We start from the raw sequence: 141,552 nt of genomic DNA, 5'->3' as shown, positions 1-141,552 counted from the left end.
GAAGCCATCCCAGCACTCCTACAGCCATCCATGTGCTCCTGCAGCCATCCCTACTCTTCTGAAGCCACCCCTGCGCTCCTGCAGCTATCCCTGTTCTTCTGCAGCTATCCCTGCACCCCTGCAGCCATCCCTGCTCTTCTGCAGCCATCTCTGCTCTTCTGCAGCCTTCCCTGCACTCCCACAGCAATCCCTGCTCTTCTGAAGCCATCCCAGCGCTCCTACAGCCATCCATGTGCTCCTGCAGCCATTCTGGCTCTTCTGTAGTCATCCCTGCACTCCTGAAGCTATCTCTGCTCTTCTGCTGCTATCACCGCTCTTCTGTAGCCTTCCCTCCACTCCCACAGCCATCCCTGCACTTTGGCAGGCATCTCTGCTCTCCTGAAGCCATCCCTGCGTTCCTACAGCCATCCGTGTGCTCCTGCAGCCATCGCTACTCTTCTGCAGCCATCCCTGTGCTCCTGCAGCCTTCCCTGTTCTTCTGCACCAATCTCTGCACTCCGGCAGCCATCCCTGCTCTCCTGCAGCCATCACTGCTGTTCTGCAGCCATCAGCTCCCGCAGCTCTTCTGCAGCCATCCCTGCCCTTCTGCGGCCATCCCCTCTTCTGCAGCCACCCCAGCTCTTCTGCGGCCACCCCTGCAGCCATCCCTGCTCTTCTGCAGCCATCCCTGCTCTTCTGCAGCCTTCCCTGCACTCCCACAGCCATCCCTGCTCTTCTGAAGCCATCCCAGCACTCCTACAGCCATCCATGTGCTCCTGCAGCCATTACTACTCTTCTGAAGCCATCCCTGTGCTCCTGCAGCTATCCCTGTTCTTCTGCAGCTATCAGTGCACTCCCACAGCCATCACTGCTCTTCTGCAGCCTTCCCTGCTCTTCTGCGGCCATCCCTGCACTCCTGCACCCATCCCAGCTCTTCTGCACCCATCCCATCTCTTCTGCAGCCTTCCCTGCACTCCCACAGCCATCCCTGCTTTTTTGAAGCCACCCCAGCACTGCTACAGCCATCCATGTGCTCTTGCAGCCATCCCTGCTCTTCTGAAGCCACCCCTGCGCTCCTGCAGCTATCCCTGTTCTTCTGCAGCTATCCCTGCACCCCTGCAGCCATCCCTGCTCTTCTGCAGCCATCTCTGCTCTTCTGCAGCCTTCCCTGCACTCCCACAGCCATCCCTGCTCTTCTGAAGCCATCCCAGCGCTCCTACAGCCATCCATGTGCTCTTGCAGCCATTATGGCTCTTCTGTAGCCAGCTCTGCGTTCCTGCAGCCATCCCCGCTATTCTGTAGTCATCCCTGCACTCCTGAAGCTATCTCTGCTCTTCTGCTGCTATCACCGCCCTTCTGTAGCCTTCCCTGCACTCCCACAGCCATCCCTGCGCTTTGGCAGGCATCTCTGCTCTTCTGAAGCCATCCCTGCGTTCCTACAGCCATCCGTGTGCTCCTGCAGCCATCGCTACTCTTCTGCAGCCATCCCTGTGCTCCTGCAGCCTTCCCTGTTCTTCTGCAGCAATCCTTGCACTCTCGCAGCCATCCCTGCTCTCCTGCAGCCATCACTGCTCTTCTGCAGCCATCCTCTCGTGCAGCTCTTCTGCAGCCATCCCTGCTCTTCTGCGGCCATCCCTGCACACCCGCAGCCATCCCTGCTCTCCTGCAGCCATCACTGCTCTTCTGCAGCCATCCGCTCCCGCAGCTCTTCTGCAGCCATCCCTGCTCTTCTGCAGCCATCCCCGCGCACCCTCAGCTCTTCTGCAGCCACCCCAACTCGTCTGCGGTCATCCCTGCACTCCTGCAGCCATCCCTGCGCTCTCATTTCTCTTTTGCAGCCACCCCTGCACTCATGCAGCCATTCCAGTACTTATGCACCCATCCCAGCACAGCTCTTTTGTAGCCATATCTGCGCTCCTGCAGGCATCCCCACTATTCTGCAGCCATCCCTGCACTCCTGCAGCCATCCCAGCTCTTCTGCAGCCATCCCTGCTCTTCTGCAGCCTTCCCTGCACTCCCACAGCCACCCCTTCTCTTCTGAAGCCATCCCTGAGCTCCTACAGCCATCCATGTGCTCCTGCAGCCATCCCTACACTTCTGAAGCCATCCCTGCACTCCTGCAGCTATCCCTGTTCTTCTGCAGCCATCCCTGCACTCACACAGCCATCCCTGCTCTCCTGCAGCCATCACTGCTCTTCTTCAGCCATTCACTCCCACAGCTCTTCTGCAGCCATCCCTGCTCTTCTGCGGCCATCCATGCACTCCTGCACCCATCACAGTTCTTCTGCAGCCAGCCCTGAGCACCTGCAGCTCTTCTGCAGCCACTCCAGCACTTCTGCGGTCATCCATGCATTCCTGCAGCCATCCCTGCTCTTCTGCAGCCATCCCGGCTCTTCTGCAGTCATCCCTGTGCTCTCACCACTCTTCTAAAGCCATCCCTGCACTCATGCAGCAATTCCTGCTTTTCTGCAGCCATCCCTGCACTCCTGCAGTGATCCCTGTTCTTTTGCAGCCATCCCTGCACTCCCGCAGCCATCCCTGTTCTTTTGCAGCCATCCCTGCACTCCCGTAGCCATCCCTGCTCTCCTGCAGCCATCACTGCTCTTCTGCAGCCATCAGCTCCCACAGCTCTTCTGCAGCCATCCCTGCTCTTCTGCGGCCTTCCCTGCACTCCCACAGCTATCCCTGCTCTTCTGAAGCCACCCCTGAGCTCCTACAGCCATCCATGTGCTCCTGCATCCATCCCAGCTCTTCTGCACCCATCCCTGCTCTTCTGCAGCCTTCCCTGCACTCCCACAGCCACCCCTGCTCTTCTGAAGCCACCCCTGAGCTCCTACAGCCATCCATGTGCTCCTGCAGCCATCTCTACTCTTCTGAAGCCATCACTGCTCTTCTGCAGCCATTCACTCCCACAGCTCTTCGGCAGCCATCCCTGCTCTTCTGCGGCCATCCATGCACTCCTGCACCCATCCCAGCTCTTCTGCAGCCATCCCTGAATACCTGCAGCTCTTCTGCAGCCACTCCAGCACTTCTGCAATCATCCATGCATTCCTTTAGCCATCCCTGCTCTTCTGCAGCCATCCCAGCTCTTCTGCAGTCATCCCTGCGCTCCCACCGCTCTTCTGAAGCCATCCCTGCACTCATGCAGCAATTCCTGCACTCCTGCAACTATCCCTGCTCTTCTGCAGCCATCCCTGCACTCCCGCAGCCATCCCTGTTCTTTTGCAGCCATCTCTGCACTCCGGCAGCCATCCCTGCTCTCCTGCAGCCATCACTGCTGTTCTGCAGCCATCAGCTCCCGCAGCTCTTCTGCAGCCATCCCTGCCCTTCTGCGGCCATCCCCTCTTCTGCAGCCACCCCAGCTCTTCTGCGGCCACCCCTGCAGCCATCCCTGCTCTTCTGCAGCCATCCCTGCTCTTCTGCAGCCTTCCCTGCACTCCCACAGCCATCCCTGCTCTTCTGAAGCCATCCCAGCACTCCTACAGCCATCCATGTGCTCCTGCAGCCATTACTACTCTTCTGAAGCCATCCCTGTGCTCCTGCAGCTATCCCTGTTCTTCTGCAGCTATCAGTGCACTCCCGCAGCCATCACTGCTCTTCTGCAGCCTTCCCTGCTCTTCTGCGGCCATCCCTGCACTCCTGCACCCATCCCAGCTCTTCTGCACCCATCCCATCTCTTCTGCAGCCTTCCCTGCACTCCCACAGCCATCCCTGCTTTTTTGAAGCCATCCCAGCACTGCTACAGCCATCCATGTGCTCCTGCAGCCATCCCTACTCTTCTGAAGCCACCCCTGCGCTCCTGCAGCTATCCCTGTTCTTCTGCAGCTATCCCTGCACCCCTGCATCCATCCCTGCTCTTCTGCAGCCATCTCTGCTCTTCTGCAGCCTTCCCTGCACTCCCACAGCCATCCCTGCTCTTCTGAAGCCATCCCAGCGCTCCTACAGCCATCCATGTGCTCTTGCAGCCATTATGGCTCTTCTGTAGCCAGCTCTGCATTCCTGCAGCCATCCCCGCTATTCTGTAGTCATCCCTGCACTCCTGAAGCTATCTCTGCTCTTCTGCTGCTATCACCGCCCTTCTGTAACCTTCCCTGCACTCCCACAGCCATCCCTGCGCTTTGGCAGGCATCTCTGCTCTTCTGAAGCCATCCCTGCGTTCCTACAGCCATCCGTGTGCTCCTGCAGCCATCGCTACTCTTCTGCAGCCATCCCTGTGCTCCTGCAGCCTTCCCTGTTCTTCTGCAGCAATCCTTGCACTCTCGCAGCCATCCCTGCTCTCCTGCAGCCATCACTGCTCTTCTGCAGCCATCCTCTCGTGCAGCTCTTCTGCAGCCATCCCTGCTCTTCTGCGGCCATCCCTGCACACCCGCAGCCATCCCTGCTCTCCTGCAGCCATCACTGCTCTTCTGCAGCCATCCGCTCCCGCAGCTCTTCTGCAGCCATCCCTGCTCTTCTGCAGCCATCCCCGCGCACCCTCAGCTCTTCTGCAGCCACCCCAACTCGTCTGCGGTCATCCCTGCACTCCTGCAGCCATCCCTGCGCTCTCATTTCTCTTTTGCAGCCACCCCTGCACTCATGCAGCCATTCCAGTACTTATGCACCCATCCCAGCACAGCTCTTTTGTAGCCATATCTGCGCTCCTGCAGGCATCCCCACTATTCTGCAGCCATCCCTGCACTCCTGCAGCCATCCCAGCTCTTCTGCAGCCATCCCTGCTCTTCTGCAGCCTTCCCTGCACTCCCACAGCCACCCCTTCTCTTCTGAAGCCATCCCTGAGCTCCTACAGCCATCCATGTGCTCCTGCAGCCATCCCTACACTTCTGAAGCCATCCCTGCACTCCTGCAGCTATCCCTGTTCTTCTGCAGCCATCCCTGCACTCACGCAGCCATCCCTGCTCTCCTGCAGCCATCACTGCTCTTCTGCAGCCATTCACTCCCACAGCTCTTCTGCAGCCATCCCTGCTCTTCCGCGGCCATCCATGCACTCCTGCACCCATCCCAGCTCTTCTGCAGCCACCCCTGAGCACCTGCAGCTCTTCTGCAGCCACTCCAGCACTTCTGCGGTCATCCATGCATTCCTGCAGCCATCCCTGCTCTTCTGCAGCCATCCCAGCTCTTCTGCAGTCATCCCTGTGCTCTCACCGCTCTTCTGAAGCCATCCCTGCACTCATGCAGCAATTCCTGGACTCCTGCAGCTATCCCTGCTTTTCTGCAGCCATCCCTGCACTCCTGCAGCCATCCCTGTTCTTTTGCAGCCATCCCTGCACTCCCGCAGCCATCCCTGTTCTTTTGCAGCCATCCCTGCACTCCCGCAGCCATCCCTGCTCTCCTGCAGCCATCCCTGCTCTCCTGCAGCCATCCCTGCTCTTCTGCGGCCTTCCCTGCACTCCCAAAGCCATCCCTGCTCTTCTGAAGCCACCCCTGAGCTCCTACAGCCATCCATGTGCTCCTGCAGCCATCCCAGCTCTTCCGCACCCATCCCTGCTCTTCTGCAGCCTTCCCTGCACTCCCACAGCCATCCCTGCTCTTCTGAAGCCACCCCTGAGCTCATACAGCCATCCATGTGCTCCTGCAGCCATCTCTACTCTTCTGAAGCCATCCCTGCGATCCTGCAGCTATCCCTGTTCTTCTGCAGCCATCCCTGCACTCACACAGCCACCCCTGCTCTCCTGCAGCCATCACTGCTCTTCTGCAGCCATTCACTCCCACAGCTCTTCAGCAGCCATCCCTGCTCTTCTGCGGCCATCCATGCACTCCCTCACCCATCCCAGCTCTTCTGTAGCCATCCCTGAACACCTGCAGCTCTTATGCAGCCAGTCCAGCACTTCTGCAATCATCCATGCATTCCTTTAGCCATCCCTGCTCTTCTGCAGCCATCCCAGCTCTTCTGCAGTCATCCCTGCGCTCCCACCGCTCTTCTGAAGCCATCCCTGCACTCATGCAGCAATTCCTGCACTCCTGCAGCTATCCCTGCTCTTCTGAAGCCATCCCTGTGTTCCTACAGCCATCCGTGTGCTCCTGCAGCCATCGCTACACTTCTGCAGCCATCCCTGTGCTCCTGCAGCCTTCCCTGTTTTTCTGCAGCAATCCCTGCACTCCCGCAGCCATCCCTGCTCTTCTGAAGCCACCCCTGAGCTCGTACAGCCATCCATGTGCTCCTGCAGCCATCTCTACTCTTCTGAAGCCATCCCTGCGATCCTGCAGCTATCCCTGTTCTTCTGCAGCCATCCCTGCACTCACACAGCCACCCCTGCTCTCCTGCAGCCATCACTGCTCTTCTGCAGCCATTCACTCCCACAGCTCTTCGGCAGCCATCCCTGCTCTTCTGCGGCCATCCATGCACTCCTGCACCCATCCCAGCTCTTCTGTAGCCATCCCTGAACACCTGCAGCTCTTATGCAGCCAGTCCAGCACTTCTGCAATCATCCATGCATTCCTTTAGCCATCCCTGCTCTTCTGCAGCCATCCCAGCTCTTCTGCAGTCATCCCTGCGCTCCCACCGCTCTTCTGAAGCCATCCCTGCACTCATGCAGCAATTCCTGCACTCCTGCAGCTATCCCTGCTCTTCTGAAGCCATCCCTGTGTTCCTACAGCCATCCGTGTGCTCCTGCAGCCATCGCTACACTTCTGCAGCCATCCCTGTGCTCCTGCAGCCTTCCCTGTTCTTCTGCAGCAATCCCTGCACTCCCGCAGCCATCCCTGCTCTCCTGCAGCCATCACTGCTCTTCTGCAGCCATCCTCTCGTGCAGCTCTTCTGCAGCCATCCCTGCTCTTCTGCAGCCATCCCTGCACACCCGCAGCCATCCCTGCTCTCCTGCAGCCATCACTGCTCTTCTGCAGCCATCTGCTCCCGCAGCTATTCTGCAGCCATCCCTGCTCTTCTGCAGCCATCCCAACTCGTCCGCGGTCATCCCTGCACTCCTGCAGCCATCCCTGCGCTCTCATTTCTCTTTTGCAGCCACCCCTGCACTCATGCAGCCATTCCAGTACTTATGCACCCATCCCAGCACAGCTCTTCTGTAGCCATATCTGCGCTCCTGCAGGCATCCCCACTATTCTGCAGCCATCCCTGCACTCCTGCAGCCATCCCAGCTCTTCTGCAGCCATCCCTGCACTCACGCACCCATCCCTGCTCTCCTGCAGCCATCACTGCTCTTCTGCAGCCATTCACTCCCACAGCTCTTTTGCAGCCATCCCTGCTCTTCTGCGGCCATCCATGCACTCCTGCACCCATCCCAGCTCTTCTGCAGCCACCCCTGAGCACCTGCAGCTCTTCTGCAGCCACTCCAGCACTTCTGCGGTCATCCATGCATTCCTGCAGCCATCCCAGCTCTTCTGCAGCTATCCCTGCTCTTCTAAAGCCACCCCTGAGCTCCTACAGCCATCCATGTGCTCCTGCAGCCATCCCAGCTCTTCTGCACCCATCCCAGCTCTTCTGCAGCCACCCCTGCACTTCTGAAGCCACCCCTGAGCTCCTACAGCCATCCATGTGCTCCTGCAGCCATCTCTACTCTTCTGAAGCCATCCCTGCGATCCTGCAGCTATCCCTGTTCTTCTGCAGCCATCCCTGCACTCACGCAGCCACCCCTGCTCTCCTACAGCCATCACTGCTCTTCTGCAGCCATTCACTCCCACAGCTCTTCGGCAGCCATCCCTGCTCTTCTGCGGCCATCCATGCACTCCTGCACCCATCCCAGCTCTTCTGCAGCCATCCCTGAACACCTGCAGCTCTTCTGCAGCCACTCCAGCACTTCTGCAATCATCCATGCATTCCTTTAGCCATCCCTGCTCTTCTGCAGCCATCCCAGCTCTTCTGCAGTCATCCTTGCGCTCCCACCGCTCTTCTGAAGCCATCCCTGCACTCATGCAGCAATTCCTGCACTCCTGCAGCTATACCTGCTCTTCTGCAGCCATCCCTGCACTCCCGCAGCCATCCCTGTTCTTTTGCAGCCATCTCTGCACTCCTGCAGCCATCCCTGCTCTCCTGCAGCCATCACTGCTGTTCTGCGGCCATCAGCTCCTGCAGCTCTTCTGCAGCCATCCCTGCTCTTCTGCGGCCATCCCCTCTTCTGCAGCCACCCCAGCTCTTCTGCGGCCACCCCTGCAGCCATCCCTGCTCTTCTGCAGCCATCCCTGCTCTTCTGCAGCCTTCCCTGCACTCCCACAGCCATCCCTGCTCTTCTGAAGCCATCCCAGCGCTCCTACAGCCATCCATGTGCTCCTGCAGCCATTACTACTCTTCTGAAGCCATCCCTGTGCTCCTGCAGCTATCCCTGTTCTTCTGCAGCTATCAGTGCACCCCTGCAGCCATCCCTGCTCTTCTGCAGCCATCTCTGCTCGTCTGCAGCCTTCCCTGCACTCCCACAGCCATCCCTGCTCTTCTGAAGCCATCCCAGCGCTCCTACAGCCATCCATGTGCTCCTGCAGCCATTCTGGCTCTTCTGTAGCCAGCTCTGCGTTTCTGCAGCCATCCCCGCTATTCTGTAGTCATCCCTGCACTCCTGAAGCTATCTCTGCTCTTCTGCAGCTATCACCGCTCTTCTGTAGCCTTCCCTGCACTCCCACAGCCATCCCTGCGCTTTGGCAGCCATCTCTGATCTTCTGAAGCCATCCCTGCGTTCCTACAGCCATCCGTGTGCTCCTGCAGCCATCGCTACTCTTCTGCAGCCATCCCTGTGCTCCTGCAGCCTTCCCTGTTCTTCTGCAGCAATCCCTGCACTCCCGCAGCCATCCCTGCTCTCCTGCAGCCATCACTGCACTTCTGCAGCCATCCTCTCATGCAGCTCTTCTGCAGCCATCCCTGCTCTTCTGCGGCCATCCCTGCACACCCGCAGCCATCCCTGCTCTCCTGCAGCCATCACTGCTCTTCTGCAGCCACCCGCTCCCGCAGCTCTTCTGCAGCCATCCCTGCTCTTCTGCAGCCATCCCTGCGCACCCTCAGCTCTTCTGCAGCCACCCCAACTCGTCTGCGGTCATCCCTGCACTCCTGCAGCCATCCCTGCGCTCTCATTTCTCTTTTGCAGCCACCCCTGCACTCATGCAGCCATTCCAGTATTTATGTACCCATCCCAGCACAGCTCTTCTGTAGCCATATCTGCGCTCCTGCAGGCATCCCCACTATTCTGCAGCCATCCCTGCACTCCAGCAGCCATCCCTGCTCTTCTGCAGCCTTCCCTGCACTCCCATAGCCATCCCTGTTCTTCTGAAGCCATCCCTGAGCTTCTACAGCCATCCATGTGCTCATACAGCCATCTCTACTCTTCTGAAGCCATCCCTGCGATCCTGCAGCTATCCCTGTTCTTCTGCAGCCATCCCTGCACTCACACAGCCACCCCTGCTCTCCTGCAGCCATCACTGCTCTTCTGCAGCCATTCACTCCCACAGCTCTTCAGCAGCCATCCCTGCTCTTCTGTGGCCATCCATGCACTCCTGCACCTATCCCAGCTCTTCTGCAGCCATCCCTGCATCCTTGAACACCTGCAGCTCTTCTGCAGCCACTCCAGCACTTCTGCAATCATCCATGCATTCCTGCAGCCATTCCTGCTCTTCTGCAGCCATCCAAGCTCTTCTGCAGTCATCCCTGCGCTCCCACCGCTCTTCTGAAGCCATCCCTGCACTCATGCAGCAATTCCTGCACTCCTGCAGCTATCCCTGCTCTTCTGCAGCCAGCCCTGCACTCCTGCAGCCATCCCTGTTCTTTTGCAGCCATCCCTGTTCTTTTGCAGCCATCTCTGCACTCCCGCAGCCATCCCTGCTCTCCTGCAGCCATCACTGCTGTTCTGCAGCCATCAGCTCCCGCAGCTCTTCTGCAGCCATCCTTGCTCTTCTGCGGACATCCCCTCTTCTGCAGCCACCCCAGCTCTTCTGCTGCCATCCCTGCACCCCTGCAGCCATCCCTGCACTCCCACAGCCATCCCTGCTCTTCTGAAGCCATCCCAGCGCTCCTACAGCCATCCATGTGCTCCTGCAGCCATTACTACTCTTCTGAAGCCATCCCTGCACTCCTGCAGCTGTCCCTGTTCTTCTGCAGCTATCAGTGCACTCCCACAGCCATCACTGCTCTTCTGCAGCCATCCCTGTTCTTCTGAAGCCTTCCCTGCACTCCCACAGCCATCCCTGCTCTTCTGAAGCCACCCCTGAGCTCCTACAGCCATCCATGTGCTCCTGCAGACATCCCTACACTTCTGAAGCCATCCCTGCACTCCTGCAGCTATCCCTGTTCTTCTGCAGCCATCCCTGCACTCACGCAGCCATCCCTGCTCTCCTGCAGCCCTCACTGCTGTTCTGCAGCCATTCACTCACACAGCTCTTCTGCAGCCATCCCTGCTCTTTTGCCGCCAACCATGCACTCCTGCACCCATCCCAGCTCTTCTGCAGCCACCCCTGAGCACCTGCAGCTCTTATGCAGCCACTCCAGCACTTCTGCGGTCATCCATGCATACCTGCAGCCATCCCTGCTCTTCTGCAGCCATCCCAGCACTTCTGCAGTCATCCCTGTGCTCTCACCGCTCTTCTGAAGCCATCCCTGCACTCATGCAGCAATTCCTGCTTTTCTGCAGCCATCCCTGCACTCCTGCAGTGATCCCTGTTCTTTTGCAGCCATCCCTGCACTCCCGCAGCCATCCCTGTTCTTTTGCAGCCATCCCTGCACTCCTGCAGCCATCCCTGCTCTCCTGCAGCCATCACTGCTCTTCTGCAGCCATCAGCTCCCACAGCTCTTCTGCAGCCATCCCTGCTCTTCTGCGGCCTTCCCTGCACTCCCACAGCTATCCCTGCTCTTCTGAAGACACCCCTGAGCTCCTACAGCCATCCATGTGCTCCTGCAGCCATCCCAGCTCTTCTGCACCCATCCCTGCTCTTCTGCAGCCTTCCCTGCACTCCCACAGCCACCCCTGCTCTTCTGAAGCCACCCCTGAGCTCCTACAGCCATCCATGTGCTCCTGCAGCCATCTCTACTCTTCTGAAGCCATCCCTGCGATCCTGCAGCTATCCCTGTTCTTCTGCAGCCATCCCTGCACTCACGCAGCCACCCCTGCTCTCCTACAGCCATCACTGCTCTTCTGCAGCCATTCACTCCCACAGCTCTTCGGCAGCCATCCCTCCTCTTCTGCGGCCATCCATGCACTCCTGCACCCATCCCAGCTCTTCTGCAGCCATCCCTGAACACCTGCAGCTCTTCTGCAGCCACTCCAGCACTTCTGCAATCATCCATGCATTCCTTTAGCCATCCCTGCTCTTCTGCAGCCATCCCAGCTCTTCTGCAGTCATCCCTGCGCTCCCACCGCTCTTCTGAAGCCATCCCTGCACTCATGCAGCAATTCCTGCACTCCTGCAGCTATCCCTGCTCTTCTGCAGCCATCCCTGCACTCCCGCAGCCATCCTTGTTCTTTTGCAGCCATCTCTGCACTCCGGCAGCCATCCCTGCTCTCCTGCAGCCATCACTGCTGTTCTGCAGCCATCAGCTCCCGCAGCTCTTCTGCAGCCATCCCTGCCCTTCTGCGGCCATCCCCTCTTCTGCAGCCACCCCAGCTCTTCTGCGGCCACCCCTGCAGCCATCCCTGCTCTTCTGCAGCCTTCCCTGCACTCCCACAGCCATCCCTGCTCTTCTGAAGCCATCCCAGCATTCCTCCAGCCATCCATGTGCTCCTGCAGCCATTACTACTCTTCTGAAGCCATCCCTGTGCTCCTGCAGCTATCCCTGTTCTTCTGCAGCTATCAGTGCACTCCCGCAGCCATCACTGCTCTTCTGCAGCCATCCCTGCTCTTCTGCGGCCATCCCTGCACTCCTGCACCCATCCCAGCTCTTCTGCACCCATCCCAGCTCTTCTGCAGCCTTCCCTGCACTCCCACAGCCACCCCTGCTCTTCTGAAGCCATCCCAGCACTCCTACAGCCATCCATGTGCTCCTGCAGCCATCCCTACTCTTCTGAAGCCACCCCTGCGCTCCTGCAGCTATCCCTGTTCTTCTGCAGCTATCCCTGCACCCCTGCAGCCATCCCTGCTCTTCTGCAGCCATCTCTGCTCTTCTGCAGCCTTCCCTGCACTCCCACAGCCATCCCTGCTCTTCTGAAGCCATCCCAGCGCTCCTACAGCCATCCATGTGCTCCTGCAGCCATTCTGGCTCTTCTGTAGTCATCCCTGCACTCCTGAAGCTATCTCTGCTCTTCTGCTGCTATCACCGCTCTTCTGTAGCCTTCCCTCCACTCCCACAGCCATCCCTGCGCTTTGGCAGGCATCTCTGCTCTTCTGAAGCCATCCCTGCGTTCCTACAGCCATCCGTGTGCTCCTGCAGCCATCGCTACTCTTCTGCAGCCATCCCTGTGCTCCTGCAGCCTTCCCTGTTCTTCTGCACCAATCCCTGCACTCCCGCAGCCATCCCTGCTCTCCTGCAGCCATCACTGCTCTTCTGCAGCCATCCTCTCGTGCAGCTCTTCTGCAGCCATCCCTGCTCTTCTGCGGCCATCCCTGCACACCCGCAGCCATCCCTGCTCTCCTGCAGCCATCACTGCTCTTCTGCAGCCATCCGCTCCCGCAGCTCTTCTGCAGCCATCCCTGCTCTTCTTCAGCCATCCCTGCGCACCCTCAGCTCTTCTGCAGCCACCCCAACTCGTCTGCGGTCATCCCTGCACTCCTGCAGCCATCCCTGCGCTCTCATTTCTCTTTTGCAGCCACCCCTGCACTCATGCAGCCATTCCAGTACTTATGCACCCATCCCAGCACAGCTCTTCTGTAGCCATATCTGCGCTCCTGCAGGCATCCCCACTATTCTGCAGCCATCCCTGCACTCCTGCAGCCATCCCAGCTCTTCTGCAGCCATCCCTGCTCTTCTGCAGCCTTCCCTGCACTCCCACAGCCATCCCTTCTCTTCTGAAGCCATCCCTGAGCTCCTACAGCCATCCATGTGCTCCTGCAGCCATCCCTACACTTCTGAAGCCATCCCTGCACTCCTGCAGCTACCCCTGTTCTTCTGCAGCCATCCCTGCACTCACGCAGCCATCCCTGCTCTCCTGCAGCCATCACTGCTCTTCTGCAGCCATTCACTCCCACAGCTCTTCTGCAGCCATACCTGCTCTTCCGCGGCCATCCATGCACTCCTGCACCCATCCCAGCTCTTCTGCAGCCACCCCTGAGCACCTGCAGCTCTTCTGCAGCCACTCCAGCACTTCTGCGGTCATCCATGCATTCCTGCAGCCATCCCTGCTCTTCTGCAGCCATCCTAGCTCTTCTGCAGTCATCCCTGTGCTCTCACCGCTCTTCTGAAGCCATCCCTGCACTCATGCAGCAATTCCTGGACTCCTGCAGCTATCCCTGCTTTTCTGCAGCCATCCCTGCACTCCTGCAGTGATCCCTGTTCTTTTGCAGCCATCCCTGCACTCCCGCAGCCATCCCTGCTCTCCTGCAGCCATCACTGCTCTTCTGCAGCCATCAGCTCCCGCAGCTCTTCTGCAGCCATCCCTGCTCTTCTGCGGCCTTCCCTGCACTCCCGCAGCCATCCCTGCTCTTCTGAAACCACCCCTGAGCTCCTACAGCCATCCATGTGCTCCTGCAGCCATCCCAGCTCTTCTGCACCCATCCCTGCTCTTCTGCAGCCTTCCCTGCACTCCCACAGCCATCCCTGCTCTTCTGAAGCCACCCCTGAGCTCCTACAGCCATCCATGTGCTCCTGCAGCCATCTCTACTCTTCTGAAGCCATCCCTGCGATCCTGCAGCTATCCCTGTTCTTCTGCAGCCATCCCTGCACTCACGCAGCCACCCCTGCTCTCCTGCAGACATCACTGCTCTTCTGCAGCCATTCACTCCCACAGCTCTTCGGCAGCCATCCCTGTTCTTCTGCGGCCATCCATGCACTCCTGCACCCATCCCAGCTCTTCTGTAGCCATCCCTGAACACCTGCAGCTCTTCTGCAGCCAGTCCAGCACTTCTGCAATCATCCATGCCTTCCTTTAGCCATCCCTGCTCTTCTGCAGCCATCCCAGCTCTTCTGCAGTCATCCCCGCGCTCCCACCGCTCTTCTGAAGCCATCCCTGCACTCATGCAGCAATTCCTGCACTCCTGCAGCTATCCCTGCTCTTCTGCAGCCATCCCTGCACTCCCGCAGCCATCCCTGTTCTTTTGCAGCCATCTCTGCACTCCTGCAGCCATCCCTGCTCTCCTGCAGCCATCACTGCTGTTCAGCGGCCATCAGCTCCCGCAGCTCTTCTGCAGCCATCCCTGCTCTTCTGCGGCCATCCCCTCTTCTGCAGCCACCCCAGCTCTTCTGCAGCCATCCCTGAACACCTGCAGCTCTTCTGCAGCCACTCCAGCACTTCTGCAATCATCCATGCATTCCTTTAGCCATCCCTGCTCTTCTGCAGCCATCCCAGCTCTTCTGCAGTCATCCCTGCGCTCCCACCGCTCTTCTGAAGCCATCCCTGCACTCATGCAGCAATTCCTGCACTCCTGCAGCTATCCCTGCTCTTCTGCAGCCATCCCTGCACTCCCGCAGCCATCCTTGTTCTTTTGCAGCCATCTCTGCACTCCGGCAGCCATCCCTGCTCTCCTGCAGCCATCACTGCTGTTCTGCAGCCATCAGCTCCCGCAGCTCTTCTGCAGCCATCCCTGCCCTTCTGCGGCCATCCCCTCTTCTGCAGCCACCCCAGCTCTTCTGCGGCCACCCCTGCAGCCATCCCTGCTCTTCTGCAGCCTTCCCTGCACTCCCACAGCCATCCCTGCTCTTCTGAAGCCATCCCAGCATTCCTACAGCCATCCATGTGCTCCTGCAGCCATTACTACTCTTCTGAAGCCATCCCTGTGCTCCTGCAGCTATCCCTGTTCTTCTGCAGCTATCAGTGCACTCCCGCAGCCATCACTGCTCTTCTTCAGCCATCCCTGCTCTTCTGCGGCCATCCCTGCACTCCTGCACCCATCCCAGCTCTTCTGCACCCATCCAGCTCTTCTGCAGCCTTCCCTGCACTCCCACAGCCATCCCTGCTCTTCTGAAGCCATCCCAGCACTCCTACAGCCATCCATGTGCTCCTGCAGCCATCCCTACTCTTCTGAAGCCACCCCTGCGCTCCTGCAGCTATCCCTGTTCTTCTGCAGCTATCCCTGCACCCCTGCAGCCATCCCTGCTCTTCTGCAGCCATCTCTGCTCTTCTGCAGCCTTCCCTGCACTCCCACAGCAATCCCTGCTCTTCTGAAGCCATCCCAGCGCTCCTACAGCCATCCATGTGCTCCTGCAGCCATTCTGGCTCTTCTGTAGTCATCCCTGCACTCCTGAAGCTATCTCTGCTCTTCTGCTGCTATCACCGCTCTTCTGTAGCCTTCCCTCCACTCCCACAGCCATCCCTGCGCTTTGGCAGGCATCTCTGCTCTCCTGAAGCCATCCCTGCGTTCCTACAGCCATCCGTGTGCTCCTGCAGCCATCGCTACTCTTCTGCAGCCATCCCTGTGCTCCTGCAGCCTTCCCTGTTCTTCTGCACCAATCCCTGCACTCCCGCAGCCATCCCTGCTCTCCTGCAGCCATCACTGCTCTTCTGCAGCCATCCTCTCGTGCAGCTCTTCTGCAGCCATCCCTGCTCTTCTGCGGCCATCCCTGCACACCCGCAGCCATCCCTGCTCTCCTGCAGCCATCACTGCTCTTCTGCAGCCATCCGCTCCCGCAGCTCTTCTGCAGCCATCCCTGCTCTTCTTCAGCCATCCCTGCGCACCCTCAGCTCTTCTGCAGCCACCCCAACTCGTCTGCGGTCATCCCTGCACTCCTGCAGCCATCCCTGCGCTCTCATTTCTCTTTTGCAGCCACCCCTGCACTCATGCAGCCATTCCAGTACTTATGCACCCATCCCAGCACAGCTCTTCTGTAGCCATATCTGCGCTCTTGCAGGCATCCCCACTATTCTGCAGCCATCCCTGCACTCCTGCAGCCATCCCAGCTCTTCTGCAGCCATCCCTGCTCTTCTGCAGCCTTCCCTGCACTCCCACAGCCATCCCTTCTCTTCTGAAGCCATCCCTGAGCTCCTACAGCCATCCATGTGCTCCTGCAGCCATCCCTACACTTCTGAAGCCATCCCTGCACTCCTGCAGCTACCCCTGTTCTTCTGCAGCCATCCCTGCACTCACGCAGCCATCCCTGCTCTCCTGCAGCCATCACTGCTCTTCTGCAGCCATTCACTCCCACAGCTCTTCTGCAGCCATACCTGCTCTTCCGCGGCCATCCATGCACTCCTGCACCCATCCCAGCTCTTCTGCAGCCACCCCTGAGCACCTGCAGCTCTTCTGCAGCCACTCCAGCACTTCTGCGGTCATCCATGCATTCCTGCAGCCATCCCTGCTCTTCTGCAGCCATCCTAGCTCTTTTGCAGTCATCCCTGTGCTCTCACCGCTCTTCTGAAGCCATCCCTGCACTCATGCAGCAATTCCTGGACTCCTGCAGCTATCCCTGCTTTTCTGCAGCCATCCCTGCACTCCTGCAGTGATCCCTGTTCTTTTGCAGCCATCCCTGCACTCCCGCAGCCATCCCTGCTCTCCTGCAGCCATCACTGCTCTTCTGCAGCCATCAGCTCCCGCAGCTCTTCTGCAGCCATCCCTGCTCTTCTGCGGCCTTCCCTGCACTCCCGCAGCCATCCCTGCTCTTCTGAAGCCACCCCTGAGCTCCTACAGCCATCCATGTGCTCCTGCAGCCATCCCAGCTCTTCTGCACCCATCCCTGCTCTTCTGCAGCCTTCCCTGCACTCCCACAGCCATCCCTGCTCTTCTGAAGCCACCCCTGAGCTCCTACAGCCATCCATGTGCTCCTGCAGCCATCTCTACTCTTCTGAAGCCATCCCTGCGATCCTGCAGCTATCCCTGTTCTTCTGCAGCCATCCCTGCACTCACGCAGCCACCCCTGCTCTCCTGCAGACATCACTGCTCTTCTGCAGCCATTCACTCCCACAGCTCTTCGGCAGCCATCCCTGCTCTTCTGCGGCCATCCATGCACTCCTGCACCCATCCCAGCTCTTCTGTAGCCATCCCTGAACACCTGCAGCTCTTCTGCAGCCAGTCCAGCACTTCTGCAATCATCCATGCCTCCCTTTAGCCATCCCTGCTCTTCTGCAGCCATCCCAGCTCTTCTGCAGTCATCCCTGCGCTCCCACCGCTCTTCTGAAGCCATCCCTGCACTCATGCAGCAATTCCTGCACTCCTGCAGCTATCCCTGCTCTTCTGCAGCCATCCCTGCACTCCCGCAGCCATCCCTGTTCTTTTGCAGCCATCTCTGCACTCCTGCAGCCATCCCTGCTCTCCTGCAGCCATCACTGCTGTTCAGCGGCCATCAGCTCCCGCAGCTCTTCTGCAGCCATCCCTGCTCTTCTGCGGCCATCCCCTCTTCTGCAGCCACCCCAGCTCTTCTGCGGCCACCCCTGCAGACATCCCTGCTCTTCTGCAGCCATCCCTGCTCTTCTGCAGCCTTCCCTGCACTCCCACAGCCATCCCTGCTCTTCTGAAGCCATCCCAGCGCTCCTACAGCCATCCATGTGCTCCTGCAGCCATTACTACTCTTCTGAAGCCATCCCTGTGCTCCTGCAGCTATCCCTGTTCTTCTGCAGCTATCAGTGCACCCCTGCAGCCATCCCTGCTCTTCTGCAGCCATCTCTGCTCTTCTGCAGCCTTCCCTGCACTCCCACAGCCATCCCTGCTCTTCTGAAGCCATCCCAGCGCTCCTACAGCCATCCATGTGCTCCTGCAGCCATTCTGGCTCTTCTGTAGCCAGCTCTGCGTTCCTGCAGCCATCCCCGCTATTCTGTAGTCATCCCTGCACTCCTGAAGCTATCTCTGCTCTTCTGCAGCTATCACCGCTCTTCTGTAGCCTTCCCTGCACTCCCACAGCCATCCCTGCGCTTTGGCAGCCATCTCTGCTCTTCTGAAGCCATCCCTGCGTTCCTACAGCCATCCGTGTGCTCCTGCAGCCATCGCTACTCTTCTGCAGCCATCCCTGTGCTCCTGCAGCCTTCCCTGTTCTTCTGCAGCAATCCCTGCACTCCTGCAGCCATCCCTGCTCTCCTGCAGCCATCACTGCTCTTCTGCAGCCATCCTCTCATGCAGCTCTTCTGCAGGCATCCCTGCTCTTCTGCGGCCATCCCTGCTCTTCTGCGGCCATCCCTGCACACCCGCAGCCATCCCTGCTCTCCTGCAGCCATCACTGCTCTTCTGCAGCCATCCGCTCCTGCAGCTCTTCTGCAGCCATCCCTGCTCTTCTGCAGCCATCCCTGCGCACCCTCAGCTCTTCTGCAGCCACCCCAACTCGGCTGCGGTCATCCCTGCACTCCTGCAGCCATCCCTGCGCTCTCATTTCTCTTTTGCAGCCACCCCTGCACTCATGCAGCCATTCCAGTGCTTATGCACCCATCCCAGCACAGCTCTTCTGTAGCCATATCTGCGCTCCTGCAGGCATCCCCACTATTCTGCAGCCATCCCTGCACTCCAGCAGCCATCCCTGCTCTTCTGCAGCCATCCCTGCTCTTCTGCAGCCTTCCCTGCACTCCCATAGCCATCCCTGTTCTTCTGAAGCCATCCCTGAGCTTCTACAGCCATCCATGTGCTCCTACAGCCATCTCTACTCTTCTGAAGCCATCCCTGCGATCCTGCAGCTATCCCTGTTCTTCTGCAGCCATCCCTGCACTCACACAGCCACCCCTGCTCTCCTGCAGCCATCACTGCTCTTCTGCAGCCATTCACTCTCACAGCTCTTCAGCAGCCATCCCTGCTTTTCTGTGGCCATCCATGCACTCCTGCTCCTATCCCAGCTCTTCTGCAGCCATCCCTGAACACCTGCAGCTCTTCTGCAGCCACTCCAGCACTTCTGCAATCATCCATGCATTCCTGCAGCCATTCCTGCTCTTCTGCAGCCATCCAAGCTCTTCTGCAGTCATCCCTGCGCTTCCACCACTCTTCTGAAGCCATCCCTGCACTCATGCAGCAATTCCTGCACTCCTGCAGCTATCCCTGCTCTTCTGCAGCCAGCCCTGCACTCCTGCAGCCATCCCTGTTCATTTGCAGCCATCCCTGTTCTTTTGCAGCCATCTCTGCACTCCCGCAGCCATCCCTGCTCTCCTGCAGCCATCACTGCTGTTCTGCAGCCATCAGCTCCCGCAGCTCTTCTGCAGCCATCCCTGCTCTTCTGCGGACATCCCCTCTTCTGCAGCCACCCCAGCTCTTCTGCTGCCATCCCTGCACCCCTGCAGCCATCCCTGCATTCCCACAGCCATCCCTGCTCTTCTGAAGCCATCCCAGCGCTCCTACAGCCATCCATGTGCTCCTGCAGCCATTACTACTCTTCTGAAGCCATCCCTGCGCTCCTGCAGCTGTCCCTGTTCTTCTGCAGCTATCCATGCACTCCCACAGCCATCCCAGCTTTTCTGCACCCATCCCTGCTCTTCTGCAGCCTTCCCTGCACTCCCACAGCCATCCCTGCTCTTCTGAAGCCACCCCTGAGCTCCTACGCCCATCCATGTGCTCCTGCAGCCATCTCTACTCTTCTGAAGCCATCCCTGCGATCCTGCAGCTATCCCTGTTCTTCTGCAGCCATCCCTGCACTCACGCAGCCACCCCTGCTCTCCTGCAGCCATCACTGCTATTCTGCAGCCATTCACTCCCACAGCTCTTCGGCAGCCATCCCTGCTCTTCTGCGGCCATCCATGCACTCCTGCACCCATCCCAGCTCTTCTGCAGCCACTCCAGCACTTCTGAAATCATCCATGCATTCCTTTAGCCATCCCTGCTCTTCTGCAGCCATCCCAGCTCTTCTGCAGTCATCCCTGCGCTCCCACCGTTCTTCTGAAGCCATCCCTGCACTCATGCAGCAATTCCTGCACTCCTGCAGCTATCCCTGCTCTTCTGCAGCCATCCCTGCACTCCTGCAGCCATCCCTGTTCTTTTGCAGCCATCTCTGCACTCCTGCAGCCATCCCTGCTCTCCTGCAGCCATCACTGCTGTTCTGCAGCCATCAGCTCCCGCAGCTCTTCTGCAGCCATCCCTGCTCTTCTGCGGCCATCCCCTCTTCTGCAGCCACCCCAGCTCTTCTGCGGCCACCCCTGCAGCCATCCCTGCTCTTCTGCAGCCATCCATGTGCTCCTGCAGCCATTACTACTCTTCTGAAGCCATCCCTGTGCTCCTGCAGCTATCCCTGTTCTTCTGCAGCTATCAGTGCACTCCCGCAGCCATCACTGCTCTTCCGCAGCCATTCCCTGCTCTTCTGCAGCCATCCCTGCACTCCTGCACCCATCCCAGCTCTTCTGCAGCCATCCCTGCTCTTCTGCGGCCATCCCTGCTCTCCTGCAGCCATCACTGCTCTTCTGCAGCCATCTGCTCCCGCAGCTCTTCTGCAGCCATCCCTGCTCTTCTGCAGCCATCCCTGCGCACCCTCAGCTCTTCTGCAGCCACCCCAACTCGTCTGCGGTCATCCCTGCACTCCTGCAGCCATCCCTGCGCTCTCATTTCTCTTTTGCAGCCACCCCTGCACTCATGCAGCCATTCCAGTACTTATGCACCCATCCCAGCACAACTCTTCTGTAGCCATATCTGCGCTCCTGCAGGCATCCCCACTATTCTGCAGCCATCCCTGCACTCAAGCAGCCATCCCTGCTCTTCTGCAGCCATCCCTGCTCTTCTGCAGCCTTCCCTGCACTCCCATAGCCATCCCTGTTCTTTTGAAGCCATCCCTGAGCTTCTACAGCCATCCATGTGCTCCTACAGCCATCTCTACTCTTCTGAAGCCATCCCTGCGATCCTGCAGCTATCACTGCTCTTCTGCAGCCATTCACTCCCACAGCTCTTCAGCAGCCATCCCTGCTTTTCTGTGGCCATCCATACACTCCTGCTCCTATCCCAGCTCTTCTGCAGCCACCCCTGAACACCTTCAGCTCTTCTGCAGCTACTCCAGCACTTCTGAAATCATCCATGCATTCCTTTAGCCATCCCTGCTCTTCTGCAGCCATCCCAGCTCTTCTGCAGTCATCCCTGCGCTCCCACCACTCTTCTGAAGCCATCCCTGCACTCATGCAGCATTTCCTGCACTCCTGCAGCTATCCTAGCTCTTCTGCAGCCAACCCTGCACTCCCGCAGCCATCCCTGTTCTTTTGCAGCCATCTCTGCACTCCTGCAGCCATCCCTGCTCTCCTGCAGCCATCACTGCTGTTCTGCAGCCATCAGCTCCCGCAGCTCTTCTGCAGCCATCCCTGCTCTTCTGCGGCCATCCCCTCTTCTGCAGCCACCCCAGCTCTTCTGTGGCCACCCCTGCAGCCATCCCTGCTCTTCTGCAGCCTTCCCTGCACTCCCACAGCCATCCCTGCTCTCCTGAAGCCACCCCAGCGCTCCTACAGCCATCCATGTGCTCCTGCAGCCATTACTACTCTTCTGAAGCCATCCCTGTGCTCCTGCAGCTATCCCTGTTCTTCTACAGCTATCAGTGCACTCCCGCAGCCATCACTGCTCTTCCGCAGCCATCCCTGCTCTTCTGCGGCCATCCCTGCACTCCTGCACCCATCCCAGCTCTTCTGCACCCATCCCAGCTCTTCTGCACCCATCCCAGCTCTTCTGCAGCCTTCCCTGCACTCCCACAGCCATTGTAATGCTCACCTGATTCCCACGGAGGCGCTGGTCTTGGCAGGAAGGTGTCTGTGACTCGTAAAGTGATGTGCAGGACTCGATTGGCTTCTGGGGTCGAACCTCTTCTCACTGTGTGTCGAACCCGAAGGGTGAGGTTTCTGTAGGTGAAAGAATATGGGGGTTAAGGGTCTGGGCTGTTGAATGTTCCTCTCCCTCTCCCTCTCTTCCTAGCTTCTCCGTAGAGCCCCCCCCCCAGGTCACGTGCTCACCTTAGATAGGTGAATGCTGGACTCTCCATCTGCGTCTGGTGCAGGGTGCCGTTGCCAGTTCCTTCACTGGTGAAACATAGGCCTCTTGAACTCAGAGGATCGTTACCGTCGTTAACTGCACGAGCGGTGAGTTTCTGGGCACCTTTTTAGTCTCTATAGTCTTTAGGTGCGTGGCACGTTAATATTCAACAGGACTCTGTATAATGCTTTCCCTTTTGTCTTGCAGGACTCTGGAGACGGAAGATGGAGTGAAGCGCCTGGAAATGAGTAAGTAAATGCAAGCGCTCTAACTGTCTTTTTCCCTTGCTGCTTAGTCCGTGCTGAAGAGACGCTGGAGTATTTGCATGCGTTCTTATTGTGGCGAGCGCGATGGGCGTAAGTAAATACCTGTCTAATGTCTCTTCTTTTGTTTTCACAGGCGGCGGTGCAGCTTGAAGAAATCCGGAATTCGCGGAGTGCCTGTGAGTGATAACAATGCTTTTGTCTTCACAGGCGGTGGTGCAGCGTGAAGAAATCCGGAATTCGCGGAGTGCCGGTAAGTAATAACAATGCTTTTGTCTTCACAGGCGGAGATGCAGCGTGAAGAACTGGCCGCAGCCGATGGATCAGGTGAGTAAGCACTGCGTGTAAAGGTTGCTTTGCTAACCTGTTGTTTCTTGTCCTTGCAGGTGCTGTTGTCGACTGGATACAGGAATGGTAAGTATAATTCTTGCAGGTTCAGGATCGAAAGAAGAAAGGCCGGAACAGACTCGGTGAGCGTTCTGCTGCAGATGCAGAATAACGCGAAGCACGTTTCATCTATCGGGTGTGGTTTAAATAGCCTTGGAGTGATGAGGCGTCTTCCTCCACGGCCCCGCCTAGGTAAGAAAAGAGTTCCAGTTCCAGAAGTGTTCCAGTGCTGTATCCAGGGAGTGGAGCTTGCCCCACCCAGGTAAGAAAGTAGTTCCTGTTCACAGAGGACTTCTAAGTGGCTGGTAAGTAAGCAGCATGGTCTGCTGCAGGTAAGTCCACCCAAGCATCTTTATCCATAATATGAGCCCGGCGCTTCCAGTGCCGGGACCGATGACTGTGATGAGCCTGGTGCCACCGGCGCCAGGACGAGGCCCAAAAGGTCCCAGTGGGGACCGGCTGGTGCCTAAGATAACGGTTAGGGGCCTGCTTCCAAGGATGTTGGGTTGTTCCTGACTCCTTGGAAGCAGTGATCATGACAGCACCCCCCCTCAAGGCCCCTCCCAAGCGTGTCTTCTCCGGGGATTTTGGCTTGTCGGGGTGATTCAAATGGAATTTCTTGACCAGACGAGGTGCGTGGACATGTTCTGAGGGTTCCCAAGACCTTTCCTGGGGGCCGTATCCTTTCCAATCAACCAGGTAATATAATTTAGATTTGGAGATTTTGGAGTCTAGGATGTTCTTTACTTCGAACTCAATTTCTCCATCTAAAACAGGTTCTAGGAGTTCGGTCAATCGGGTTCCTGGTTGTACTGGTTTTAGTAATGAGACGTGGAATACTGGATGTATTTTCATATGCAAAGGCAATTCCAATTTAACAGCCACTGGATTCATTATGGCAGAGATAAGATAGGGTCCAAGGTATCTCGGGTTAAAAGTGCGGGGTCCTTTTAGAGGTAGGTGCTTAGTGGATAACCAGACCTGCTCTCCCACTGCGTAGTGAGGGGCCTCTTTACGGTGCTGATCTGCTCCTTTCTTGAATTGAGCTTTAGCTCTTTGCAGATGGTCAGTGGCTTCCTTAAAAGCACGAGTGATCTCTGAGTGCAAGTGATCCACAGCAGGTGCCTCGAATTCTTGGGGAGGATCCAGGTTAGAGGTTCTAGGATGGTGTCCGTATAATAAGAAGAAGGGAGTCTTTCCGGTTCCAGAATGAGTCGAATTGTTATAAGCGTATTCAGCAATCCAAAGAATGTCCTTCCAAGGGTTTTCAGTTTCTTGGAGCATGCAACGTAGATATTGCTCTAGAGTTTGATTTGTCCTCTCGGTTTGTCCGTCAGTCTGGGGATGGTGACTGGTAGAAAGTCTCACATCTATTTGGGCTAAACGACAGCAACTTCGCCAAAAGTGGGAGATGAATTGACTTCCCCTATCGGAAACCAAAACCGAGGGAAACCCGTGTAACCGAACGATGTTTTCTAAGAATTCTCGGGCCAATATTGAAGCTGAAGGTAGGCCCTTCAGGGGAATGAAGTGAGCCATCTTGGAGAATAGATCCACGACTACTAAAATGGTATTATACCCTGAGCATGGAGGTAAGTCCGTGATGAAATCCATGGACAGGGTATGCCATGGACAGGGAGGGATGTCTAGTGGGTGTAAGAGGCCGGCTGGTTTCTCCTTCAGACTTTTATTTTGGGCGCATACACCGCAAGAGATTACAAAGCCTCTAATATCCTTTTTCCATGATGGCCACCAGAAATGTCTTTTGACCTTTTCCATGGTTTTGGTTATGCCAGGTGACCCTCCATTAGTGAATCGTGATAACAGGAGATTACCTGTCTTTGTATCTTCTCACTGGGCAAGTATAATCGTCCTCGGAAAAAAGGTAGATCTTGATCCACTGAAAATTCTTTTCCCTTTAATTGCCAGTTCTGTAAGTCGGCCGGAGTTAGAAGTGATTTGACTGTGGTCTTGATGTCTTCAAAGGATTGAGCGCTGACCAAACCCAAAATCCTTTGTTCAGGGATTATGGGTATTGGTTCTGGATTGGTGAAATGTTCATCTATTCCCATCCGGGAAAGGGCATCTGCTTTTCCATTTTTACTGCCAGGTCGATAAGTAATTATAAAGTCAAATTCCGCCAAAAATGGAGCCCAGCGAAGCTGCCTGGAAGACTGAGCTTTGGCCGTCTTCAGATACTGTAAGTTGCGGTGATCAGTCATTACGGTGACTGTGTGTCTGGCTCCCAAAAGATAATGCCGCCAGGCTTTAAAGGCCGATCTGATAGCTAAAAGTTCCTTGTCTGTAATTGAATAGTTGATCTCGGGAGCCGAGAATTTGCGGGACCAAAAGGCTATAGGATGTAATTGATGTGTGACCGGATCTCTTTGTGATAAAACTGCTCCCATAGCAAGACTTGAAGCATCTGTTTCTACGATGTAGGGGAGATCTGGACGAGGATGTTTTAGAACAGGTGCAGAAATGAATTTAGTTTTTAAGTCCCGAAAAGCTTGTTCCGCCTCAGTAGACCATTCAAAACGTTTGTTTTTCTTTAACAGAGCAGTGATGGGCTGGACTATTCGAGAGAATTCAGGAATGAATCTGCGGTAAAAATTAGCGAAGCCTAACATGCTTTGGACTCCCTTTATAGAGGTTGGTGAAGGCCACTTGATAATTGCATCGACTTTCTTTGAATCCATATGTACTCCATTGGGTGACAATATGTATCCCAGGAACTCAACTTCAGTTACGTTAAAAACGCATTTTTCGAGTTTAGCAAAAAGGTTATGTTGACGTAGTCTCTTGAGGACCTCTCTAACATGTTTCCGATGTTCTTCTTTAGATGATGAATAGACGAGGATGTCATCAATGTAGACAACAACACACACATCTATGAGTTCTCTAAGGACATCATTCATTAAATACTGGAAGGCGGCAGGAGCGTTGCAAAGTCCAAAGGGCATAACTTGATATTCAAACAGCCCATACTTGGTGCGGAAGGCCGTCTTCCATTCATCGCCCTCTTTTATTCGTACCAAGTGGTAGGCTCCTCTGAGATCCAACTTTGTATATATACATGCGTCTTTGACTTGATCCAGGAGTTCAGGGATCAAAGGTAACGGGTATCTGTTTTTAACGGTGATTTGATTCAGGGCGTGGTAATCTATACAAGTCCTAAGGTCTCCTTCCTTTTTCGGAACGAAGAACAAAGCCGAGGAAGCTGGAGATTTTGAAGGACGGATAAACCCGTTGGCTAGGTATTGGTCCAGATATTGTCTGAGGTGAAGATTCTCTGGCTCGGTGAGAGCATAAATCCTACTGCAAGGAGGAGTTGTTCCGGGTATCAGATCTATTTGACAGTCGTACGACCTATGAGGAGGCAGGGTGTTAGCTTGAACCTTCCGAAAGACGTCTTGGAATTCCTGGTATTCGGGAGGTAATTTGGGAACCTCTGAAGAGATTGCCGCCAGTGAAACATCAGGCCGAGGATAACAAGTGGTAAAACATTCTGGAAACTGAACCGTCTTTGCTCGCCAATCGATCTGAGGATTGTGCTTCTCTAACCAAGGAATTCCCAGAATGATCTGGAACTGAGGGGCCTTGATCACATCGAACACGATTTTCTCCCGGTGTCCATCTTGGCTCACTAGCGTCACTTCTTGGGTGGCGTGCATTACTGGTCCGGAGGCTATTTCCGTGCCATCCACTGTAGTAATGACGTCTTTTACTGCCTTAGGGACAAGGGGTAGGTTCATCCTTGATACCATTTCACGGTCCACATAATTACCGATTGCTCCGCTGTCGATGTAAGCTTCAATTGCATGCAAACGATCCGGACGATCAGGACTAATGAGGACCATGGGCACCACGAAATGCGAGGTCACGGGACAGATCTTAACGCTCGGCAAGAGGACCTCTACACTTGTCGGGCTAGGTCGTTTCCCTGCTCAGAATTTGTGGTACAGGTATCTGCGGCTCCTACAGCCTTCTTAGCTGGTTTCACTGGACAGTCTCGAAGAAAGTGCCCTGAGTTTCCGCAATAGAGGCATAATTGCAGCTGTCTTCTTCTTTCCCGCTCCTTTTGGGTTAAAGGTCCTTTCATGCCCCCTATTTGCATGGGTTCCACAGTGTCAGCTCCCCTAGTAGAGGTCTGTGGTTTAGAAAACACTCGGGTATCAAATTTGGAACGATCAGCCTTCCTGTTCTGTAATCTGTGGTCCAATTGGACAACTAAGTCAATATAGTCTGAGCATTCTTGTGGAGGATTCACAACTTGAGCTAACACATCCTTGAGCTCTCCACGCAAGCCTCGGTAGAAAAGCGTTATTCTCTTATCCTCGGGCCATTGAGTTTCCACTAAAAGTCTGTTAAATGAGGCTATATAAGTCAAGAGGTCTTGATTACCCTGTCGTAATGAAAGAAGTTCATTGTCCAAGGCCTGCCCTTGTGTATGTCTTGCGAACAGTTTCTCCATGCTGGACTGGAAGGCCTGGAAATCATGTAAAACCGGATCATCCTGGGTGACTAAAGGGATCGACCAATCTGCTGCGCTGCCACTGAGATAAGAAAGCACGAAAGCCACCTTGGTCTGATCTGTTGGGAATGCAGCTGGTCGACATAAGAAGTGTAGGCGGCACTGCTTGATGAACACTGCAAATTTCTTTGGGTCACCAGAAAAGCGCTCGGGCGGAGCCAATGGCATATTACCGGGTAGATTGATTAGCACTGGATTTAAAGATGATGCAGAAGGATAACTTCCTCCTGGGGCGGGCAAAGGTGTCTGTCCTGCCTGCGTTTGTAGCACTTGCCTAGCGAGGTCGTCTGTTCGCTCCTTGGAAATTATCAGCTCTCTTCTTAGAGAGTTTGTTTCCTGACGAGCAGCATGTACTTCTGCTCTTAATTCCCCGAGCAACTGGGCTAATTGATCAGTGTCTGAGGTTTCCATTGCGCCTGGGTAGGAGTTTTGCGGTGGGCTTTGCGTTCTGTAACGCTCCCCTGATTCCCACGGAGGCGCTGGTCTTGGCAGGAAGGTGTCTGTGACTCGAAAAGTGATGTGCAGGACTCGATTGGCTTCTGGGGTCGAACCTCTTCTCACTGTGTGTCGAACCCGAAGGGTGAGGTTTCTGTAGGTGAAAGAATATGGGGGTTAAGGGTCTGGGCTGTTGAATGTTCCTCTCCCTCTCCCTCTCTTCCTAGCTTCTCCGTAGAGCCCCCCCCAGGTCACGTGCTCACCTTAGATAGGTGAATGCTGGACTCTCCATCTGCGTCTGGTGCAGGGTGCCGTTGCCAGTTCCTTCACTGGTGAAACATAGGCCTCTTGAACTCAGAGGATCGTTACCGTCGTTAACTGCACGAGCGGTGAGTTTCTGGGCACCTTTTTAGTCTTTATAGTCTTTAGGTGCGTGGCACGTTAATATTGAACAGGACTCTGTATAATGCTTTCCCTTTTGTCTTGCAGGACTCTGGAGACGGAAGATGGAGTGAAGCGCCTGGAAATGAGTAAGTAAATGCAAGCGCTCTAACTGTCTTTTTCCCTTGCTGCTTAGTCCGTGCTGAAGAGACGCTGGAGTATTTGCATGCGTTCTTATTGTGGCGAGCGCGATGGGCGTAAGTAAATACCTGTCTAATGTCTCTTCTTTTGTTTTCACAGGCGGCAGTGCAGCTTGAAGAAATCCGGAATTCGCGGAGTGCCGGTGAGTGATAACAATGCTTTTGTCTTCACAGGCGGTGGTGCAGCGTGAAGAAATCCGGAATTCGCGGAGTGCCGGTAAGTAATAACAATGCTTTTGTCTTCACAGGCGGAGATGCAGCGTGAAGAACTGGCTGCAGCCGATGGATCAGGTGAGTAAGCACTGCGTGTAAAGGTTGCTTTGCTAACCTGTTGTTTCTTGTCCTTGCAGGTGCTGTTGTCGACTGGATACAGGAATGGTAAGTATAATTCTTGCAGGTTCAGGATCGAAAGAAGAAAGGCCGGAACAGACTCGGTGAGCGTTCTGCTGCATATGCAGAATAACGCGAAGCACGTTTCATCTATCGGGTGTGGTTTAAATAGCCTTGGAGTGATGAGGGGTCTTCCTCCACGGCCCCGCCTAGGTAAGAAAAGAGTTCCAGTTCCAGAAGTGTTCCAGTGCTGTATCCAGGGAGTGGAGCTTGCCCCACCCAGGTAAGAAAGTAGTTCCTGTTCACAGAGGACTTCTAAGTGGCTGGTAAGTAAGCAGCATGGTCTGCTGCAGGTAAGTCCACCCAAGCATCTTTATCCATAATATGAGCCCGGCGCTTCCAGTGCCGGGACCGATGACTGTGATGAGCCTGGTGCCACCGGCGCCAGGACGAGGCCCAAAAGGTCCCAGTGGGGACCGGCTGGTGCCAAAGATAACGGTTAGGGGCCTGCTTCCAAGGATGTTGGGTTGTTCCTGACTCCTTGGAAGCAGTGATCATGACAGCCATCCCTGCTCTTCTGAAGCCATCCCAGCACTCCTACAGCCATCCATGTGCTCCTGCAGCCATCCCTACTCTTCTGAAGCCACCCCTGCGCTCCTGCAGCTATCCCTGTTCTTCTGCAGCTATCCCTGCACCCCTGCAGCCATCCCTGCTCTTCTGCAGCCATCTCTGCTCTTCTGCAGCCTTCCCTGCACTCCCACAGCCATCCCTGCTCTTCTGAAGCCATCCCAGCGCTCCTACAGCCATCCATGTGCTCCTGCAGCCATTACTACTCTTCTGAAGCCATCCCTGCTCTTCTGCGGCCATCCCTGCACTCCTGCAGCCATCACTGCTCTTCTGCAGCCATCCCTGCTCTTCTGCGGCCATCCCTGCACTCCTGCACCCATCCCTGCTCTTCTGCACCCATCCCTGCTCTTCTGCAGCCATCCCTGCTCTTCTGCAGCCATCCCTGCTCTTCTGCAGCCATCCCTGCTCTTCTGCAGGCATCCCTGTGCTCCCATAGCTCTTCTGCAGCCATCCCTGCACTCCTGCAGCCATCCTTGTTCTTCTGCGGCCATCCCTGCTCTCCTGCAGCCATCCCTGTTCTTCTGCAGCCATCCCTGCTCTTCTGCAGCCTTCCCTGCACTTCCACAGCCATCCCTACCCTCTCACAGCCATCCCTGCTCTTCTGAAGGCATCCCTGCGCTCCTACGGCCATCCATGTGCTCTTGCAGCCATCCCTACTCTTCTGCAGCCATCCCTACTCTTCTGCAGCCATCCCTGCTCTCCTGTAGCCATCCTGCTCTTCTGCAGCGATCCGCTCCCCGCTATTCTGCAGCCGTCCATGCTCTTCTGCGGCCATCCATGCACTCCTGCACCCATCCCAGCTCTTCTGCAGCCATCCCTGCGCACCCGCAGCTCTTCTGCAGCCACTCCAGCTCTTCTGAGGTCATCCATGCACTCCTGCACCCATCCCAGCTCTTCTGCAGCCATCCCTGCGCACCCGCAGCTCTTCTGCAGCCACTCCAGCTCTTCTGAGGTCATCCATGCACTCCTGCAGCCATCCCTGCTCTTCTGCAGCCATCCCTGCTCTTCTGCAGGCATCCTTGTGCTCCCATAGCTCTTCTGCAGCCATCCCTGCACTCCTGCAGCCATCCTTGTTCTTCTGCGGCCATCCCTGCTCTCCTGCAGCCATCCCTGTTCTTCTGCAGCCATCCCTGCTCTTCTGCAGCCTTCCCTGCACTTCCACAGCCATCCCTACCCTCTCACAGCCATCCCTGCTCTTCTGAAGGCATCCCTGCGCTCCTACGGCCATCCATGTGCTCTTGCAGCCATCCCTACTCTTCTGCAGCCATCCCTACTCTTCTGCAGCCATCCCTGCTCTCCTGTAGCCATCCTGCTCTTCTGCAGCGATCCGCTCCCCGCTATTCTGCAGCCGTCCATGCTCTTCTGCGGCCATCCATGCACTCCTGCACCCATCCCAGCTCTTCTGCAGCCATCCCTGCGCACCCGCAGCTCTTCTGCAGCCACTCCAGCTCTTCTGAGGTCATCCATGCACTCCTGCACCCATCCCAGCTCTTCTGCAGCCATCCCTGCGCACCCGCAGCTCTTCTGCAGCCACTCCAGCTCTTCTGAGGTCATCCATGCACTCCTGCAGCCATCCCAGCCCTTCTGCAGCCACCCCTGTGCTTCTGCAGTCATACCTGCGCTCCCATAACTCTCCTGCAGCCATCCCTGTGCTCCTGCAGCCATCCCTGTTCTTCTGAAGCCATCCACTCCTGCAGCTCTTCTGGAGCCATCCCTGCTCTTCTGCGGTCATCCCTGCACTCTTGCAGCCATCCCTGCACTCCTGCAGCTATCCCTACTCTTTTGCAGCCATCCCTGATCTTCTGTAGACATCCCTGCTCTCCTGCAGCCACTCCTGCTCTTCTGCAGTCATCCCTGCACTCCTGCAGCCATCCCTGCTCTTCTGCAGCCATCCTAGCTCTTCTGTAGCCATCTCTGCACTCCTGCAGCCATCCCTGCTATTCTGCAGCCATCCCTGTTCTTCTGCAGCCATCCCTGCTCTTCTGCAGCCTTCCCTGCACTTCCGCAGCCATCCCTACCCTCTCACAGCCATCCCTGCTCTTCTGAAGCCATCCCTGCGCTCCTACGGCCATCCATGTGCTCTTGCAGCCACCCCTACTCTTCTGCAGCCATCCCAGCTCTTCTGTAGCCATCTCTGCACTCCTGCAGCCATCCCTGCCCTTTTGAAGCCATCCCAGCACTCCTACAGCCATCCATGTGCTCCTGCAGCCATCACTACTCTTCTGCAGCCATCCCTGTGCTCCTGCAGCCTTCCCTGTTCTTCTGCAGCCATCCCTGCACTCCCGCAGCCATCCCTGCTCCCCTGCAGCCATCACTGCTCTTCTGCAGCCAGCCTCTCGTGCAGCTCTTCTGCAGCCATCCCTGCTCTTCTGCGGCCATCCTTGCACACCTGCAGCCATCTATGCTCTCCTGCAGCCATCACTGCTCTTCTGCAGCCATCTGCTCCCGCAGCTCTTCTGCAGCCATCTCTACTCTTCTGCAGCCATCCCTACACACCCTCAGCTCTTCTGCAGCCACCCCAGCTCATCTGCGGTCATCCCGGCACTCCTGCAGCCATCCTTGCGCTCTCATATCTCTTTTGAAGCCACCCCTGCACTCATGCAGCCTTTCCAGTACTTATGCACCCATCCCAGCTCAGCTCTTCTGCAGCCATCCCTGCACTCCAGCAGCCATCCCTGCTCATCTGCAGCCATCCCTGCTCTTCTGCAGCCTTCCCTGCACTCCCATAGCCATCCCTGTTCTTCTGAAGCCATCCCTGAGCTCCTACAGCCATCTATGTGCTCCTACAGCCATCTCTACTCTTCTGAAGCCATCCCTGCGATCCTGCAGCTATCCCTGTTCTTCTGCAGCCATCCCTGCACTCACACAGCCACCCCTGCTCTCCTGCAGCCATCACTGCTCTTCTGCAGCCATTCACTCCCACAGCTCTTCAGCAGCCATCCCTGCTCTTCTGTGGCCATTCATGCACTCCTGCACCTATCCCAGCTCTCCTGCAGCCATCCCTGTTCTTCTGCAGCCATCCCTGCTCTTCTGCAGCCTTCCCTGCACTTCCACAGCCATCCCTACCCTCTCACAGCCATCCCTGCTCTTCTGAAGGCATCCCTGCGCTCCTACGGCCATCCATGTGCTCTTGCAGCCATCCCTACTCTTCTGCAGCCATCCCTACTCTTCTGCAGCCATCCCTGCTCTCCTGTAGCCATCCTGCTCTTCTGCAGCGATCCGCTCCCCGCTATTCTGCAGCCGTCCATGCTCTTCTGCGGCCATCCATGCACTCCTGCACCCATCCCAGCTCTTCTGCAGCCATCCCTGCGCACCCGCAGCTCTTCTGCAGCCACTCCAGCTCTTCTGAGGTCATCCATGCACTCCTGCACCCATCCCAGCTCTTCTGCAGCCATCCCTGCGCACCCGCAGCTCTTCTGCAGCCACTCCAGCTCTTCTGAGGTCATCCATGCACTCCTGCAGCCATCCCTGCTCTTCTGCAGCCATCCCTGCTCTTCTGCAGGCATCCTTGTGCTCCCATAGCTCTTCTGCAGCCATCCCTGCACTCCTGCAGCCATCCTTGTTCTTCTGCGGCCATCCCTGCTCTCCTGCAGCCATCCCTGTTCTTCTGCAGCCATCCCTGCTCTTCTGCAGCCTTCCCTGCACTTCCACAGCCATCCCTACCCTCTCACAGCCATCCCTGCTCTTCTGAAGGCATCCCTGCGCTCCTACGGCCATCCATGTGCTCTTGCAGCCATCCCTACTCTTCTGCAGCCATCCCTACTCTTCTGCAGCCATCCCTGCTCTCCTGTAGCCATCCTGCTCTTCTGCAGCGATCCGCTCCCCGCTATTCTGCAGCCGTCCATGCTCTTCTGCGGCCATCCATGCACTCCTGCACCCATCCCAGCTCTTCTGCAGCCATCCCTGCGCACCCGCAGCTCTTCTGCAGCCACTCCAGCTCTTCTGAGGTCATCCATGCACTCCTGCACCCATCCCAGCTCTTCTGCAGCCATCCCTGCGCACCCGCAGCTCTTCTGCAGCCACTCCAGCTCTTCTGAGGTCATCCATGCACTCCTGCAGCCATCCCAGCCCTTCTGCAGCCACCCCTGTGCTTCTGCAGTCATACCTGCGCTCCCATAACTCTCCTGCAGCCATCCCTGTGCTCCTGCAGCCATCCCTGTTCTTCTGAAGCCATCCACTCCTGCAGCTCTTCTGGAGCCATCCCTGCTCTTCTGCGGTCATCCCTGCACTCTTGCAGCCATCCCTGCACTCCTGCAGCTATCCCTACTCTTTTGCAGCCATCCCTGATCTTCTGTAGACATCCCTGCTCTCCTGCAGCCACTCCTGCTCTTCTGCAGTCATCCCTGCACTCCTGCAGCCATCCCTGCTCTTCTGCAGCCATCCTAGCTCTTCTGTAGCCATCTCTGCACTCCTGCAGCCATCCCTGCTATTCTGCAGCCATCCCTGTTCTTCTGCAGCCATCCCTGCTCTTCTGCAGCCTTCCCTGCACTTCCGCAGCCATCCCTACCCTCTCACAGCCATCCCTGCTCTTCTGAAGCCATCCCTGCGCTCCTACGGCCATCCATGTGCTCTTGCAGCCACCCCCACTCTTCTGCAGCCATCCCAGCTCTTCTGTAGCCATCTCTGCACTCCTGCAGCCATCCCTGCCCTTTTGAAGCCATCCCAGCACTCCTACAGCCATCCATGTGCTCCTGCAGCCATCACTACTCTTCTGCAGCCATCCCTGTGCTCCTGCAGCCTTCCCTGTTCTTCTGCAGCCATCCCTGCACTCCCGCAGCCATCCCTGCTCCCCTGCAGCCATCACTGCTCTTCTGCAGCCAGCCTCTCGTGCAGCTCTTCTGCAGCCATCCCTGCTCTTCTGCGGCCATCCTTGCACACCTGCAGCCATCTATGCTCTCCTGCAGCCATCACTGCTCTTCTGCAGCCATCTGCTCCCGCAGCTCTTCTGCAGCCATCTCTACTCTTCTGCAGCCATCCCTACACACCCTCAGCTCTTCTGCAGCCACCCCAGCTCGTCTGCGGTCATCCCGGCACTCCTGCAGCCATCCTTGCGCTCTCATATCTCTTTTGAAGCCACCCCTGCACTCATGCAGCCTTTCCAGTACTTATGCACCCATCCCAGCTCAGCTCTTCTGCAGCCATCCCTGCACTCCAGCAGCCATCCCTGCTCATCTGCAGCCATCCCTGCTCTTCTGCAGCCTTCCCTGCACTCCCATAGCCATCCCTGTTCTTCTGAAGCCATCCCTGAGCTCCTACAGCCATCTATGTGCTCCTACAGCCATCTCTACTCTTCTGAAGCCATCCCTGCGATCCTGCAGCTATCCCTGTTCTTCTGCAGCCATCCCTGCACTCACACAGCCACCCCTGCTCTCCTGCAGCCATCACTGCTCTTCTGCAGCCATTCACTCCCACAGCTCTTCAGCAGCCATCCCTGCTCTTCTGTGGCCATTCATGCACTCCTGCACCTATCCCAGCTCTTCTGCAGCCATCCCTGAACACCTGCAGCTCTTCTGCAGCCACTACAGCACTTCTGCAATCATCCATGCATTCCTGCAGCCATCCCTGCTCTTCTGCAGCCATCCAAGCTCTTCTGAAGCCATCCCTGCACTCATGCAGCAATTCCTGCACTCCTGCAGCTATCCCTGCTCTTCTGCAGCCAGCCCTGCACTCCTGCAGCCATCCCTGTTCTTTTGCAGCCATCCATGTTCTTTTGCAGCCATCTCTGCACTCCTGCAGCCATCCGTGCTCTCCTGCAGCCATCACTGCTGTTCTGCAGCCATCAGCTCCCTGCAGCTCTTCTGCAGCCATCCCTGCTCTTCTGCGGCCATCCCCTCTTCTGCAGCCACCCAGCTCTTCTGCTGCCATCCCTGCACCCCTGCAGCCATCCGTGCACTCCCACAGCCATCCCTGCTCTTCTGAAGCCATCCCAGCGCTCCTACAGCCATCCATGTGCTCTTGCAGCCATTACTACTCTTCTGAAGCCATCCCCGTGCTCCTGCAGCTACCCCTGTTCTTCTGCAGCTATCCATGCACTCCCGCAGCCATCCCAGCTCTTCTGCTCCCATCCCTGCTCTTCTGCAGCCTTCCCTGCACTCCCACAGCCATCCCTGCTCTTCTGAAGCCACCCCTGAGCTCCTACAGCCATCCATCTGCTCCTTCAGCCATCTCTACTCTTCTGAAGCCATCCCTGCGATCCTGCAGCTATCCCTGTTCTTCTGCAGCCATCCCTGCACTCACGCAGTCACCCCTGCTCTCCTGCAGCCATCACTGCTCTTCTGCAGCCATGCACTCCCACAGCTCTTCGGCAGCCATCCCTGCTCTTCTGCGGCCATCCATGCACTCATGCACCCATCCCAGCTCTTCTGCAGCCATCCCTGAACACCTGCAGCTCTTCTGCAGCCACTCCAGCACTTCTGCAATCATCCATGCATTCCTTTAGCCATCCCTGCTCTTCTGCAGCCATCCCAGCTCTTCTGCAGTCATCCCTGCGCTCCCACCGCTCTTCTGAAGCAATCCCTGCACTCATGCAGCAATTCCTTCACTCCTGCAGCTATCCCAGCTCTTCTGCAGCCATCCCTGCACTCCCGCAGCCATCACTGTTCTTTTGCAGCCATCTCTGCACTCCTGCAGCCATCCCTGCTCTCCTGCAGCCATCACTGCTGTTCTGCAGCCATCAGCTCCCGCAGCTCTTCTGCAGCCATCCCTGCACTTCTGCGGCCATCCCCTCTTCTGCAGCCATCCCAGATCTTCTGCGGCCACCCCTGCAGCCATCCCTGCTCTTCTGCAGCCTTCCCTGCACTCCCACAGCCATCCCTGCTCTTCTGAAGCCATCCCAGCGCTTCTACAGCCATCCATGTGCTCCTCCAGCCATTACTACTCTTCTGAAGCCATCCCTGTGCTCCTGCAGCTATCCCTGTTCTTCTGCAGCTATCCCTGCACTCCCGCAGCCATCACTGCTCTTCCGCAGCCATCCCTGCTCTTCTGCGGCCATCCCTGCACTCCTGCACCCATCCCAGCTCTTCTGCACCCATCCCAGCTCTTCTGCACCCATCCCAGCCCTTCTGCAGCCTTCCCTGCACTCCCACAGCCATCCCTGCTCTTCTGAAGCCATCCCAGCGCTCCTACAGCCATCCATGTGCTCCTGCAGCCATTACTACTCTTCTGAAGCCATCCCTGCTCTTCTGCGGCCATCCCTGCACTCCTGCAGCCATCGGTGCTCTTCTGCAGCCATCCCTGCTCTTCTGCGGCCATCCCTGCACTCCTGCACCCATCCCTGCTCTTCTGCACCCATCCCTGCTCTTCTGCAGCCATCCCTGCTCTTCTGCAGCCATCCCTGCTCTTCTGCAGGCATCCCTGTGCTCCCATAGCTCTTCTGCAGCCATCCCTGCACTCCTGCAGCCATCCTTGTTCTTCTGCGGCCATTCCTGCTCTCCTGCAGCCATCCCTGCTCTCCTGCAGCCATCACGACTCTTCTTCAGCCATCTGCTCCTGCAGCTCTTCTGCAGCTATCCCTGCTCTTCTGCGGCCATCCCTGCACTCCTACACCCATCCCTGCTCTTCTGCAGCCATCCCTGCGCACCAGCAGCCATCCCTGCTCTCCTGCAGCCATCACTGCTGTTCTGCAGCCATCAGCTCCCGCAGCTCTTCTGCAGCCATCCCTGCTCTTCTGCGGCCATCCGCTCTTCTGCAGCCATCCCAGCTCTTCTGCGGCCACCCCTGCAGCCATCCCTGCTCTTCTGCAGCCATCCCTGCTCTTCTGCAGCCTTCCCTGCACTCCCACAGCCATCCCTGCTCTTCTGAAGCCATCCCAGCGCTCCTACAGCCATCCATGTGCTCCTCCAGCCATTACTACTCTTCTGAAGCCATCCCTGTGCTCCTGCAGCTATCCCTGTTCTTCTGCAGCTATCAGTGCACTCCCGCAGCCATCACTGCTCTTCCGCAGCCATCCCTGCTCTTCTGCGGCCATCCCTGCACTCCTGCACCCATCCCAGCTCTTCTGCACCCATCCCAGCTCTTCTGCAGCCTTCCCTGCACTCCCACAGCCATCCCTGCTCTTCTGAAGCCATCCCAGCACTCCTACAGCCATCCATGTGCTCCTGCAGCCATCCCTACTCTTCTGAAGCCACCCCTGCGCTCCTGCAGCTATCCCTGTTCTTCTGCAGCTATCCCTGCACCCCTACAGCCATCCCTGCTCTTCTGCAGCCATCTCTGCTCTCCTGCAGCCTTCCCTGCACTCCCACAGCCATCCCTGCTCTTCTGAAGCCATCCCAGCGCTCCTACAGCCATCCATGTGCTCCTGCAGCCATTACTACTCTTCTGAAGCCATCCCTGCTCTTCTGCGGCCATCCCTGCACTCCTGCAACCATCACTGCTCTTCTGCAGCCATCCCTGCTCTTCTGCGGCCATCCCTGCACTCCTGCACCCATCCCTGCTCTTCTGCACTCATCCCTGCTCTTCTGCAGCCATCCCTGCTCTTCTGCAGCCATCCCTGCTCTTCTGCAGGCATCCCTGTGCTCCCATAGCTCTTCTGCAGCCATCCCTGCACTCCTGCAGCCATCCTTGTTCTTCTGCGGCCATTCCTGCTCTCCTGCAGCCATCCCTGCTCTCCTGCAGCCATCACGTCTCTTCTTCAGCCATCTGCTCCCGCAGCTCTTCTGCAGCTATCCCTGCTCTTCTGCGGCCATCCCTGCGCACCAGCAGCTCTTCTGCAGCCATCCCAGCTCTTCTGCGGTCATCCCTGCACTCCTGCAGTCATCCCAGCTCTTCTGCAGCCATCCCTGTGCTTCTGCAGTCATCCCTGCACTCCCATAGCTCTCCTGCAGCCATCCCTGTGCTCCTGCAGCCACCCCTGTTCTTCTGAAGCCATCTGCTCCTGCAGCTCTTCTGGAGCCATCCCAGCTCTTCTGCAGTCATCCCTGCGCTCCCACCGCTCTTCTGAAGCCATCCCTGCACTCATGCAGCAATTCCTTCACTCCTGCAGCTATCCCAGCTCTTCTGCAGCCATCCCTGCACTCCCGCAGCCATCACTGTTCTTTTGCAGCCATCTCTGCACTCCTGCAGCCATCCCTGCTCTCCTGCAGCCATCACTGCTGTTCTGCAGCCATCAGCTCCCGCAGCTCTTCTGCAGCCATCCCTGCTCTTCTGCGGCCATCCCCTCTTCTGCAGCCATCCCAGCTCTTCTGCGGCCACCCCTGCAGCCATCCCTGCTCTTCTGCAGCCATCCGTGCTCTTCTGCAGCCTTCCCTGCACTCCCACAGCCATCCCTGCTCTTCTGAAGCCATCCCAGCGCTCCTACAGCCATCCATGTGCTCCTCCAGCCATTACTACTCTTCTGAAGCCATCCCTGTGCTCCTGCAGCTATCCCTGTTCTTCTGCAGCTATCAGTGCACTCCCGCAGCCATCACTGCTCTTCCGCAGCCATCCCTGCTCTTCTGCGGCCATCCCTGCACTCCTGCACCCATCCCAGCTCTTCTGCACCCATCCCAGCTCTTCTGCACCCATCCCAGCTCTTCTGCAGCCTTCCCTGCACTCCCACAGCCATCCCTGCTCTTCTGAAGCCATCCCAGCACTCCTACAGCCATCCATGTGTTCCTGCAGCCATCCCTACTCTTCTGAAGCCACCCCTGCGCTCCTGTAGCTATCCCTGTTCTTCTGCAGCTATCCCTGCACCCCTGCAGCCATCCCTGCTCTTCTGCAGCCATCTCTGCTCTCCTGCAGCCTTCCCTGCACTCCCACAGCCATCCCTGCTCTTCTGAAGCCATCCCAGCGCTCCTACAGCCATCCATGTGCTCCTGCAGCCATTACTACTCTTCTGAAGCCATCCCTGCTCTTCTGCGGCCATCCCTGCACTCCTGCAGCCATCACTGCTCTTCTGCAGCCATCCCTGCTCTTCTGCGGCCATCCCTGCACTCCTGCACCCATCCCTGCTCTTCTGCACCCATCCCTGCTCTTCTGCAGCCATCCCTGCTCTTCTGCAGCCATCCCTGCTCTTCTGCAGGCATCCCTGTGCTCCCATAGCTCTTCTGCAGCCATCCCTGCACTCCTGCAGCCATCCTTGTTCTTCTGCGGCCATCTTCTGCAGCTATCCCTGCTCTTCTGCGGCCATCCCTGCACTCCTACACCCATCCCTGCTCTTCTGCAGCCATCCCTGCGCACCAGCAGCTCTTCTGCAGCCATCCCAGCTCTTCTGCGGTCATCCCTGCACTCCTGCAGTCATCCCAGCTCTTCTGCAGCCATCCCTGTGCTTCTGCAGTCATCCCTGCACTCCCATAGCTCTCCTGCAGCCATCCCTGTGCTCCTGCAGCCATCCCTGTTCTTCTGAAGCCATCTGCTCCTGCAGCTCTTCTGGAGCCATACCTGCTCTTCTGCGGCCATCCCTGCCCTCCGACACCCATCCCTGCTCTTCTGCAGCCATCCCTGCACACCCGCAGCTCTTCTGCAGCCACCCTAGCTCTTCTGCGGTCATCCCTGCACTCATACAGCCATTCCTGTACTTATGCACCCATCCCAGCTCTTCTGCAGCCACCCCCGCTCTTCTGCAGTCATCCCTGTGCTCCCATAGCTCTTATGCACCCATCCCAGCTCTTCTGCAGCCATCCTAGCTCTTCTGTAGCCAGCTCTGCACTCCTGCAGGTATCACCACTATTCTGCAGCCATCCCTGCACTCCAGCAGCCATCCCTGCTCTTCTGCAGCCATCCCTTCTCTTCTTCAGCCTCCCCTGCACTCCCATAGCCATCCCTGTTCTTCTGAAGCCATCCCTGAGCTCCTACAGCCATCCATGTGCTCCTACAGCCATCTCTACTCTTCTGAAGCCATCCCTGCGATCCTGCAGCTCTTCTGCAGCCACCCTAGCTCTTCTGCGGTCATCCCTGCACTCATACAGCCATTCCTGTACTTATGCACCCATCCCAGCTCTTCTGCAGCCACCCCCGCTCTTATGCAGCCATCCCTGCACTCATGCAGCCATTCCTGTACTTATGCACCCATCCCAGCTCTTCTGCAGCCATCCTAGCTCTTCTGTAGCCAACTCTGCACTCCTGCAGGTATCACCACTATTCTGCAGCCACCCCTGCACTCCAGCAGCCATCCCTGTTCTTCTGCAGCCATCCCTGCGCACCAGCAGCTCTTCTGCAGCCATCCCAGCTCTTCTGCGGTCATCCCTGCACTCCTGCAGTCATCCCAGCTCTTCTGCAGCCATCCCTGTGCTTCTGCAGTCATCCCTGCACTCCCATAGCTCTCCTGCAGCCATCCCTGTGCTCCTGCAGCCATCCCTGTTCTTCTGAAGCCATCTGCTCCTGCAGCTCTTCTGGAGCCATACCTGCTCTTCTGCGGCCATCCCTGCCCTCCAACACCCATCCCTGCTCTTCTGCAGCCATCCCTGCACACCCACAGCTCTTCTGCAGCCACCCTAGCTCTTCTGCGGTCATTCCTGCACTCATACAGCCATTCCTGTACTTATGCACCCATCCCAGCTCTTCTGCAGCCACCCCCGCTCTTCTGCAGTCATCCCTGCGTTCCCATAGCTCTTATGCAGCCATCCCTGCACTCATGCAGCCATTCCTGTACTTATGCACCCATCCCAGCTCTTCTGTAGCCATCTCTGCACTCCTGCAGGTATCACCACTATTCTGCAGCCATCCCTGCACTCCAGCAGCCATCCCTGCTCTTCTGCAGCCATCCCTGCTCTTCTGCAGCCTTCCCTGCACTCCCATAGCCATCCCTGTTCTTCTGAAGCCATCCCTGAGCTCCTACAGCCATCCATGTGCTCCTACAGCCATCTCTACTCTTCTGAAGCCATCCCTGCGATCCTGCAGCTATCCCTGTTCTTCTGCAGCCATCCCTGCACTCACACAGCCACCCCTGCTCTCCTGCAGCTATCCCTGCTCTTCTGCAGCCAGCCCTACACTCCTGCAGCCATCCCTGTTCTTTTGCAGCCATCCCTGTTCTTTTGCAGCCATCTCTGCACTCCCGCAGCCATCCCTGCTCTCCTGCAGCCATCACTGCTGTTCTGCAGCCATCAGCTCCCGCAGCTCTTCTGCAGCCATCCCTGCTCTTCTGCGGCCATCCCCTCTTCTGCAGCCACCCCAGCTCTTCTACTGCCATCCCTGCACCCCTGCAGCCATCCCTGCACTCCCACAGCCATCCCTGCTCTTCTGAAGCCATCCCAGCGCTCCTACAGCCATCCATGTGCTCCTGCAGCCATTACTACTCTTCTGAAGCCATCCCTGCGCTCCTGCAGCTATCCCAGTTCTTCTGCAGCTATCCATGCACTCCCACAGCCATCCCAGCTCTTCTGCACCCATCCCTGCTCTTCTGCAGCCTTCCCTGCACTCCCACAGCCATCCCTGCTCTTCTGAAGCCACCCCTGAGCTCCTACAGCCATCCATGTGCTCCTGCAGCGATCTCTACTCTTCTGAAGCCATCCCTGTGATCCTGCAGCTATCCCTGTTCTTCTGCAGCCATCCCTGCACTCACGCAGCCACCCCTGCTCTCCTGCAGCCATCACTGCTCTTCTGCAGCCATTCACTCCCACAGCTCTTCGGCAGCCATCCCTGCTCTTCTGCGGCCATCCATGCACTCCTGCACCCATCCCAGCTCTTCTGCAGCCATCCCAGCACTTCTGCAATCGTCCATGCATTCCTTTAGCCATCCCTGCTCTTCTGCAGCCATCCCAGCTCTTCTGCAGTCATCCATGCGCTCCCACCGCTCTTCTGAAGCCATCCCTGCACTCATGCAGCAATTCCTGCACTCCTGCAGCTATCCCTGCTCTTCTGCAGCCATCCCTGCACTCCCGCAGCCATCCCTGTTCTTTTGCAGCCATCTCTGCACTCCTGCAGCCATCCCTGCTCTCCTGCAGCCATCACTGCTGTTCTGCGGCCATCAGCTCCCGCAGCTCTTCTGCAGCCATCCCTGCTCTTCTGCGGCCATCCCCTCTTCTGCGGCCACCCCAGCTCTTCTGCGGCCATCCCTGCACCCCTGCAGCCATCCCTGCTCTTCTGCAGCCATCCCTGCTCTTCTGCAGACTTCCCTGCACTCCCACAGCCATCCCTGCTCTTCTTAAACCATCCCAGCGCTCCTACAGCCATCCATGTGCTCCTGCAGCCATTACTAGTCTTCTGAAGCCATCCCTGTGCTCCTGCAGCTATCCCTGTTCTTCTGCAGCTATCAGTGCACTCCCGCAGCCATCACTGCTCTTCTGCACCCATCCCTGCTCTTCTGCAGCCTTCCCTGCACTCCCACAGCCATCCCTGCTCTTCTGAAGCCATCCCAGCACTCCTACAGCCATCCATGTGCTCCTGCAGCCATCCCTACTCTTCTGAAGCCACCCCTGCGCTCCTGCAGCTATCCCTGTTCTTCTGCAGCTATCCCTGCACCCCTGTAGCCATCCCTGCTCTTCTGCAGCCATCTCTGCTCTTCTGCAGCCTTCCCTGCACTCCCACAGCCATCCCTGCTCTTCTGAAGCCATCCCAGCGCTCCTACAGCCATCCATGTGCTCCTGCAGCCATTACTACTCTTCTTAAGCCATCCCTGCTCTTCTGCAGCCATCCCTGCACTCCTGCAGCCATCACTGCTCTTCTGCAGCCATCCCTGCTCTTCTGCGACCATCCCTGCACTCCTGCACCCATCCCTGCTCTTCTGCACCCATCCCTGCTCTTCTGCACCCATCCCTGCTCTTCTGCAGCCATCCCTGCTCTTCTGCAGGCATCCCTGCTCTTCTGCAGGCATCCCTGTGCTCCCATAGCTCTTCTGCGGCCATCCCTGCACTCCTGCAGTCATCCCTGCTCTCCTGCAGCCATCACGTCTCTTCTTCAGCCATCTGCTCCCGCAGCTCTTCTGCAGCCATCCCTGCTCTTCTGTGGCCATCCCTGCACTCCTGCACCCATTCCTGCTCTTCTGCAGCCATCCCTGCGCACCAGCAGCTCTTCTGCAGCCATCCCAGCTCTTCTGCGGTCATCCCTGCGCTCCTGCAGTCATCCCAGCTCTTCTGCAGCCATCCCTGTGCTTCTGCAGTCATCCCTGCGCTCCCATAGCTCTCCTGCAGCCATCCCTGTGCTCCTGCAGCCATCCCTGTTCTTCTGAAGCCATCCGCTCCTGCAGCTCTTCTGAAGCCATCCCTGCTCTTATGCAGCCATCCCTGCACACCTGCAGCTCTTCTGCAGCCACCCCAGCTCTTCTGCGGTCATCCCTGCACTCATGCAGCCATTCCTGTACTTATGCACCCATCCCAGCTCTTCTGCAGCCACCACCGCTCTTCTGCAGTCATCCGTGCGCTCCCATAGCTCTTATGCAGCCATCCCTGCGCTCATGCAGCCATTCCTGTATTTATGCACCAGCCATCCCTGCACTCCTGCACCCATCCCTGCTCTTCTGCACCCATCCCTGCTCTTCTGCAGCCATCCCTGCTCTTCTGCAGGCATCCCTGCTCTTCTGCAGGCATCCCTGTGCTCCCATAGCTCTTCTGCAGCAATCCCTGCACACCTGCAGCCATCCCTGTTCTTCTGCGGCCATCCCTGCACTCCTGCAGTCATCCCTGCTCTCCTGCAGCCATCACGTCTCTTCTTCAGCCATCTGCTCCCGCAGCTCTTCTGCAGCCATCCCTGCTCTTCTGCGGCCATCCCTGCACTCCTGCACCCATCCCTCCTCTTCTGCAGCCATCCCTGCGCACCAGCACCTCTTCTGCAGCCATCCCAGCTCTTCTGCGGTCATCCCTGCGCTCCTGCAGTCATCCCAGCTCTTCTGCAGCCATCCCTGTGCTTTTGCAGTCATCCCTGCGCTCCCATAGCTCTCCTGCAGCCACCCCTGTGCTCCTGCAGCCATCCCTGTTCTTCTGAAGCCATCCGCTCCTGCAGCTCTTCTGGAGCCATCCCTGCTCTTCTGCAGCCATCCCTGCACACCCGCAGCTCTTCTGCAGCCACCCCAGCTCTTCTGCGGTCATCCCTGCACTCATGCAGCCATTCCTGTACTTATGCACCCATCCCAGCTCTTCTGCAGCCACCCCCGCTCTTCTGCAGTCATCCCTGCGCTCCCATAGCTCTTATGCAGCCATCCCTGCACTCATGCAGCCATTCCTGTACTTATGCACCAGCCATCCCTGCACTCCTGCACCCATCCCTGCTCTTCTGCACCCATCCCTGCTCTTCTGCAGCCATCCCTGCTCTTCTGCAGCCATCCCTGCTCTTCTGCAGGCATCCCTGTGCTCCCATAGCTCTTCTGCAGCCATCCCTGCACACCTGCAGCCATCCCTGTTCTTCTGCGGCCATCCCTGCACTCCTGCAGTCATCCCTGCTCTCCTGCAGCCATCACGTCTCTTCTTCAGCCATCTGCTCCCGCAGCTCTTCTGCAGCCATCCCTGCTCTTCTGCGGCCATCCCTGCACTCCTGCACCCATCCCTGCTCTTCTGCAGCCATCCCTGCGCACCAGCAGCTCTTCTGCAGCCATCCCAGCTCTTCTGCGGTCATCCCTGCGCTCCTGCAGTCATCCCAGCTCTTCTGCAGCCATCCCTGTGCTTCTGCAGTCATCCCTGCGCTCCCATAGCTCTCCTGCAGCCATCCCTGTGCTCCTGCAGCCATCCCTGTTCTTCTGAAGCCATCCGCTCCTGCAGCTCTTCTGGAGCCATCCCTGCTCTTCTGCAGCCATCCCTGCACACCCGCAGCTCTTCTGCAGCCACCCCAGCTCTTCTGCGGTCATCCCTGCACTCATGCAGCCATTCCTGTACTTATGCACCCATCCCAGCTCTTCTGCAGCCACCCCCGCTCTTCTGCAGTCATCCCTGCGCTCCCATAGCTCTTATGCAGCCATCCCTGCACTCATGCAGCCATTCCTGTACTTATGCACCAGCCATTCCTGTACTTATGCACCCATCCCAGCTCTTCTGCAGCCATCCTAGCTCTTCTGTAGCCATCTCTGCACTCCTGCAGCACTCCCCGCTATTCTGCAGCCATCCCTGCACTCCTGCAGCCATCCCTGTTCTTCTGCAGCCATCCCTGCTCTTCTGCAGCCTTCCCTGCACTTCCACAGCCATCCCTACCCTCTCAGAGCCATCCCTGCTCTTCTGAAGCCATCCCTGCGCTCCTACGGCCATCCATGTGCTCTTGCAGCCATCCCTACTCTTCTGCAGCCATCCCTACTCTTCTGCAGCCATCCCTGCTCTCCTGTAGCCATCCTGCTCTTCTGCAGCGATCTGCTCCCCGCTATTCTGCAGCCGTCCATGCTCTTCTGCGGCCATCCATGCACTCCTGCACCCATCCCAGCTCTTCTGCAGCCATCCCTGCGCACCCGCAGCTCTTCTGCAGCCACTCCAGCTCCTCTGCGGTCATCCATGCACTCCTGCAGCCATCCCAGCTCTTCTGCAGCCACCCCTGTGCTTCTGCAGTCATCCCTGCGCTCCCATAACTCTCCTGCAGCCATCCCTGTGCTCCTGCAGCCATCCCTGTTCTTCTGAAGCCATCCACTCCTGCAGCTCTTCTGGAGCCATCCCTGCTCTTCTGCGGTCATCCCTGCACTCTTGCAGCCATCCCTGCACTCCTGCAGCTATCCCTACTCTTTTGGAGCCATCCCTGATCTTCTGTAGACATCCCTGCGCTCCTGCAGCCACTCCTGCTCTTCTGCAGTCATCCCTGCACTCCTGCAGCCATCCCTGCTCTTCTGCAGCCATCCTAGCTCTTCTGTAGCCATCTCTGCAATCCTGCAGCCATCCCCGCTATTCTGCAGCCATCCCTGCACTCCTGCAGCCATCCCTGTTCTTCTGCAGCCATCCCTGCTCTTCTGCAGCCTTCCCTGCACTTCCGCAGCCATCCCTACCCTCTCACAGCCATCCCTGCTTTTCTGAAGCGATCCCTGCGAACCTACGGCCATCCATGTGCTCTTGCAGCCACCCCTACTCTTCTGCAGCCATCCCAGCTCTTCTGTAGCCATCTCTGCACTCCTGCAGCCATCCCTGTTCTTCTGCAGCCATCCCTGCTCTTCTGCAGCCTTCCCTGCACTTCCGCAGCCATCCCTACCCTCTCACAGCCATCCCTGCTCTTCTGAAGCCATCCCTGCGCTCCTATGGCCATCCATGTGCTCTTGCAGCCATCCCTACTCTTCTGCAGCCATCCCCACTCTTCTGCAGCCATCCCTGCTCTCCTGTAGCCATCCTGCTCTTCTGCAGCGATCCGCTCCCCGCTATTCTGCAGCTGTCCCTGCTCTTCTGCGGCAATCCATGCACTCCTGCACCCATCCCAGCTCTTCTGCAGCCATCCCTGCGCACCTGCAGCTCTTCTGCAGCCACTCCAGCTCTTCTGCGGTCATCCATGCATTCCTGTAGCCATCCCTGCTCTTCTGCAGCTATGCCCACTGTTCTTAAGCCATCCCTGCACTCATGCAGCAATTCCTGCACTCCTGCAGCTATCTGTGCTCTCCTGCAGCCATCCCTGCACTCCTGCAGCCATCCATGTGCTCCCACAGTGATCCCTACTGTTCTGCAGCCATCCCTGCGCTCCTGCAGCCATCCCTGTTCTTTTGCAGCCATCCCTGCATTCCTGCAGCCATCCCTGCTCTCCTGCAGCCATCACTGCTCTTCTGCAGCCATTCATGTGCTCCCGCAGCGATCCCTACTATTCTGCAGCCATCCCTGCTCTCCTGCAGCCATCACTGCTCTTCTGCAGCCATCAGCTCCCGCAGCTCTTCTGCAGGCATCCCTGCTATTTTGCGACCATCCCTCCACTCCTGCACCCATCCCTGCTCTTCTGCAGCCATCCCTCCTCTTTTACAGTCATCACTGCTCTCCCATAGCTATTCTGCAGCCATCCCTGCGCTCATGCAGCCATTCCTGTACTTATGCACCAATCCCAGCTCTTCTGCAGTCATCCCAGCTCTTCTGAAGCCATCTCTGCACTCCTGCAGCCATCCCTGCTATTCTGCAGCCATCCCAGCTCTTCTGCAGTCATCCCTGCGCTCCCACCGCTCTTCTGAAGCCATCCCTGTACTCATGCAGCAATTCCTGCACTCCTGCAGCTATCCCTGCTCTTCTGCAGCCATCCCTGCACTCATGCAGCCATCCCTGCTCTTCTGCAGCCATCCATGTGCTCCTGCAGCGATCCCTATTCTTCTGCAGCCATCCCTGCACTCCTGCAGCCATCCCTGCACTCCTGCAGCTATCCCTGCTCTTCTGCAGCCATCACTGCTCTTCTGCAGCATCAGCTCACACAGCTTTTCTGCAGCCATCCCTGCTCTTCTGCAGCCATTCCTCCACTCCTGCACCCATCCCTGCTCTTCTGCAGCTATTCCTGTGCACCCCCAGCTCTTCTGCAGCCACCCCAGCTCTTCTGCCGTCATCCCTGCACTCCTGCAGCCATCCCTGCTCTTCTGCAGCCATCCCTCCTCTTCTGCAGTCATCACTGCACTCCCATAGCTATTCTGCAGCCATCCCTGCACTCATGCAGCCATTCCTGTACTTCTGCAGCCATCCCAGCCCTTCTGCAGCCAGCCCAGCTCTTCTGTAGCCATCTCTGCGCTCCTGCAGCCATCCCCGCTATTCTGTAGCCATCCCTGCACTCCTGTAGCCATTCCTACTCTTCTGCAGCCATCCTTGCTCTTCTGCAGCCTTCCCTGCATTCCCGCAGCCATCCCTGCTCTTTGGCAGCCATGCCTGCTCTTCTGAAGCCATCCCCGTGCTCCTACAGCCATCCATGTGCTCCTGCAGCCATCGCTACTCTTCTGCAGCCATCCTTGTGCTCCTGCAGCCTTCCCTGTTCTTCTGCAGCCATGCCTGCTCTCCTGCAGCCATCCCTGCTCTCCTGCAGCCATCACTTCTCTTCTGCAGCCATCCATGTGCTCCCGCAGCGATCCCTACTATTCTGCAGCCATCCCTGCTCTCCTGCAGCCATCACTGCTCTTCTGCAGCCATCAGCTCCCGCAGCTCTTCTGCAGGCATCCCTGCTCTTTTGCGACCATCCCTCCACTCCTGCACCCATCCCTGCTCTTCTGCAGCCATCCCTCCTCTTTTACAGTCATCACTGCTCTCCCATAGCTATTCTGCAGCCATCCCTGCGCTCATGCAGCCATTCCTGTACTTATGCACCCATCCCAGCTCTTCTGCAGTCATCCCAGCTCTTCTGAAGCCATCTCTGCGCTCCTGCAGCCATCCCTGCTATTCTGCAGCCATCCCAGCTCTTCTGCAGTCATCCCTGCGCTCCCACCGCTCTTCTGAAGCCATCCCTGTACTCATGCAGCAATTCCTGCACTCCTGCAGCTATCCCTGCTCTTCTGCAGCCATCCCTGCACTCATGCAGCCATCCCTGCTCTTCTGCAGCCATCCATGTGCTCCTGCAGCGATCCCTATTCTTCTGCAGCCATCCCTGCACTCCTGCAGCCATCCCTGCACTCCTGCAGCTATCCCTGCTCTTCTGCAGCCATCACTGCTCTTCTGCAGCATCAGCTCACACAGCTTTTCTGCAGCCATCCCTGCTCTTCTGCAGCCATTCCTCCATTCCTGCACCCATCCCTGCTCTTCTGCAGCTATTCCTGTGCACCCCCAGCTCTTCTGCAGCCACCCCAGCTCTTCTGCCGTCATCCCTGCACTCCTGCAGCCATCCCTGCTCTTCTGCAGCCATCCCTCCTCTTCTGCAGTCATCACTGCACTCCCATAGCTATTCTGCAGCCATCCCTGCACTCATGCAGCCATTCCTGTACTTCTGCAGCCATCCCAGCCCTTCTGCAGCCAGCCCAGCTCTTCTGTAGCCATCTCTGCGCTCCTGCAGCCATCCCCGCTATTCTGTAGCCATCCCTGCACTCCTGCAGCCATTCCTACTCTTCTGCAGCCATCCTTGCTCTTCTGCAGCCTTCCCTGCATTCCGGCAGCCATCCCTGCTCTTTGGCAGCCATGCCTGCTCTTCTGAAGCCATCCCCGTGCTCCTACAGCCATCCATGTGCTCCTGCAGCCATCGCTACTCTTCTGCAGCCATCCCTGTGCTCCTGCAGCCTTCCCTGTTCTTCTGCAGCCATGCCTGCTCTCCTGCAGCCATCCCTGCTCTCCTGCAGCCATCACTGCTCTTCTAAAGACATCTACTCCTGCAGCTCTTCTGCACCCATCCCAGCTCTGCTGCAGCCATCCCAGCTCTTATGTAGCCATCTCTGCACTCATGCAGCCATCCCCTCACTCCTGCAGCCATCCCTGCTCTTCTGCAGCCATCCCAGCTCTTCTGCAGCCTTCCCTACACTCCCACAGCCATTCCTGCTCTTCTGAAACTATCCCTGCGCTCCTGCAGCCATCCCTGTTCTTCTGCAGCCATCCCTGCACTCTGTCACGGCTCGCTCCCTTCGCTCCCGTTCCTGTCACTTGGGGGCATGTTTTGGGGTTTTTTCCCTACTGGACATTTCCTCTGAGCCTTATGCTACAGTACTGTGATGAATTGGGAGCGCTAAAACTTTATTTTCCAAGTTACTTCCCTTCCGGATCCATTCCAGGTTTTTGGCAGCCAGCATGCTCCTTTAATCTAATGACTATGCTTCCCAGAATGCTTGGCTCGCTGCCTCACCTCCTCCCTTGCAGGACAAGGTTGGGTGGAGGATAGGCAACACCTGTGGCTGCAGGTGCAGCATGCGGCACACCTGAGGGGTGTGCTCGTTAAGCAGCTTTAAAAGCCTCAGTTTACTTCAGTCCAGCGCTGGTCATTGTTGCAGTGTTCCTGTTGTGACTGGTCCCTTGTTCCTGGTCCCTAGTTTTTGTGCCTGGTTCCTAGTTCCTGTTCTGCCCTGGATTTCGAATTTATGTGCTTAATTGATTTCTGCTTTCTGGATTTCCCTTTCTGTCTTCCTCTGTCTGCAGGCAGCCTTTCTCTGTGCTTTACCCTTTGATGCTGCCCAATTTGCCTGTGTTCTCTGTTTCTTTGAAGCTGTCCTTAGCTACTGAAAAATTTGATGCATTAGTCTTTCCCTTTATAGATTTAGCTTCCTGCCTTTTCTCCTTGGATGGGTGGGAAAGGTTTCCTTTTGTGATATCATTTCCCTGCTCCTGATCCTTACTTTCTATTGGGATCCATTCCATGTTTTCCATTGCACTTCTGCATTTATTTCCCATTGATTATTACGTGTGGGGTGCTGTTGTAACTAGTCCCAGTGTGAATGCCTTTTCACTATTCTATAATCACTATTCCTACTTGCCTCTTGACTAGGGTCTTATGTATTTAGTTTCCTCCACCCATTGCTGTTATAGCCTTCAGGGTCCCTGTTTGATCAACTGGGTTCGTGGGTTTACTGACATTCAAGTGGTCTTTCCAGTCCTCATGAGTACTGTTTCTAAGTTCCTTATTCAGTATCATCCAGAGTGTCATCTCACAGATCCTGTCCTTGCTTGCCCTCTACGTGGGTTTAGCGCTGTCAGTATCTGTAATAGCATAGTGGGTAAGGAGTTTGCCGACTTTCCTTTCAGTCATAAGGAGGTTCTAAGTGCTTACCCCACATCCCTTTTCATATATTGGTATTATTGTTTCACTCTATTTGCACTCCTGGGTTTTAGTATACACGAGTCTTGGGTATTGTATGCACGTTGTTAGATTCAAAGTTGTTCACTGTGTGATTCTGTGCACATTTCCCTTGCCATATTCATTGCCTTCTTCCTTTCTTAATAGAATGACCAGGCGTTATTCCTGTTTGAATATGGCCAGTTTAAGAAAGAAAGGCAGCAAGGCCACTAACAAGTTTGTACAGAAAGCTTCCCTTACGTTTACCTGTGACAATCAAATCACTGATCCTGACTTAAATGAACTCCTTGTCACGAATGGGTATTTACGTGCAAAGTATTTTTCCCACAGGATGGCCTATCGTACATTGCCTGATCCTAGTTCTGTCTTTAATTTTGATCCAGATTCTATGTCCGCACAAGCCTTAGCAGCGGAAAACAACACACTGCTAGATTTATTACACACGAGTACCTCTGTTGTTGAACCCCATGATTCCGGTTGTGCTTTATCTCAGATTGAACAGTTTCATGATTCAAACATAAAGAATGGGGGGGTTCCTTGCATATCTTCTGTTTTCAGCCCTCAGTCTACAGCTTACTCCTCTGCACAAGTACTTACTGTAGTCCCTAATGGCAAGAGGTCTGATGTCAGTAGTCTGCTTAAGGGAAACACAGACCAAGTCGGTAAGAGAGTATAGATCACAAAACCTGCAAGCAGTAAATGACAATGTACAATCAGTGCACATCCGGGTGGCTAGGGCAGGATCCAGCCCTGATGCCACCATGCCTTCCCCTGTGCCTTCTGAGAGGGATGTACAGTTAAGGCGGGGCATGCTAAAAGCAGAACTTGAGGAGTTAAAACAAGAATACATTACTTTACAAGAGGAGAATAAAACCTTACAGTCTTTTCTGAATACACCTCAAACTTTATCCGTTGATGAAGTGAATACTGTTCAGTCCCTGAGTGCGGAGGTTTTTGTAGGTCATGATACTTGTCAATATGTAAAATCTATTGGGAGTGAAAGTCTTTTTTCTAGCACAGCACTTATTCAGGGCACAGGTTCTGACAATTGTCCTACCGTTTGTCAGGAATTGCCGTTAGCTAAAGATTTACAAGCCACTCCTTTACCTAAGATTTCCTGTGTAGCAGTTTGTCATAATTCTGAGCTTGAACACATACATGCTTCTGATTCCCAAACACAATCCACAATGGTGGCATACACAGAATCAGTCACTACTGTAGGCTTAGGTTCTGCCCTTGATCTAGCTGCTGATACTGAAGTAGACATTCAAGCTGATGTGGAAAACGATGCTACCTCTGTGTTCGCTCCTCCTTCTGCCAATTTTTGTCACAATGAACAGTCAAAGACAGTACATAATTCATGTTTTGATGGACTCATTCCACAGTATACTGAACCAAAGACCTGGCAGGCAATTCCTGAACTGTTGATTGTTAATATGCCACTTTCAGAAGCGAAGACAGAGGAATGGACATTTGACGAAATCCTGATTAACAGAGACTTTACTATGGTGATTCCTCTGGTTGATTTTGACTTCTACAAAGGAAGAGACTCTGTGTCATCCACTAAGGAGAGGGACGGCAGGGGTACAGCTCAGTCTTTGGTTACTGGTGCCAAGGAGTCAACCGCCCTAAAGGTGCTTTCCATTCCTGAGCCACAAATGTGTCTGTCGAGTTCTGAGACTTCAGTCTGTCCTCCTACAACCATTGACTCTTCGATTATCCAGTCCACGGCTCTGCAGTCATCGTTGTTAAATGTGTCTTCAATCAATGAACAATTGCTATGTCTGCCAGTCACTCAAGAGCCTTCACCATGTACGTCGTCAGAGCCAAAGACGTTGGCAAGTTTGTCTTCAGCTAACGAGACGGCTCCAGCTTGCATGCCCTCAGCCTCAGAATTTCCTCAGGCATGCCTGTTTTCGGCTACAGTGACTCATCCAGTGGATTATCCTTCAGCCATGGAGCCTCCGGTAGCACATCCTGAGTGCCTGTCTTCGGTCCCAGAGCCTACTGCTAGTTTGGCTTCAGTTCATGAGAGACCTGTATCCTGCTCAGCCTCGCTGCCAATATCGGAGGTGCACCTGTCTACTCTGTCGGATCATGTTGCATATTCTTCTACTTCAGAGTTACCTCCTGAATCCCAACCATTTATTACGGATGAACGTCCAGCCTGCCCTTCTTATGCTTCAGGGGGATCACCAGAATGCCTGCCTTTTACACAAGTTGATTCTCCCAACTGCTTGACTGTAGCATCAGCGCCTTCTGAATATGCAACATCTGAGTCTGAGACTTCTACCAGCTCTCTCTTCAAAAACATCAAGCTGGATCATGACTCGGGAGGGCCTTACATGCGAGGCCGTTGGACTTGCCTGGAGTGTTACGAGAGGGAGACGGATACCATCCACCATGGCCCAGTCACCGAACAAGTAGCCGACCAGGATAGCGGGCTGGACGGTTCACATTTGGGGGCCGGTTTGGATCAGCCGCTTGACAGCTTTCTTGTTGCCGGATCCCACATGAGCCTGAGGGAGGGGACGAGCACGGCCCCCCAGCTGCAGCACCAGTCGGGTGCAAGTAGCCAAAGGAAGGGTATGACTGCTGCAGTTCAAGATGTGCCTGTTATTGCTCCTGCTGCGAGTGTGCCTGATGTACCAAGTACTGCGTCTATCACTCCTATCGGTATGCCAAACGTCCCTGCGGTTGTGTCCCACATGCAACAAGGTGGCTACATGACTGACACAAGGAGTGCCAGCCTCGTACAACCCATTGGACTTCCAGGCCCCCAAGACGTGGAACAGATGCAGTCGAACCTTGGTCACCCTCAACCACAGGCCTTTACCCAGATGGATGACGGGAGAAGATCCGAACCTCTACCTCGGCCGCCACCTTCTTTTTCTGAACATGAACATTTCCTGAAACCTGCTATTTTCTCACCTCCTGTGTGTCCGCTCTCGGCAGGGAGGCTACCAGAGCATCTACCATTGTCTAAAGCATGTTGCACCAGCCTGCCTTCCTCCTCAATGATGTATGAGTGTTCGCTCCCAGTGTCTGAGCTTCCTGGACCTTCCAACTCTGCTTCGGGTCCTGCAAGTCCTTCATGCCTTTCTTCGACCCATGAGTCTCTTCCTCATTGAAAACCTGCCTATGGCTCTTCTAGACTGCAGCCTGATTCTATTCATTCCAGTCCTTCTGCTTTTGCCCGCAGGTCATCATTTCCGTCAGTGCCACCTCCGAAGACAAAGCGCTCATATCATGGAAGGAAGATGTTTTGTGCGGGTGACGGTCGCCTGGAGTCGGCCGTGGGAGGGGGTATACTGTCACGGCTCGCTCCCTTCGCTCCCGTTCCTGTCACTTGAGGGCATGTTTTGGGGTTTTTTCCCTACTGGACATTTCCTCTGAACCTTATGCTACAGTGCTGTGATGAATTGGGAGCACTAAAACCTTATTTTCCAAGTTACTTCCCTTCCGGATCCATTCCAGGTTTTTGGCAGCCAGCATGCTACTTTAATCTAATGACTATGCTTCCCAGAATGCTTGGCTCGCTGCCTCACCTCCTCCCTTGCAGGACAAGGTTGGGTGGAGGATAGGCAACACCTTGTGGCTGCAGGTGCAGCATGCGGCACACCTGAGGGGTGTGCTCGTTAAGCAGCTTTAAAAGCCTCAGTTTACTTCAGTCCAGCGCTGGTCATTGTTGCAGTGTTCCTGTTGTGACTGGTCCTTTGTTCCTGGTCCCTAGTTTTTGTGCCTGGTTCCTAGTTCCTGTTTCTTGTTCCTCTGCCCTGGATTTCGAATTTATGTGCTTAATTGATTTCTGCTTTCTGGATTTCCCTTTCTGTCTTCCTCTGTCTGCAGGCAGCCTTTCTCTGTGCTTTACCCTTTGATGCTGCCCAATTTGCCTGTGTTCTCTGTTTCTTTGAAGCTGTCCTTAGCTACTGAAAAACTTGATGCATTAGTCTTTCCCTTTATAGATTTAGCTTCCTGCCTTTTCTCCTTGGATGGGTGGGAAAGGTTTCCTTTTGTGATATCATTTTCCCTGCTCCTGATCCTTACTTTCTATTGGGATCCATTCCATGTTTTCCATTGCACTTTTGCATTTATTTCCCATTGATTATTAGGTGTGGGGTGCTGTTGTAACTAGTCCCAGTGTGAATGCCTTTTGTTTTCCTCACTATTCTATAATCACTATTCCTACTTGCCCCTTGACTAGGGTCTTATGTATTTAGTTTCCTCCACCCATTGCTGTTATAGCCTTCAGGGTCCCTGTTTGATCAACTGGGTTCGTGGGTTTACTGACATTCAAGTGGTCTTTCCGGTCCTCATGAGTACTGTTTCTAAGTTCCTTATTCAGTATAATCCAGAGTGTCAGCTCACAGATCCTGTCCTTGCTTGCCCTATACGTGGGTTTAGCGCTGTCAGTATCTGTAATAGCATAGTGGGTAAGGAGTTTGCCGACTTTCCTTTCAGTCATAAGGAGGTTCTAAGTGCTTACCCCACATCCCTTTTCATATATTGGTATTATTGTTTCACTCTATTTGCACTCCTGGGTTTTAGTATACACGAGTCTTGGGTATTGTATGCACGTTGTTAGATTCAAAGTTGTTCACTGTGTGATTCCGTGCACATTTCCCTTGCCATATTCATTGCCTTCTTCCTTTCTTAACACACTCCCGCACCCATCCCTGCTCTCGTGCAGCTATCACTGCTATTCTGCAGCCATTCGCTCCCGCAGCTCTTCTGCAGCCATCCTTGCTCTTCTGCGGCCATTCCTGTACTCCTGCAGTCATCCCTGCACTCCTGCAGCCATCCCTGCTGTTCTGCAGCAATCTCTGCTCTTCTGCAGTCATCCCAGCACTCCCATAGCGCTTCTGCAGCCATCCCTGCACTCCTACAGCCATCCGTGTTCTTCTGCAGCCATCCCTGCTCTCCTGCAGCCATCACTGCTCTTCTGCAGCCATCCGCTCCCACAGCTCTTTTGCAGCCACCCCTGCTCCTCTGTGGCCATCCCTGCACTTCTGCACCCATCCCTGCTCTTCTGCAGCCATCCCTGCGCAACCAAAGCTCTTCTGCAGCCATCCCTGCTCTTCTGCCGTCATCCCTGCGCTCCCATAGCTGTTCTGCAGCCATCCCTGCGCTCCTGCAGCCATCCCTGTTCTTCTACAGCCATCCCTGCGCTCCCACCGCTCTTCTGAAGCCATCCCTGCACTCATGCAGCAATTCCTGCACTCCTGCAGCTATCCCTGCTCTTCTGCAGCCATCCCTGCACTCATGCAGCCATCCCTGCTCTTCTGGAGCCATCCATGTGCTCCTGCAGCGATCCCTACTCTTCTGCAGCCATCCCTGCACTCCTGCAGCCATCCCTGCATGCCTGCATCCATCCCTGCTCTTCTGCAGCCATCACTGCTCTTCTGCAGCATCAGCTCACACAGCTTTTCTGCAGCCATCCCTGCTCTTCTGCACCCATCTGTCACAACCTAGGTATGGTATCCCAGTTGCCGCAGATATTACTCTCCCAGTTCCGGAAAAGTAACCTTCTGTCTTCGAACTCTAACGTGATATGCCACAGACTTCCCTCCCAAGAGCTCAGCCTACAATGAATCTATTCCACCTGTCAGGCTGAGGGCTTGAGTGAAAAGGCAGGAGCAGACTCAGCAGAGCTGAAGGAGGGAAGAACAGAGCAGACGTTCAGAATGCAGCCAGGTATTGCCGAATCAACAGCAAACAACACCCCCCAAGTACCCACTCTTACCTGTTCCGTAGCAAAATGTACCAGTAACCTACTAGTAATGGACACAAAGGGGGATTCTTATATCAACGGTGAAGGAGGAGTACACCAGTGTCTCAGGAATTCAGTGCTGCAAAGCGTCCCAAGAAGATAGCCACAGGGTTCCAAAGTAGAGTCAGCAAAGTGTTCCAAATCAAAATCCAGAGTGTTCCGAAATAGACTCAGCAAAGCGTCCCAAAGAATATCCTAAAGTGATCCAAATCAAATTCAGCAAAGCGTCCCAAAATGTCCAAAGCAATCCAATTGTAGATTCAGCAAAGCGTCCAAATTAAACAGTGTCAAAAAAGAATGAATTGAAGTAAACAAAATGAAGGGCAAAGAAAATAAGCGTTACTTCACGCTAGTTCCTTTATTTTCGTGTTCGAGTATATTAAGCGTCACAGCCAAAGGACTTTAGCAAGTGGAGGTCGAGGTGCAAGCCGAGTTCAAGGATTCCGGGGAAATCAGTCGAAGAGGGGCGGGCGTTGGAAAACGGAAGAGAAGGCAGGGGCGAAGGTTTGGAGTTAGCACAGGATTCAGGATTAAACAGGAGTCAGGAAACAACGCTCGAAACTAACACAGTTTAGGAGCGCTGGGCACTCGAACAGACAGTACTAAATACGGTCTTCAGAAGACACGGTAACGTGGTGCGTGCGTGTCAGGTGACCAACGTAGCAGGAAGATGGGAACTGTAGTTTTTTAACAGGTTCTGTGTGTTGAAGAGCGCTCATATAAATGCCATGGCAATTTCCAACAAGAACGGGATGTGACAGTACCCCTCCACAAAGGGCGATTACTCCTGTGCCCACGCAAGCGATGTAACCAGAAAGCACGCAACAAACGGGGTGCACTCAGATTAGAGGCTGGCTCCCAGGACCTGTCCTCTGGGCCATACCCCACCCAGTCAACCAAATAGGACCGAACCCCACGACAGAGGCGGGTGTCCAGAATGGCACGCACCTCGTATTCCTCCTCACCACGGACGGTAAGTGGGGCCGGGATGGGAGGCAATCGGGTGCCAGGTACAAATGGCCGAAGCAAGGAAACATGAAAGATCGGGTGCACTCTCCAATGTGCTGGGATGTCCAGACGAACAGCAACGGGGTTGAGACACCGCAGGATCGTGTAAGGACCCACAAAACATGGTAATAGCTTCCGTTTACCCCGAATTGCCAGGTGCTTTGTTGAGAGCCATACACGGTCCCCACAGGAATAAGGAGGAGCCGGAGCACGCCGCTTGTCCGCCTGTATCTTGGTGCGATGTTGTGCAGCTTGTAGATGTGCCAATACAGATTTACGGATGGCAACCAATGAATCCCTAACTGCATTGACTGCAGGAACTTGCCGTAGGGAAGGCAAAACAGGTGGAAGGGTCCTTGGATGCAACCCATATAATGCATAGAACGGAGAACAGCCAACCGATGAGTGCAGGGAGTTGTTATAGGCAAATTCCGCGGCACGTAAAACCGACAGCCAATTTGATTGATGCTGTAGACACAGACATCGAAGAAACTGTTCCATGGTGCCATTGGTACGTTCAGTCTGGCCGTCCGTTTGGGGGTGGTAGGCCGAGGACAAGCGGGCATCAACACCCAATGAGGAAGTGAGAACGCGCCAAAAGCGCGAGGTAAACTGAGACCCCCGGTCGGAAATTAGAATCGTAGGTAGACCAAAAAAGCGTACCACATGGTCAAAGAATAAGTTAGCTAATGTGGGAGCAGTTGGTATTCCCGAACATGGTATGAACCGAGCCATCTTGGTAAAGACGTCCACTACCACAAGAATTGTGGACATACCCCCGATACAGGGGAGTTCTACCACAAAATCCAGGGTCACCGTGTGCCAGGGGTGCGGTGGTAAAGGCATACACATTAGAAGACCAACAGGTTTACCAGGTGGTCTTTTGCATTGTGTACAAACGGCACACCTACGGACGTATTGTTCGGTATCTTTCTTCATTCCAGGCCACCAGCACCAACGGTGCAAAAGATCGTAGGTTTTTGCCTGGCCAGGATGGGCTGCTAACGGGAGGTCATGGGACCATTCAAGGGCCTTCCGTCTGGTTTGGTTGTCAGGTAGGTATAGCAGACCTTTAACGTACGGAAGTCCGGAGATCAGTTCAGCGTCCATTTCCTTCAGGACAGAAACATGATCTTTGGCCCATCTCCGTAAACTGACTACAATTGAGGGAGAGACCGAACAAACACATATAACAGCCCCTGATGGTAATACCGGGGTGGAATGTTTGACAGTTTCCGTGTCAGTACCAATGCGGGATAGGGCATCTGCCTTTCCATGTAATGGAGCAGGGCGATATGTCACCGTGAAATCAAACATGGTAAAAAACAAATGCCAACGTATCTGTCTGGCGTTGGTGCATTTCACGTGCGACAAGGCCTGAAGGTTTCGATGATCTGTATACACAGTTGTCGGGTGTCTTGCGCCTAAGAGATGATGCCTCCACTCCTTGAACGCCACCTTGATTGCAAGGAGTTCTCTTTCCATGATCGTATAATTACGTTCAGCTGGGGTAAGTTTTCGAGAGTGGAAAGCTACTGGGTGTAGGCGTTGAGTAGCGAGGCAAACCTGCGAAAGGATGGCCCCTACTGCAATGGCTGAAGCATCCGCTTCCACGATGAATGGGAGAGCTGGATTGGGGTGCTGTAATACAGGAGCGGTGGTAAATGCGTCCTTCAGGTTCCGGAATGCCGTTTGCGCTTCTTCATCCCACAAAAAAGGAACATTAGGACTAGTCAATCGAGTTAATGGGGCTACTATTTCAGAAAATGAGGCAATGAAACGCCTATAAAAATTGGCAAAACCCAAGAAGGATTGAAGAGCTTTTACTGAGCTCGGAACGGGCCAATCCAAAACTGCCCGAACCTTGGAGGTACACATGAGTACTCCTTTTTGGGAAATCTGAAACCCCAAAAACTCTACAGATGATGCATGGAACACACACTTCTCCAGTTTTGCAAAGAGAGAGTATTCCCTTAGACGAAGTAAAACAGAGCGCACATGCTGTATATGTTGGGGCAAAGTGTCTGAAAAGATTAGAATGTCATCCAAATAGACAACAACATAGCAATCCAGCATATCCCTGAGGATGTCATTTACAAAATGCTGGAATGTCGCCGGGGCATTACAAAGCCCAAAGGGCATCACACAATATTCATAAAGCCCATATTTTGACTTAAAGGCAGTCTTCCACTCATCTCCCTTTCGCATCCTCACCAAATTGTATGCTCCCCGCAAGTCCAACTTGGTGAAGATAGTGGAGGAGGTCATTTTATCGAGGAGCTCAGTAATAAGTGGCAACGGATACTGGTTCTTCACCGTGACTTTATTAAGGGCGCGGTAGTCAACACAGGGGCGCAGATCCCCTTCTTTCTTTGGCACAAAAAATATTGGGGAGGCCGCTGCCGAACGGGACGGACGTATGTTTCCAAAACGTAAGGCGTTGTCAATATAGCTCCGTAGATGTTCTTCCTCCTTCTGAGTAAGGGAGTAGATTCGACCATGAGGAATTGCTGCTCCAGGTATCAGGTCGATGGGGCAGTCATAGCATCTGTGTGGGGGCAGTTTTTCCGAAAGACCTTTGTTAAACACATCAGAAAATTCCTGGTATTCCAAAGGGAGGACCGAAACGGGGTTAGATGACGTGGCATTGATAGAAGGGAGGCAATCTACCATCGCCAAACAAGGGGACAATACCGCTACATTACGGGACGTAAAGCACCTCTGTATACAAAAAGAGGAAGAGAACCGTACGGTTTGTTCCACCCAGTCAATTACAGGATTGTGACTTTGCAACCAAGAAAGCCCCAGAATGATGCCGAATTGAGGGGCCGTGATAAGGTCGAAAGTGATGGATTCCGAATGTCCTTGTAATGTAGACATTTGTAGTGGTCCTGTTTGATCCGTCACATGTCCGGATATTAAACGTGAACCATCTACCGCATGTATTTCCTCAGGTCTTTCTTTAGGTAATATAGGTAGCCCGTAACGTTTGGCCAACTTAAGATCCATATAATTCCCGCTAGCCCCTGAGTCTATCATTACCGGATTGGAAAAGGTAATGACGCCGGGAGCCGCAAAGGACATGGCAAGGTAAACATGCGAAGACGGAAAACACTCACCCGGGCCTGGGATCATTTGACTCGTCCGGAAGGCCCGGTTCAAGGGCGAGTCCTGGCGTTTCCCGACGACTTAGCGGGTCTTTTAGGACACAGACGGATGTAATGGCCTGACTGTCCACAATAGAAACATAGATTATTCACCACCCGCCTTTCTCGTTCAGTTTTGGACAATGGACCCCTAATCGCCCCGATTTGCATAGGTTCAACTTCCCCCTGGGAAACAGGGGTACTTCCATCTGATCGAGGGGTGTTGCGAATATCAGGATAGCGACGTTCGCCTCGTCTTTGCCGGAGTCGAGCATCGACTTGTAAGACTAAGTCTAGCAATTCAGGGAAGCCAGAAGGAAGAGCAGGTACCACTGATAGGGCATCTTTCAGGTCATCGGACAGACCTTTATAAAACACAGCCGATTTCTTCTGTTCTGGCCATGTGGTTTCAGCCGCCAATTGATTAAAACGGGCAAGATAAGTCAAGAGATCCGATTTGCCTTGACTGATAGCCAAGAATTCCAGATCCGAGGACTGTGCTTTATATCTCATATCAAACACACTGTTCATGGCTTGGATCAATCTATCGAAATCATACAGAGCCGGGTCATCTGCTTCTAGCAACGGATTAGCCCATGCTGCAGCAGTGCCACCCAGATGGGAAAGAACAAATGCCGCCTTTGTAGTAGCATCTGGAAATGCCAAGGGACGACAAAGAAAATGAAGGCGACATTGGTTCACAAAGGTCCGGTACATTTTGGGATCACCCAAAAAGCGTTCTGGCGGGGCCAAAGGGAATGGCCCAGGGAGGACTACAGGAACTGGAGCCGGAGGTGGTACAGGAGGAGGCGCCGCAGCCGCGGCGTCACCGAATTCCTCGTCATGGGGTAAGGGCTGCACAAAGCTCTGTAAAACATCCATGCGTTGATGTAATGTCGCATGTGCTGATGCCATATCGGTACGAAGAGCAGAAAAAGCCTGCATGAGGGCTGCCAATGGGTCTGAGGCAGCCTCCATAACCGAGAGACGGTTTACAATTGAGGCTCCTAAATCTGTCACAACCTAGGTATGGTATCCCAGTTGCCGCAGATATTACTCTCCCAGTTCCAGAAAAGTAACCTTCTGTCTTCGAACTCTAACGTGATATGCCACAGACTTCCCTCCCAAGAGCTCAGCCTACAATGAATCTATTCCACCTGTCAGGCTGAGGGCTTGAGTGAAAAGGCAGGAGCAGACTCAGCAGAGCTAAAGGAGGGAAGAACAGAGCAGACGTACAGAATGCAGCCAGGTATTGCCGAATCAACAGCAAACAACACCCCCCAAGTACCCACTCTTACCTGTTCCGTAGCAAAATGTACCAGTAACCTACTAGTAATGGACACAAAGGGGGATTCTTATATCAACGGTGAAGGAGGAGTACACCAGTGTCTCAGGAATTCAGTGCTGCAAAGCGTCCCAAGAAGATAGCCACAGGGTTCCAAAGTAGAGTCAGCAAAGTGTTCCAAATCAAAATCCAGAGTGTTCCGAAATAGACTCAGCAAAGCGTCCCAAAGAATATCCTAAAGTGATCCAAATCAAATTCAGCAAAGCGTCCCAAAATGTCCAAAGCAATCCAATTGTAGATTCAGCAAAGCGTCCAAATTAAACAGTGTCAAAAAAGAATGAATTGAAGTAAACAAAATGAAGGGCAAAGAAAATAAGCGTTACTTCACGCTAGTTCCTTTATTTTCGTGTTCGAGTATATAAAGCGTCACAGCCAAAGGACTTTAGCAAGTGGAGGTCGAGATGCAAGCCGAGTTCAAGGATTCCGGGGAAATCAGTCGAAGAGGGGCGGGCGTTGGAAAACGGAAGAGAAGGCAGGGGCGAAGGTTTGGAGTTAGCACAGGATTCAGGATTAAACAGGAGTCAGGAAACAACGCTCGAAACTAACACAGTTTAGGAGCGCTGGGCACTCGAACAGACAGTACTAAATACGGTCTTCAGAAGACACGGTAACGTGGTGCGTGTCAGGTGACCAACGTAGCAGGAAGATGGGAACTGTAGTTTTTTAACGGGTTCTGTGTGTTGAAGAGCGCTCATATAAATGCCATGGCAATTTCCAACAAGAACGGGATGTGACACCATCCCTGCTCTTCTGCAGCTATTCCTGTGCACCCCAGCTCTTCTGCAGCCAACCCAGCTCTTCTGCCGTCATCCCTGCACTCCTGCAGCCATCCCTGCTCTTCTGCAGCCATCCCTCCTCTTCTGCAGTCATCACTGCACTCCCATAGCTATTCTGCAGCCATCCCTGCACTCATGCAGCCATTTCTGTACTTCTGCAGCCATCCCAGCCCTTCTGCAGCCAGCCCAGCTCTTCTGTAGCCATCCCTGCGCTCCTGCAGCCATCCCTGCACTCCTGCAGCCATCCCTGCTCTTCTGCAGCCATCCTTGCTCTTCTGCAGCCTTCCCTGCACTCCCGTAGCCATCCCTGCTCTTTGGCAGCCATGCCTGCTCTTCTGAAGCCATCCCTGTGCTCCTACAGCCATCCATGTGCTCCTGCAGCCATCGCTACTCTTCTGCAGCCATCCCTGTGCTCCTGCAGCCTTCCCTGTTCTTCTGCAGCCATGCCTGCTCTCCTGAAGCCATCCCTCCTCTCCTGCAGCCATCACTGCTCTTCTGCAGACATCCACTCCTGCAGCTCTTCTGCAGCCACCCCTGCTCTTCTGCCAACGTCCCTTCACTCCTGCACCCATCCCTGCTCTTCTGCAGCCATCCCTGCACACCCGAAGCTCTTCTGCAGCCACCCAGCTCTTCTGCAGTCATCCCTGCACTCCTGCAGCCATCCCTGCTCTTCTGCAGCCATCCCTGTGCTCCCATAGCTCTTTTGCAGCCATCGCTTCACATCATTCAGCCATTCATGCACTTATGCACCCATCCCAGCTCTTCTGCAGCCATCCCTGCGCAACCAAAGCTCTTCTGCAGCCATCCCTGCTCTTCTGCCGTCATTCCTGCGCTCCCATAGCTCTTCCGCAGCCATCCCTGCGCTCCTGCAGCCATCCCTGTTCTTCTGCAGCCATCCCTGCACTCCTGCAGCCATCCCTGCTCTCTTGCAGCCATATTGAAGACCCATGATAGGAAGATGGAGATATTTCTAGTCAGGGGAAACAAGATAAATCAAGGAGACAGGCAAAACCTTCTCCTGGTTAAGCAGTGACGGACCTTTGGGATACAGGGAACCCATCGACTACAAATCAATATGTCAGACATAGCCTCAAAGTATACTATGAGCAGTTGATTTCCCAAAATCTAGTTTCTGATATTACTGACACACAAGACATGCCTTTCCAGTATACATTTTTCATCAACAGCTAAGGTAGGGACTCCAAAAAGGCAGCTTTCATGGCACACAGAAAGAGGATAACTCAGGGACAAAGCGTTCGCCTTGAGAACAGGCGACTGCAGTCCAACCAAGGATCCATACCCGGTCCAGCTCTTAAAGGCAGGTGTACAGCAAGAAGCACTGTATCGATCATCAATAAGGATAACATGGCGAAGTCCCAACAAGGAAGGAGGGCCACACTAGGGGAGAAAACCTTAAAAAGTGTGCAGTGCCGCTACACCACTTTGCTCCAGCACAGATCAATCAATTAAAGCAGATAAAAGAGCTGGCATGTACCCGCAGGCATACCCCGGCCCGCGGCCCATCGGCACATTCAACTGCCTGCTCTCTGAGTAGAGACCGTGTTTCACCCTCTGCATCTTCTGCTGTCCGGTGACTATGGCCACTCTCAAGTAGTGCTGAAGAGCCCAAAAGCCTTTCTAGTGTGAAGGAACCTATAAAAGAGCTGCCTCTGCCATGCCACCTCCCCGCCTCCAGCACTGGCCAGGAGAGAGCCTCCATCTTCCCTCCTTTGCCGTCAAGGTGGATTGCCAGCTGTCCACCTGTTTATGGAGAGTCAATGGATGCCCTCATGCACACTAACCGTTGGTTTTTGCTGCCTCCCATTTTCACTCCTTTTGGGTGTCTTAAGGTTTGAAAAAAAACATCCAGACTTGCTGGGTGTGGCGAGGACAGTCTTACTGGAACCGGAGGGGGGGACTATGGAGAGATCAGTGGAGACAGCACTACAGTGTTCACCTAGAAGGATCCTGGAGACAGAGAGGAAGGCCCGAGTGCACCTGCACTGGGGGTGAGGGGGTCAGGGGGCGGGATCTGAGTAGATGGCAAAATGGGTGATCATTTCTCAAGAGTCAGAAACCCCTACTTAAGGGTGGAACATTGCAGAAATGGGGGCCGAGACGCAGCCAGGTATGGATATTCTGATGTTAGTGCTCAACCCAGTAACGTTGCCAGTTTCTGAGTACTTTCTTGTGGGAACTGAAGGAGATGGGGTATTTGGGCTCCTGGCTGAGACACAGTAGGGCGAGACAAGGTCTTGGATGCCACCCAGTATAGCAAGAACCATACAGCCATCCCTGCGCAACCAAAGCTCTTCTGCAGCCATCCCTGCTCTTCTGCCGTCATCCCTGCTCTTCTGCAGCCATCCGCTCCCACAGCTCTTCTGCAGCCACCCCTGCTCCTCTGTGGCCATCCCTGCACTTCTGCACCCATCCCTGCGCAACCAAAGCTCTTCTGCAGCCATCCCTGCTCTTCTGCCGTCATCCCTGCGCTCCCATAGCTGTTCTGCAGCCATCCCTGCGCTCCTGCAGCCATCCCTGTTCTTCTGCAGCCATCCCTGCGCTCCCACCGCTCTTCTGAAGCCATCCCTGCACTCATGCAGCAATTCCTGCACTTCTGCAGCTATCCCTGCTCTTCTGCAGACATCCCTGCACTCATGCAGCCATCCCTGCTCTTCTGCAGCCATTCCTGCACACCCGCAGCTCTTCTGCAGCCACCCCAGCTCTTCTGCAGTCATCCCTGCACTCCTGCAGCCATCCCTGCTCTTCTGCAGCCATCCCTGTGCTCCCATAGCTCTTTTGCAGCCATCCCTGCACTCATTCAGCCATTCATGCACTTATGCACCCATCCCAGCTCTTCTGCAGCCATCCCAGCTCTTCTGTAGCCATCTCTGCACTCCTGCAGCCATCCCCGCACTCCTGCAGCCATCCCCGCACTCCTGCAGCCATCCCTGCTCTTCTGCAGCCTTCCCTACACTCCCACAGCCATTCCTGCTCTTCTGAAACTATCCCTGCGCTCCTGCAGCCATCCCTGTTCTTCTACAGCCATCCCTGCACTCCTGCACCCATCCCTGCTCTCGTGCAGGTATCACTGCTATTCTGCAGCCATTCGCTCCCGCAGCTCTTCTGCAGCCATCCTTGCTCTTCTGCGGCCATTCCTGTATTCCTGCAGTCATCCCTGCACTCCTGCAGCCATCCCTGCTCTTCTGCAGTCATCCCAGCGCTCCCATAGCGCTTCTGCAGCCATCCCTGCACTCCTACAGCCATCCTTGTTCTTCTGCAGCCATCCCTGCACTCCCGCACCCATCCCTGCTCTCCTGCAGCCATCACTGCTCTTCTGCAGCCATCCGCTCCCACAGCTCTTCTGCAGCCACCCCTGCTCCTCTGTGGCCATCCCTGCACTTCTGCACCCATCCCTGCTCTTCTGCAGCCATCCCTGCGCAACCAAAGCTCTTCTGCAGCCATCCCTGCTCTTCTGCCGTCATCCCTGCGCTCCCATAGCTCTTCCGCAGCCATCCCTGCGCTCCTGCAGCCATCCCTGTTCTTCTGCAGCCATCCCTGCACTCCCGCAGCCATCCCTGCTCTCTTGCAGCCATATTGAAGACCCATGATAGGAAGATGGAGATATTTCTAGTCAGGGGAAACAAGATAAATCAAGGAGACAGGCAAAACCTTCTCCTGGTTAAGCAGTGACGGACCTTTGGGATACAGGGAACCCATCGACTACAAATCAATATGTCAGACATAGCCTCAAAGTATACTATGAGCAGTTGATTTCCCAAAATCTAGTTTCTGATATTACTGGAACACAAGACATGCCTTTCCAGTATACATTTTTCATCAACAGCTAAGGTAGGGACTCCAAAAAGGCAGCTTTCATGGCACACAGAAAGAGGATAACTCAGGGACAAAGCGTTCGCCTTGAGAACAGGCGACTGCAGTCCAACCATGGATCCATACCCGGTCCAGCTCTTAAAGGCAGGTGTACAGCAAGAAGCACTGTATCGATCATCAATAAGGATAACATGGCGAAGTCCCAACAAGGAAGGAGGGCCACACTAGGGGAGAAAACCTTAAAAAGTGTGCAGTGCCGCTACACCACTTTGCTCCAGCACAGATCAATCAATCAAAGCAGATAAAAGAGCTGGCATGTACCCGCAGGCATACCCCGGCCTGCGGCCCATCGGCACATTCAACTGCCTGCTCTCTGAGTAGAGACCGTGTTTCACCCTCTGCATCTTCTGCTGTCCGGTGACTATGGCCACTCTCAAGTAGTGCTGAAGCCTTTCTAGTGTGAAGGAACCTATGAAAGAGCTGCCTCTGCCATGCCACCTCCCCGCCTCCAGCACTGGCCAGGAGAGAGCCTCCATCTTCCCTCCTTTGCCGTCAAGGTGGATTGCCAGCTGTCCACCTGTTTATGGAGAGTCAATGGATGCCCTCATGCACACTAACCGTTGGTTTTTGCTGCCTCCCATTTTCACTCCTTTTGGGTGTCTTAAGGTTTGAAAAAAAACATCCAGACTTGCTGGGTGTGGCGAGGACAGTCTTACTGGAACCGGGGGGGGGGGGGGGGACTATGGAGAGATCAGTGGAGACAGCACTACAGTGTTCACCTAGAAGGATCCTGGAGACAGAGAGGAAGGCCCGAGTGCACCTGCACTGGGGGTGAGGGGGTGAGGGGGTGGGATCTGAGTAGATGGCAAAATGGGTGATCATTTCTCAAGAGTCAGAAACCCCTACTTAAGGGTGGAACATTGCAGAAATGGGGGCCGAGACGCAGCCAGGTATGGATATTCTGATGTTAGTGCTCAACCCAGTAACGTTGCCAGTTTCTGAGTACTTTCTTGTGGGAACTGAAGGAGATGGGGTATTTGGGCTCCTGGCTGAGACACAGTAGGGCGAGACAAGGTCTTGGATGCCACCCAGTATAGCAAGAACCATACAATGCTTAACATTGATTCAGCCTCCTGTCGTAGCTCCCATCCTCGGCCACCAGAGGTGCTATTTGAGGTTCTGAAGATGATACTTTATGGTGAGGATTGAGTTTGGGCACAATTTCCACTTAAGCCTGCACAGAGGTTATTTATAATGGGAGGGAGTGGCAGAGCAGCGGATCTGAACAACAGATGTTCTGACTGAGAAGTCCTTTAATTATTTGACAGCGTTCCGCTCTATGTCGAATGTATTACAAACGATTTCGCAGAAACCTAAAAAACTGGCTTTTTGTCCAAGAGCTCATCTAACTTAAGGCGGGTGGCATCACAGGCAGCCAACAGTTGTTTCTTATGCAATCAGGTCTGTACCATCTGCATTCCACAATCTATTCACTTGATGCAGTGGCTGCTTGTATCCAGTGTAACCAATTACCGTCTCATATGACCGATCTAACGCAAGATAACACTGTACCTTGTAACTTGCTACACTTGTGACCTCTTCATGCAATGACTGTAACATGCCACAGGCACCTATTGTACTGCACAATCGACTCACTTGATGCAGAGGTTGTCTGTAACTAATGTAACCAAGGTAATTAATTACACCCTCATATGACCTGTAACCAACACAAGATAGCATTGTAACCTGCAATCTGCTTCCCATGTGACCTCTCTATGCAATGACTGTAACCTGTTGCCACAAGCACCTTCTGTAACCGAATTCTGTAGGTTATGCGCACTGTGCAAGTGTCAAAATAAACCCATAAATAAATAAAAAAATAAATAGAAAGAAATGAAGGAAATTTGGCAGCAAATGGGAAGCCTATTGTTCAGCACTGCAAGGATCTCGCCAGTTTAACTACAGGTCTTTACCGCTGCCATTGAACTGGAAAAAAGGCCCAATATGAAATATTCCCTGCAACAGCTGAACCAAGAGGTATCAAGGAATCAGGCACCTCTTAGGGAAGATGGGGCCTCCAATATCCAAGGGACTAGAGCGAGTACTCGCTGTGTGTGAGCGCTAGCTGCTTCATGATCGGGACACAACACATTTCAATCCTTAATGTCATCACTATTGTACCCAAAAATACAAGTGAGCACTTTTTCCATTTCAGCTAGTAACTCTATAGTTTAAATTAGATATTTGGCAAACAGCAGTGAAACCCCAAAGGCACAATGTGGGGTAAATATAAGTCCAACAATTACCCAGGCAACCTTTCCAGGTTGTCAGTGCACACTGAATTATTTCTTAAACAAAATTATTGACAATTATAACATTAATCACAAACATGTCCAAAACCTAGCTTATTTGCCCGCGTTTTCAACATGTCTCAGTTGAAACCTTGATGCACAGGAAAGGCAGATGGAATACAGCCAACGCATTTCAGAGCTGGTGGTTCATCATCAGGGCAACATCTGAAAATAGTCTGTCGGGGAGAAGCTGGATCCCCACCCCCCCCCCCCCAGGGCAGTGGGGGGCCAGCAGCCATACCCTCACCAGCTATGGGAGGCCCCAACACCTCCCATATGGCCCCCAGAAATGCAACAGAGTCCCAAGCAGGCAGCAGCATGTTTTCAAATTGCATTTATTTCTAGGCAAAGAAAAAAGAAAAAAGCCAAAGAAAAGCACAGAGCATCTTGCATCGTGAGTTCAGGCGCCGTCTCCCCCGGAGCTGTCTTGCAAGTAAGTTTTATAATCACACTGCAGGCTGACCTCACAGAATTGGATCAGCTCCCAGAAACCTATCTCCTCCTGTTATTGGCTGCAAAGTGGTGGGTTACATATGTAGCCCTTATAGAGAGCCTGATAATTGGATATTAACCTCCTGCGTCAGTGGGTTGATTTAGCTGTGCCAGCCCCCATTACCTAATTCTAATCTTGTTGCAATGTGACTTTGTTCCCATAACTTTTAGCTGAACAAGCAGTTCGCACCTGGGCTCTGGCTTGTTACAAGTTATGTTTCAATGTTGTGCGTGTCCTTGAGAAAATGTCTTTCTTTCCCAGAAAGAAAAAAAAAGCACACTGGGTTGCCGTGATTTATTCGCATTTGTGGATAATTAAAAAATGTCTGTCTGCAGAAAGCAATTTTATCTTGAACTTGCGGCCTTGGCAGGTCGGACTTGTTTTGCGAGGAATGTTGATAAGGCTCCCGCAGCCAGTGTTCAGTGAGTGAAATGTACTTGGCTGTAATTTTCCTGAAACATAGCTTTACACTGTGCATTTAGACCATGTTAATTCATATAGGCATTTGCAAGCCTTTAAACAGGGATTTTTGTGTTTGTAGATTCTGATATTGCAGCATTGATTCTAATGTAGCATGGAAGTTGCACTGTTGGTGAAGTGGGTGTGTTTCAGCATATTTGTCACCCATGGGTGCGCTGGGGCCTGGTTCAAATGATAAGTGCGCTCCTTGTTCTTCCTGTTGTTCTTTTATGTATGCGCTTGGGGTGAGGGGCCATGGATTTGGTCTCGATTTTCCCTCTTCAGTCCCCCCTCTGGTCGACTATGTCGACCACACCACCAAGCAACATTCACCTCCTTCCGGTCTGCATATCTTTGTCAATTCCTTGAAGTGTCCATAATTTTCTGCATTGTTGTTGATGAACAGTACATATGGGAGTGTTCTCCTTCTGTGTTCCACCACACTCACTTCCCTTCGTACTTCCTCTGATCACAGGGAGTGGCCACCTTTATTACTGCTGGAACCATGTTGCGCACCGCTATCTTAGTCCGTCTCTTCCTTTCAGCATGTCTCTTATTTGCATTTCGATGTCTTCTTCTGTTGTTCTCTTGCAATGTATCTCTATCTTGCACAATGGTGCTGTGCTCGGTACTCGTCCTTCCGTTATCACCTTCAAGCAACCAGGCAGTCATGATGTCATCCATTATCATGCAAGCACTAGCTAGTTCTTTGCTTTCTTTTTTCAGATGCATTTTTTGCTGATCATTCTTTGGTATGCTGGTACTGCACCCACTCATTCTTCTTTCTTGCTCGAGAAGTAATTTCCCCCTCTTTTTACTTCTCTGTCTGTTTCTTTTCTTCCGTTGTTTTCCATCTTTGTTAATTTGTCACTCTTCACATCTTCCTTGGTCATCACCAACAAGGGCATGCTGATGCGCACCAATGAACACTCTCCTCCCCAATTCAGTGGTAGTTTCTCTTGATCTTTGGATGCATGTGCTCAATAGTAGTCCATAAGCAGTGATGTTCCTGCTCTCATCTCGCAACTTCTCTCAACCTTCTCTCATCCAGCATGATTGTCCACTTCTTGTCATTGTTGTGCTGGTAACATAACGTTGGTACCTTAACAGTATACGTCCTTCTTCAGTGACCATCTTTGCTCTTTTCTCCCACTCTGTTAGGCACTTATCATATTTTTGTCTTTTTCCTTTTATTTTTTCTTCTCTCTTTTTGTTTTTCTTTCTTCTTTTATTATTTATTTATTTATTATTATTTTTTTTTCAATCTCAATGTTGCTGTCTTCCCTTGCAATCTTCTTCGCACCTTGTCATACATGGGCGTCGTGCTCTGCTGTAGTAATTTCTGTTGTAATCAATTCTCTTCCGGCATATGTTAAAGAACAGTCAGGACAGCTCTCTCCAGTGGTGTCCCTACCAATTTTGTACATGTGTGCATGTTGTTGGTCACTTCTGATATGTGTGTTATGTGTATGTTTTACTCCCCTTGTGTCTGCCTTTAACTCTCCTTACTTTAGCAGCAGCTTTTCCTTACCCAATGACGCCGTAACTCTTCCTGCTTAGGTTAGGGAATGTTAGCAGGGGATACAGCGGTAATGCTCACTATTACATATCATTTTCAAAGTACCACCCCCATTATTTCGTTCATCATTAATAGTCCCATCGTGAAGGTAAAAGTCCTTATTTGCGTGCCCATAACCACTTACGCTGCTGGGTCCTTGCAGCTGATGAGATGATAAAGTTGCCCGCCTGAAAATCGCAAGAAAAGCGTTAATACGTTAGTACTTGTTAGTAACCTCAAGCTCCGCGAACTAAACAATCACTAAGGGCAAAATCAAACCTCCCCCTGGACATTTCGTGTTTTCAAAATTTCTCAATATGGGTAGGGAAAATCTCGGGCTGTTTATTCAATGGAAGCAAGGAAATATACTTCAGGGAAACATGCTCTAAGGGGTCTGAGGTTCTTGATAGGGTGGGCAATTGAGTGGGGAATGCTACACAATGTTTTAATCAGTAGGCCTCACAGTTTCTAATGGAAGATAACATTAAGGAAATTTCCTACACATTTCTAACAGCATACATACGCAACAACCTGCATGTGCGGGGAAAAGAGAAGAAACAAAACAGTGTTACAGCTGTAGGTGCAAAAAATGTAATATGAAACTCAATTAAACTTTGGAAATGCGTGTGTCAGTCCCTATTCTAGTTGCTAGTGTGCGTTGGACCATGGGATGGCCATGTTTCCCTAACTCGGGAGAGTTTGTGCTATTTTGTAGTTCATGAAAATCTCTTGCGTTGGCCCTGTTGATCGTTGCTCCCTCGTTGCCAGGGTGGCCACCGCTTTGTAGGGCTTGACGCCTTACACTTCTGACCAAGTCTGTCAGGAGGGGAAAATGTCCCACTGTAGTCCATAGCCATTGGGTGTTGGTTGTCCGTTGTCTTCAGGCCTGCCCTGGGTCCTTTGGATCTGGCGAGAAATGAAATGGAAGCGCTTGAGACCTGAGAATTTACATATTCTTCATTTTCTTGACCTAACCTCTCTGCACTACTCTCACACTATTCAGTGTCCTAGTGGGAGGAGCCAATGGTACACCTATGCACCATCCTGTCACCACCTGGTGGCGTTCAATGGCGGTCTCACTGTAAATTATTACACAATTCGGAATGTACCCAGAAAATGGGTAGGCACTTAATTTATGTGAAGATACTCATTACACACTTGGATCATATATATGCAATTTGGGTGCTAGTGTACAAATGGGCCTTTGGATCCTTGTATTTACTGTGCTTTTGTTGTAAGCTGTTTATAGTGCGTGCCTTTGTCCCGTGGGGCATCAGGCACTGACATGCTAAATAGGGAAACCTCAGGGTGGTAAATTTGTCATATAGGGTGGCTGTGTTTCTAAATTAAGTGCACCATGTTACTTAGTTAAAATAATCGCAGGGTTTTTAAATCCCTTTTTTTTTTTTTCTATGGCTCCTCTCTCACTTCTCAGGGCGTGCCTCGCAGTGAACTGCAGGCACTTTAAGCTGGTACTAATGAAATCCGCTACCAATTTACTCCCATTCTCTCTATCCCACCCCATGTCCACTTTTTAAAGCCTACCTACTCTGTTAATTACTCATTTAGTCTAGTATTTTATTACTCCACTACTGTAATTACTGTTACATTTAAACAATATATATTTCTAATTACTGTTACATTTAAACAATATATATTTCTCCCGCCAATATCTGCTCTCAAATTTTAATACAACCATTATGCTCCAGTTCGTGCAGCAATGACCTCTTTCCCTATGTGTGTTGGCTAATGCATTTGTGCCAGTGTTATTTTCAAAAGCGCTAGTGGCAGTACCACTTGCACTGTTATTTTGTCGCCAAATTAATTCTGTTGGGAACATGGATCATCCACCCTTTACCCCTATTTCTCTCCTCCTGTGGTGAACTGTCAATGAAATGTAGGCCTCCCCCCTCAAGTGCACCTTCTTCCACCTTGTGTGTCTCATTTAATTGTTCTGTGTTAATCGTGTATTCATGAGCCCAGTCTCCTCACTGAAAGATGTGTGCTCAAAATGTAGCTAAATGTACTCTCTTGTGATGCGCTATCATTATGCACCCCCCCTCTGTACCGTGCACCCCCATTATTCTTAAACAATCTTCCTTACTTTCAACATGTGTATGCCTGGTGTTTAACAAGTTATGGATTTCTCTGTTAATAAGGTGGTCATATCCACATTGCTCATGATGTCACAAATGTCTCTTCCCTAATGCATGGCCTAGTCGCCCCACTGTCACCCAGAAAAGAAAATGTTTTGATACCTATCACCACCCCTATGCAATTGTCCTCTGCATTATTGAGTGTGCGTGAGTGTGTGTGTCGGCGCGCGCCTCGCCCGCTCTGTTGGGGAGGTGGAGCGTGTGTGTGGCACAGTGAGTCAAATCAAGTTTGTCTTGGGCTGTCCTATTAGCGGTAAAATGTCAATCTATGTCCTTTGAAAGATTTGTTCCCCATCAGGAAGACCCCACCCAGTCATGTAATCGGTACCATTGCTATTGTGTCAGTGTTCTGTATGGGTGCTGGCTGCTGTGCAGTGCCCCTGTGTTGTCATTCTAGTCAGTCCTGGGGTAGTGGTGCTGTCATTTGTTGTGTCTGTACATGTAGTGGTAACAGTACCTGCATTGGTGCTTGTGGTGTCTGCTGAAATGATCCCATCCTGCCCCATGTATCCTCCCCACATGGGCGGTGCATATTGTGGTGATTGTTGACACTGCTATTGTGATTCTTGTGTGTGTGTGTTGAAGCTGTTTTTAACTGCCCCTCCCATCGCATGCTTGAATGATTTATTTTGTGCCTACTTGTCCTCATCTGCCTTTCTCTGCCCCTGTGTCATCAAATATTACACTCCCGGAGGTTCAGCAGGGTGCGTCCCCTCTTCCCTTTGTTCGTGCTGGTTCAGCATGAGCTGACCCCTCGCATTTTCCCTTTCCTTCGTGCACACAGTTCAACTGTAGCCATGTGCTTTTAAAGCTATTCCCGTGTAAGTGCTGTGTATGTGTGTCCTTAGCGATTGTGCACGCTTCTGGAGAAGCCGCCTATGAGCAGCCATGGTCTTTTTAATTTACCTTCAGTACTTTTGAATCTTTGCACACTATGTTTTACTGACTTATTTCAGCATGGAAGCTGTGTGCTACACAACAAGTGAAGGGGAGTCATTTCTGTATTGTGTGATACATTTTACCTCTATTCAATTCGAAAATTTCGGTAGTCCGCTGTTCAGGGAGCAAAAGTTAGAAGATAATTGAACATTTTTTTTTTTTTCAACTTCTGTGAGCCTTCTTTGCTCCGAACCTTAGCCAGTGCACTCCACGTGCAATCCATCTTCACCAAACCATTGCCTTCTCCGGCACACCCCCACAATCTTGCGCATGTGTCTTCCACACACCGCCTCTGGGTCACCTATTCTCCAAATCCAAAACCACACCACTATCTCCTCACCATCAAACTTTGTGTCCTTATGCATCAATCTGAAGGTGACGTCACCAAACTAAAAACACAATGCAAATGAAAAGACAAATGTGCATACACAGAACAATAACCCATTTCTCCCAACCCCACAAAAAATCCCAAAATAAAACCCCACAATCCCCACAGCTGTCTTCCTGTCTCAACTGGAACAAGGTAAACCACAATAAAACTCTTATAATTGGACTGCACCCACTGCGTCGCCTAGTGTGTGATACGCTCCTCACCAGGGGACCTTAACCAGCCAACTATCTTCCACTCACTGAACTAAACGCTCAATTAGCAGGGAACCTCATCTACTCATTGATCTATAACGTCAATTCATAGGAAATCCAGACCCCCGTACATGAAATCACCATCCAGACCAATCAGCGCGGCTCTCCTGTTCTAGACCAATCAGCGCGGCACTCCTGTTCTATGTGTAGGGAGTCACTACCCCACCCAATATGCTCAAAAACACAAGAAGGGACCCCTGCCACCACCCCAGTCCCAACTACAATTCACGTGCCGATCACTACCAATGCTCTGAATTTTGTGACAATGTACAATCACCCACCACCCAATTTACAATCCCTCCCTAAAAAAAAAAAAAACACTTTAACATTTCTACTTTAAACATTTCCCCCCCTCAGAGCCCATGTTGCTGGTTTACTTACATTTTCCTATGCTGCACTGGCAGTTGCACCACTGCTGGACACTCCCTCAATGCGCTTCACCGGACCCCTTCTCCTGCAGGGCTCTCACCTGCCCTCAAGCGGGGTATTTCCAACTGGCCCCCGAAGCCTTTAGCCGGTTACGCGTTTTTCCGGTGGTCTTCAGGTGCAGGCGAGGGTCTCACAGCTTCCTTGAGTCGGCGGCAGGGAGCTCAGTCCATCGCAGAGCTTGCGCAGGCAGAGCTCAATTACCCATGTTACAATGAGCAATGAGCCTCACAGAGGGCACCAACTTGTCGGGGAGAAGCTGGATCCCCACCCCCCCAGGGCAGTGGGGGGCCAGCAGCCATACCCTCACCAGCTATGGGAGGCCCCAACACCTCCCATATGGCCCCCAGAAATGCAACAGAGTCCCAAGCAGGCAGCAGCATGTTTTCAAATTGCATTTATTTCTAGGCAAAGAAAAAAGAAAAAAGCCAAAGAAAAGCACAGAGCATCTTGCATCGCGAGTTCAGGCGCCGTCTCCCCCGGAGCTGTCTTGCAAGTAAGTTTTATAATCACACTGCAGGCTGACCTCACAGAATTGGATCAGCTCCCAGAAACCTATCTCCTCCTGTTATTGGCTGCAAAGTGGTGGGTTACATATGTAGCCCTTATAGAGAGCCTGATAATTGGATATTAACCTCCTGCGTCAGTGGGTTGATTTAGCTGTGCCAGCCCCCATTACCTAATTCTAATCTTGTTGCAATGTGACTTTGTTCCCATAACTTTTAGCTGAACAAGCAGTTCGCACCTGGGCTCTGGCTTGTTACAAGTTATGTTTCAATGTTGTGCGTGTCCTTGAGAAAATGTCTTTCTTTCCCAGAAAGAAAAAAAAAGCACACTGGGTTGCCGTGATTTATTCGCATTTGTGGATAATTAAAAAATGTCTGTCTGCAGAAAGCAATTTTATCTTGAACTTGCGGCCTTGGCAGGTCGGACTTGTTTTGCGAGGAATGTTGATAAGGCTCCCGCAGCCAGTGTTCAGTGAGTGAAATGAACTTAGCTGTAATTTTCCTGAAACATAGCTTTACACTGTGCATTTAGACCATGTTAATTCATATAGGCATTTGCAAGCCTTTAAACAGGGATTTTTGTGTTTGTAGATTCTGATATTGCAGCATTGATTCTAATGTAGCATGGAAGTTGCACTGTTGGTGAAGTGGGTGTGTTTCAGCATATTTGTCACCCATGGGTGCGCTGGGGCCTGGTTCAAATGATAAGTGCGCTCCTTGTTCTTCCTGTTGTTCTTTTATGTATGCGCTTGGGGTGAGGGGCCATGGATTTGGTCTCGATTTTCCCTCTTCAAGTCCATAAGTATACATCTGCAAGTCCTTCAAATATGACAACTAGATTTCAAAAACGGAAGTGACCAACATGCAAAGAGAACTACATAACTGTCTTCCATATAACTAAATCATGAGCTTTATTAAAGTAGACACAAAATGGCATTATCAAATGTAAAGCCATACTTAGTTCTTGTGTATGTGACATTTATTTTAAAGGTTACCTAAACTTTGTCACAAGGGGATTTACTAAATGATAAAAAAACTATTTTAAAACAATTACAAAAGAGAAGAAAACATATATATATATATATAATTTGTTTATTTTTTTATTTGTGTTTATGGTTAATACAAACCCTTACAAAATCTTACATCACAAGTTAAAAGAAATATACGTATAATCACAGTTTTCACAACGTTACATTGAGCAGAAAGGCATTTGAAATAATCACTAATTATTATTAAAACACGTAAAATAAAAATATATTTTCAATAACATCATCTATAAAATTAATTTAAGAATATTAATAATAAATGTTATTAATTATCATAATAGTTAAATTAGTAGTTAGTAATTCTAAAACCAATCAATACAATCTTATTTTATAGATTCAAATCTTACATATATATTTAAGTCATCAAAAAGTAGTATTTTCCAAAAATAAATAGTATGAAACTGATCAAATAGTAGAAAAATGTAGAAGAGGATGGGATAAATTACTAGTGATCTTCATTACTCCTAGATTTCCTCGTTACAGTGCTTACCTTTCAGAGGCTCTGCCTCCTTCCAGGAACCTTTCTCAAGCTTTGCCTTGTTGACTCCTCCCCTCTTCAGGAGTTCATACTTATGTCATGGGGCCCTTCCTCATTCAGGGGGGAGGAGCAGGACGTATTCACTGGTACGAAAAAAAGTATGCCTAGGAGTTATATGGATTATCGGTAAGTAATCCAGTCATTACCTCCACATCCCTATTCCTCGTCCTAGTATTTACCATTGAGATATACCAAGGCCATGGGGAAGAGGCCTACGGCCCCAAGAACCACTCTGGCCACAAATAGCATGCTTAGTCACCCCATCACCAACTTTATTGTGCTGTCAGTTCATAGTGCATGTTCAACTTCAATGACACCCAGATTGCAACACACCAACCCCAAATGATGTTGAGCTGGAGGCCACCACATTCAACTCCTAGTGCCTAATAAATGTGTTAGCACTGGACCACATAGCCGCTGTACAGATATCTTGCAGAGACACACTCTGTGCATTTGCCCAAGAGCCACCCCCCCCCCCATGTGGATCTCCCGTGAACTGAGCTCCTATGGGGTGCTATGCTTGTTCATAAGCCGCCAGGAGAAGCATATCAATCCATCCACTAATGGTAGCTGTGGAAGCTTTATGACCACTTCCACTTGCCCCAAAACTCACCAGCAAGTTGTCAGTTTTCCTAATGGACTTAGTGTGATCAAGGCATTGGAATACTCCTCTTGACATCTAGAAAGCGACGTGCCTCTTCCTCAGGAGAGCGAGGCTCAGGAAAGAAGGCTAACAGCACTCTCTGTCTCCACTATCTGTCTCGGGAGAATAGCTCTAGGGCAACGTGCTCGCCTTGGAAGCAAGACGACACGAGGTCCGCACTTAGAAATCTCTCTGTATTAAGCTTGTTATAAATAACCTATCATATCATATCATATCTCTTGAGACCTGTGAAACCTGGAGGGAACTTTAGGAAAGAAGGCAGGATCACACCACCAAATGAGATCCACTTTGCAAATCTTCAAAAAGGGTGGGCTGCACAGAGGACCGCAATCTCCCCAAAACTCCTGGCTGAGGTGACTGCAAATAAGAATGTTAGATTCTTCAAATCAATGGACCCTATTAGCTCAAAGGGGGGCTCCTGCAACATGCTGAAAACTAATGGTAGATCCCAAGGAGGGTCCCCCGACAATGCAATGGTCTTGACACTGACACTAAACCCTCACTCCCCAGAGGAGGGGACCAATGTTCACTAAATGCTCGAATGGCAGCCTACTGTGCAAGTAAGGATGACACTGCTAGGTCCTTCAATGCACCTTCATGCAAGAATTGCAGAATCACCAGGCTCCCACAATGTTGGTCAATGGTGGTAGTACGACCAAAGTGTAGAAGACCGACAAGCATTCTGGACTACTACTGCCAGCTGAAGGAGAGTAGTAGATTCCGCAATCACCTCCATACCCCCAATTGAATGGGAAGGTACAATACTGGGCTGTCACCTCTTGTAGTTGGGATGACCACCTGGGTAACACCCACAGGGTTTCCAACCGCAGCTGGTTCACTACTGGGAACCAAGCCCTCCAGGGCCAAAAGAAACCACCAGAATTGCAGTGACTAGGCTCTGCCTTATCTGCCTGATCACCTGTGCTATTTTAGGAACAGGGGCAATGCATATACTAGGGCCTCGCGCCAGTCTATCAACAGGCATTGAAGCTATTATGTCCTGATGAAGGCGAATAGATGAAATGCGGAGGAGGCAGAGTTTACCAGGCCGAAACACAATGTGTCAACAGTACAATGCTTGTATTGGAGATGACATTTAGTGTCATCAAATCGAGGCGTTTAACACAGTGAATAAAAAGACTGCAATGTAGTGGGAAAAAGTACACGATGAGAGAATAGACACGATTGAACGTACATCTCTGCCCCAATCAGTTCTATGAATTACATCTTTTTGCCCAATTTAGTGTTCTTCTAAAGAAAAGAGGCTTGTTTTATATTTGGTATTTCATTCACTCTTAATAACCCCATGCACTTTAATGAATGTTTGATTGTTTACATAAAATGTAGATGGATTTTCACTCTTCTAATAAATAAAGCAACATAGGGCCTCATTACACGGATGGCGGTAAGGGTTTACCGGTACCGGTATTTTACCGGTACCGGTAAATCCTTACCGCCTTACTACGAGGTCCCTTTGCGGGTTGGGGAATTTAACGTCTGCTTTTTGCAGGCGTTAAAAACCAACCCGCAAAGGGACCAGGGAGCTAATTACGGTACCGCAATTTGCGGTACCGTAATTAGCACCTTCCCCATTTCCATAGAGCCCTATGGGGCAATAATGGGAATGGGGAAGGGCAATGGTGGAAGGGGGAATTACCGCCCGCCAACCTTGGAATAGGGCGGTAATTCCCCTTTCCACCAAGGCGGTGCTGGTATTTTACCGGCATGAACCATGGCGCTAATAGCGCCATGGTTCACCGCCATCCGTGTAATGAGGCCCATAGTCTTTTCTAAGAATGTGTTAGGAATATAGTTGTGAACAAAGATACTCCTCGAGAAGACCCCCACGTAGACACACATGGCTCCTGTCTGTGAAGGGTTAATTGATACTCGAGTAGATCAAAGTGGACTCATAGAATATAGCCATGTTGTTTGGGCTCCAGGAGTCTCAGAGTCTATATGGAGGTGACATCAGACCAGCGGAAGGCATTGCAAACTCCAGAAATCTCTGATGAGGTCGATACATTGGGATGGGAAGATGTGCATCTTTCCAATTCAGGGTTCAGGGAGGCTCCCCAAACTGGGCAAAGGGATGAGGTGCATTGCCAGCTATTCCTTGCAGACTTAAGGGTCATGCGTCCCCTGAGGTCATCATGGATAACAAGATAATGGAAAAGATGCCCCACCATTGTAACTAAGAACACACAGCTCCCCACCAGCCTTCACAGGAACTTCTGGCACCTTCGAGCTCAAACTCGGAAGCATCGGTTCCGACCGCAGCCAAGGCCTGCCAGCCACATGCCACCTGCCCATTTGCTGCCTTCTCTTTGATCTCTGAGACTCAGGGCCTCATTACGAGGTTGGAGGTAACCATGGCGCTGTTAGCGCCATGGCTGCCTCCAAATCCTTACCACTCCGCCCTGGGGAATGGAGCTATTACCGCCCCATTCCAAGGTTGGCGGGGGCGGTAATTCTCCATTCACCAGGGCCCTTCCCCATTCCCATTTGAGCCCCTATAGGGCTCAATGGGAATGAGGAAGGCGCTAATAACGGTACCGCAAATTGCGGTACCGTTATTAGCTCCAAAGTCCCTTTGCGGGTCCCGTCCTTAACGCCTGGGGCCTCATTACACGGTAGGCGGAGAACCATGGCGCTATTAGCGCCATGGTTCATGCCGGTAAAATACCGGCACCGCCTTGGTGGAAAGGGGAATTACCGCCCCATTCCAAGGTTGGCGGGGCGGTAATTCCCCCTTCCACCATTGCCCTTCCCCATTCCCATTTTTGCCCCATAGGGCATAATGGGAATGGGGAAGGCGCTAATTACGGTACCGCAAATTGCGGTACCGTAATTAGCTCCCTGGGTCCCTTTGCGGGTTGGTTTTTAACGCCTGCAAAAAGCAGGTGTTAAATACCCCAACCCGCAAAGGGACCTCGTAGTAAGGCGGTAAGGATTTACCGGTACCGGTAAAATACCGGTACCGGTAAACCCTTACCGCCTACCGTGTAATGAGGCCCCTGGTAAAAACAGGCGTTAAGGGAGGACCGGCAAAGGGAACTCGTAGTAGGGCGGTAAGGGATTACCGGCACCGGTGCCAGTAATCCCTTACCGCCCACCTCCTAATGAGGCCCTCAGACCCTGAAAGCTGTCAGCTTTACCCTGGCTTGTTCTCTTGTTGGTGTTCCCTGGTGCATACCTCAGTCCCATCCAGGCTACCCATTTCCTGCCAGTTGTTCTCCCACAGAGCCTACATGGTGCCCAGCTTCACCCATGGGCTTTGTCATGCAGTTGAGTGCTGGGCCTTCGTTGTAGTCGTCTGGCCCCCTGCCAGCCTGTCTAGGCCTAGAAGCAATAACTGTAGGCCTGCTGTTTCTGCAGAGCCTCCCTCCGCCTACTTTTATATCACTGGTAGCTCCTATTCCCTAATTCGTAAATTGCTGTGTCTAAATGGCAATTTCTTAGTTAATTAGGAGTTATGAGAAACGGCTGGTGCTTTCGGAGGGTGGGCGGCGTTCTAATGGATTTAATAATGAAACTGCACTTCTTAAAGGCCCTGGCAGGAAGCGCCTATCAGAAGGGGTGAGATTATTCACACATGCATTAATGCACCTCTGCCATAACGTATGCCAAATATGGGGTGGGGGCATCACTGACTTCTGTTATGAATAAGGTTCCCCACCAGTAAAGCAGAAGGGGAACGCTGTGCAGGGGAGTGCCACCCAGTGCCTGCAAGAACGGAGGGCAAGCATCTTCCAGCACAGTGGTATGGCCGGCCCCTCTTCCTGAATGCACACGGCGGCTCAAGTGAACCCGTCCTCTGTGCACGGTGGAGAGGCCAGGAGCAGAGGCAAACCGCGGTACCGGGCAGAAGATATCTATAGATTATAGTGCGGCGACAAGTTGAATAGCAAGATGCATAGGAAACCCGAAAAATAAATTGCTAGTAACGTTTGACTTGCAAAATGGAATTGACTGAAATTTTGCAAACAAAATTGTAGTCACTTCCCTACCACCCCCGAGACTAGAAACGTTGGGAAAGATCAGTTAAAAAATAAAGACGTTATTAATAAAGTTTTTAAAAAAAATGCTCTTTCGGACTAGTCCCCATTCATTTTCCCACAGAGGAAAAAGTGCAATTTTTCCTCAAGCACACAGACGGAACCGCTGGATGGAATTGGACCAGGTACGAAACAACTTATGCACAAAGTGTTGACTCGATTTCTGGGGGGCAATGGGGGTCTGGGGTTATTGCATCCAGTCGTTTTTTGAATATTTGATGGAGAAAAGGATGCCCCCTTTGCCCAAAATTATAGCTATATCTGCCATGGTGCTTTGCAGCAGTGAGGCTTTTCAGGAATGAAATCTGCCATTTTATTTTTGGTTTGATGCTTGAGATAACCGCGGGTATAGCCGCACCCAGCCAAAAACAGTGAAAAAAGCCATTTTGAGGTGATAAAATTATGCAATGGCCTCCGGCTAGCAGTGGGGTGGGGGAAAGAGAACATGTGAAATTGTGGAGTTGGTGGGAGCTAAGGACCAGGGATGGCTGCAGAAGAACAGGGATGTCTGCAGGAGTGCAGCGATGGCTGCAGAATAGCTTGGATGGCTGCAGGAGTGCAGAGATGGCTACAGAAAAGCTAGGATGGCTGCAGAAGAGCTGGGATGGGTGCATAAGTACAGGAATGGCTGCATGAGTGCAGGGATGGCTGCATAAGAGCTATGGGAGCGCAGGGACGACTGCAGAAGAGCGGGATGGCTGCAGATGAGCTGGGATGGGTGCATAAGTACAGGAATGGCTGCATGAGTGCAGGGATGACCGCAGAAGAGCTGGGGTGGCTGCAGAAGAGCTGCGGGTGTGCAGGGGTGGCTGCAGAAGAGCAGGGATGGGTGTAGGAGGGCAGGGATGGCCGCAGAAGAGCAGGTATGGCTCCAGAAGAGCTGCAGGAGCGGATGGCTTCAGAAGAACAGGGATGGCTGCAGGTGCACAGGGATGGCTGCAGGAGAGCTATGGGAGCGCAGGGATGACTGCAGAAGCCCAGGGATGGCTGCAGAAGAGCTGGGATGGCTGCAGGAGTGCAGGGATGACCGCGAAGAGCTGGGATGGCTGCAGAAGAGCTGCTGGTGCGCAGGGATGGCTGCAGAAGAGCAGGGATGGGTGCAGGAGTGCAGGGATGGCCGCAGAAGAGCAGGGATGGCTGCAGAAGAGCTGCGGGAGCAGATGGCTGAAGAAGAGACGTGATGGCAGCAGGAGAGCAGGGATGGCTGCAGGAGTGCAGGGATGGCCGCAGAAGAACAGGGATGGCTGCAGGAGCGCAGGGATGGCTGCAGAAGAGCTATGGGAGCACAGGGATGCCTGCAGAAGAGCAGGGATGGCTGCAGAAGATCAGGGATGGCTGCAGAAGAGCAGGGATGGGTGCAGAAGAGCAGGGATGGGTGCAGGAGTGCAGGGATGGCCGCAGAAGAGCAGGGATGGCTGCAGAAGAGCAGTGATGGCTGCAGGAGAGCAGGGATGGCTGCGGGAGTGCAGGGATAGCTGCAGAAGAACAGGGATAGCTGCAGGAGCGCAGGGGTGGCTTCAGAAGAGTAGGAATGGCTGCAGGAGCACATGGATGGCTGTAGGAGTGCTGGGAGGGCTTCAGAAGAGCAGGCATGGCTGTGGGAGTGTAGGGAAGGCTGCAGAAGAGCAGGGATGGGTGCAGAAGAGCTGGGATGGGTGCAGGAGTGCAGGGATGGCTGCAGAAGAGCAGGGATGCTGCAGAAGAGCATTGATGGCTGCGGGAGTGCATGGATAGCTGCAGAAGAACAGGGATAGCTGCAGGAGCACAGGGATGGCTTCAGAAGAGTAGTAATGGCTGCAGGAGCACATGGATGGCTGTAGGAGCGCTGGGATGGCTTCAGAAGAGCAGGGATGGCTGTGGGAGTGCAGGGAAGGCTGCAGAAGAGCAGGGATAGCTGCAGAAGAGCAGGGGTGGCTGCAGGGGTGCAGGGATGGCCGCAGAAGAGCTGGGGTGGCTGCAGAAGAGGGGATGGCCGCAGAAGAGCAGGGATGGCTGCAGAAGAGCTGCGGTAGCTGATGGCTGCAGAACAGCAGTGATGGCTGCAGGAGAGCAGGGATGGCTGCAGGAGTGCAGAGATGGCTGCAAAAGAACAGTGATGGCTTCGGGAGTGCAGGGATGGCTGCAGAAGAGCAGGGATAGCTGCAGAAGAGCTGGGATGGCTGCAGAAGAGCAGGGATGGCTGCAGGAATGCATGGATGATTGCAGAAGTGCTGGAGTGGCTGCAGAAGAGCTGCAGGTGTTCAGGGATGGCTGAAGAAGAGCTGGGATGGGTGTAGGAGTGCATGGATGGCCGCAGAAGAGCAGGGATGGCTGCCGAAGATCTGTGGGAGTGAATGGCTGCAGAAGAGCAGTGATGGCTGCAGGAGAGCAGGGGTGGCTGCGTGAGTGCAGGGATGGCTGCAGAAGAGCAGGGATGGGTGCAGAAGAGCTGGGATAGCTTCGGGAGTGCATGGATAGCTGCAGAAGAACAGGGATAGCTGCAGGAGCGCAGGGATGGCTTCAGAAGAGTAGTAATGGCTGCAGGAGCACATGGATGGCTGTAGGAGCTCAGGGATGGCTTCAGAAGAGCAGGGATGGCTGTGGGAGTGCAGGGAAGGCTGCAGAAGAGCAGGGATGGGTGCAGAAGAGCTGGGATAGCTTCGGGAGTGCATGTATAGCTGCAGAAGAACAGGGATAGCTGCAGGAGCGCAGGGATGGCTTCAGAAGAGTAGTAATGGCTGCAGGAGCACATGGATGGCTGTAGGAGCGCTGGGATGGCTTCAGAAGAGCAGGGATGGCTGTGGGAGTGCAGGGATGGCTGCAGGTGTGCAGGGATGGCCGCAGAAGAGCTGGGGTGGCTGCAGAAGAGGGGATGGCCGCAGAAGAGCAGGGATGGCTGCAGAAGAGCTGCGGGAGCTGATGGCTGCAGAACAGCAGTGATGGCTGCAGGAGAGCAGGGATGGCTGTGGGAGTGCAGAGATGGCTGCAAAAGAACAGGGATGGCTGCAAATGAACAGGGATGGCTGCAGGAGTGCAGGGCTGGCTGCAGAAGAGCAGGGATAGCTGCAGGAGTGCAGGATTTGCTGCATGAGTGCAGGGATGGCTTCAGAAGGGCGGTGGAAGCGCAGGGATGACTGCAGAAGAGCTTGGATGGTTGCAGAAGAGCAGGGATGGCTGCAGGAATGCATGGATGATTGCAGAAGTGCTGGAGTGGCTGCAGAAGAGCTGCAGGTGTTCAGGGATGGCTGCAGAAGAGCTGGGATGGGAGCAGGAGTGCATGGATGGCCGCAGAAGAGCAGGGATGGCTGCCAAAGAGCTGTGGGAGTGAATGGCTGCAGAAGAGCAGTGATGGCTGCAGGAGCACATGGATGGCTGTAGGAGCTCAGGGATGGCTTCAGAAGAACAGGGATGGCTATGGGAGTGCAGGGAAGTCTGCAGAAGAGCAGGGATGGCTGCAGAAGAGCAGGGATGGCTGCCGGAGTGCAGGGATGGCTGCAGAATAGTGGGGATGCCTGCAGGAGCGCAGATATGGCTACAGAAGAGCTGAGCTGGGATGGGTGCATAAGTACTGGAATGGCTGCATGAGTGCAGGGGTGGCTTCAAAAGAGATATGAGAGCGCAGGGATGGCTGCAGGAGTGCAGGGATGACCGCAGATGAGCTGGGGTGGCTGCAGAAGAGCTGAGGGTGTGTAGGGATGGCTGCAGAAGAGTAGGGATGGCTGCAGAAGAGCTGCGGGAGCGCATGGCTGCAGAAGAGCAGTGATGGCTGCAGGAGAGCAGGGATGGCTGCGGGTGTGAAGGGATGGCTGCAGAAGAGCAGGGATGGCTGCAGAAGAGCTGCACGAGAGGCTGGCTGCAGAAGAGCAGTGATGGCTGTGTCAAACTAGAAATTATATCGTGCCTCCTATTGCTATGAATATATGTATATTGGCCTACGCCAAGCTGCTAACAAGCTGCTTATAAACTACATGTGAATAAACTCGCATTGCAAGGTCCTGACCTTAGAAACCATGTAAACTGTCATTTTGGGTCAAGCCGCCATTTTAGGTTTTCTTGCTCTATAAAGTCACCATGTGAGCTAAAATGGTAGCCTATGTTATTCAGAACAGAACTCGATTGTCATGATCTCTGTACAGCTAATGTATAACTTGTCTGCAGGCCACTTGTTAGGGTCATGAGCTGAGACCTTGTCCTTCTGCTGACCTGTGTGTAATGGATTACCTGTATCACCGAAACTGATCTATAATTGAATGAGAACACCTGCTTAACTATATTGTATAAATTAAGTCCCGCATTGTAATGTTAGGCCTAGAGCATACATTATTACCATTTCTTCTTGTTAATGTATAAACCTAAGATGAACTAGATTTGACCTGGCAAGGGACCCTAGAGCAGTAACTTATTTATGGAATGGTTAACCTAAAGAAAGGCTGGACAACAGGCTGGAGAAATGTATAAAAGCCTGACTGTTTCAATGAATATTTGCACTCACTGAGCACCCCGAACCACGCCGGAGTTCGCTGTGTTGTGCTGAGGGTCGATAGCTATCTGAATTTTGTTCTGTTCTTTTGTAACTGGATTCAGTATAAAATAAAGTGCTTTGTATGTTCCTTTGTAACCTGTGTTTGGTGTGTTTCCTTTTTGGTTACCCTGCCTCATATTATTTCCTTGTTTTCACAGTTGGCGCCCAGAATAGGGACCCTCAAGATTGATGTCGGATTATTGAAGGTTGACGCACGCTATCGGACCGGGATCGGACGGTGTGACATAACGGGCCCGACTGAATGAGACGCGACACCTCAACAGCACTGCACGATCCGTTCCCTGGACGATAGCCGTGTGGTCTGAGAAGGCATCTTGACGAGGGTCAATTTTTTGAGGCGGGCAGATTTGCCGAAATCACCATACACAAGGTAGAAATCGTTAGGTAAGTCCTTTGTAAACCGATTGGTCCTCCTTAGGTTTGGTCAGGTGAGTCGTTACCCGACTCTTAATTCAACCCTGACAATTTGAATTTGGCGCATTGTATCTGCAGACACAATTATTGACCAGGTAACACTGAGTATTTGAGAAATGCCTGGGAAATTGTCTAGCTGCTTTAGGGCATTATTCCGCAGCGATAGACAATCTTTGGAATTTAGCCGTCCGGCACCGCAGGAGGGGTCACCGGCATGTACTATGTACTGTAAGCATGGCATTGGAAGTGTAGTATTTAATAAAATTTGGCACAGACAAACCAGACATGCCTCCGAACTTCAGTGGCCAGTCAATGGTAGTTTTGAGATCCCTCGTATTGAATATTTAGAGTCAGTCTTGTTAAAAAAGAAGGCCAGACCTGCAGCATTTGATGTTTTGCAAAATTGGAAAAGAGAAGCGTTGCAGCAGCTTAAAAGTAGGGAAAAACATGTGCGCCGTCATAAAACAAATGCTGAAAAGGCGTTGTTATATGATCAGGATAAACAGTCTGAGTCGGTTAGGAATATGGACAGGGCTTTCTCACTCGGTATTCAGAAAATCTATCCTTCTAAAGATTTTCACGTTTCTGATGAGTTTATCGACAAATTGTTAAATGAACGAAGGCCTGGTGCCTCTGCACCACCTCCGTATGTTCCTCTTCCTCCTGCTGTACCTCTTCCTGCTGTTATTCCTGCTCTTCCTGCTCAACCTGTTGTTCCTATTCCTCCGGTTGTTGTTCCTCCACCTGTTCCTCTGCCTCTTCCCATTGCACCAGTAATAGTACCTCCATTGAATTTGCCTGCACCCTCACTCCCAAGTAGTTCTGTACCGCTTGTAGTTGATCAGGGTGCGGGGTCGAGGATTGTTACTCATAATACTGTTCCTACAGAAAAGAAACAGGATTTGTTTGCATGGGTTAAGCATTGTATGGAGAGAGATGATCAAGCTAATGTTCTTGCCACACTTTCTAATATGGATAATTTTCCTGAGAAAAATGTTTTCATTGAATGTTTAGGGATTCATTTATGTGTAATGTGGGGTAAATTAAATAATGCAGACCTCCCACAAGGGTTGAGGGACCTGAATACTTTAGCGTTTTCAAGAGACACTGTGGAGAAGGTACATGAGCATGTTGAGAGGATATTTGAGTATAGAAAGGAGTTGGAAAGGTTGCAGAATGAGGATGACGAAGAAGAAAGTATGTATGTACAGAAACGATTTCTTCCGTGACGTAAATCGACATCTGAGGAGGAGCGAATTTCTACAAAAGATGCGATTAGATGGATTTCAGACATATCGATAACTCCAGTTGAGGTATATGACACATACAGTCACTATATGCTAGAAATGCAGAGGAAAGTGATACAGGTAATGGTAGAGTACCTGCAGGATGAATGTTTAAAGAGAAAGGTTAGTTGTCCCACAGAGTTATTGAGCATTTATAAGAGAGCTTTTTCACTTGACACTTCTTCAACTGCTTTAGCGCTCGACTTAGCTCTGTTGCTTAGTAAGCGTTCGGAGTTGCCTACATCTCAGTTGCCTATGAGAGAGGTTCCTCCGACATTTGTCCCAAAGGTTGAGATTCCTGCTAATGCTGCAGCAGGTACACCTGCTGTGGACATTCCTGCACATTATGTATCGCAGTTTGTTCACGTCCCGTTTTCACGACAGGAAGTGAATACTATTAGACAAACTATTCCTGACATTAGGAAAAATCCGACAGGGTTCTATAAAGAGATAGAGTCCGTTTTGCAGTCCTCAGTGTTTACCCTAGGCGACATTGATTTGCTATTCCCTGTACTCCTGCCTGTACATTTGTGGAAACAAGTTAGAACTATAGACGATGTACCAGGGTTGGGAGATACATGGGTTAACATAGTTAGGCTTGATGGGGAAAGGCCAGCTGGTGAGAGACCACCTCAGGTGATACTAACTTTGCCTGACAGAATCATTGCAAAACTGAAAACTATAATCCCCAAAAAGAGAATTATTTGGGACAAGCTTACGGCCTGTGTCCAAGGAAAATCTGAGGGTGCTACCGAGTTCTTTAATCGGTTTGAACAGGTATTCTCGGATTTCAGTGGACAAGACTTAGGCACAGAGTCTGCGAAAAGATTATTTGTGGACAAATTTGTACGTGGATTGCTGCCTGACATCCAGTCACAAATTATGTCTTCTGAGAGCGCTTGGCAGGCGAAATCCCAATCAGAAGTACTGCACATTGCTCAGTACTACGAGAACCGTGTCAATAATGAAAAAGATAGAGTCGAGAAGAGAAAAGGTGATTTGAAGACTAAAGTATTGTTACAGCAAATTGTTAGAGGCCCCAAAGGGGGTAGTTCGCAGATTAGAGGTCAGTATGTTCCACAAGGGAATGTGCCCTTGGGTCCTGTGAATATTAACAAGTGTGCCTATTGTCGCCAGGAGGGTCATTGGCGTGCACAATGCCCCGTCCTTCGACAGAGGTCGAATAACACATTTGGAAATATGGGTAGACAATCCAGAGGTCGCCCGGGTGTAGGGGGCCCTGCTAGAGGCCAGTTTTCGCAGGATCCCCAACAACCTTTTTCACAGGATAATCAGACTTCGAGTGTGGATACTAGAAACATATTTGATCATCCTTCTGCTGCATATCTATCTGAAGAGCTTCCTTTTGATGATATTTTGTTTCGTTAGGATTGCCCAAAGCAGGGTTTGGAACCTACACCTATTCCCGTTAATCAGAAAGGTCCCTACGTTGAAATGGTAGTGGGAAATAGGAAACATCAATTTTTGATAGACACTGGAGCACAGAAGTGCTCCATTGATCATTCTCGGGTTCCAAACATTCCACTGTCAGGGCAAACCAATGTTTCTGTAGGGTTTTCTGGCACACCAGTTGTTTGTCCGGTTTCTTCACCGGTTCCTATTTCTTTGGGTCCCTTTACGGACCACTGTCCATTTCTCTTGACTTCGAATTGTGGAGAGAATTTGCTGGGGTTGAATCTGTTGAAGGAATTAAATGCGGTAATTCATTGTTCTTCTGATGGAGTGCGTTTGACGATTTACCACAGCAATGTTCTGTTTCGCAATTCTTGACTAGACCTTTGCCGCCAGAATTCAGTAATGTACCAGAGTGTTTGTGGGCAGTTGATGACAATGATGTCGGTGTTTTGCAGATTGAGCCTGTTAAAATAGTTTTGAAACATGGAATTAAGCTGCCCCGTATTCCACAGTATAAGATCTCAGATGAAGGCGAGCGAGCTTTGAAGAGCATTGTTTCCGATTTTGTGCATCGTGGGGTGATTGAGGAGATTGCAGGAAGTTTGTGCAATAGTCCGATTTTAGCCTTGTACAAAAAAGGTGATAATGCAATTCCATTTCGTTTTATGATTGATTTATGTGCCATTAATAAAGTCGTCGCTCCGCAATTTCCAATTGTGCCTGATGTGACGACAATATTAACCATGATTCCAGCTACGGCTACTCACTTCAATGTTGTGGACCTAAAGAATGCTTTCTTCAGTATTCCTATACATGAGGATAGTAGATACTTGTTCGCGTTCACCTTAGGGGGACGCTCATTCACATTTACTCGTGCACCTCAAGGTTATACTGAGAGTCCTAGTATTTATAGTAGGGCTTTGAAAGAGCAGCTTGATACCCTTGGATTGCCCCCTACTTGTACGTTGCTTCAATATGTTGATGATTTGCTTTTAGCCGCTGACTCTGAGAGCTCTTGTAAAGAGGGCACTGTGTTGTTGCTCATCCATCTAGCTACGCATGGTCACAAAGCTTCGCTCAAAATGTTTCAATATTGTTGCCAGGAGGTCGCCTATTTAGGCTATCTCCTGTCAAAGGAGGGAAGAAGATTGACACCTGAAAGAATAAAACACATTTCTGGCATGTCTGTCCCAAATACACAAAAGGAAGTTAAAGCCTTGATAGGTATGGCTTCTTACTGTAGGTTATGGATCCCAACCTTCTCACTAGTGATAAAACCGATGTTGGCCTTGACGAAGAAGGGTATTTCTTCGCCTTGCAATGGAATACGGAGCATCAACATTCATTCGAGTTGCTCAAGACTGCATTATGTTCGGTGCCAGTTTTGGGCACACCGAACTATGAGAAGGCCTTTGTGTTGTTTGTGCATGAATGTGATGGATGTGCTTTGGCTGTATTAACGCAGGAACATGGAGGGAAGAATAGGCCATGCGGTTACTACTCTTCCGCCCTTGATCCTGTTGCATGCGCTTTGCCAAGATGTTTGCGCGCTGTCGCTGCTGCTGCTGCGTCTGTAAAACAGAGTGAGGGAATGGTCCTAGGCCATGATTTAACCATGATGGTGCCTCACTCTGTAGATATTCTATTGAACAAAACCCAAACGCAACACCTCACTTCCGCACGACTGACAAGATATGAATTAATCTTGTTTGCTCCCCACATTCAAATTAGGAGGTGCTGCATTCTTAATCCGGCTGAACTCCTACCTTTCCCGCAAAATACTGTTTGCGGTGACGAAGAGTCACATGACTGCCTGTATACTACTGAACAAGATACAAAAGGCAGAGTTGATTTGAGGGACACTCCTTTGGATAACCCACAAGGGGAGCTGTTTTGTGATGGCTCCTGCTTCAAACTACTGGATGGTACATCCACAGCTGCTTATGCAGTCACTACATTAAGTACGGTTGTGGAGACCAAGAGAATTACGCATAACTCTGCGCAGGCCGCAGAGATTATAGCATTGACTCGAGCTTGTGAGCTTTCCGAAGGGCTAACAGTAAACATATATACTGATAGCCAGTATGCATTTGGGGTGGCTCACAACTTCGGGAGACTTTGGTCAGAGAGAGGGTTTTTAACTTCGCATGGCACCAAGATCCAACATGGCTCCCTGATAGTACAATTGCTTTCAGCGCTTGCGCTCCCTGGTCAGTTAGCAATCATTAAGTGCGCAGCACATCGCAAGATTATGGATGCTGTAGGGAAAGGGAATGCTTTCGCTGATCAAATAGCTAGACAAACTGCCTCTGATCTCTTCACGGAGATGTATGTTTCAAGGGAGACTGTAGATGCCTATGCAATGGATGAGGGTGTTGGGTCTGTACGGGATATCCAAGCCGATGCCACATTAGAAGAATCCAAGAGGTGGGCTGAGGGCTTGGGGAAACTCGATGATGATGAGTGTTGGGTGGACATGGTTGAAGGGAAATGGTTGCTTCCTAATGCCTATAAAATAATGATGGTTACCATGGCACACGGTCCCACACATGTGTGCGCTCAACAGATCACGAGAATGTTAGAGAAAGTCTGGGTAAATGATAAGATTTCAAAAATTGCCCAGCATTATGTCCAAAATTGCATGATTTGCCTACAACACAATGTGGGAAAGGGGACAGCAACTCCAAGAGGTAGCTTTGGGCCTCCTTCTGTCCCATTTGAAGTGATTCACTTTGACTTTATTGAAATGGAGCGATGTAACAATCTAAAATATGTCCTTGTGGTCATTTGTGCCTTTAGTAAGTGGGCCGAGGCTTTCCCTGTTAAAGACGCAACAGCCATGACCACTGCAAAGACCATGTTAAAGGAATTCTTCCCACGGTTCGGTTTGCCGAGAGTTATCTGGTCGGATAATGGTCCGCATTTTATCACTGCTGTAATTCTACAGATATGTACGGCATTGCAAATTGACAAACGATTCCATTCGGCCAGACATGCTCAGAGCGCCGGATTAGTGGAAAGACACAATGGTATCATAAAAAACAAGCTTGCTAAGACGTGTGCCGGCACCAAATTAAAATGGCCGGACGCCTTACCGATCGTGTTACTAGCCATGCGTACAACCCCTCAAACTAAGACTGGCTCTCTCCATTTGAGGTGGTAATGGGGAGACCTGCCAATATCTGGGGTCGTCCGAAGCCTAGGGCATTGAGGAATGTAGAAAATGTATTGCTTTCAGACTATTGTAGCCAGTTGACTAAAAACCTGTATTTCATTTATCACCAGGTAGGAGACGCTTTACCCGCGCGATACGAGGGCCCAGGCCACAGTATACAACCTGGAAGTTGGGTTTTGGTCAAATCCTTTGATCAATCTTCCTGCCTTGCACCTCGGTGGCGGGGCCCGTTCCAGGTCCTGCTGGTCACCCAAACAGCGGTGCGTGTCGCAGGCCGGAAGCATTGGATCCACGCGACGAATGTCAAGAAACTTCCTCACCCAGTGCCACACGTTACAGAAGAAACAGAACCCCTTGCTAACGCTGCAACCAATGATCCCAAAGCAGTGAGTAGCACTGAGAGTGCGTCGGAGAATCTTTCTGAGCCCGTGAGGCTTGGGGAAGCTGCCATTTTGTCTCCGCACTCTCTGAAAATTTTGCTCCCGGAAATTGCTGTTCTAACTTCACTTGCCTCTGATACGTTGCTTCCAACGGGAAGTGACGACATGTTGTTCTCGGATCAAACAATACCAGGCACAACAAGATACAACTTCCGGCCACGAAGATAGACATACAGCACGGTTTTGCTGTGCATCTGATAGACATACGGCACGGTTCGGCTGTGCATTCAAGGAAGGAAAGGATCATCAAGGGCTTGCTTGAGCAGTGATGGCTGCAGGAAAGCAGGGGTGGCTGTGTGAGTGCAGGGATGGCTGCAAAAGAACAGAGATGGCTGCGGGAGTGCAGGGATGGCTGCAAAAGAACAGGGATTGCTGCAGGAGTGCAAGGATGGCTGCAGAAAAGCAGGGATAGCTGCAGGAGTCCAGGAATTGCTGCATGAGTGCAGGGATGGCTTCAGAAGAGCGTTGAGAGCACAGGGATGACTGCAGAAGAGCTGGGATGGCTGCAGAAGAGCAGGGATGGCTGCAGGAATGCATGGATGACCACAGAAGTGCTGGAGTGGCTGCAGAAGAGCTGCAGGTGCTCAGGGGTGGTTGCAGAAGAGCTGGGATGGGTGCAGGAGTGCATGGATGGCCGCAGAAGAGCAGGGATGGCTGCAGAAGAGCTGTGGGAGTGAATGGCTGCAGAAGAGCAGTGATGGCTGCAGGAGAGCAGGGATGGCTGCGTGAGTGCAGGGATGGCTGCAGAAGAACAGGGATAGCTGCAGGAGCGCAGGGATGGCTTCAGAAGAGTAGGTATGGCTGCAGGAGCACATGGACGGCTGTAGGAGCTCAGGGATGGCTTCAGAAGAGAAGGGATGGCTGCGGGAGTGCAGGGAAGGCTGCAGAAGAGCAGGGATGGCTGCAGAAGAGCTGGGATGGCGGCAGGAGTGCAGGGATGGCTGCAGAATAGTGGGGATGCCGGCAGGAGCGCAGATATGGCTACAGAAGAGCTTTGCTGGGGTGGGTGCATGAGTACTGGAATGGCTGCATGAGTGCAGGGGTGGCTGCAAAAGAGATATGAGAGCGCAGGGATGGCTGCAGGAGTGCAGGGATGACCGCAGATGAGCTGGGGTGGCTGCAGAAGAGCTGAGGTTGCGCAGGGATGGCTGCAGAAGAGCAGGGATGGCTGACGAAGAGCTGCGGGAGCGAATGGCTGCAGAAGAGCATTGATGGCTGCAGGAGAGCAGAGATGGCTGCGGGTGTGCAGGGATGGCCGCAGAAGAGCAGGGATGGCGGCAGAAGAGCTGCTCGAGAGGATGGCTGCAGAAGAGCAGTGATGGCTGCAGGAGAGCAGGGATGGCTGCGGGAGTGCAGGGATTGCTGCTGAAGAACAGGGAAGGCTGCAGGAGCACAGGGATGGCTGCAGAAGAGTAGCGATGGCTGCAGGAGCACACGGATGGCTGTAGGAACGCAGGGATGGCTTCAGAAGAGCAGAGATGGCTGCCAAAGCGCAGGGATGGCTGTGGGAATGCAGGGAAGGCTGCAGAAGAGCAGTGATAGCTGCAGAAGAGCAGAGATAGCTTCAGGAATGCAGGGATTACTAGTGAATAGCGGGGATGGCTGCAGGAACGCAGAGCTGGCTATAGAAGAGCTGGGATGGCTGCAGAAGAGCTGGGATGGGTGCATAAGTACAGGAATGGCTGCATGACTACAGAGATGGCTGCAGAAGAGCCAGGATGGCTGCAGGAGTGCAGGGATGAATGCATAAGAGCTGAGGTGGCTGCGGAAGAGCTGCAGGTGCGCAGGGATGGCTGCAGGAGCACATGGATGGATGGCTGTAGGAGTGCAGGGATGGGTTCAGAAGAGCCGGGATGGCTGCCAAAGAGCTGGGATGGCTGTGGGAGTGCAGGGAAGGCTGCAGAAGAGCAGGGTTGGCTGCAGAAGAGCTGGGATGGCTGCAGGAGTGCAGGGAGTGCAGGGATGGCTGCAGAGTAGCGGGGATGGCTGCAGGAGCGCAGAGATGGCTACAGAAGAGCTATTATGGCTGCAGAAGAGCTGGGATGGGTGCATAGTACAGGAATGGCTGCACAAGTGCAGGGATGGCTTCAGAATAGCTATGGGAGCGCAGGGATGGCTGCAGAAGAGCAGGGATGGCTGCAGGAATGCATGGATGATTGCAGAAGTGCTGGAGTGGCTGCAGAAGATCTGCAGGTGTTCAGGAATGGCTGCAGAAGAGCTGGGATGGGTGCAGGAGTGCATGGATGGCCGCAGAAGAGCAGGGGTGGCTGCAGGAGAGCATGGGTGGCTGCGTGAGTGCAGGGATGGCTGCAGAAGAACAGGGATAGCTGCAGGATCGCAGGGATGGCTTCAGAAGAGGAGAGATGGCTGCGGGAGCACATGGATGGATGTAGGAGCTCAGGGATGGCTTCAGAAGAGCAGGGATGGCAGTGGGAGTGCAGGGAAGGCTGCAGAAGAGCAGGGATGGCTGCAGAAGAGCAGGGATGGCTGCTGGAGTGCAGGGATGGCTGCAGAATAGTGGGGATGCCTGCAGGAGCGCAGAGATGGCTACAGAAGAGCTGAGCTGGGATGGGTGCATAAGTAGTGGAATGGCTGCATGAGTGCAGGGGTGGCTTCAAAAGAGATATGAGAGTGCAGGGATGGCTGCAGGAGTGCAGGGATGACCGCAGACGAGCTGGGGTGGCTGCACAAGAGCTGAGGGTGTGTAGGGATGGCTGCAGAAGAATAGGGATGGCTGCAGAAGAGCTGCGGGAGTGGATGGCTGCAGAAGAGCAGTGATGGCTGCAGGAGAGCAGGGAGGGCTGTGGGAGTGCAGGGATGGCTGCAGAAGAACAGGGAAGGCTGCAGGAGCACAGGGATGGCTGCAGAAGAGTAGTGATGGCTGCAGGAGCACATGGATGGCTGGAGGAGTGCTGGGATGGCTTCAGAAGAGCAGTGATGGCTGTGGGAGTGCAGGAAAGGCTGCGGGAGTGCAGGGATAGCTGCAGAAGAACAGGGATAGTTGCAGGAGTGCAAGGATGCCTACAGAAGACTAGGGATGGCTGCAGGAGCACACGGATGGCTGTAGGAGCGCTGGGATGGCTTCAGAAGAGCAGGTATGGCTGTGGGAGTGCAGGGAAAGCTGCAGAAGAGCAGGGATGGCTGCAGAAGAGCAGGGATGGCTGCAGGAGTGCAGGGGTGGCCGCAGAAGAGCTGGGGTGGCTGCAGAAGAGGGGATGGCCGCAGAAGAGCAGGGATGGCTGCAGAAGAGCTGCGGGAGCTGATGGCTGCAGAAGAGCAGTGATGGCTGCAGGAGAGCAGGGATGGCTGCGGGAGTGCAGGGATGGCTTCAAAAGAACAGGGATGGCTGCGGGAGTGCAGGGATGGCTGCAAAAGAACAGGGATCGCTGCAGGAGTGCAGGGATGGCTGCAGAAAAGCAGGGATAGCTGCAGGAGTCCAGGAATTGCTGCATGAGTGCAGGGATGGCTTCAGAAGAGCGGTGCGAGCACAGGGATGACTGCAGAAGAGCTGGGATGGCTGCAGAAGAGCAGGGATGGCTGCAGGAATGCATGGATGACCGCAGAAGTGCTGGAGTGGCTGCAGAAGAGCTGCAGGTGCTCGGGGATGGCTGCAGAAGAGCTGGGATGGGTGCAGAAGTGCATGGATGGCCGCAGAAGAGCAGGGATGGCTGCAGAAGAGCTGTGGGAGTGAATGGCTGCATAAGAGCAGTGATGGCAGCAGGAGAGCAGGGATGGCTGCGTGAGTGCAGGGATGGCTGCAGAAGAACAGGGATAGCTGCAGGAGGGCAGGGATGGCTTCAGAAGAGTAGGGATGGCTGCAGGAGCACATGGATGGCTGTAGGAGCTCAGGGATGGCTTCAGAAGAGAAGGGATGGCTGCGGGAGTGCAGGGAAGGCTGCAGAAGAGCAGGGATGGCTGCAGAAGAGCTGGGATGGCTGCAGGAGTGCAGGGATGGCTGCAGGAGAGCAGGGATGGCTGCGGGAGTGCAGGGATTGCTGCTGAAGAACACGGAAGGCTGCAGGAGCACAGGGATGGCTGCAGAAGAGTACGATGGCTGCAGGAGCACACGGATGGCTGTAGGAACGGAGGGATGGCTTCAGAAGAGCAGAGATGGCTGCCAAAGCGCAGGGATGGCTGTGGGAATGCAGGGAAGGCTGCAGAAGAGCAGTGATAGCTGCAGAAGAGCAGAGATAGCTTCAGGAGTGCAGGGATGACTACAGAATAGCGGGGATGGCTGTAGGAACGCAAAGCTGGCTATAGAAGAGCTGGGATGGCTGCAGAAGAGCTGGGATGGGTGCATAAGTACAGGAATGGCTGCATGACTACAGAGATGGCTGCAGAAGAGCCAGGATGGCTGCAGGAGTGCAGGGATGAATGCATAAGAGCTGAGGTGGCTGCAGAAGAGCTGCCGGTGCGCAGGGATGGCTGCAGGAGCACATGGATGGATGGCTGTAGGAGTGCAGGGATGGCTTCAGAAGAGCAGGGATGGCTGCCAAAGAGCAGGGATGGCTGTGGGAGTGCAGGGAAGGCTGCAGAAGAGCAGGGTTGGCTGCAGAAGAGCTGGGATGGCTGCAGGAGTGCAGGGAGTGCAGGGATGGCTGCAGAGTAGCGGGGATGGCTGCAGGAGCACAGAGATGGCTACAGAAGAGCTATGATGGCTGCAGAAGAGCTGGGATGGGTGCATAGTACAGGAATGGCTGCACGAGTGCAGGGATGGCTTCAGAATAGCTATGGGAGCGCAGGGATGGCTGCAGAAGAGCAGGGATGGCTGCAGGAATGCATGGATGATTGCAGAAGTGCTGGAGTGGCTGCAGAAGATCTGCAGGTGTTCAGGAATGGCTGCAGAAGAGCTGGGATGGGTGCAGGAGTGCATGGATGGCCGCAGAAGAGCAGGGATGGCTGCCGAAGAGCTGTGCGAGTGAATGGCTGCAGAAGAGCAGTGATGGCTGCAGGAGAGCAGGGGTGGCTGCGTGAGTACAGGGATGGCTGCAGAAGAACAGGGATAGCTGCAGGATCGCAGGGATGGCTTCAGAAGAGTAGAGATGGCTGCGGGAGCACATGGATGGCTGTAGGAGCTCAGGGATGGCTTCAGAAGAGCAGGGATGGCTGTGGGAGTGCAGGGAAGGCTGCAGAAGAGCAGGGATGGCTGCAGAAGAGCAGGGATGGCTTCTGGAGTGCAGGGATGGCTGCAGAATAGTGGGGATGCCTGCAGGAGCGCAGAGATGGCTACAGAAGAGCTGAGCTGGGATGGGTGCATGAGTACTGGAATGGCTGCATGAGTGCAGGGGTGGCTTCAAAAGAGATATGAGAGCGCAGGGATGGCTGTAGGAGTGCAGGGATGACCGCAGACGAGCTGGGGTGGCTGCAGAAGAGCTGAGGGTGTGTAGGGATGGCTGCAGAAGAGTAGGGATGGCTGCAGAAGAGCTGCGGGAGTGGATGGCTGCAGAAGAGCAGTGATGGCTGCAGGAGAGCAGGGATGGCTGCGGGAGTGCAGGGATGGCTGCTGAAGAACAGGGAAGGCTGCAGGAGCACAGGGATGGCTGCAGAAGAGTAGTGATGGCTGCAGGAGCACATGGATGGCTGTAGGAGTGCTGGGATGGCTTCAGAAGAGCAGGGATGGCTGTGGGAGTGCAGGAAAGGCTGCAGAAGAGCAGGGATGGCTGCAGAAGAGCAGGGATGGCTTCAGGAGAGCAGTGATGGCTGCAGGAGAGCAGGGATGGCTGCGGGAGTGCAGGGATAGCTGCAGAAGAACAGGGATAGTTGCAGGAGTGCAAGGATGCCTTCAGAAGACTAGGGATGGCTGCAGGAGCACACAGATGGCTGTAGGAGCGCTGGGATGGCTTCAGAAGAGCAGGGACGGCTGTGGGAGTGCAGGGAAGGCTACAGAAGAGCAGGGATGGCTGCAGAAGAGCAGGGATGGCTGCAGGAGTGCAGGGGTGGCCGCAGAAGAGCTGGGGTGGCTGCAGAAGAGGGGATGGCCGCAGAAGAGCAGGGATGGCTGCAGAAGAGCTGCGGGAGCTGATGGCTGCAGAAGAGCAGTGAGGGCTGCAGGAGAGCAGGGATGGCTGCGGGAGCACATGGATGGATGGCTGTAGGAGTGCAGGGATGGCTTCAGAAGAGCCGGGATGGCTGCCAAAGAGCTGGGATGGCTGTGGGAGTGCAGGGAAGGCTGCAGAAGAGCAGGGTTGGCTGCAGAAGAGCTGGGATGGCTGCAGGAGTGCAGGGAGTGCAGGGATGGCTGCAGAGTAGCGGGGATGGCTGCAGGAGTGCAGAGATGGCTACAGAAGAGCTATTATGGCTGCAGAAGAGCTGGGATGGGTGCATAGTACAGAAATGGCTGCACAACTGCAGGGATGGCTTCAGAATAGCTATGGGAGCGCAGGGATGGCTGCAGAAGAGCAGGGATGGCTGCAGGAATGCATGGATGATTGCAGAAGTGCTGGAGTGGCTGCAGAAGATCTGCAGGTCTTCAGGAATGGCTGCAGAAGAGCTGGGATGGGTGCAGGAGTGCATGGATGGCCGCAGAAGAGCAGGGGTGGCTGCAGGAGAGCATGGGTGGCTGCGTGAGTGCAGGGATGGCTGCAGAAGAACAGGGATAGCTGCAGGATCGCAGGGATGGCTTCAGAAGAGGAGAGATGGCTGCGGGAGCACATTGATGGATGTAGGAGCTCAGGGATGGCTTCAGAAGAGCAGGGATGGCAGTGGGAGTGCAGGGAAGGCTGCAGAAGAGCAGGGATGGCTGCAGAAGAGCAGGGATGGCTGCTGGAGTGCAGGGATGGCTGCAGAATAGTGGGGATGCCTGCAGGAGCGCAGAGATGGCTACAGAAGAGCTGAGCTGGGATGGGTGCATAAGTAGTGGAATGGCTGCATGAGTGCAGGGGTGGCTTCAAAAGAGATATGAGAGCGCAGGGATGGCTGCAGGAGTGCAGGGATGACCGCAGACGAGCTGGGGTGGCTGCAGAAGAGCTGAGGGTGTGTAGGGATGGCTGCAGAAGAATAGGGATGGCTGCAGAAGAGCTGCGGGAGTGGATGGCTGCAGAAGAGCAGTGATGGCTGCAGGAGAGCAGGGAGGGCTGTGGGAGTGCAGGGATGGCTGCAGAAGAACAGGGAAGGCTGCAGGAGCACAGGGATGGCTGCAGAAGAGTAGTGATGGCTGCAGGAGCACATGGATGGCTGGAGGAGTGCTGGGATGGCTTCAGAAGAGCAGGGATGGCTGTGGGAGTGCAGGAAAGGCTGCAGAAGAGCAGGGATGGCTGCAGAAGAGCAGGGATGGCTGCAGGAGAGCAGTGATGGCTGCAGGAGAGCAGGGATGGCTGCGGGAGTGCAGGGATAGCTGCAGAAGAACAGGGATAGTTGCAGGAGTGCAAGGATGCCTACAGAAGACTAGGGATGGCTGCAGGAGCACACGGATGGCCGCAGAAGAGCTGGGGTGGCTGCAGAAGAGGGGATGGCCGTGGGAGTGCAGGGAAGGCTGCAGAAGAGCAGGGATGGCTGCAGAAGAGCAGGGATGGCTGCAGGAGTGCAGGGGTGGCCGCAGAAGAGCTGGGGTGGCTGCAGAAGAGGGGATGGCCGCAGAAGAGCAGGGATGGCTGCAGAAGAGCTGCGGGAGCTGATGGCTGCAGAAGAGCAGTGATGGCTGCAGGAGAGCAGGGATGGCTGCGGGAGTGCAGGGATGGCTGCAAAAGAACAGGGATGGCTGCGGGAGTGCAGGGATGGCTGCAAAAGAACAGGGATCGCTGCAGGAGTGCAGGGATGGCTGCAGAAAAGCAGGGATAGCTGCAGGAGTCCAGGAATTGCTGCATGAGTGCAGGGATGGCTTCAGAAGAGCGGTGCGAGCACAGGGATGACTGCAGAAGAGCTGGGATGGCTGCAGAAGAGCAGGGATGGCTGCAGGAATGCATGGATGACCGCAGAAGTGCTGGAGTGGCTGCAGAAGAGCTGCAGGTGCTCGGGGATGGCTGCAGAAGAGCTGGGATGGGTGCAGAAGTGCATGGATGGCCGCAGAAGAGCAGGGATGGCTGCAGAAGAGCTGTGGGAGTGAATGGCTGCATAGGAGCAGTGATGGCAGCAGGAGAGCAGGGATGGCTGCGTGAGTGCAGGGATGGCTGCAGAAGAACAGGGATAGCTGCAGGAGGGCAGGGATGGCTTCAGAAGAGTAGGGATGGCTGCTGGAGCACATGGATGGCTGTAGGAGCTCAGGGATGGCTTCAGAAGAGAAGGGATGGCTGCGGGAGTGCAGGGAAGGCTGCAGAAGAGCAGGGATGGCTGCAAAAGAGCTGGGATGGCTCCAGGAGTGCAGGGATTGCTGCAGGAGAGCAGGGATGGCTGCGGGAGTGCAGGGATTGCTGCTGAAGAACACGGAAGGCTGCAGGAGCACAGGGATGGCTGCAGAAGAGTACGATGGCTGCAGGAGCACACGGATGGCTGTAGGAACGGAGGGATGGCTTCAGAAGAGCAGAGATGGCTGCCAAAGCGCAGGGATGGCTGTGGGAATGCAGGGAAGGCTGCAGAAGAGCAGTGATAGCTGCAGAAGAGCAGAGATAGCTTCAGGAGTGCAGGGATGACTACAGAATAGCGGGGATGGCTGTAGGAACGCAGAGCTGGCTATAGAAGAGCTGGGATGGCTGCAGAAGAGCTGGGATGGGTGCATAAGTACAGGAATGGCTGCATGACTACAGAGATGGCTGCAGAAGAGCCAGGATGGCTGCAGGAGTGCAGGGATGAATGCATAAGAGCTGAGGTGGCTGCAGAAGAGCTGCGGGTGCGCAGGGATGGCTGCAGGAGCACATGGATGGATGGCTGTAGGAGTGCAGGGATGGCTTCAGAAGAGCAGGGATGGCTGCCAAAGAGCAGGGATGGCTGTGGGAGTGCAGGGAAGGCTGCAGAAGAGCAGGGTTGGCTGCAGAAGAGCTGGGATGGCTGCAGGAGTGCAGGGAGTGCAGGGATGGCTGCAGAGTAGCGGGGATGGCTGCAGGAGCACAGAGATGGCTACAGAAGAGCTATGATGGCTGCAGAAGAGCTGGGATGGGTGCATAGTACAGGAATGGCTGCACGAGTGCAGGGATGGCTTCAGAATAGCTATGGGAGCGCAGGGATGGCTGCAGAAGAGCAGGGATGGCTGCAGGAATGCATGGATGATTGCAGAAGTGCTGGAGTGGCTGCAGAAGATCTGCAGGTGTTCAGGAATGGCTGCAGAAGAGCTGGGATGGGTGCAGGAGTGCATGGATGGCCGCAGAAGAGCAGGGATGGCTGCCGAAGAGCTGTGCGAGTGAATGGCTGCAGAAGAGCAGTGATGGCTGCAGGAGAGCAGGGGTGGCTGCGTGAGTACAGGGATGGCTGCAGAAGAACAGGGATAGCTGCAGGATCGCAGGGATGGCTTCAGAAGAGTAGAGATGGCAGCGGGAGCACATGGATGGCTGCAGGAGCTCAGGGATGGCTTCAGAAGAGCAGGGATGGCTGTGGGAGTGCAGGGAAGGCTGCAGAAGAGCAGGGATGGCTGCAGAAGAGCAGGGATGGCTTCTGGAGTGCAGGGATGGCTGCAGAATAGTGGGGATGCCTGCAGGAGCGCAGAGATGGCTACAGAAGAGCTGAGCTGGGATGGGTGCATGAGTACTGGAATGGCTGCATGAGTGCAGGGGTGGCTTCAAAAGAGATATGAGAGCGCAGGGATGGCTGTAGGAGTGCAGGGATGACCGCAGACGAGCTGGGGTGGCTGCAGAAGAGCTGAGGGTGTGTAGGGATGGCTGCAGAAGAGTAGGGATGGCTGCAGAAGAGCTGCGGGAGTGGATGGCTGCAGAAGAGCAGTGATGGCTGCAGGAGAGCAGGGATGGCTGCGGGAGTGCAGGGATGGCTGCTGAAGAACAGGGAAGGCTGCAGGAGCACAGGGATGGCTGCAGAAGAGTAGTGATGGCTGCAGGAGCACATGGATGGCTGTAGGAGTGCTGGGATGGCTTCAGAAGAGCAGGGATGGCTGTGGGAGTGCAGGAAAGGCTGCAGAAGAGCAGGGATGGCTGCAGAAGAGCAGGGATGGCTGCAGGAGAGCAGTGATGGCTGCAGGAGAGCAGGGATGGCTGCAGGAGAGCAGGGATGGCTGCGGGAGTGCAGGGATAGCTGCAGAAGAACAGGGATAGTTGCAGGAGTGCAAGGATGCCTTCAGAAGACTAGGGATGGCTGCAGGAGCACACAGATGGCTGTAGGAGCGCTGGGATGGCTTCAGAAGAGCAGGGATGGCTGTGGGAGTGCAGGGAAGGCTACAGAAGAGCAGGGATGGCTGCAGAAGAGCAGGGATGGCTGCAGGAGTGCAGGGGTGGCCGCAGAAGAGCTGGGGTGGCTGCAGAAGAGGGGATGGCCGCAGAAGAGCAGGGATGGCTGCAGAAGAGCTGCGGGAGCTGATGGCTGCAGAAGAGCAGTGATGGCTGCAGGAGAGCAGGGATGGCTGCGGGAGTGCAGGGATGGCTGCAAAAGAACAGGGATGGCTGCGGATGTGCAGGGATGGCTGCAAAAGAACAGGGATCGCTGCAGGAGTGGAGTGATGGCTGCAGAAAAGCAGGGATAGCTGCAGGAGTCCACGAATTGCTGCATGAGTGCAGGGATGGCTTCAGAAGAGCGGTGCGAGCACAGGGATGACTGCAGAAGAGCTGGGATGGCTGCAGAAGAACAGGGATGGCTGCAGGAATGCATGGATGACCGCAGAAGTGCTGGAGTGGCTGCAGAAGAGCTGCAGGTGCTCGGGGATGGCTGCAGAAGAGCTGGGATGGGTGCAGAAGTGCATGGATGGCCGCAGAAGAGCAGGGATGGCTGCAGAAGAGCTGTGGGAGTGAATGGCTGCATAAGAGCAGTGATGGCTGCAGGAGAGCAGGGATGGCTGCGTGAGTGCAGGGATGGCTGCAGAAGAACAGGGATAGCTGCAGGAGCGCAGGGATGGCTTCAGAAGAGTAGGGATGGCTGCAGGAGCACATGGATGGCTGTAGGAGCTCAGGGATGGCTTCAGAAGAGAAGGGATGGCTGCGGGAGTGCAGGGAAGGCTGCAGAAGAGCAGGGATGGCTGCAGAAGAGCTGAGATGGCTGCAGGAGTGCAGGGATGGCTGCAGAATAGTGGGGATGCCTGCAGGAGCGCAGATATGGCTACAGAAGAGCTGTGCTGGGATGGGTGCATAAGTACTGTAATGGCTGCATGAGTGCAGGGGTGGCTGCAAAAGAGATATGAGAGCACAGGGATGGCTGCAGGAGTGCAGGGATGACCGCAGATGAGCGGGGGTGGCTGCAGAAGAGCTGAGGGTGCGCCGGGATGGCTGCAGAAGAGCAGTGATGGCTGCAGGAGAGCAGGGATGGCTGCAAGAGTGCAGGGATTGCTGCAGAAGAACAGGGAAGGCTGCAGGAGCACACAGATGGCTGTAGGAACGCAGGGATGGCTTCAGAAGAGCAGAGATGTCTGCCAAAGCGCAGGGATGGCTGTGGGAGTGCAGGGAAGGCTGCAGAAGAGCAGTGATAGCTGCAGAAGAGCAGAGATAGCTTCAGGAGTGCAGGGATGACTACAGAATAGCGGGGATGGCTGCAGGAACGCAGAGCTGGCTACAGAAGAGCTGGGATGGCTGCAGAAGAGCTAGGATGCGTGCATAAGTACAGGAATGGCTGCATGACTACAGAGATGGCTGCAGAAGAGCCGGGATGGCTGCAGGAGTGCAGGGATGAACGCATAAGAGCTGAGGTGGCTGCAGAAGAGCTGCGGGTGCGCAGGGATGGCTGCAGGAGCACATGGATGGATGGCTGTAGGAGTGCAGGGATGGCTTCAGAAGAGCAGGGATGCCTGCCAAAGAGCAGGGATGGCTGTGGGAGTGCAGGGAAGGCTGCAGAAGAGCAGGGTTGGCTGCAGAAGAGCTGGGATGGCTGCAGGAGTGCAGGGAGTGCAGGGATGGCTGCAGAGTAGCGGGGGTGGCTGCAGGAGCGCAGAGATGGCTACAGAAGATCTATGATGGCTGCAGAAGAGCTGGGATGGGTGCATAGTACAGGAATGGCTGCACGAGTGCAGGGATGGCTTCAGAATATCTATGGGAGTGCAGGGATGGCTGCAGAAGAGCAGGGATGGCTGCAGGAATGCATGGATGATTGCAGAAGTGCCTGAGTGGCTGCAGAAGAGCTGCAGGTGTTCAGGGATGGCTGCAGAGGAGCTGGGATGGGTGCAGGAGTGCATGGATGGCCGCAGAAGAGCAGGGATGGCTGCCGAAGAGCTGTGGGAGTGAATGGCTGCAGAAGAGCAGTGATGGCTGCAGGAGAGCAGGGGTGGCTGCGTGAGTGCAGGGATGGCTGCAGAAGAACAGGGATAGCTGCAGGATCGCAGGGATGGCTTCAGAAGAGTAGAGATGGCTGCGGGAGCACATGGATGGCTGTAGGAGCTCAGGGATGGCTTCAGAAGAGCAGGGATGGCTATGGGAGTGCAGGGAAGGCTGCAGAAGAGCAGGGATGCTGCAGAAGAGCAGGGATGGCTGCTGGAGTGCAGGGATGGCTGCAGAATAGTGGGGATGCCTGCAGGAGTGCAGTGATGGCTACAGAAGAGCTGAGCTGGGATGGGTGCATAAGTACTGGAATGGCTGCATGAGTGCAGGGGTGGCTTCAAAAGAGATATGAGAGCACAGGGATGGCTGGAGGAGTGCAGGGATGACCGCAGACGAGCTGGGGTGGCTGCATAAGACCTGAGGGTGTGTAGGGATGGCCGCAGAATAGTAGGGATGGCTGCAGAAGAGCTGCAGGAGCGGATGGCTGCCGAAGAGCAGTGATGGCTGCAGGAGAGCAGGGATGGCTGTGGGTGTGCAGGGATGGCCGCAGAAGAGCAGGGATTGCTGCAGAAGAGCTGCAGGAGAGGCTGGCTGCAGTAGAGCAGTGATTGCTGCAGGAGAGCAGGGATGGCTGCAGGAGTGCAGGGATGGCTGCAGAAGAACAGGGAAGGCTGCAGGAGCACAGGGATGGCTGCAGAAGAGTAGTGATGGCTGCAGGAGCACATGGATGGCTGTAGGAGTGCTGGGATGGCTTCAGAAGAGCAGGGATGGCTGTGGGAGTGCAGGAAAGGCTGCAGAAGAGCATGGATGGCTGCAGAAGAGCAGGGATGGCTGCAGGAGAGCAGTGATGGCTGCAGGAGAGCAGGGATGGCTTTGGGAGTGCAGAGATAGCTGCAGAAGAACAGGGATAGTTGCAGGAGCGCAAGGATGCCTTCAGAAGAGTAGGGATGGCTGCAGGAGCACATGGATGGCTGTAGGAGCGCTGGGATGGCTTCAGTAGAGCAGGGATGGCTGTGGGAGTGCAGGGAAGGCTGCAGAAGAGCAGGGATGGCTGCAGAAGAGCAGGGATGGCTGCAGGAGTGCAGGGGTGGCCGCAGAAGAGCTGGCGTGGCTGCAGAAGAGGGGATGGCCGCAGAAGAGCAGGGATGGCTGCAGAAGAGCTGCGGGAGCTGATGGCTGCAGAAGAGCAGTGAGGGCTGCAGGAGAGCAGGGATGGCTGCGGGAGTGCAGGGATGGCTGCAAAAGAACAGGGTTGGCTGCTGGAGTGCAGGGATGGCTGCAGAAAAGCAGGGATACCTGCAGGAGTCCAGGAATTGCTGCATGAGTGCAGGGATGGCTTCAGAAGAGCGGTGCGAGCACAGGGATGACTGCAGAAGAGCTGGGATGGCTGCAGAAGAGCAGGGATGGCTGCAGGAATGCATGGATGACCACAGAAGTGCTGGAGTGGCTGCAGAAGAGCTGCAGGTGCTCAGGGATGCCTGCCAAAGAGCAGGGATGGCTGTGGGAGTGCAGGGAAGGCTGCAGAAGAGCAGGGTTGGCTGCAGAAGAGCTGGGATGGCTGCAGGAGTGCAGGGAGTGCAGGGATGGCTGCAGAGGAGCGGGGGTGGCTGCAGGAGCGCAGAGATGGCTACAGAAGATCTATGATGGCTGCAGAAGAGCTGGGATGGGTGCATAGTACAGGAATGGCTGCACGAGTGCAGGGATGGCTTCAGAATAGCTATGGGAGTGCAGGGATGGCTGCAGAAGAGCAGGGATGGCTGCAGGAATGCATGGATGATTGCAGAAGTGCCTGAGTGGCTGCAGAAGAGCTGCAGGTGTTCAGGGATGGCTGCAGAGGAGCTGGGATGGGTGCAGGAGTGCATGGATGGCCGCAGAAGAGCAGGGATGGCTGCCGAAGAGCTGTGGGAGTGAATGGCTGCAGAAGAGCAGTGATGGCTGCAGGAGAGCAGGGGTGGCTGCGTGAGTGCAGGGATGGCTGCAGAAGAACAGGGATAGCTGCAGGATCGCAGGGATGGCTTCAGAAGAGTAGAGATGGCTGCGGGAGCACATGGATGGCTGTAGGAGCTCAGGGATGGCTTCAGAAGAGCAGGGATGGCTATGGGAGTGCAGGGAAGGCTGCAGAAGAGCAGGGATGCTGCAGAAGAGCAGGGATGGCTGCTGGAGTGCAGGGATGGCTGCAGAATAGTGGGGATGCCTGCAGGAGTGCAGTGATGGCTACAGAAGAGCTGAGCTGGGATGGGTGCATAAGTACTGGAATGGCTGCATGAGTGCAGGGGTGGCTTCAAAAGAGATATGAGAGCACAGGGATGGCTGGAGGAGTGCAGGGATGACCGCAGACGAGCTGGGGTGGCTGCAGAAGACCTGAGGGTGTATAGGGATGGCCGCAGAATAGTAGGGATGGCTGCAGAAGAGCTGCGGGAGCGGATGGCTGCCGAAGAGCAGTGATGGCTGCAGGAGAGCAGGGATGGCTGTGGGTGTGCAGGGATGGCCGCAGAAGAGCAGGGATTGCTGCAGAAGAGCTGCAGGAGAGGCTGGCTGCAGAAGAGCAGTGATTGCTGCAGGAGAGCAGGGATGGCTGCAGGAGTGCAGGGATGACTGCAGAAGAACAGGGAAGGCTGCAGGAGCACAGGGATGGCTGCAGAAGAGTAGTGATGGCTGCAGGAGCACATGGATGGCTGTAGGAGTGCTGGGATGGCTTCAGAAGAGCAGGGATGGCTGTGGGAGTGCAGGAAAGGCTGCAGAAGAGCATGGATGGCTGCAGAAGAGCAGGGATGGCTGCAGGAGAGCAGTGATGGCTGCAGGAGAGCAGGGATGGCTGCGGGAGTGCAGAGATAGCTGCAGAAGAACAGGGATAGTTGCAGGAGCGCAAGGATGCCTTCAGAAGAGTAGGGATGGCTGCAGGAGCACATGGATGGCTGTAGGAGCGCTGGGATGGCTTCAGTAGAGCAGGGATGGCTGTGGGAGTGCAGGGAAGGCTGCAGAAGAGCAGGGATGGCTGCAGAAGAGCAGGGATGGCTGCAGGAGTGCAGGGGTGGCCGCAGAAGAGCTGGCGTGGCTGCAGAAGAGGGGATGGCCGCAGAAGAGCAGGGATGGCTGCAGAAGAGCTGCGGGAGCTGATGGCTGCAGAAGAGCAGTGAGGGCTGCAGGAGAGCAGGGATGGCTGCGGGAGTGCAGGGATGGCTGCAAAAGAACAGGGTTGGCTGCTGGAGTGCAGGGATGGCTGCAGAAAAGCAGGGATACCTGCAGGAGTCCAGGAATTGCTGCATGAGTGCAGGGATGGCTTCAGAAGAGCGGTGCGAGCACAGGGATGACTGCAGAAGAGCTGGGATGGCTGCAGAAGAGCAGGGATGGCTGCAGGAATGCATGGATGACCACAGAAGTGCTGGAGTGGCTGCAGAAGAGCTGCAGGTGCTCAGGGATGGCTGCAGAAGAGCTGGGATGGGTGCAGGAGTGCATGGATGGCCGCAGAAGAGCAGGGATGGCTGCAGAAGAGCTGTGGGAGTGAATGGCTGCAGAAGAGCAGTGATGGCTGCAGGAGAGCAGGGATGGCTGCGTGAGTGCAGGGATGGCTGCAGAAGAACAGGGATAGCTGCAGGAGTGCAGGGATGGCTTCAGAAGAGTTGGGATGGCTGCGGGAGTGCAGGGAAGGCTGCAGAAGAGCAGGGATGGCAGCAGAAGTGCAGGGATGGCTGCAGAATAGTGGGGATGCCTGCAGGAGCGCAGAGATGGTTACAGAAGAGCTGAGCTGGAATGGGTGCATAAGTACTGGAATGGCTGCATGAGTACAGGGGTGGCTGCAAAAGAGATATGAGAGCACAGGGATGGCTGCAGGAGTGCAGGGATGACCGCAGACGAGCTGGGGTGGCTGCAGAAGAGCTGAGGGTGTGCAGGGATGGCTGCGGGTGTGCAGGGATTGCCGCAGAAGAGCAGGGATGGCTGCAGAAGAGCTGCACGAGAGGATGGCGGCAGAAGAGCAGTGATGGCTGCAGGAGAGCAGGGATGGCTGCGGGAGTGCAGGGATGGCTGCAGAAGAACAGGGAAGGCTGCAGGAGCACAGGGATGGCTGCAGAAGAGTAGCGATGGCTGCAGGAGCACACGGATGGCTCTAGGAACGCAGGGATGGCTGCGGGAGTGCAGGGAAGGCTGCAGAAGAGCAGTGATAGCTGCAGAAGAGCAGAGATAGCTTCAGGAGTGCAGGGATGACTACAGAATAGCGGGGATGGCTGCAGGAACGCAGAGCTGGCTACAGAAGAGTTGGGATGGCTGCAGAAGAGCAGGGATGGGTGCATAAGTACAGGAATGGCTGCATGACTACAGAGATGGCTGCAGAAGAGCCGGGATGGCTGCAGGAGTGCAGGGGTGAATTCATAAGAGCTGAGGTGGCTGCAGAAGAGCTGTGGGTGCACAGGGATGGCTGCAGGAGCACATGGATGGATGGCTGTAGGAGTGCAGGGATGGCTTCAGAAGAGCAGGGGTGGCTGCCAAAGAGCAGGGATGGCTGTGGGAGTGCAGTGAAGGCTGCAGAAAAGCAGGGTTGGCTGCAGAAGAGCTGGGATGGCTGCAGGAGTGCAGGGAGTGCAGGGATGGCTGCAGAGTAGCGGGGATGGCTGCAGGAGCACAGAGATGGCTACAGAAGAGCTATGATGGCTGCAGAAGAGCTGGGATGAGTGCATAGTACAGGAATGGCTGCACGAGTGCAGGGATGGCTGCAGAATAGCTATGGGAGTGCAGGGATGACTGGAGAAGAGCAGTGATGGCTGCAGAAGAGCGGGATGGCTACAGAAGTGCAGTGATGACTGCAGAAGAGCTGTAGTGGCTGCAGAGGAGCTGCAGGTGCACAGGGATGGCTGAAGAAGAGCTGGGATGGGTGCAGGAGTGCAGGGATGGCCACAGAAGAGCAGGGATGGCGGCAGAAGAGCTGCGGGAGCGGATGGCTGCAGAAGAGCAGTGATGGTTGCAGGAGAGCAGGGATGGCTGCAGCAGTGCAGGGATGGCTGCAGAAAAACTTGGATGGCTGCAGGAGCGCAGCGATGGCTGCAGAAGAGTAGGGTTGGCTGCAGGAGCACATGGATGGCTGAAGGAGTGCAGGGATGGCTTCAGAAGAGCAGGGATGGCTGCCAAAGCGCAGGAATGTCTACAGGAGTGCAGTGATGACCGCAGAAGATCAGGGATTGCTGCAGAAGAGCAGGGATGGCTGGAGGAGTGCAGGGATGTCTGCAGAGTAGCGGGGATGGCTACAGAAGAGCTACGATGGCTACAGAAGAGCTATGATGGCTGCAGAAGAGCTGGGATGGGTGCATAAGTACAGGAATTGCTGCATGAGTGCAGGGATGGATGCAGAAGAGCTGTGGGAGTGCAGGGATGACTGCAGAAGAGCAGGTATTGGTGCAGGAGTGCAGGGATGGCCGCAGAAGAGCAGGGATGGCTGCAGAAGAGCTGCGGGAGTGGATGGCTGCAGAAGAGCAGTGATGGCTGTAGGAGAGTAGGGATGGCTGCAGGAGTGCAGGGATGGCTGCAAAAGAACAGGGATGGCTACAGGAGCACATGGATGGCTGTAGAAGAGCAGGGATGGCTGCAGGAGTGCAGGGATGGCTGCAGAAGAGCAGGGATACCTGCAGGAGTGCAGGAATTGCTGAATGAGTGCAGTGATGGCTTTAGAAGAGCAGTGGGAGCGCAGGGATGACTGCAGAAGAGCAGGGATGGCTGCAGGAGTGCAGGGATGACCACAGAAGAGCAGGGGTAGCTGCAGATGAGCTGCAGGTTCACAGGGTTGTGACAGAAGAGCAGGGATGGTTGCAGGTTTTCAGGGATGCCACCGAAGAGCTGGGGTGGCTGCAGAAGAGCTGCAGGAGCGGATGGCTGCAGAAGAGCAGGATGGCTTCAGGAGAGCAGGGATGGTTGCAGAAGAGCAGGGATGGCTGCAGAAGAGCAGGGATGGCTGCAGGAGCGCAGGGATGGCTGCAGAAGAGCAGGAATGGCTGCTGGAGCAAAGGAGTGGCTGCAGAAGAGTAGGGATGGCTGCAGGAGCACATGGATGGCTGAAGAAGAGCAGGGATGGCTGCAGAAGAGCAGGGATGGCTGCAGGAGCGCAGGGATGGCTGCAGAAGAGCAGGGATGGCTGCAGAAGAGCAGGGATGGCTGCAGAAGCGCAGGGATGGCTGCAGAAGAGCAGGAATGGCTGCTGGAGCAAAGGAGTGGCTGCAGAAGAGTAGGGATGGCTGCAGGAGCACATGGATGGCTGAAGAAGAGCAGGGATGGCTGCAGAAGAGCAGGGATGGCTGCAGGAGCGCAGGGATGGCTGCAGAAGAGCAGGGATGGCTGCAGAAGAGCAGGGATGGCTGCAGAAGAGTAGGGATGGCTGCAGGAGCACATGGATGGCTGAAGAAGAGCAGGGGTGGCTGCAGAAGAGTAGGGATGGCTGCAGGAGCACATGGATGGCTGAAGAAGAGCAGGGATGGCTGCTGGAGCGCAGGGATGGCTGCAGAAGAGCAGGAATGGCTGCTGGAGAGCAGGGATGGTTGCAGAAGAGCAGGGATGGCTGCAGAAGAGCAGGGATGGCTGCAGGAGCGCAGGGATGGCTGCAGGAGCGCAGGGATGGCTGCAGAAGAGCAGGAATGGCTGCTGGAGAGCAGGGATGGCTGCTGGAGAGCAGGGATGGTTGCAGAAGAGCAGGGATGGCTGCAGAAGAGCAGGGATGGCTGCAGGAGCGCAGGGATGGCTGCAGAAGAGCAGGAATGGCTGCAGAAGAGCAGGAATGGCTGCAGAAGAGCAGGGATGGCTACAGGAGAGCAGGGATGGCTACAGAAGAGCAGGATGGCTACAGGAGAGCAGGGATGGTTGCAGAAGAGCAGGGATGGCTGCAGAAGAGCAGGGATGGCTGCAGAAGAGCAGGGATGGCTGCAGGAGCGCAGGGATGGCTGCAGAAGAGCAGGGATGGCTGCAGGAGCGCAGGAATGGCTGCAGAAGAGCAGGGATGGCTGCAGGAGCGCAGGGATGGCTGCAGAAGAGCAGGGATGGCTGCAGGAGCGCAGGGATGGCTGCAGAAGAGCAGGGATGGCTGCAGGAGCGCAGGAATGGCTGCAGAAGAGCAGGAATGGCTGCAGAAGAGCAGGGATGGCTGCAGGAGCGCAGGGATGGCTGCAGAAGAGCAGGAATGGCTGCAGAAGAGCAGGGATGGCTGCAGGAGCGCAGGGATGGCTGCAGAAGAGCAGGGATGGCTGCAGAAGAGCAGGGATGGCTGCAGAAGAGCAGGGATGGCTGCAGAAGAGCAGGAATGGTTGCAGAAGAGCAGGGATGGCTGAAGAAGAGCAGGGATGGCTGCAGAAGAGCAGGGATGGTTGCAGAAGAGCAGGGATGGCTGCAGAAGAGCAGGGATGGCTGCAGGAGCGCAGGGATGGCTGCAGAAGAGCAGGGATGGCTGCAGAAGAGCAGGGATGGCTGCAGGAGCGCAGGGATGGCTGCAGAAGAGCAGGGATGGCTGCAGGAGCGCAGGAATGGCTGCAGAAGAGCAGGGATGGCTGCAGGAGCGCAGGGATGGCTGCAGAAGAGCAGGGATGGCTGCAGGAGCGCAGGGATGGCTGCAGAAGAGCAGGGATGGCTGCAGGAGCGCAGGGATGGCTGCAGAAGAGCAGGGATGGCTGCAGGAGCGCAGGAATGGCTGCAGAAGAGCAGGAATGGCTGCAGAAGAGCAGGGATGGCTGCAGGAGCGCAGGGATGGCTGCAGAAGAGCAGGAATGGCTGCAGAAGAGCAGGAATGGCTGCAGGAGCGCAGGGCAGAAGAGCAGGGATGGCTGAAGAAGAGCAGGGATGGCTGCAGAAGAGCAGGGATGGTTGCAGAAGAGCAGGGATGGCTGCAGAAGAGCAGGGATGGCTGCAGGAGCGCAGGAATGGCTGCAGAAGAGCAGGAATGGCTGCAGAAGAGCAGGAATGGCTGCAGAAGAGCAGGGATGGCTGCAGGAGCGCAGGGATGGCTGCAGAAGAGCAGGGATGGCTGCTGGAGCGCAGGGATGGCTGCAGAAGAGCAGGGATGGCTGCAGAAGAGCAGGAATGGCTGCAGAAGAGCAGGAATGGCTGCAGAAGAGCAGGAATGGCTGCTGGAGCGCAGGGATGGCTGCAGAAGAGCAGGGATGGCTGCAGAAGAGCAGGGATGGCTGCAGAAGAGCAGGGATGGCTGCAGGAGCACATGGATGGCTGCAGAAGAGCAGGAATGGCTGCAGAAGAGCAGGAATGGCTGCAGAAGAGCAGGGATGGCTGCAGAAGAGCAGGGATGGCTGCAGGAGCGCAGGAATGGCTGCAGAAGAGCAGGAATGGCTGCAGAAGAGCAGGGATGGCTGCAGAAGAGCAGGGATGGCTGCAGAAGAGCAGGAATGGCTGCAGAAGAGCAGGGATGGCTGCAGAAGAGCAGGGATGGCTGCAGGAGCGCAGGAATGGCTGCAGAAGAGCAGGAATGGCTGCAGAAGAGCAGGAATGGCTGCAGAAGAGCAGGAATGGCTGCAGAAGAGCAGGGATGGCTGCAGGAGCGCAGGGATGGCTGCAGAAGAGCAGGGATGGCTGCTGGAGCGCAGGGATGGCTGCAGAAGAGCAGGGATGGCTGCAGAAGAGCAGGAATGGCTGCAGAAGAGCAGGAATGGCTGCAGAAGAGCAGGGATGGCTGCAGAAGAGCAGGGATGGCTGCAGGAGCGCAGGGATGGCTGCAGAAGAGCAGGGATGGCTGCAGAAGAGCAGGAATGGCTGCAGAAGAGCAGGGATGGCTGCAGAAGAGCAGGGATGGCTGCTGGAGCACATGGATGGCTGCAGAAGAGCAGGGATGGCTGCAGAAGAGCAGGAATGGCTGCAGAAGAGCAGGGATGGCTGCAGAAGAGCTGGGGCGGCTGCAGGAGCGCAGGGATGGCTGCAGAAGAGCAGGGATGGCTGCAGAAGAGCAGGGATGGCTGCAGGAGAGCAGGGATGGCTGCAGAAGAGCAGGGGTGGCTGCAGAAGAGCAGGGGTGGCTGCAGAAGAGCAGGAATGGCTGAAGAAGAGCAGGGATGGCTGCAGAAGAGCAGGGATGGCTGCAGAAGAGCAGTGATGGCTGCAGAAGAGCAGGAATGGCTGCAGAAGAGCAGGGATGGCTGCAGAAGAGCAGGGATGGCTGCAGAAGAGCAGGGATGGCTGCAGAAGTGCAGGAATGGCTGCAGAAGAGCAGGGATGGCTGCAGAAGAGCAGGGATGGCTGCAGGAGCGCAGGGATGGCTGCAGAAGAGCAGGAATGGCTGAAGAAGAGCAGGGATGGCTGCAGAAGAGCAGGGATGGCTGCAGGAGCGCAGGGATGGCTGCAGAAGAGCAGGAATGGCTGAAGAAGAGCAGGGATGGCTGCAGAAGAGCAGGGATGGCTGCGGGAGCGCAGGGATGGCTGCAGAAGAGCAGGGATGGCTGCAGAAGAGCAGGGATGGCTGCAGAAGAGCAGGGATGGCTGCAGGAGAGCAGGGATGGCTGCAGAAGAGCAGGGATGGCTGCAGGAGAGCAGGGATGGCTGCAGAAGAGCAGGGATGGCTGCAGAAGAGCAGGGATGGCTGCAGAAGAGCAGGGATGGCTGCAGGAGAGCAGGGATGGCTGCAGAAGAGCAGGGATGGCTGCAGGAGAGCAGGGATGGCTGCTGGAGAGCATGGATGGTTGCAGAAGAGCAGGGATGGCTGCAGAAGAGCAGGGATGGCTGCAGGAGCGCAGGGATGGCTGCAGGAGCGCAGGGATGGCTGCAGAAGAGCAGGAATGGCTGCTGGAGAGCAGGGATGGCTGCTGGAGAGCAGGGATGGTTGCAGAAGAGCAGGGATGGCTGCAGAAGAGCAGGGATGGCTGCAGGAGAGCAGGGATGGCTGCAGAAGAGCAGGGATGGCTGCAGAAGAGCAGGGATGGCTGCAGAAGAGCAGGGATGGCTGCAGAAGAGCAGGAATGGCTGCAGAAGAGCAGGGATGGCTGCTGGAGCGCAGGGATGGCTGCAGAAGAGCAGGGATGGCTGAAGAAGAGCAGGGATGGCTGCAGGAGCGCAGGGATGGCTGCGGGAGTGCAGGGATGGCTGCGGGAGTGCAGGGATAGCTGCAGAAGAGCAGGGATGGCTGCAGAAGAGCAGGGATGGCTGCGGGAGTGCAGGGAAGGCTGCAGGAGAGCAGGGATGGCTGCAGGAGAGCAGGGATGGCTGCAGGAGCGCAGGGATGGCTGCAGAAGAGCAGGGATGGCTGCAGAAGAGCAGGGATGGCTGCAGAAGCGCAGGGATGGCTGCAGAAGAGCAGGAATGGCTGCTGGAGCAAAGGAGTGGCTGCAGAAGAGTAGGGATGGCTGCAGGAGCACATGGATGGCTGAAGAAGAGCAGGGATGGCTGCAGAAGAGCAGGGATGGCTGCAGGAGCGCAGGGATGGCTGCAGAAGAGCAGGGATGGCTGCAGAAGAGCAGGGATGGCTGCAGAAGAGTAGGGATGGCTGCAGGAGCACATGGATGGCTGAAGAAGAGCAGGGGTGGCTGCAGAAGAGTAGGGATGGCTGCAGGAGCACATGGATGGCTGAAGAAGAGCAGGGATGGCTGCTGGAGCGCAGGGATGGCTGCAGAAGAGCAGGAATGGCTGCTGGAGAGCAGGGATGGTTGCAGAAGAGCAGGGATGGCTGCAGAAGAGCAGGGATGGCTGCAGGAGCGCAGGGATGGCTGCAGGAGCGCAGGGATGGCTGCAGAAGAGCAGGAATGGCTGCTGGAGAGCAGGGATGGCTGCTGGAGAGCAGGGATGGTTGCAGAAGAGCAGGGATGGCTGCAGAAGAGCAGGGATGGCTGCAGGAGCGCAGGGATGGCTGCAGAAGAGCAGGAATGGCTGCAGAAGAGCAGGAATGGCTGCAGAAGAGCAGGGATGGCTACAGGAGAGCAGGGATGGCTACAGAAGAGCAGGATGGCTACAGGAGAGCAGGGATGGTTGCAGAAGAGCAGGGATGGCTGCAGAAGAGCAGGGATGGCTGCAGAAGAGCAGGGATGGCTGCAGGAGCGCAGGGATGGCTGCAGAAGAGCAGGGATGGCTGCAGGAGCGCAGGAATGGCTGCAGAAGAGCAGGGATGGCTGCAGGAGCGCAGGGATGGCTGCAGAAGAGCAGGGATGGCTGCAGGAGCGCAGGGATGGCTGCAGAAGAGCAGGGATGGCTGCAGGAGCGCAGGAATGGCTGCAGAAGAGCAGGAATGGCTGCAGAAGAGCAGGGATGGCTGCAGGAGCGCAGGGATGGCTGCAGAAGAGCAGGAATGGCTGCAGAAGAGCAGGGATGGCTGCAGGAGCGCAGGGATGGCTGCAGAAGAGCAGGGATGGCTGCAGAAGAGCAGGGATGGCTGCAGAAGAGCAGGGATGGCTGCAGAAGAGCAGGAATGGTTGCAGAAGAGCAGGGATGGCTGAAGAAGAGCAGGGATGGCTGCAGAAGAGCAGGGATGGTTGCAGAAGAGCAGGGATGGCTGCAGAAGAGCAGGGATGGCTGCAGGAGCGCAGGGATGGCTGCAGAAGAGCAGGGATGGCTGCAGAAGAGCAGGGATGGCTGCAGGAGCGCAGGGATGGCTGCAGAAGAGCAGGGATGGCTGCAGGAGCGCAGGAATGGCTGCAGAAGAGCAGGGATGGCTGCAGGAGCGCAGGGATGGCTGCAGAAGAGCAGGGATGGCTGCAGGAGCGCAGGGATGGCTGCAGAAGAGCAGGGATGGCTGCAGGAGCGCAGGGATGGCTGCAGAAGAGCAGGGATGGCTGCAGGAGCGCAGGAATGGCTGCAGAAGAGCAGGAATGGCTGCAGAAGAGCAGGGATGGCTGCAGGAGCGCAGGGATGGCTGCAGAAGAGCAGGAATGGCTGCAGAAGAGCAGGAATGGCTGCAGGAGCGCAGGGCAGAAGAGCAGGGATGGCTGAAGAAGAGCAGGGATGGCTGCAGAAGAGCAGGGATGGTTGCAGAAGAGCAGGGATGGCTGCAGAAGAGCAGGGATGGCTGCAGGAGCGCAGGAATGGCTGCAGAAGAGCAGGAATGGCTGCAGAAGAGCAGGAATGGCTGCAGAAGAGCAGGGATGGCTGCAGGAGCGCAGGGATGGCTGCAGAAGAGCAGGGATGGCTGCTGGAGCGCAGGGATGGCTGCAGAAGAGCAGGGATGGCTGCAGAAGAGCAGGAATGGCTGCAGAAGAGCAGGAATGGCTGCAGAAGAGCAGGAATGGCTGCTGGAGCGCAGGGATGGCTGCAGAAGAGCAGGGATGGCTGCAGAAGAGCAGGGATGGCTGCAGAAGAGCAGGGATGGCTGCAGGAGCACATGGATGGCTGCAGAAGAGCAGGAATGGCTGCAGAAGAGCAGGAATGGCTGCAGAAGAGCAGGGATGGCTGCAGAAGAGCAGGGATGGCTGCAGGAGCGCAGGAATGGCTGCAGAAGAGCAGGAATGGCTGCAGAAGAGCAGGGATGGCTGCAGAAGAGCAGGGATGGCTGCAGAAGAGCAGGAATGGCTGCAGAAGAGCAGGGATGGCTGCAGAAGAGCAGGGATGGCTGCAGGAGCGCAGGAATGGCTGCAGAAGAGCAGGAATGGCTGCAGAAGAGCAGGAATGGCTGCAGAAGAGCAGGAATGGCTGCAGAAGAGCAGGGATGGCTGCAGGAGCGCAGGGATGGCTGCAGAAGAGCAGGGATGGCTGCTGGAGCGCAGGGATGGCTGCAGAAGAGCAGGGATGGCTGCAGAAGAGCAGGAATGGCTGCAGAAGAGCAGGAATGGCTGCAGAAGAGCAGGGATGGCTGCAGAAGAGCAGGGATGGCTGCAGGAGCGCAGGGATGGCTGCAGAAGAGCAGGGATGGCTGCAGAAGAGCAGGAATGGCTGCAGAAGAGCAGGGATGGCTGCAGAAGAGCAGGGATGGCTGCTGGAGCACATGGATGGCTGCAGAAGAGCAGGGATGGCTGCAGAAGAGCAGGAATGGCTGCAGAAGAGCAGGGATGGCTGCAGAAGAGCTGGGGCGGCTGCAGGAGCGCAGGGATGGCTGCAGAAGAGCAGGGATGGCTGCAGAAGAGCAGGGATGGCTGCAGGAGAGCAGGGATGGCTGCAGAAGAGCAGGGGTGGCTGCAGAAGAGCAGGGGTGGCTGCAGAAGAGCAGGAATGGCTGAAGAAGAGCAGGGATGGCTGCAGAAGAGCAGGGATGGCTGCAGAAGAGCAGTGATGGCTGCAGAAGAGCAGGAATGGCTGCAGAAGAGCAGGGATGGCTGCAGAAGAGCAGGGATGGCTGCAGAAGAGCAGGGATGGCTGCAGAAGTGCAGGAATGGCTGCAGAAGAGCAGGGATGGCTGCAGAAGAGCAGGGATGGCTGCAGGAGCGCAGGGATGGCTGCAGAAGAGCAGGAATGGCTGAAGAAGAGCAGGGATGGCTGCAGAAGAGCAGGGATGGCTGCAGGAGCGCAGGGATGGCTGCAGAAGAGCAGGAATGGCTGAAGAAGAGCAGGGATGGCTGCAGAAGAGCAGGGATGGCTGCGGGAGCGCAGGGATGGCTGCAGAAGAGCAGGGATGGCTGCAGAAGAGCAGGGATGGCTGCAGAAGAGCAGGGATGGCTGCAGGAGAGCAGGGATGGCTGCAGAAGAGCAGGGATGGCTGCAGGAGAGCAGGGATGGCTGCAGAAGAGCAGGGATGGCTGCAGAAGAGCAGGGATGGCTGCAGAAGAGCAGGGATGGCTGCAGGAGAGCAGGGATGGCTGCAGAAGAGCAGGGATGGCTGCAGGAGAGCAGGGATGGCTGCTGGAGAGCATGGATGGTTGCAGAAGAGCAGGGATGGCTGCAGAAGAGCAGGGATGGCTGCAGGAGCGCAGGGATGGCTGCAGGAGCGCAGGGATGGCTGCAGAAGAGCAGGAATGGCTGCTGGAGAGCAGGGATGGCTGCTGGAGAGCAGGGATGGTTGCAGAAGAGCAGGGATGGCTGCAGAAGAGCAGGGATGGCTGCAGGAGAGCAGGGATGGCTGCAGAAGAGTAGGGATGGCTGCAGGAGCACATGGATGGCTGAAGAAGAGCAGGGGTGGCTGCAGAAGAGTAGGGATGGCTGCAGGAGCACATGGATGGCTGAAGAAGAGCAGGGATGGCTGCTGGAGCGCAGGGATGGCTGCAGAAGAGCAGGAATGGCTGCTGGAGAGCAGGGATGGTTGCAGAAGAGCAGGGATGGCTGCAGAAGAGCAGGGATGGCTGCAGGAGCGCAGGGATGGCTGCAGGAGCGCAGGGATGGCTGCAGAAGAGCAGGAATGGCTGCTGGAGAGCAGGGATGGCTGCTGGAGAGCAGGGATGGTTGCAGAAGAGCAGGGATGGCTGCAGAAGAGCAGGGATGGCTGCAGGAGAGCAGGGATGGCTGCAGAAGAGTAGGGATGGCTGCAGGAGCACATGGATGGCTGAAGAAGAGCAGGGGTGGCTGCAGAAGAGTAGGGATGGCTGCAGGAGCACATGGATGGCTGAAGAAGAGCAGGGATGGCTGCTGGAGCGCAGGGATGGCTGCAGAAGAGCAGGAATGGCTGCTGGAGAGCAGGGATGGTTGCAGAAGAGCAGGGATGGCTGCAGAAGAGCAGGGATGGCTGCAGGAGCGCAGGGATGGCTGCAGGAGCGCAGGGATGGCTGCAGAAGAGCAGGAATGGCTGCTGGAGAGCAGGGATGGCTGCTGGAGAGCAGGGATGGTTGCAGAAGAGCAGGGATGGCTGCAGAAGAGCAGGGATGGCTGCAGGAGCGCAGGGATGGCTGCAGAAGAGCAGGAATGGCTGCAGAAGAGCAGGAATGGCTGCAGAAGAGCAGGGATGGCTACAGGAGAGCAGGGATGGCTACAGAAGAGCAGGATGGCTACAGGAGAGCAGGGATGGTTGCAGAAGAGCAGGGATGGCTGCAGAAGAGCAGGGATGGCTGCAGAAGAGCAGGGATGGCTGCAGGAGCGCAGGGATGGCTGCAGAAGAGCAGGGATGGCTGCAGGAGCGCAGGAATGGCTGCAGAAGAGCAGGGATGGCTGCAGGAGCGCAGGGATGGCTGCAGAAGAGCAGGGATGGCTGCAGGAGCGCAGGGATGGCTGCAGAAGAGCAGGGATGGCTGCAGGAGCGCAGGAATGGCTGCAGAAGAGCAGGAATGGCTGCAGAAGAGCAGGGATGGCTGCAGGAGCGCAGGGATGGCTGCAGAAGAGCAGGAATGGCTGCAGAAGAGCAGGGATGGCTGCAGGAGCGCAGGGATGGCTGCAGAAGAGCAGGGATGGCTGCAGAAGAGCAGGGATGGCTGCAGAAGAGCAGGGATGGCTGCAGAAGAGCAGGAATGGTTGCAGAAGAGCAGGGATGGCTGAAGAAGAGCAGGGATGGCTGCAGAAGAGCAGGGATGGTTGCAGAAGAGCAGGGATGGCTGCAGAAGAGCAGGGATGGCTGCAGGAGCGCAGGGATGGCTGCAGAAGAGCAGGGATGGCTGCAGAAGAGCAGGGATGGCTGCAGGAGCGCAGGGATGGCTGCAGAAGAGCAGGGATGGCTGCAGGAGCGCAGGAATGGCTGCAGAAGAGCAGGGATGGCTGCAGGAGCGCAGGGATGGCTGCAGAAGAGCAGGGATGGCTGCAGGAGCGCAGGGATGGCTGCAGAAGAGCAGGGATGGCTGCAGGAGCGCAGGGATGGCTGCAGAAGAGCAGGGATGGCTGCAGGAGCGCAGGAATGGCTGCAGAAGAGCAGGAATGGCTGCAGAAGAGCAGGGATGGCTGCAGGAGCGCAGGGATGGCTGCAGAAGAGCAGGAATGGCTGCAGAAGAGCAGGAATGGCTGCAGGAGCGCAGGGCAGAAGAGCAGGGATGGCTGAAGAAGAGCAGGGATGGCTGCAGAAGAGCAGGGATGGTTGCAGAAGAGCAGGGATGGCTGCAGAAGAGCAGGGATGGCTGCAGGAGCGCAGGAATGGCTGCAGAAGAGCAGGAATGGCTGCAGAAGAGCAGGAATGGCTGCAGAAGAGCAGGGATGGCTGCAGGAGCGCAGGGATGGCTGCAGAAGAGCAGGGATGGCTGCTGGAGCGCAGGGATGGCTGCAGAAGAGCAGGGATGGCTGCAGAAGAGCAGGAATGGCTGCAGAAGAGCAGGAATGGCTGCAGAAGAGCAGGAATGGCTGCTGGAGCGCAGGGATGGCTGCAGAAGAGCAGGGATGGCTGCAGAAGAGCAGGGATGGCTGCAGAAGAGCAGGGATGGCTGCAGGAGCACATGGATGGCTGCAGAAGAGCAGGAATGGCTGCAGAAGAGCAGGAATGGCTGCAGAAGAGCAGGGATGGCTGCAGAAGAGCAGGGATGGCTGCAGGAGCGCAGGAATGGCTGCAGAAGAGCAGGAATGGCTGCAGAAGAGCAGGGATGGCTGCAGAAGAGCAGGGATGGCTGCAGAAGAGCAGGAATGGCTGCAGAAGAGCAGGGATGGCTGCAGAAGAGCAGGGATGGCTGCAGGAGCGCAGGAATGGCTGCAGAAGAGCAGGAATGGCTGCAGAAGAGCAGGAATGGCTGCAGAAGAGCAGGAATGGCTGCAGAAGAGCAGGGATGGCTGCAGGAGCGCAGGGATGGCTGCAGAAGAGCAGGGATGGCTGCTGGAGCGCAGGGATGGCTGCAGAAGAGCAGGGATGGCTGCAGAAGAGCAGGAATGGCTGCAGAAGAGCAGGAATGGCTGCAGAAGAGCAGGGATGGCTGCAGAAGAGCAGGGATGGCTGCAGGAGCGCAGGGATGGCTGCAGAAGAGCAGGGATGGCTGCAGAAGAGCAGGAATGGCTGCAGAAGAGCAGGGATGGCTGCAGAAGAGCAGGGATGGCTGCTGGAGCACATGGATGGCTGCAGAAGAGCAGGGATGGCTGCAGAAGAGCAGGAATGGCTGCAGAAGAGCAGGGATGGCTGCAGAAGAGCTGGGGCGGCTGCAGGAGCGCAGGGATGGCTGCAGAAGAGCAGGGATGGCTGCAGAAGAGCAGGGATGGCTGCAGGAGAGCAGGGATGGCTGCAGAAGAGCAGGGGTGGCTGCAGAAGAGCAGGGGTGGCTGCAGAAGAGCAGGAATGGCTGAAGAAGAGCAGGGATGGCTGCAGAAGAGCAGGGATGGCTGCAGAAGAGCAGTGATGGCTGCAGAAGAGCAGGAATGGCTGCAGGAGCGCAGGGATGGCTGCAGAAGAGCAGGGATGGCTGCAGAAGAGCAGGGATGGCTGCAGGAGCGCAGGGATGGCTGCAGAAGAGCAGGGATGGCTGCAGGAGCGCAGGAATGGCTGCAGAAGAGCAGGGATGGCTGCAGGAGCGCAGGGATGGCTGCAGAAGAGCAGGGATGGCTGCAGGAGCGCAGGGATGGCTGCAGAAGAGCAGGGATGGCTGCAGGAGCGCAGGGATGGCTGCAGAAGAGCAGGGATGGCTGCAGGAGCGCAGGAATGGCTGCAGAAGAGCAGGAATGGCTGCAGAAGAGCAGGGATGGCTGCAGGAGCGCAGGGATGGCTGCAGAAGAGCAGGAATGGCTGCAGAAGAGCAGGAATGGCTGCAGGAGCGCAGGGCAGAAGAGCAGGGATGGCTGAAGAAGAGCAGGGATGGCTGCAGAAGAGCAGGGATGGTTGCAGAAGAGCAGGGATGGCTGCAGAAGAGCAGGGATGGCTGCAGGAGCGCAGGAATGGCTGCAGAAGAGCAGGAATGGCTGCAGAAGAGCAGGAATGGCTGCAGAAGAGCAGGGATGGCTGCAGGAGCGCAGGGATGGCTGCAGAAGAGCAGGGATGGCTGCTGGAGCGCAGGGATGGCTGCAGAAGAGCAGGGATGGCTGCAGAAGAGCAGGAATGGCTGCAGAAGAGCAGGAATGGCTGCAGAAGAGCAGGAATGGCTGCTGGAGCGCAGGGATGGCTGCAGAAGAGCAGGGATGGCTGCAGAAGAGCAGGGATGGCTGCAGAAGAGCAGGGATGGCTGCAGGAGCACATGGATGGCTGCAGAAGAGCAGGAATGGCTGCAGAAGAGCAGGAATGGCTGCAGAAGAGCAGGGATGGCTGCAGAAGAGCAGGGATGGCTGCAGGAGCGCAGGAATGGCTGCAGAAGAGCAGGAATGGCTGCAGAAGAGCAGGGATGGCTGCAGAAGAGCAGGGATGGCTGCAGAAGAGCAGGAATGGCTGCAGAAGAGCAGGGATGGCTGCAGAAGAGCAGGGATGGCTGCAGGAGCGCAGGAATGGCTGCAGAAGAGCAGGAATGGCTGCAGAAGAGCAGGAATGGCTGCAGAAGAGCAGGAATGGCTGCAGAAGAGCAGGGATGGCTGCAGGAGCGCAGGGATGGCTGCAGAAGAGCAGGGATGGCTGCTGGAGCGCAGGGATGGCTGCAGAAGAGCAGGGATGGCTGCAGAAGAGCAGGAATGGCTGCAGAAGAGCAGGAATGGCTGCAGAAGAGCAGGGATGGCTGCAGAAGAGCAGGGATGGCTGCAGGAGCGCAGGGATGGCTGCAGAAGAGCAGGGATGGCTGCAGAAGAGCAGGAATGGCTGCAGAAGAGCAGGGATGGCTGCAGAAGAGCAGGGATGGCTGCTGGAGCACATGGATGGCTGCAGAAGAGCAGGGATGGCTGCAGAAGAGCAGGAATGGCTGCAGAAGAGCAGGGATGGCTGCAGAAGAGCTGGGGCGGCTGCAGGAGCGCAGGGATGGCTGCAGAAGAGCAGGGATGGCTGCAGAAGAGCAGGGATGGCTGCAGGAGAGCAGGGATGGCTGCAGAAGAGCAGGGGTGGCTGCAGAAGAGCAGGGGTGGCTGCAGAAGAGCAGGAATGGCTGAAGAAGAGCAGGGATGGCTGCAGAAGAGCAGGGATGGCTGCAGAAGAGCAGTGATGGCTGCAGAAGAGCAGGAATGGCTGCAGAAGAGCAGGGATGGCTGCAGAAGAGCAGGGATGGCTGCAGAAGAGCAGGGATGGCTGCAGAAGTGCAGGAATGGCTGCAGAAGAGCAGGGATGGCTGCAGAAGAGCAGGGATGGCTGCAGGAGCGCAGGGATGGCTGCAGAAGAGCAGGAATGGCTGAAGAAGAGCAGGGATGGCTGCAGAAGAGCAGGGATGGCTGCAGGAGCGCAGGGATGGCTGCAGAAGAGCAGGAATGGCTGAAGAAGAGCAGGGATGGCTGCAGAAGAGCAGGGATGGCTGCGGGAGCGCAGGGATGGCTGCAGAAGAGCAGGGATGGCTGCAGAAGAGCAGGGATGGCTGCAGAAGAGCAGGGATGGCTGCAGGAGAGCAGGGATGGCTGCAGAAGAGCAGGGATGGCTGCAGGAGAGCAGGGATGGCTGCAGAAGAGCAGGGATGGCTGCAGAAGAGCAGGGATGGCTGCAGAAGAGCAGGGATGGCTGCAGAAGAGCAGGGATGGCTGCTGGAGCACATGGATGGCTGCAGAAGAGCAGGGATGGCTGCAGAAGAGCAGGAATGGCTGCAGAAGAGCAGGGATGGCTGCAGAAGAGCTGGGGCGGCTGCAGGAGCGCAGGGATGGCTGCAGAAGAGCAGGGATGGCTGCAGAAGAGCAGGGATGGCTGCAGGAGAGCAGGGATGGCTGCAGAAGAGCAGGGGTGGCTGCAGAAGAGCAGGGATGGCTGCAGAAGAGCAGGGATGGCTGCAGAAGAGCAGGGATGGCTGCAGGAGCGCAGGGATGGCTGCAGAAGAGCAGGGATGGCTGCAGGAGCGCAGGAATGGCTGCAGAAGAGCAGGGATGGCTGCAGGAGCGCAGGGATGGCTGCAGAAGAGCAGGGATGGCTGCAGGAGCGCAGGGATGGCTGCAGAAGAGCAGGGATGGCTGCAGGAGCGCAGGAATGGCTGCAGAAGAGCAGGAATGGCTGCAGAAGAGCAGGGATGGCTGCAGGAGCGCAGGGATGGCTGCAGAAGAGCAGGAATGGCTGCAGAAGAGCAGGGATGGCTGCAGGAGCGCAGGGATGGCTGCAGAAGAGCAGGGATGGCTGCAGAAGAGCAGGGATGGCTGCAGAAGAGCAGGGATGGCTGCAGAAGAGCAGGAATGGTTGCAGAAGAGCAGGGATGGCTGAAGAAGAGCAGGGATGGCTGCAGAAGAGCAGGGATGGTTGCAGAAGAGCAGGGATGGCTGCAGAAGAGCAGGGATGGCTGCAGGAGCGCAGGGATGGCTGCAGAAGAGCAGGGATGGCTGCAGAAGAGCAGGGATGGCTGCAGGAGCGCAGGGATGGCTGCAGAAGAGCAGGGATGGCTGCAGGAGCGCAGGAATGGCTGCAGAAGAGCAGGGATGGCTGCAGGAGCGCAGGGATGGCTGCAGAAGAGCAGGGATGGCTGCAGGAGCGCAGGGATGGCTGCAGAAGAGCAGGGATGGCTGCAGGAGCGCAGGGATGGCTGCAGAAGAGCAGGGATGGCTGCAGGAGCGCAGGAATGGCTGCAGAAGAGCAGGAATGGCTGCAGAAGAGCAGGGATGGCTGCAGGAGCGCAGGGATGGCTGCAGAAGAGCAGGAATGGCTGCAGAAGAGCAGGAATGGCTGCAGGAGCGCAGGGCAGAAGAGCAGGGATGGCTGAAGAAGAGCAGGGATGGCTGCAGAAGAGCAGGGATGGTTGCAGAAGAGCAGGGATGGCTGCAGAAGAGCAGGGATGGCTGCAGGAGCGCAGGAATGGCTGCAGAAGAGCAGGAATGGCTGCAGAAGAGCAGGAATGGCTGCAGAAGAGCAGGGATGGCTGCAGGAGCGCAGGGATGGCTGCAGAAGAGCAGGGATGGCTGCTGGAGCGCAGGGATGGCTGCAGAAGAGCAGGGATGGCTGCAGAAGAGCAGGAATGGCTGCAGAAGAGCAGGAATGGCTGCAGAAGAGCAGGAATGGCTGCTGGAGCGCAGGGATGGCTGCAGAAGAGCAGGGATGGCTGCAGAAGAGCAGGGATGGCTGCAGAAGAGCAGGGATGGCTGCAGGAGCACATGGATGGCTGCAGAAGAGCAGGAATGGCTGCAGAAGAGCAGGAATGGCTGCAGAAGAGCAGGGATGGCTGCAGAAGAGCAGGGATGGCTGCAGGAGCGCAGGAATGGCTGCAGAAGAGCAGGAATGGCTGCAGAAGAGCAGGGATGGCTGCAGAAGAGCAGGGATGGCTGCAGAAGAGCAGGAATGGCTGCAGAAGAGCAGGGATGGCTGCAGAAGAGCAGGGATGGCTGCAGGAGCGCAGGAATGGCTGCAGAAGAGCAGGAATGGCTGCAGAAGAGCAGGAATGGCTGCAGAAGAGCAGGAATGGCTGCAGAAGAGCAGGGATGGCTGCAGGAGCGCAGGGATGGCTGCAGAAGAGCAGGGATGGCTGCTGGAGCGCAGGGATGGCTGCAGAAGAGCAGGGATGGCTGCAGAAGAGCAGGAATGGCTGCAGAAGAGCAGGAATGGCTGCAGAAGAGCAGGGATGGCTGCAGAAGAGCAGGGATGGCTGCAGGAGCGCAGGGATGGCTGCAGAAGAGCAGGGATGGCTGCAGAAGAGCAGGAATGGCTGCAGAAGAGCAGGGATGGCTGCAGAAGAGCAGGGATGGCTGCTGGAGCACATGGATGGCTGCAGAAGAGCAGGGATGGCTGCAGAAGAGCAGGAATGGCTGCAGAAGAGCAGGGATGGCTGCAGAAGAGCTGGGGCGGCTGCAGGAGCGCAGGGATGGCTGCAGAAGAGCAGGGATGGCTGCAGAAGAGCAGGGATGGCTGCAGGAGAGCAGGGATGGCTGCAGAAGAGCAGGGGTGGCTGCAGAAGAGCAGGGGTGGCTGCAGAAGAGCAGGAATGGCTGAAGAAGAGCAGGGATGGCTGCAGAAGAGCAGGGATGGCTGCAGAAGAGCAGTGATGGCTGCAGAAGAGCAGGAATGGCTGCAGAAGAGCAGGGATGGCTGCAGAAGAGCAGGGATGGCTGCAGAAGAGCAGGGATGGCTGCAGAAGTGCAGGAATGGCTGCAGAAGAGCAGGGATGGCTGCAGAAGAGCAGGGATGGCTGCAGGAGCGCAGGGATGGCTGCAGAAGAGCAGGAATGGCTGAAGAAGAGCAGGGATGGCTGCAGAAGAGCAGGGATGGCTGCAGGAGCGCAGGGATGGCTGCAGAAGAGCAGGAATGGCTGAAGAAGAGCAGGGATGGCTGCAGAAGAGCAGGGATGGCTGCGGGAGCGCAGGGATGGCTGCAGAAGAGCAGGGATGGCTGCAGAAGAGCAGGGATGGCTGCAGAAGAGCAGGGATGGCTGCAGGAGAGCAGGGATGGCTGCAGAAGAGCAGGGATGGCTGCAGGAGAGCAGGGATGGCTGCAGAAGAGCAGGGATGGCTGCAGAAGAGCAGGGATGGCTGCAGAAGAGCAGGGATGGCTGCAGGAGAGCAGGGATGGCTGCAGAAGAGCAGGGATGGCTGCAGGAGAGCAGGGATGGCTGCTGGAGAGCATGGATGGTTGCAGAAGAGCAGGGATGGCTGCAGAAGAGCAGGGATGGCTGCAGGAGCGCAGGGATGGCTGCAGGAGCGCAGGGATGGCTGCAGAAGAGCAGGAATGGCTGCTGGAGAGCAGGGATGGCTGCTGGAGAGCAGGGATGGTTGCAGAAGAGCAGAGATGGCTGCAGAAGAGCAGGGATGGCTGCAGGAGAGCAGGGATGGCTGCAGAAGAGTAGGGATGGCTGCAGGAGCACATGGATGGCTGAAGAAGAGCAGGGGTGGCTGCAGAAGAGTAGGGATGGCTGCAGGAGCACATGGATGGCTGAAGAAGAGCAGGGATGGCTGCTGGAGCGCAGGGATGGCTGCAGAAGAGCAGGAATGGCTGCTGGAGAGCAGGGATGGTTGCAGAAGAGCAGGGATGGCTGCAGAAGAGCAGGGATGGCTGCAGGAGCGCAGGGATGGCTGCAGGAGCGCAGGGATGGCTGCAGAAGAGCAGGAATGGCTGCTGGAGAGCAGGGATGGCTGCTGGAGAGCAGGGATGGTTGCAGAAGAGCAGGGATGGCTGCAGAAGAGCAGGGATGGCTGCAGGAGAGCAGGGATGGCTGCAGAAGAGTAGGGATGGCTGCAGGAGCACATGGATGGCTGAAGAAGAGCAGGGGTGGCTGCAGAAGAGTAGGGATGGCTGCAGGAGCACATGGATGGCTGAAGAAGAGCAGGGATGGCTGCTGGAGCGCAGGGATGGCTGCAGAAGAGCAGGAATGGCTGCTGGAGAGCAGGGATGGTTGCAGAAGAGCAGGGATGGCTGCAGAAGAGCAGGGATGGCTGCAGGAGCGCAGGGATGGCTGCAGGAGCGCAGGGATGGCTGCAGAAGAGCAGGAATGGCTGCTGGAGAGCAGGGATGGCTGCTGGAGAGCAGGGATGGTTGCAGAAGAGCAGGGATGGCTGCAGAAGAGCAGGGATGGCTGCAGGAGCGCAGGGATGGCTGCAGAAGAGCAGGAATGGCTGCAGAAGAGCAGGAATGGCTGCAGAAGAGCAGGGATGGCTACAGGAGAGCAGGGATGGCTACAGAAGAGCAGGATGGCTACAGGAGAGCAGGGATGGTTGCAGAAGAGCAGGGATGGCTGCAGAAGAGCAGGGATGGCTGCAGAAGAGCAGGGATGGCTGCAGGAGCGCAGGGATGGCTGCAGAAGAGCAGGGATGGCTGCAGGAGCGCAGGAATGGCTGCAGAAGAGCAGGGATGGCTGCAGGAGCGCAGGGATGGCTGCAGAAGAGCAGGGATGGCTGCAGGAGCGCAGGGATGGCTGCAGAAGAGCAGGGATGGCTGCAGGAGCGCAGGAATGGCTGCAGAAGAGCAGGAATGGCTGCAGAAGAGCAGGGATGGCTGCAGGAGCGCAGGGATGGCTGCAGAAGAGCAGGAATGGCTGCAGAAGAGCAGGGATGGCTGCAGGAGCGCAGGGATGGCTGCAGAAGAGCAGGGATGGCTGCAGAAGAGCAGGGATGGCTGCAGAAGAGCAGGGATGGCTGCAGAAGAGCAGGAATGGTTGCAGAAGAGCAGGGATGGCTGAAGAAGAGCAGGGATGGCTGCAGAAGAGCAGGGATGGTTGCAGAAGAGCAGGGATGGCTGCAGAAGAGCAGGGATGGCTGCAGGAGCGCAGGGATGGCTGCAGAAGAGCAGGGATGGCTGCAGAAGAGCAGGGATGGCTGCAGGAGCGCAGGGATGGCTGCAGAAGAGCAGGGATGGCTGCAGGAGCGCAGGAATGGCTGCAGAAGAGCAGGGATGGCTGCAGGAGCGCAGGGATGGCTGCAGAAGAGCAGGGATGGCTGCAGGAGCGCAGGGATGGCTGCAGAAGAGCAGGGATGGCTGCAGGAGCGCAGGGATGGCTGCAGAAGAGCAGGGATGGCTGCAGGAGCGCAGGAATGGCTGCAGAAGAGCAGGAATGGCTGCAGAAGAGCAGGGATGGCTGCAGGAGCGCAGGGATGGCTGCAGAAGAGCAGGAATGGCTGCAGAAGAGCAGGAATGGCTGCAGGAGCGCAGGGCAGAAGAGCAGGGATGGCTGAAGAAGAGCAGGGATGGCTGCAGAAGAGCAGGGATGGTTGCAGAAGAGCAGGGATGGCTGCAGAAGAGCAGGGATGGCTGCAGGAGCGCAGGAATGGCTGCAGAAGAGCAGGAATGGCTGCAGAAGAGCAGGAATGGCTGCAGAAGAGCAGGGATGGCTGCAGGAGCGCAGGGATGGCTGCAGAAGAGCAGGGATGGCTGCTGGAGCGCAGGGATGGCTGCAGAAGAGCAGGGATGGCTGCAGAAGAGCAGGAATGGCTGCAGAAGAGCAGGAATGGCTGCAGAAGAGCAGGAATGGCTGCTGGAGCGCAGGGATGGCTGCAGAAGAGCAGGGATGGCTGCAGAAGAGCAGGGATGGCTGCAGAAGAGCAGGGATGGCTGCAGGAGCACATGGATGGCTGCAGAAGAGCAGGAATGGCTGCAGAAGAGCAGGAATGGCTGCAGAAGAGCAGGGATGGCTGCAGAAGAGCAGGGATGGCTGCAGGAGCGCAGGAATGGCTGCAGAAGAGCAGGAATGGCTGCAGAAGAGCAGGGATGGCTGCAGAAGAGCAGGGATGGCTGCAGAAGAGCAGGAATGGCTGCAGAAGAGCAGGGATGGCTGCAGAAGAGCAGGGATGGCTGCAGGAGCGCAGGAATGGCTGCAGAAGAGCAGGAATGGCTGCAGAAGAGCAGGAATGGCTGCAGAAGAGCAGGAATGGCTGCAGAAGAGCAGGGATGGCTGCAGGAGCGCAGGGATGGCTGCAGAAGAGCAGGGATGGCTGCTGGAGCGCAGGGATGGCTGCAGAAGAGCAGGGATGGCTGCAGAAGAGCAGGAATGGCTGCAGAAGAGCAGGAATGGCTGCAGAAGAGCAGGGATGGCTGCAGAAGAGCAGGGATGGCTGCAGGAGCGCAGGGATGGCTGCAGAAGAGCAGGGATGGCTGCAGAAGAGCAGGAATGGCTGCAGAAGAGCAGGGATGGCTGCAGAAGAGCAGGGATGGCTGCTGGAGCACATGGATGGCTGCAGAAGAGCAGGGATGGCTGCAGAAGAGCAGGAATGGCTGCAGAAGAGCAGGGATGGCTGCAGAAGAGCTGGGGCGGCTGCAGGAGCGCAGGGATGGCTGCAGAAGAGCAGGGATGGCTGCAGAAGAGCAGGGATGGCTGCAGGAGAGCAGGGATGGCTGCAGAAGAGCAGGGGTGGCTGCAGAAGAGCAGGGGTGGCTGCAGAAGAGCAGGAATGGCTGAAGAAGAGCAGGGATGGCTGCAGAAGAGCAGGGATGGCTGCAGAAGAGCAGTGATGGCTGCAGAAGAGCAGGAATGGCTGCAGAAGAGCAGGGATGGCTGCAGAAGAGCAGGGATGGCTGCAGAAGAGCAGGGATGGCTGCAGAAGTGCAGGAATGGCTGCAGAAGAGCAGGGATGGCTGCAGAAGAGCAGGGATGGCTGCAGGAGCGCAGGGATGGCTGCAGAAGAGCAGGAATGGCTGAAGAAGAGCAGGGATGGCTGCAGAAGAGCAGGGATGGCTGCAGGAGCGCAGGGATGGCTGCAGAAGAGCAGGAATGGCTGAAGAAGAGCAGGGATGGCTGCAGAAGAGCAGGGATGGCTGCGGGAGCGCAGGGATGGCTGCAGAAGAGCAGGGATGGCTGCAGAAGAGCAGGGATGGCTGCAGAAGAGCAGGGATGGCTGCAGGAGAGCAGGGATGGCTGCAGAAGAGCAGGGATGGCTGCAGGAGAGCAGGGATGGCTGCAGAAGAGCAGGGATGGCTGCAGAAGAGCAGGGATGGCTGCAGAAGAGCAGGGATGGCTGCAGGAGAGCAGGGATGGCTGCAGAAGAGCAGGGATGGCTGCAGGAGAGCAGGGATGGCTGCTGGAGAGCATGGATGGTTGCAGAAGAGCAGGGATGGCTGCAGAAGAGCAGGGATGGCTGCAGGAGCGCAGGGATGGCTGCAGGAGCGCAGGGATGGCTGCAGAAGAGCAGGAATGGCTGCTGGAGAGCAGGGATGGCTGCTGGAGAGCAGGGATGGTTGCAGAAGAGCAGGGATGGCTGTAGAAGAGCAGGGATGGCTGCAGGAGAGCAGGGATGGCTGCAGAAGAGCAGGGATGGCTGCAGAAGAGCAGGGATGGCTGCAGAAGAGCAGGGATGGCTGCAGAAGAGCAGGAATGGCTGCAGAAGAGCAGGGATGGCTGCTGGAGCGCAGGGATGGCTGCAGAAGAGCAGGGATGGCTGAAGAAGAGCAGGGATGGCTGCAGGAGCGCAGGGATGGCTGCGGGAGTGCAGGGATGGCTGCGGGAGTGCAGGGATAGCTGCAGAAGAGCAGGGATGGCTGCAGAAGAGCAGGGATGGCTGCGGGAGTGCAGGGAAGGCTGCAGGAGAGCAGGGATGGCTGCAGGAGAGCAGGGATGGCTGCAGGAGCGCAGGGATGGCTGCAGAAGAGCAGGGATGGCTGCAGAAGAGCAGGGATGGCTGCAGAAGCGCAGGGATGGCTGCAGAAGAGCAGGAATGGCTGCTGGAGCAAAGGAGTGGCTGCAGAAGAGTAGGGATGGCTGCAGGAGCACATGGATGGCTGAAGAAGAGCAGGGATGGCTGCAGAAGAGCAGGGATGGCTGCAGGAGCGCAGGGATGGCTGCAGAAGAGCAGGGATGGCTGCAGAAGAGCAGGGATGGCTGCAGAAGAGTAGGGATGGCTGCAGGAGCACATGGATGGCTGAAGAAGAGCAGGGGTGGCTGCAGAAGAGTAGGGATGGCTGCAGGAGCACATGGATGGCTGAAGAAGAGCAGGGATGGCTGCTGGAGCGCAGGGATGGCTGCAGAAGAGCAGGAATGGCTGCTGGAGAGCAGGGATGGTTGCAGAAGAGCAGGGATGGCTGCAGAAGAGCAGGGATGGCTGCAGGAGCGCAGGGATGGCTGCAGGAGCGCAGGGATGGCTGCAGAAGAGCAGGAATGGCTGCTGGAGAGCAGGGATGGCTGCTGGAGAGCAGGGATGGTTGCAGAAGAGCAGGGATGGCTGCAGAAGAGCAGGGATGGCTGCAGGAGCGCAGGGATGGCTGCAGAAGAGCAGGAATGGCTGCAGAAGAGCAGGAATGGCTGCAGAAGAGCAGGGATGGCTACAGGAGAGCAGGGATGGCTACAGAAGAGCAGGATGGCTACAGGAGAGCAGGGATGGTTGCAGAAGAGCAGGGATGGCTGCAGAAGAGCAGGGATGGCTGCAGAAGAGCAGGGATGGCTGCAGGAGCGCAGGGATGGCTGCAGAAGAGCAGGGATGGCTGCAGGAGCGCAGGAATGGCTGCAGAAGAGCAGGGATGGCTGCAGGAGCGCAGGGATGGCTGCAGAAGAGCAGGGATGGCTGCAGGAGCGCAGGGATGGCTGCAGAAGAGCAGGGATGGCTGCAGGAGCGCAGGAATGGCTGCAGAAGAGCAGGAATGGCTGCAGAAGAGCAGGGATGGCTGCAGGAGCGCAGGGATGGCTGCAGAAGAGCAGGAATGGCTGCAGAAGAGCAGGGATGGCTGCAGGAGCGCAGGGATGGCTGCAGAAGAGCAGGGATGGCTGCAGAAGAGCAGGGATGGCTGCAGAAGAGCAGGGATGGCTGCAGAAGAGCAGGAATGGTTGCAGAAGAGCAGGGATGGCTGAAGAAGAGCAGGGATGGCTGCAGAAGAGCAGGGATGGTTGCAGAAGAGCAGGGATGGCTGCAGAAGAGCAGGGATGGCTGCAGGAGCGCAGGGATGGCTGCAGAAGAGCAGGGATGGCTGCAGAAGAGCAGGGATGGCTGCAGGAGCGCAGGGATGGCTGCAGAAGAGCAGGGATGGCTGCAGGAGCGCAGGAATGGCTGCAGAAGAGCAGGGATGGCTGCAGGAGCGCAGGGATGGCTGCAGAAGAGCAGGGATGGCTGCAGGAGCGCAGGGATGGCTGCAGAAGAGCAGGGATGGCTGCAGGAGCGCAGGGATGGCTGCAGAAGAGCAGGGATGGCTGCAGGAGCGCAGGAATGGCTGCAGAAGAGCAGGAATGGCTGCAGAAGAGCAGGGATGGCTGCAGGAGCGCAGGGATGGCTGCAGAAGAGCAGGAATGGCTGCAGAAGAGCAGGAATGGCTGCAGGAGCGCAGGGCAGAAGAGCAGGGATGGCTGAAGAAGAGCAGGGATGGCTGCAGAAGAGCAGGGATGGTTGCAGAAGAGCAGGGATGGCTGCAGAAGAGCAGGGATGGCTGCAGGAGCGCAGGAATGGCTGCAGAAGAGCAGGAATGGCTGCAGAAGAGCAGGAATGGCTGCAGAAGAGCAGGGATGGCTGCAGGAGCGCAGGGATGGCTGCAGAAGAGCAGGGATGGCTGCTGGAGCGCAGGGATGGCTGCAGAAGAGCAGGGATGGCTGCAGAAGAGCAGGAATGGCTGCAGAAGAGCAGGAATGGCTGCAGAAGAGCAGGAATGGCTGCTGGAGCGCAGGGATGGCTGCAGAAGAGCAGGGATGGCTGCAGAAGAGCAGGGATGGCTGCAGAAGAGCAGGGATGGCTGCAGGAGCACATGGATGGCTGCAGAAGAGCAGGAATGGCTGCAGAAGAGCAGGAATGGCTGCAGAAGAGCAGGGATGGCTGCAGAAGAGCAGGGATGGCTGCAGGAGCGCAGGAATGGCTGCAGAAGAGCAGGAATGGCTGCAGAAGAGCAGGGATGGCTGCAGAAGAGCAGGGATGGCTGCAGAAGAGCAGGAATGGCTGCAGAAGAGCAGGGATGGCTGCAGAAGAGCAGGGATGGCTGCAGGAGCGCAGGAATGGCTGCAGAAGAGCAGGAATGGCTGCAGAAGAGCAGGAATGGCTGCAGAAGAGCAGGAATGGCTGCAGAAGAGCAGGGATGGCTGCAGGAGCGCAGGGATGGCTGCAGAAGAGCAGGGATGGCTGCTGGAGCGCAGGGATGGCTGCAGAAGAGCAGGGATGGCTGCAGAAGAGCAGGAATGGCTGCAGAAGAGCAGGAATGGCTGCAGAAGAGCAGGGATGGCTGCAGAAGAGCAGGGATGGCTGCAGGAGCGCAGGGATGGCTGCAGAAGAGCAGGGATGGCTGCAGAAGAGCAGGAATGGCTGCAGAAGAGCAGGGATGGCTGCAGAAGAGCAGGGATGGCTGCTGGAGCACATGGATGGCTGCAGAAGAGCAGGGATGGCTGCAGAAGAGCAGGAATGGCTGCAGAAGAGCAGGGATGGCTGCAGAAGAGCTGGGGCGGCTGCAGGAGCGCAGGGATGGCTGCAGAAGAGCAGGGATGGCTGCAGAAGAGCAGGGATGGCTGCAGGAGAGCAGGGATGGCTGCAGAAGAGCAGGGGTGGCTGCAGAAGAGCAGGGGTGGCTGCAGAAGAGCAGGAATGGCTGAAGAAGAGCAGGGATGGCTGCAGAAGAGCAGGGATGGCTGCAGAAGAGCAGTGATGGCTGCAGAAGAGCAGGAATGGCTGCAGAAGAGCAGGGATGGCTGCAGAAGAGCAGGGATGGCTGCAGAAGAGCAGGGATGGCTGCAGAAGTGCAGGAATGGCTGCAGAAGAGCAGGGATGGCTGCAGAAGAGCAGGGATGGCTGCAGGAGCGCAGGGATGGCTGCAGAAGAGCAGGAATGGCTGAAGAAGAGCAGGGATGGCTGCAGAAGAGCAGGGATGGCTGCAGGAGCGCAGGGATGGCTGCAGAAGAGCAGGAATGGCTGAAGAAGAGCAGGGATGGCTGCAGAAGAGCAGGGATGGCTGCGGGAGCGCAGGGATGGCTGCAGAAGAGCAGGGATGGCTGCAGAAGAGCAGGGATGGCTGCAGAAGAGCAGGGATGGCTGCAGGAGAGCAGGGATGGCTGCAGAAGAGCAGGGATGGCTGCAGGAGAGCAGGGATGGCTGCAGAAGAGCAGGGATGGCTGCAGAAGAGCAGGGATGGCTGCAGAAGAGCAGGGATGGCTGCAGGAGAGCAGGGATGGCTGCAGAAGAGCAGGGATGGCTGCAGGAGAGCAGGGATGGCTGCTGGAGAGCATGGATGGTTGCAGAAGAGCAGGGATGGCTGCAGAAGAGCAGGGATGGCTGCAGGAGCGCAGGGATGGCTGCAGGAGCGCAGGGATGGCTGCAGAAGAGCAGGAATGGCTGCTGGAGAGCAGGGATGGCTGCTGGAGAGCAGGGATGGTTGCAGAAGAGCAGGGATGGCTGCAGAAGAGCAGGGATGGCTGCAGGAGAGCAGGGATGGCTGCAGAAGAGCAGGGATGGCTGCAGAAGAGCAGGGATGGCTGCAGAAGAGCAGGGATGGCTGCAGAAGAGCAGGAATGGCTGCAGAAGAGCAGGGATGGCTGCTGGAGCGCAGGGATGGCTGCAGAAGAGCAGGGATGGCTGAAGAAGAGCAGGGATGGCTGCAGGAGCGCAGGGATGGCTGCGGGAGTGCAGGGATGGCTGCGGGAGTGCAGGGATAGCTGCAGAAGAGCAGGGATGGCTGCAGAAGAGCAGGGATGGCTGCGGGAGTGCAGGGAAGGCTGCAGGAGAGCAGGGATGGCTGCAGGAGAGCAGGGATGGCTGCAGGAGAGCAGGGATGGCTGCAGGAGAGCAGGGATGGCTGCGGGAGTGCAGGGATGGCTGCGGGAGTGCAGGGATAGCTGCAGAAGAGCAGGGATGGCTGCAGAAGAGCAGGGATGGCTGCGGGAGTGCAGGGAAGGCTGCAGGAGAGCATGGATGGCTGCAGGAGAGCAGGGATGGCTGCAGGAGAGCAGGGATGGCTGCAGGAGAGCAGGGATGGCTGCTGGAGCATGTAGAGTGAGGTATTGGGCATGTTCCTGACACTGAAATGATGAACTCTCTGTTTCTGGCATAAAAAGAAAACAGCAGAATCACCCCACTGTATTCACAATTCATTGGCTACCTGTGCACTCGGGGTTCCATTCAAACCCCTGTGCATTGCACTGCAGCGTTATTATGGTGCAGTGCCCGCCTATATCAAGTTTAGTCTACGTACGTTCTTCCCATACTAACTCTTAAAGTCTGCAAATGCTATAAACAGGACCACCAGAAAATGTAAAAACACAGATACACAGACTGGAAGCAGACCCTTCAGCTTTTTGGCGCCGTGTCTATGCAATTCAATTCCTAGATCATTGTGGGATATTTCTTACTTCCAGGTTTCAAAATAAACATTAAAACATATTTGTTTCCCTTATATGTTGGACCCTAAATACCTCTTCATTAATGGCGACAATGCAGAACCCCAGCAGCAGTTCAGTTTCTAGCACTGAGATGCCACTTATCGTGTAAGTATGCTTAAGAAGCATATATAACTTGTAAAGCATGAGCATTTCTATTTTGTGCATATTAATGCTTCCAGAGCCCTTCACCACCCCTGCCAGCATTATTCTTCCAGGCACCATGGGTAGAGCCAAATAACTGCTGCAAATCAAAGCTCATCACGTTGTGTACTGTGACACACGCATGTTGTGCAGACCCTGCCATAGCACACCTCTAGCCACATTCTGCGCTTGGGCTAATTCACAGAAGTGTATCTGCCATGCACAATTATCCGTTATGTCACTTTTCTAGGAATCAAGCACGAGTGCAAGTATTTGGTCCAGATACACACAAGTGTACACAACGTTTGATTGTGAATCGGGCCCCGAGTGTACAGAGCACCTTGGTCAGCTAATCTGGCTCATTGCCATATTCTGACTGGCCTCTGAGTGTCGCTGCTACATCAGCTAGTAGCGTTTCCGAACTCATGCCTTTTAAACTACATTTAGTTCCATCAGCATCAATCATATGCATCGAGCAAACGTGTCACAGAAGGAACATACTATTACAAAATAATGTTAGTGTACGAATGTATATTTACATAAAATAGCACCTTCTGTTCACAATCCCATACATGTAAACAATGTATAAGGTCTACAACCATTTCCCCAAACCATCCAACTTTAGATCCAAAACGTATAGGAATCAGCACTCGCCTAATGCTGGAGCATCAGGCTTCCTGCGGCGCTGGGCAGCATAGCCTAGTGCTGGAGCATCAGGCTTCCTGTGGCGCTGGGCAGCTTCGCCTAGTGCTGGAGCATCAGGCTTCCTTCGGCGCTGGGTAGCATCGCCTAGTGCTGGAGCATCAGGCTTCCTGTGGCACTGGGCTGCATCGCCTAGAGCTGGAGCATCAGGCTTCCTGTGGTGCTGGGCAGCATCACTTAGTGTGGGAGCATCAGGCTTCCTGCGTGCTGGGCAGCATCGCCTAGTGCTGGAGCATCAGGCTTCCTGTGGCGCTGGACAGCGTTGCCTAGTGCTGGAGCATCAGGCTTCCTGCAGCGCTGGGCAGCATAGCCTAGTGCTGGTTCATCAGGCTTCCTGTGGCGCTAGGCAGCATAGCTTAGTGCTGGAGCATCAGGCTTCCTGCGACGCTGGGCAGCATCCCCTAGTGCTGGAGCACCAGGCTTCCTGCGGCGCTGGGCTGCATCGCCTAGTGCTGGAGCATCAGGCTTCCTGTGGCGCTGGGCGGCATCACCTAGTGCGGGAGCATCAGGCTTCCTGCGTGCTGGACAGCATCGCCTAGTGCTGGAGCATCAGGCTTCCTGTGGCGCTGGGCAGCTTCGCCTAGTGCTGGAGCATCAGGCTTCCTGCGGCGCTGGGCAGCATCGCCTAGTGCTGGAACATCATCGCCTAGTGCTGGAGCATCAGGCTTCCTGTGGCGCTGGGCAGCTTCGCCTAGTGCTGGAGCATCAAGCTTCCTGCAGCGATGGGCAGCATCGCCTAGTGCTGGAACATCATCGCCTAGTGCTGGAGCATCAGGCTTCCTGTGGCGCTGGGCTGCATCGCCTAGTGCTGAAGCATCAGGCTTCCTGTGGCGCTGGGCTGCATCGCCGCGTACTTGAGCATCAGCTTTCCCGCGGCGCTGGGCAGCTACTTCCTAACTAGCAGGATCCATAAATGCACCATTGGCAGCCAACTGCATAACGCAAATGTTATTCTGCAGACTAGGAGGTAGCGAGGCCCTGCCACCTGTCAATCGAGCGGCCTAAGGAAAATGGCAGCCTTCGAATGTTACTGGCATGGAGTCCACGGTCTTTACATGTTCTAGGAGCGCACCAATGGCAGACGTGTGTTCAACTAAGGGGTGTTCCATGTTAATCTGGCGAGTCTTCCCAGGGATCTTGGAACTAGGCTCCACGCCCTCAAGTGCAGGCCACTGTGTCGCAGACGGGATGCTATTTACAGAACAGGAAGGAGAGGGAAATGGGATAACGGTCAATAATGGACTAGGAAATAAGGCTGGATGATTTGATGCTAAGTGCAGCTTCGCAGAGGAACCAAACACTGGACCATAGGAGCCAGTAGGCAAGGCACTGTGCGAGGAAGTTTTCGAAAGTTTGCCTTCAATGCTCCAGCTCAGCTGCAGAGCACCTAAAACTGGATTAGCTATCCCTAAATAGTGTCCACCTGGCAGAGGGTGGATTATATTTGTGCATGCAAGGACCCAGCCAAGGACTGACATCAGAAACACTAAACAAAGAACAGGCAATTTCCTAGACTGTGTGGGGGTTCCAGGAAGACCACCTGCACATATTGTGTGTCTTTGCCCCTATTTGCATATTTATTTATTGAACATTTGTACGGCGCCTATACATCCAAAAGTGCTTCCAGGCACCACAAGACAAGGGGAGTTGTGGGTTGACGGAGGAGAAAATAACATCAATGGTCCTACTAGGCCTAGTAATCATTGGATTGTGCAAGTGCAGTAACAGGAAGCGTAAGAGAGGGGAAGATGGAGAAGTGCAGGGGAGAAGTGCAGGGAGAGGGGATGCCCAAGGGCTGGGCAAGTGCTAAGGGAGGCTCAGGGGGGTAAAGTGCTCGGGGAAACATGGGATGGAGGGTTATCTAGTGTAAAGGAAGGGGGTGGACCAGACTCAGTAGCCTAGTCGGGGAAAGGTGACCAGGGCAAAGTGCTAGTAAGGGGGGTTATCACTGTTAGTGATGCTAGACCCGTCTCCGACCTTCAACACAGTTGACTACAATATCTTGCTTAATCACCTGGGAGTGGTAGGGAATGTCTCTGAACATGCCATTCAATTGTTTGGATCATTCTTGACCAATAGACAGCAGCAAGTTAAATTCAGGGGGGTTATATCTCGGATCCCATTGTAATGGGATGTGGTGTTCCGCAGGGATCTTCATTAACCCCATTGATTTTCAATTTATATATGCCACCTTTGATGGATATCGTGAAGAGTCAGGGACTGAGCTATCACCTTTACGCTGATGACACTCGGATATACATCGAAATTGGGAACATTGAGGATGCCTTCTGGAAGATCAATCAAATTTTGGAAGAAATTAATGAGCGGATGGCCAAAAAACAGCTTCAGTTGAACGCATCAAAGACCAAGCTAATTTTGTTTGGGCCCAAACAGCTTGTTATGGCTGCTAAAGAACCTTGGGCCCTGAGCATTCTTGGAGAAAAGTTGCAATTGGCCCTAAGATTAAGAATTTAGGTTGTGTTTGCCAACATAACCTTGGAAGTGAGGTGCAGGTTATCGCAAAAGCCTGGGCAGTCTTATACTCACTGTGCACCCTTCGTCGGATTCTATCGTTTATTCCTGACGGGGACGATGCAATGGTGGTGGGGGCCTTAACCAACGCCCGCTTGGACTATTGTAGTAGTTTTTTTGATGGGCATTCCAGCAAAACAATTGCACAGGCTCCAAAAAGCCCAAAATGCGTCCGTCAGATTGCTAGGCCCCCTTATTAAATCAGCCCACATCGCCCGTCTCTGCAGAACATTGCATTGGTTGGCAGTGGAAGAGATCAGGGCGTGTGATACCCTCTTTGGTTTTGTAAGGCCCTTAAGACCTTCCTCTGTAAATAGTAGAGGGGGTCTTTTGGTGGGCTTCTCCCTCCATTATAGTCAGAGAACTTCCAAATGCAGTACCTTTATGGTATTTGAGTTATATTTTTTGAATTCCAACTGCACCTTTGTACGGTTGAGTGTGTCCTGAGCGTGTTTATAAATACCCAAAAAAAAGACTGGGTCAAGGAGGGCTTGGCCCCAGTAAATCTCGTGACGGATACAGGCAATCAGACATCGAATCAGATGGAGAAAGCAGAGGAGGGGGAAAGGGAAGGAGGAGGAGAGAAGGAGGGTCTTGGGAAGCTTCCAGAATTTAAGGAGATCTGGCTCAAGACAGAGCGGGGCAGGGTGCCCACTTGGATGGGGGACCCGGCAAAAAGACGTAGCATCTAGAATGCAGGACACAGTCAGGTTAGAGAAGGAGGCAGCATGACCCAAGGGTCAAAAGTACTCTGGTACTGTGGCTGAACAGCAATCAAAGCAGGGTCACCAGCATAAAGCAGAGCAAGGGCCGCCAGGCTCTTTGTATGTCAGTTGTATTCAAACTTTTTTATGCTGATCTCCCCCGGCCCCTTGAGTAGAAATATAGCTGCAAAGCCGCCCTGGAGTACAATTCTTGTTGCTTGGACCCTCCAGATGCCATATCTGATTATATTTTCTATTAAAAGCATTCATTGTACTCCCTTTTTCAAGGGCCTCAAGACCCCTCTGGACGTCCTTCAGCCCCCCATAGGGGGGTCAGCCCCACAGTCTGAAGACCACTGATG

The sequence above is a fragment of the Ambystoma mexicanum genome, chromosome 2p, assembly GCF_040938575.1.
Source record: "Ambystoma mexicanum isolate Mex_15411 chromosome 2p, UKY_AmexF1_1, whole genome shotgun sequence".
Taxonomy (NCBI): Eukaryota; Metazoa; Chordata; class Amphibia; order Caudata; family Ambystomatidae; genus Ambystoma; species Ambystoma mexicanum.
This window is presented reverse-complemented; position numbering follows the sequence as displayed.